The 143,617-nt window shown below is 40.6% G+C and overlaps 5 protein-coding genes across 7 annotated transcripts; 2 read left to right on the top strand and 3 right to left on the bottom strand.

The window, feature by feature from the left end:
• Positions 1–777: 777 nt before the first annotated feature.
• Positions 778–12,791, bottom strand: LOC118251052 (carboxymethylenebutenolidase homolog). Its single transcript, XM_035552799.1, is given in 6 exon segments — positions 778–957; positions 3,114–3,208; positions 4,003–4,145; positions 5,620–5,727; positions 6,593–6,815; positions 12,701–12,791. Coding segments are annotated over 5 exon segments (741 nt in total). The 5' UTR covers positions 6,808–6,815; positions 12,701–12,791.
• Positions 12,792–12,983: 192 nt separating this feature from the next.
• LOC118251053 (carboxymethylenebutenolidase homolog) lies at positions 12,984–21,739 on the bottom strand. The gene is made up of 6 exons (XM_035552800.1): positions 21,678–21,739; positions 17,890–18,103; positions 17,149–17,256; positions 15,150–15,292; positions 14,647–14,738; positions 12,984–13,163 (listed from the first exon to the last, which is right to left on the bottom strand). Exons 2-6 carry the CDS (start codon positions 18,093–18,095, stop codon positions 12,984–12,986), a joined length of 729 nt encoding a protein of 242 aa, XP_035408693.1. The 5' UTR covers positions 18,096–18,103; positions 21,678–21,739.
• Positions 21,740–36,673: 14,934 nt separating this feature from the next.
• On the top strand, positions 36,674–85,728 carry MARCHF6 (membrane associated ring-CH-type finger 6). 2 transcript variants are annotated; one of them, XM_035552650.1, is made up of 26 exons: positions 36,674–36,757; positions 40,558–40,654; positions 41,512–41,585; positions 50,343–50,486; positions 51,988–52,060; positions 54,181–54,349; positions 55,663–55,855; positions 56,166–56,227; positions 58,731–58,763; positions 60,354–60,405; positions 63,366–63,424; positions 65,475–65,555; positions 65,982–66,050; positions 66,174–66,248; positions 67,056–67,190; positions 67,687–67,806; positions 69,990–70,090; positions 70,573–70,710; positions 72,409–72,610; positions 74,344–74,413; positions 75,604–75,785; positions 76,930–77,064; positions 77,941–78,030; positions 79,465–79,597; positions 80,565–80,700; positions 83,465–85,728. In XM_035552650.1, the coding sequence occupies exons 1-26, from the start codon at positions 36,739–36,741 to the stop codon at positions 83,553–83,555; spliced, it is 2,733 nt and encodes a 910-aa protein (XP_035408543.1). In that variant the 5' UTR covers positions 36,674–36,738; the 3' UTR covers positions 83,556–85,728. The 2 variants fall into 2 exon arrangements, with proteins under 2 accessions (XP_035408543.1, XP_050564422.1); XM_050708465.1 differs by having other exon boundaries at positions 36,706–36,757; positions 40,555–40,654.
• Positions 85,729–91,488: 5,760 nt separating this feature from the next.
• Positions 91,489–102,352, top strand: ROPN1L (rhophilin associated tail protein 1 like). Of its 2 annotated transcripts, XM_035552654.2 has the most exons (8): positions 91,489–91,784; positions 91,965–92,015; positions 92,920–93,077; positions 95,790–95,913; positions 96,101–96,262; positions 98,570–98,745; positions 101,237–101,323; positions 102,206–102,352. In XM_035552654.2, exons 3-7 carry the CDS (start codon positions 92,947–92,949, stop codon positions 101,298–101,300), a joined length of 657 nt encoding a protein of 218 aa, XP_035408547.1. In that variant the 5' UTR covers positions 91,489–91,784; positions 91,965–92,015; positions 92,920–92,946; the 3' UTR covers positions 101,301–101,323; positions 102,206–102,352. The 2 variants fall into 2 exon arrangements, with proteins under 2 accessions (XP_035408547.1, XP_035408546.1); XM_035552653.2 differs by lacking the exon at positions 102,206–102,352 and having other exon boundaries at positions 91,491–91,784; positions 101,237–101,642.
• Positions 102,088–114,081, bottom strand: SNRNP48 (small nuclear ribonucleoprotein U11/U12 subunit 48). The gene is made up of 10 exons (XM_035552651.2): positions 113,999–114,081; positions 108,476–108,950; positions 108,228–108,341; positions 107,831–107,891; positions 106,912–106,986; positions 105,207–105,395; positions 104,162–104,283; positions 103,677–103,792; positions 102,503–102,667; positions 102,088–102,375 (listed from the first exon to the last, which is right to left on the bottom strand). The coding sequence occupies exons 1-10, from the start codon at positions 114,079–114,081 to the stop codon at positions 102,336–102,338; spliced, it is 1,440 nt and encodes a 479-aa protein (XP_035408544.2). The 3' UTR covers positions 102,088–102,335.
• Positions 114,082–143,617: the final 29,536 nt, after the last annotated feature.

Genomic DNA, 143,617 nt, shown 5'->3' with positions numbered 1-143,617 from the left:
CTGCTGGCCACCAATGAAGGCTGGGTGCTGAGGTAGATGCAATCTTGAGCTGATGCAACACAGAAATTTTTGCTGTATCATCAATGGAATAATTACGTAACAAGATACATTGCGCAAAAACATTTAATATTTCTTCTTTAAGCAGTAACCATGCTTTGTAAACCACACAATAATGCCCTGTTTGCCGTTTGTATTATACTTTTGATTTCTGAATCTGATTAGGAAATTATCTATAGAGTATCACATGACCAAAGGTAATGTGAGAAAGCAGTACCCCATTTGAATAACCTCAGACTCCAAATTTTGAAAAAAGACATGCACAATAAAGTCACTTGTTAAATAAATACCTGCCACCAGGGTACCAGTCAAAGAAGCCTAGTGTCTCAGAAGTAGTTCCATCAGACAATCCATTTGTGTCCCTAAATTTTGGGCCTGTGATTTATATGGTACTTAGATGAACAGTGGCCATAACATACAAACATTATTCTACCATTAGTATAAATTATTTCAAGTATTAAGCTAAAACCCAAGGAATTGTAAACCATCTCACAGCATATTAAGACACGACACTGCTAAGTGACATCTGAAACCGCCTCAAAAGAATACAGCATGAACTTATGAGTTAGAATCTACTGACAAAAAAATATATATATAAATATTGTTTGCTTTTTTCTTTAATTTCAACAAGCTCTCCCTCCTAATTTTCTAAAATGTGCTATCAAAAATCTCCACAATATGTTACATGATTATGTTATAAATTACTTGTTTGATTTTCTATTAAATATATTTATTCAGCCAGTTGATCATATCCTTTCTTTCTTCCTCAATATAAGGCTTATCCTTAGGATTGATATCTTCTCTTATGTGATGTACAAAACCATGAGTTTGTCCAGGATAAATTTTAACCTGATAATCAGCTTTACAATTTTGCTTTAGCTTCTGCTCCAGTAGGGTGCCCTGTAATATAGAGCATAGTCACAGTTACATTAATATAGATATATTCCATGCTGCCAGTCCTTAGTTTATTCATCATTCAACTCCCTGATTTATCATGCAGGCTAGACACTAATAACCAAGCTCCCTATGGGCAAAACAAAAAGTAAAATTATATAAAGAAAAAACACCGTTGTAATAAGGGTCTAGAAAATCTGTTAGAATATAAAGGTAGGTACAACAACCTGCAAAGATATAGATACAATAAAAATACTTCCTACACACACAATATATGAAAATACTAAATAAACTAAAACTGAGTAACAAGCCTCAATCAGACACCAATGAATGCAATTTGGCTTATCATACATGGTTTATTAGTGTATGTGTCTGGAAAGCTTGAAATACATTTGTATGTACTGTTTAGAATGACATAAATGAGGGCAAGATATCCCTTTTTTCAAGTTTTAGGAACTTGTGTCATTTTAGTGTCACTTCCAAATGTTATATAAACACCAAATTTTTGAGGGACCTCTGGGGAATATGTAGTCCAACCCTTACTGTTAACTACAGCTCGGGGCCTTGTCCAGCTAGGTTTTTAATACCTCCAAGAATGAAACTTCACAACCTCTCTCAGATTCAAATATTAAAGCACCTTCAGAGGAATTCTTTTTTTCTTATGTTTAAGTGGAATTTCCTGTTTTGCACTTTGTCCCCATTGCCTCTTCTCCTTTCACTGAATACCAATGAAAAAAGTCTGCCTCCATCTTCTTTATTCCCACCCATTTCTCTGTCACTGATGACTTCAAGTAGCACTTTGAAAACCATGTGCTCTTTTATCTCACTAAGACTTTTAAAATGTGTTTTGTTTTATGGCTAATCAATCATGAGCATGACAGTTTACCTAACAAATCTTTCTTTCTATACTTCAGACTACGCGTGCAAATGTGAAAAATCCAAGTGGAAATTCCTGTAGACCAGTTCTCCAATTATAAACTTGGACTTGTGTAGCTGATATAAGATATTCTTTTATGGACATGTATGCATGGGAACAAGCACATCATCCTGCATGATGGCCTCACTTCACAGGATATGTGGAGATATCTACACGTAAGGCTTACTAACTATCACAGTGCAGACACTCATTAAGGTTTCACAGAAAATAGTTGCCAGTAATGTTGGGAAGTGGAATGACCAAGTGCTCGTAAATCCCAGACTGAATGTTTCCTCAGCTGCCCTAATTCTATCCTTTGTGTTATATTTCATAATGTTACTTCTAGGGTGTGGGTATGTTTTCATTTTAAAGTCCATCATTCTATTTAGCACACAAATTTGACTAAGAAAATTTGTAAAGTGAACAGAATTTGTGAATGCTGGATGAGACAAAGAATCACAGAAAAAAATCTCCTTCGTTACAGTACTAGAAAATTGATTAATATTAAACATTTATTTAATTTCGTAAGTATGATCTCCCTAGCATACTGGCTAGAGTAGAGTGTGCAGCAAGAAAAATTGATCCTTTTATCAAAAAATGCATTTAGGCACATATATTTGCACACAAGGGAGAAGAGCTTATGTTGCAACTGCAACAAAAAATTAATAATTCTCAATACAGGTGTTTTTCTGTGCAGTTTAAGTGCACCTTTTATACAGAAAGTAATTGCTCATGGGCTTACCTTGTTCCATTTGCTTTATACTAACTTAAAAATAAATTATCAAATGCAGCTAAAAAGAAAAAACAGTCTTCTAAATCACTGTTCCTCATCATATCCTTGACTTTATTTATTCCACTAACTTTACACTTTTATGTATTTTCTTCACTGTGAAGTCTGATAAAATTATCATGTCTAAATTACCCAGAACCAATAGAAAAAAAAAAAAAAAAAAAAAGGCATCCAGCAAAGGATTGCTCCCTGAATACTCCAAAACTGCAAGAGGATTTTTATAAAACTTTTTTACCTGGGTTACTGGAAATACTTTCACAAAAGAAAGAGACTTCAGGAAAAAAAAAATATATAGATAGATAGTTTTAATTCTTTTTTCTAAGTTATGTAATTCCTTCTATGTCTGCCTCCATTCTTCTGCTTATTTGTTGATTTTTTTTAATAAGGCTGAGTTTTGGCTTATAATTCAGGAGGAAAAATTAAACACAGAAATGAAAGAAGACAGAGGTTATTAGCGTACTTGATGAAGGGGAATGAAGTCATCTTTTCAGCAAAAATGAAAAATGTAGGGTTCAGCAGATTGGACACATCATCAGAATCCTTGATTAGACCTAGAAAACATTAAAAATAAACAAACAAACAAACAAACCTTCAATTGACTTTTAAGTTGAAATTCAGATTCAGCACTCTGTTTATGCAGTGAAAAGTTCTCCTGTCTTATGCAATGTGTACCCGTAAATGTCACTATGTCAGGAGCTTTTTAACAAGCTACTGTAAACATGGCTTCTAGAAGAACACCCTTCTAGATTAAAACTTTATTTTAGTTTCTTGAGCTACAGATTGAATATCTGAATTCATATGACTTGAAAGATGTTTTCTGTGCGTACAACGTAGAGTTACTCTGAACCGATGGGGAAAGTCAATGCTTTAATTAGTCCAAAATTTACATTCTAGGAACATTAGCAAAGAGCAGTTTAGCTAACCCAGCTTCTTGAGCGGAGCATAAAAGGACAACTGATGCTAAAATAACCACAATCTAACTACACAGAGTAGCTAAATCAAAAACAACACTTTCTGTATGTGGGTGAAGTCCTAGCTCTGCAGCATGCAGTTGCAAAGCAGTAGTAAACAGGAAAAGGGAACTGAATTGGGAAGGGGACCCAAGGACATGTATGTCTGTCTAAATCTGAAGTAAAGATGCAGCTCCTACGATTCATTATGAAACTAGGAACAAATTTCCTCACTACCATCTTCCTTGCATAATATCCTTCCTACTTTGCTCAAAATATCTGTCATCATCAACTGAAAACCTAATTTGAAGAAATAATGCTAGATCAAGTACCTAAGCTATACAATACACATATGCATGTGTACCTGCTTGTATTACATCTTTGAATTTACCTACCATAGAGAGATACACCAGCCCTTAATTTGGGGTATGTCAGCATCATGTGATGTACAGCAACACCACACCATCAAAAACCGATGACCCCTAATCTCTTAGCACCACACTGTTCCTTTAGATATTTCAGAATAGCATCAGCTTCTCTGGAACATATAAACAAATGCAAATTAAGCACACATAGTAAAATCAATATTGGAAAATATGAAAAGAAAATATAAGTATGCATATGTGTCCCTCTACTGTGTTGCTACTATATTTTTTTTTCATAAACTTTAAATAAACCATTATTTCAGGCAAATATTATGGCTTGCTAATCTGAAATCATCAAAGATAGGAAAAACAAATGGAATCAAATAAAACCACAACATGGATAACATACATCAAAGGAAAACTAAATGGATGGAAAGCAGATGATTGTTTAAACACCTACCTAAGAGGTAAAAATGCTTAAAGCTCTCTGAAAAGTTGGATGATTTTTTGTTTTGTAAATGTAGACACAAAAAAGTAATAACAACCTCTCCAGAGAACACTATTCATTAGACAATCAATATGTTGACAATAACTGTAAGTTAGCCTCTGAGACACTTGCTGAAGGAAAGTCAACATAACAAACATGGAAGATGTTTCGAGGATTTATAGTGTCAGTTGAAATACACCTGGCCCAGATGCTGTATTCTGGAAGCATCCATTTACCCCTGAAGTACCCCAAAGACCCCTGTCACCATGCAGAGGCACTAAAGAGAAAGTATCGGTGGGAGAGAGGTAACAGTTAAGTGTTTTATATCACCTCAAGAACTATATTTTCAGCCCCACATATACTACCTTATCTGTCGTCCCACCATCACCACATACACATATACAAATTAAGTGCCAAAAATTTTTCTTCACTGTAGCTGACATTTAAAACATGTGAATTGCCTGTAAGAAATGCCAGGCAGAGCCCAACCCTTCCTTCCCATTCCAGCAGAGAGGGGACAGATTTCAAACTAAGAAGTTTCCACAACAACTGAGACAGGAGCTCTCTGGATGTGATTCAATTATGTCTCCCATAACCTTCTCACCAAATACCTAAGCCCAGCAACCTTCAATGTAGCTACTCCCCACAGACCAAGAAAGAGATTTGCTCTCCAACAAAGTTAATTAGTTTGATTTCTAATTAGTCTGGCCCCTTCACAGTATTGTCTTGCCAACAGCTGCCTTCTGTGTTATTAAGGCAGTACAGCACCTCTGATAGAGACAGAAGGTCTTTGATGATAAATGCTTGAGCAGCGTTGCACATGTGCAAGGAATAGACATGATCTCTTCAGGGGCAGCACAATTTACACTCTAATATTAACAAATTAAAATCAAACACCAGGTTAATTCCAGGCTAACTGGAAGCCAGGGCGGGTCACAGATCACTGTTTAAGCAGCGTTCCTCGAGGACTGCTACAGGTGTTAAGCGCTAGCTTCTGTTTCACAGTGGTCCCAGTGTGAATTTCTTCACTGAGATGACATGAGAGTTGTCTGTCATAAGAACAGTTAAATGGCTGTGGGGTACTATCACTACTATCCCTTCCTGTGTTTAAAGGTTTAAAGATTCTAGCCAATGTGATATGCAGTTCCCTGACACCTTACTTGTTTATTTTTCTGGGATCTTGAGCTTTCAGACAATCATCAAGGTTGGACCAGTCATCGGAAGGCTTCCAAGCTTCTTTTCCTGCAAAAACGTCTGGGCAGATGGCTCTGCACACGCAGACACACATCAAAAATCAAAATCAACACACAACAAAAAATCAACTCACAACAAAATCAACACACAACAAAATCAAAAAAAATCAACACACAACAAAATCAAAATTAAATGAATTAATCAACCCTGAGACTTTTTGGCCCTTTATACAACAAAAAGCTTCTACCCAAGCAAAATATAGTTTTTATTTCTTTTCCCCAAGAAAGTCATGTTTTTAAATACCATTGTTAACTGTTCTACAAAAATGCCTATATGCTTTACAAAACATTTCTAAGTATATATATAAGATTTTTTCAATGTTTCATTGTGAAATGATCAAACAGGGTCCTGATTACAATTTTTGATTTTGCATACAGCATTCATTTATACCATTTAACATAAATCCATCATTAATGCATTCAAATTAAACAAAGGCAGCTACAGAAAATAGTTATTTACTACAGAGCACATCATGATGCTTGCTTATGAGCTAGAAAAAAAATGGACTGAGTGCTTTACTGCAGACACCATTTAGTGACTGGAAAAAGAGACATAGAGTAAGATCCCACTCAGTACTGAAGAGCTCCTGCATCACAAGAGTAGCTAAACCCTGGCTCACGATGACCTGAGATGTGCCGCATGACCAGCAGAAGAGTCAGGGCCATGCATTCACTAGAAGGAAACAAACAGGGACTCCTCAGGCTGCCATCATTAGGTCACCCTTAGATACTGCTGTGTGCCCTCCCCAGCCCAGCCCACAGGGCAGCAATGGGATCCCTGGGAAACCAGTTATCTTTCACTTATTAAATGCCTTTGCCTCCTTTGTCTTCTAATGGTAGGAAATAAAGAGTGGGATTTCTTGCAGAAAACATTTCTTACATGTATCCATGAGCTGCAACTATATCAGCCGTGTGTCTCATGTTTGGGAGTTGCCATCCAAACACATCTTGAATCACAATCACAGCTTTGTCCGTGCTGGCAAGGGGTTTGCAGACATATGCCTTGATGTGCTCAACTTGTACTTCTTGCCCACAGCACTCATAGTCAAATCTGTCTCCAATATCACATGGGAAGGGCCTCAATTCATTATCCATCTGGAAATCTGCAGGAAAGCAAGCAGGACAAACAGTAATGCCATTTGTTTGCATCAGTAACTATGATTATAAGTCATAATCTTCATGCAGTCCCTACATACCCCCTAGTAAGAAGCACTTTGTACCACCAGGTTAGAAGTGAAAGCTCGAGGCAGCTTGTAAAACAGCTCCTGGCATTGGCCCTCTTTGGTTGCCATTCATGAATCCTAGTCAGTCAGCATAACTGTGGTGTGCAATAAGCTCAGAAGAAGGGCTCATGTCAATCCATGTCAATCCATCATTCCTAGCTTTCTGCTTGGAGCAATCCAATTTGTGCTAGCTACATTTCCATGTGAGCTCCCAACAAACCATCTTGTGGTCTCCCACTTCCTCCTGACGGTCTGGCACCTGGTCATCTTTTGCTGTTACTCCTGTGAAACTCCACTGTCAGCAAGCCGCTCTTCTGACTACTTCTCCCTTGCAGTTTTCATTGTGTGTGTCCCCTTTCTCTTCCTTCATGGGGAATCCAAGACTGCAGCTGCTTACATGCGCTTTGCTGGTCCCTTAGTATCACCTGTTGAGTACAGCCCTTTCCCAGAGAACTCATCATTAGCTGGCGTCTCTACAAGTTCCCAAAATCCAACTCAGAGAAGGTAAATCAGCAGGGGTTTCTCTGCACAGTCTGTAATCTGAACTAGAATGGTAGGAGGAATATAGGGATGTACACCAGAGTTGTTTATGAGTACATCACAGATACCTAACTTTTCTAGAGGTGTACCTTTTAAAGGACAAAATGGAAGCTACTTTATTTCTCCTTGAGTGAAGAGAGGTTTCCAAACAGTTTATAGCCTCGGAGGTTTTCTCAGAAGAATTCCTCAAGCTCATTTTAATGTCTTATTCCTTTCAACAGGAGATAGACCACTGTAGGATCTTGTGTTTAAAAAACCCAGCTAACTTCTGGTGCTCTCTACTCTCCCCCTTCCACCATGCAGTAGGTGGTCATACACAGCCTTTTTTTTAGCCCATATTGGGAAGCTGTTTAACGTGATACTGTTGCCACTCTTAACAAATCAAAATGGCAATGGTTGCTTATTAACAAGGGATAGTCTCTCTTCCCATGTAAATGAATCTACTGGAATAATATTCCTTGGTCTGGCTGGTCTCATTGCTAAAGTGAAATCCAGTGTGCTGGCAATAAAAATCAAATGTGCTCTTCAACATTAACTATGTTTGCTAGGAATGTATCTTAACCATTTATCCCCTTCTGGATTTTCTAATTAATTCTAGCAGATGTCAGCTAAGACCTTCAATATATCTCCAGTACTCTCTCCCCTCTTCAGTTCCTCTACTACAAATGTACATAACATGGTAAGTGGTATTAAAACCAAAACAGGAAAACACAGTGAACAGCACCACAAATTACCCCAAATCCTGCCTCTTTACATCAGTTGTGCTGTCTTCACAGGGCAACGTGCTTTGGGGTGACACATGCAGAGGTTCCCAGCACCGAGAACTGGCCCTCTTAGGGTAGGCCCTCCACAGCACTGTTTCTGAACAGAGCTACTCTCCTGACCTTCCAAACCAATCAGCAAAAACCCTCCAGAAGATGCAGTGCAGTTTAACTAGACTAACTGCAGCTTTTCCAGCACCTTTCTCTAACCTCAGGCAAAGCAATGGGTAGAGATTTCAAATGCACGCTGTAAAACTGATCGGACCTAGAACAACTCCCCTACCACTGTGCTTGATGTTTTCCCTCACTTTGCACAGTCCATGTGAACAGTAAGCTGGCAAAAACCCATTTATATTTAAGTAGAAGTCCTGTTTCTTTTAAAAGTAGCCTAATATTACATGTCAAAATACAAGTTGTGTTTAAACAAATATAGGGGCATTTCCAAGGCTTAGTAAACAGAATTTTAGTAAGCAAAAATGCTGTATTGACAAGTATGATTTTTGTCATGTAATGACTTGAAGAATGTTGATGAATTATGTATAGAAAGGAGAAAATCATCTTGTACTGCTGAGGTTACTGCTAGAAACATGCCAGTATTCACTGCAAAACCTTTGAACAGCAGTGAATGCCTGCTATAAAATGTTAATTAAACTGACGTAGATAATAAAAACTATGTAAAATAGTTCACAAAAGGGATTAATAGAGATGTTGATTAGACCATTAAAAAAAAAGTTTCCTCCATCCACTCTCAATGTAGAATTTATCTGGTACTGTTAAGAAAAATATTTTTAAATAAAAAATTGGAGGAAACTAGGATTATTGAAGTTATTTGTTAATTGAATTATAATTTTCACCCATGTGTAATTCAACCACCACAAAGTTAATGAGAAGGAGTTTGTTGGTTTAGGGATCTGACTGCATTTGCAGTTCAGATCAGCTCTTTGTACTTGTAGTTGAGATCAGTTCTTCATGAAACTGCACGTGAAACATGGATTAAATATGTCTAAAGCCTCAGACATATGAACACTTCTTTACATATGAAGTACTCAGACTTGATCTCCACCTAAGAAATCAGATGCATTTAGGCCTCCTATAAAAATAAAACCAAACAGTAAAACAATTTTTGTAAGACCCAGTTTAGGCAGTCAGTCCTGTGAATTTTGAGGTCATGGCACAACAGCGTCTATGCTGTTATCCCACCCACAGAGGTGAGCCTGGGGCTCCAGTATCAATACAGAAATAGACTGAAAACAGCTCTAGTTTTAAACACCTTCGTGCCTTCTCCCTCATCCCTTGCTTTGTTTTTGTCACTGCTCAAAAGCACCTCATCAGCCCTTTTCCTGCTTCCTCTTTGGCACGCCACCAAGGTGGCAACTCCCCATCTTCTCATCCAGCAAGCCCTGACCCTCTAGTGCTAAGAGCGGCAGAGAAAAAAATGGAAAAAAAGTGGTCTCCATAGGAGTCTGCTATAGCAGAGGTTCCTCCTGCCTTTCAGAGCACTGGTGGTGCTTGTATGGCAGAGGTTCAGACCTACTAGCTGCCGTTCTTTGGATGCTATTTCATCAAATATATATGTAGGTTGCCTAAGGTTTGTCCTCCTTCAGTTGTGTTTCAGTTTGCTGAGTCATCTTAACATGACTGAGCTATTTGGCCAAGCAAGTTTAAATAACAGAGAATTACAAGATTAACCTATCAGTTGGAACTAGTGCTGTTTGTCATGATTAAAATCTCCCTAAGAAGCTCAGTATATCTCTTATTTACATTTGTTTGTAGGAGAAGAAAGACCGTACTCACGATGAGCAAGCATAAACAGAGCACAGTCTGGGTACAACTTAAATCATGCTTCTTACAGCTCATCAGCTTATCAGGCTTTTATGATACCCCAAGACAACCTGATTTTGCTGTGTAATGAAGATAAACTGATCTTTCAAATGACCTTTCAAATAATAAATATTCAGTCATGCAAAATAAAATACAAGGTGTAAAGATAGTGTATCACAACCAGAGCTCCCTCATAAACTAGAGAGTCCTAAGGAGGTGAAATTCCACATTTTATCAAAATCCATCAGGCTACATTGCCTTGCTGCATACAGAGACAATATTTAGCAGCTTTCTGCTGACTAGTAACCCAGGTTTCCTCTGGGAGTAATACACTACTACTGCAGTGTTTGGCAGGGACCATTCAGAGCCTTGATTATTGTAGTTGGAGCCAAACCTCCACCAAGTTTTCTCGATGACAATCAAGGAGCAGGGCCCCATCTTGTGGACATTTCCTGGAGTGAGTAGGGCTGTGACAGCTGCTAACCACAGCACTTTTAATGCAGTGCTGAAAAGCTAGCTCTGATAAGGATCAGCATCAGATCTTGCCTAAAATAGAGATTTATGTCTGGGCTGGGCAGCTAGGATTTACGTGCAGAAAGCTCCTCCTTTCTCTCGAGGCAAACCGTCCTCCCTTTTCTGCAGGTGTGGGGAACCCTGCCTAAATTAAGGGTTTTAAAGACCTGGAGGAGTTTACACACTGCCTGCAAGCTCCGTACTCATGCACTGGGGAAAGATGGGTGAGGGCAAATGGGAATGAACGGGGATAAGATCAGGGCACCCATCACCACCAAGGTGGACCAACCAAGCCTGGCAACAATTTACCCCAGGCGCCAGAAGCCACGGCACCCGCGGCTGTGTGCTATGAACGGCAGGAGAGCCCGGCTCCCCAGCAGGGCTGGAGACACCCTGGGCTGGCCCCAACATCTCAGGCTGAGCACGTTTGGGGAAAAGTACTGGGAGGTTTCCACATCTCTTCTGTAAAAGCTGCTTGCACAACCTGCAGCTCTGTCTCACACATGCTATCCTACAGCTACAAAACCCAGCTCATCAGCTCCAGCTGAGCGGGCCCCCCGGAGAATGTGTATTTTGCTTTCCCAGCTCCCTGAGTTTTTTTGTTTCCCTGATAAGCAAAAAGTCTTATCGTGCTCCCACACACACTCATTTCCTATGAAAAGCATGTTACGTGTGGCACTGTCTTCACCAGCCCACAATATTTGGAGGATTTTTCTGAGGCTACCAAAGAACATGGTGACAGCAGCACCAAAGCCCGGAGCTCTCCCCTGGGAAGTGTGAATGCTGCAGGACCAGGACCAAGACTTTCAGCTGAGCAAGACAAAGCTGGTGACTTGGTACGGCTGCAGGTATTCGGGGTGGGGAGAATAGGAAGGGCCCCAGAGCCGCTCTGGGTTGGGGCCGAGCACGGTGTTTGCCTTGCAGCGGTGTTGTTGAACACACTCAGCCCGCTAAGGTTTGCAGAGAAAGGGTGCACCATGCCCTACAGATGGAGAGCATGGTGATGCGTGAGCTGCTGTCAAAGGGAAAGCAATATCCATGGGGATGGCTAGCCTTGATGTCTGGCTACCTTGACGGGGTGGCCATGTGAGAAACCAGCAGATGTTGTAGAAAATAAAAAGGGACATGAGTAAAGGTTCAGAGGATCTCTAAGTAAGAACAAATTTCCTAGTCATTACCAAGGCAACAAAATTAAAAATATAAAAAAAAAAAAAGTCATCCAGTCAGCAAAACTGGAGCCAGTGGGGTAAAACAGGGATGTTTAACATAACAGGGATGTTTATTATTGTTTATCCTTTCTTTTCCTTTCCTTTCCCTTCCTTTCCCTTCCTTTCCTTTCCTTTCCTTTCCTTTCCTTTCCTTTCCTTTCCTTTCCTTTCCTTTCCTTTCCTTTCCTTTCCTTTCCTTTCCTTTCCTTTCCTTTCCTTTCCTTTCCTTTCCTTTCCTTTCCTTTCCTTTCCCTTCCTTTCCTTTCCTTTCCTTTCCTTTCCCTTCCTTTCCCTTCCTTTCCCTTCCTTTCCTTCCTTTCCTTTCCTTTCCTTTCCTTTCCTTTCCTTTCCTTTCCTTTCCTTTCCTTTCCTTTCCTTTCCTTTCCTTTCCTTTCCTTTCCTTTCCTTTCCTTTCCTTTCCTTTCCTTTCCTTTCCTTTCCTTAAGATTAAGATCTTGAGAGGGGAAAAAGGAATATAAGGGAAAGCAAATGATATAATGAGGACTGATTGCGGGTACCTGTTGGTCAGCCCTGTACCTGATCACCACAGTTCGGAGCAGGACAATAAACCCACTGTTAGCACAATGCCTGAGTTACTTCCACAGTCAGGAGGGACTGGTTATGTTTTTCCTTGATGGTGATGAAGGAATACTGGAAGTCCTCTTAACATTACAAATAGCATACCTGGAGGGTGTCACCTAACAACATCACTCCTTCTTAACTGCTTAACACAGCCAAATGTTCATTTCATGCATGGGAAATTCTGTTCAGTACAGCAGTATATCTGAAATGAATATGTCTCAGATAATAAAAGCATTGTCTTCATGCAAAAACAGGGTGTCTTCATGCCAACACCTGTGACTTCTCATACCAAAATAAAAACTGTAACTCAAGTAATGCCAAAATGAAAAGTCACACCCACAAGGACAGAAGAATGGATAAGCAATTTCATTACTATTGATGTCATGATGCAGAATAATGAAGCAAATACGAAGCAAGATGAATTCAAACTTTTTTATGCCTAATAGTCCTTTAGTCCAACTTTGAGTCACAATCTTCTGTAAGACTTGTAAAAAATAAAGAACTATAAGTTAAAATGTTCCTAGTTTTCAAAATAAGATATCTTCCCTTTGACTGTTTTCTTCTCTATAAATTAATTAAATTGAACTCTAATCTTGAAGCCTAGTGTTACTTCATGGTTTTTGTCAAATAAACATTTTGATCCAGTCAATCATATCCTTTCTAGCTTCTTCAATATAAGGTTTATCATCAGGTTTCATATCTTCTGGCTTCAGTTGTGCAAACCCATGAACCTGCCCAGGATAAACTTTAATTTTATATGCAACTTTACAGTACTGTTTCAACTTCTCCTCCAGTAAGGTAATCTGTAAAAGAAAACATTTTTCTGTTAGGTTGTGGTTTTGCAAGTTTGTCAAACTTGCCATTGCTCATATTCCTACATCTTTGCCTTTTCTCCACTGTTATGTTTGAAGCAGGTTTTGTTGATCAATAGATGAGAAAACCCATCTTTGGAATGTAAGACTGAAATGGTTTTCAAAAGTATTGGTACATCCAAGAACCCTCAACAGTTACTGCAAAGAGTTTGGTAAATCTTGTTGCTGTAAATGAACAGGTGCAATTATATTCAGAGACTTAATATGGCTTGTAACCTGATTTTAAACTCTGATCTTGAGAAAACATATTCTCTAAATCCCAGTGATTCTCAGTCCAAAATCTTTTGATAGTTAAGAAAACATTGCTTCTTATTTTTAGTTTACAACAAAAAGGTATTGCTCTTGTACAATCTGCTGATGTTAAGTATACATACAGTATTAATGATTATTTTCCAGCACACATATATATACATATTTTTGTGCTTATTTCCATGAGAAACTCAGAAAATAAAAAGAATGATCACCCCTGCAAGCTTAATTCTACCCATTGTGCATTTCATCTGATGTAATTTATTTCTTGTTTATGTTGTTTCTTTTTTTTCACGCAACCCTTTATTACTTAGTGCAGAAAACAATACATTTGAGGATGTTTTTTATTAAACTCAGGATTTTTTCATACAAAACTGCACAGGTAACTCTGAGAGAGAAAATCTCAGGAGGAAAAGGTATGGTTTCAAGGTGTAATGCGTGTATTCATGAAAACTGTGTTCCCTAAGAGGGGGAGGTGGGAAACTTTAACCAGAGAAACGGATGGTGAATGAAGAATTTGTAACTACACTAGAAGTATTATGTTATCATTGTCACTAAAGAGAAAAAATGTATGCACAGAAGAGTGCTCCAGTTTCTATCTGTGTATTTATCCAACATTTCAGATGAGCTTATGATAGGGGTTATTTAGGAATATAGTTGGCATCCAGGATTCAAAACAGGGTCCACAAGTTGTGATCTTCCTTTTAAAAATTCACAACCACTCTTTTGACAGAGTTCATTTTGCCTTGTTGTACCAAAAGCAATTAATCATTGATCATCATCTGAAAGTTCTGTTACTGAGCTGAATTATTTTTTTTTTCCATTCTGGGTCCAAGTTCATTAGGTTTACTACCCGTTTTCTCATCCATGGCAGTAATATCCACGTTTTTAAGGTGTTTGATTCATACCAGCTGGATCTTCCTGCTCAATTTCACACTCTGTTTGTCTAGCCACTGAGAGACCAATCACTGGTCTTTACTGCATTTTTCAGCCCCAAAAGGAAGCTTTGAAAAACCTAAGCAAGATATGGGGGAAGTTGAAATAGAAACAAAACAATCTAGCCTGTCTGTTTTTTTGTCTCTGAAAATAGTTTCTAACAAGCTATGGTTTCTGTGTAGGATAGAAAAACAAAGGGAAAATAAAAATCATTTCCAGTACAACTTACCTGGTCATAAGAAATAGTGTGGTCTTTCTCACCAAAAATGAAAAATGTGGGATTTAGTAAGTTGTATCTTTCTTCAGAGTCCCTAATTATTCCTATAATGTATTTGAGAAACAGTCTGTTAGTGAGGTTAACATTCTTGCAAGATTAATGAAAAATTCAAACACAAAATTTCTATTTAGGTTTATTTGTTAAATATGTTTTTTACTTCAGGATAGCTTCTATTCTGATGGATGGAAAAAAAAATTTGGAAAATATTGTTCCCACTCTCTACACACTAAAAAAAATTAGAAAATTTATGTGCCAAAGGAAACATTTTTTTTTTAACTTTACACCATTCTTAAATATTGATATCAATATAGCATATTGCTGAAATAACCATAATTAAAATCTGCAACTCACCTTTGAGTTTAGAATTTACAGAAGTCATTACAAAACAATAACTATACTTAGAAACTACATATAGTGATGTCAGCCCAAGTAAGTTTTCATGTATTCTACACTACCATAGAGGGACACCCCAGCGTCTAATTGAGGATTTTTCAGCATCAAGTGATGTACTGCCATTCCACCCCAGGAAAACCCAACGATACCAATCTTCTTTGCACCGCATTGTTCCTTTAGATACTTCAAGACAACATCAGCTTCCCTAAGACATATAAACAAAAGGGAACTAAGGAATCTATAGCAGAATCAATATTTGACAATTTAAGAAGTAAATTAAAAGAGATACTTTTTTTTTTTCCATCTGCACCCCCAATTATTTAAAACAGAGAATACATTAAAAAAAAGGCAAATTGCAAACTAAAGCAGTGGCTTCTACTCTTGAATGAGAATTAACATCTGTGGTCCTAGTTTAGTAGCCATAAACAGTTGTAGGTACTTAAATACTTACCTGAATTGTGACCTGCTCCTTTGTTTTCCAATGAAGCATTTTTTTTAATTGAATCACTTTGTTTAGTACAGAACAAAAACCAAGACATAACTGCAAGAAGAACAACACCTTACTTTATGGAATGTGGGAATAGATGAGCTTCAGTGTGCTATCTCTACAGGGTTCACCTATTTAGATAAAGTTTTATCTTAAGTGTGTCATTCCTGTTGCATGTGTTAATATTAATAATATCTTAACAAGCCCACATGCAAAAATACTATACCAAATTCACAACTACTCCAAATTAAACTGTCAGCAGCTATAATGTTTAAAAAAAAACGTGTGAGTTATTGTATACAATGCATAAAGTATAAAAATTGTTTTTAGTGTAGACCAGAGCAGGTCACATTTTTAATTAATTTTTTATTACTAACTTCATAAGTGTCAATAGTTTATATTTCTGATTATCTAAAGAATTTTAAATTAATTTTAAATGCAGACCACATATACTAATAACTATATTTTCAAGCTTTAAGCATATTAGTATGGTCATCACAGGTTTGCTTAGGCTGACAAAAAAGCAGTATGAGAGTGATATGATCAGAAGATCATGTTCTAGGCCTGCATGAGGAGCACATTGTGAATGGATGGGCTCTTTCAGAGCTAGTTTATTTGAAATGGTACAAGGTAAGTTATGGGTATGTAGGATTCCCGGTGCTCTCAGAGCAGCAGATTGGATCTTGAGGGCAGCTACACGTCAACCCTCAACAGATAGCATAGGCATGTCCTTGAGGTCTTAACTGGTTAAGACAGTGCCTACCTATCCACAGTGAATCTTCAAAACAGGAATTTTTATAGGTATTAGTCATTTGTTTTTTCCAAAAATTCAGTCTCAGCTTCTGCGACTCTACTGTCAAAAGCTTTGCTGAGGGATGTTGAAATTAGGCTGCGAGCACTGGAACCTCTTGAAGGGGCCAGAAAAACACTTTGTGCTGTACGAGATGATAGCTGAGTAATAGGGTGTCACTGTCTCACTATCATTATCTCAAGTTTTAGGCTGTGGTAATAGATGCTGAAGAAACAGGGAAGCTTTGTTACAGGCACTTCTTGGATCTAGAGAAAGTGGTCCCTTTACTTCACATATTGAGAAAACCAGTGCAGCTGATCAGATGTCTCATAGTTTTGGGTCAGTCTTGCAAATTTTGATCTAGTGCTGCTCAGGAAATTATCTCACCTACTATCATTTACAAGGGAGAAAGCAAGATGAGCAAGTGACAAGTAGCAGATAGCTTGAGCACTTATCCTGGGGAACTGGAGGCAGTCTCTGCACTGGTGAGCAGGAGGGCTGTGTAACACCAGTTATGGGCCTGTGCAGGCAGCGTGACATAGTTAGAAAAGGGCCCATGGAAACAAGATGGGGACAGTAAGTAGAGTGACGGATGGAGCAGATGATCTGTTCCAAATCCCAAGGCAGTGCTTAGGACCACAGAAGAACCATCCAGAATAAATGACTGTGTGCATGCAGCCATCTTGCCCCACTGTGTGGTGCCACGTTAAACATTTCAGATACATATAAATTCCCCTTGTTTGCTGAATGCTTTTTAAAATTCAAGCACAGTTATGCATCTTACCTGTCTACTTTCATAGGATCATGTTCTTTCATCCAGTCAGCAAAGTCATGCCAGTGATCAGTAGTTTTCCAGGGGTCTTTCCCCTTGAAAAAGTCTGGGCAGATGGTTCTGTGTGAGACATGGAAACAAGTCAACTTTCACATCCAGGTGGGGAGAATCTGTGGATGTCTAAATGTTTTCTAATGTCTTTTCTACTCCAGAGTACACACCTACATGGTTATCATCTGAATCATATTCTACTCATCCTGTTCTGGCAATCAGCAGAGCTAAAAGTATATGTCTTGCAATGGAAATTAAAAAAAAAAAAAAGACACACAATACAAAAGTAAAGGGATAGAGCAAGTCTCCTGATTATATATAAACAAATATTTATCTCTTTGCTAGTAAAAGCTAAAGCAACCCTTATTGTTGTTTGGACTCCAAAAGGCTTGGTATGAAAAACTTACACAACTTAAAAGTGCATACCAACATTGTTATTGCTTATCTTTTAATCACCTACACTGCCACATAAGCATAAACACTGGTAATTCACAACCCTCCTTCTAGCTTTTTGCTCAGGTAGACATTTCTGTTTGGTCAATTTCAGTAGCTTTGGTGGCCACAGGGGAACATTTCTGTTCACACAGAGTAAGGTGGTATGGCTGCCCTATGTGTGTGGAAAACGTATACCGTGCTTAGCTTTGGGCCTGGTGATCTATCAGTGTATTTCTTAAGAGAAAAATAGTAAAGATGGGTGCTTACATGTATCCATGACCTGCAATCAAATCGACTATATATCTAATGTCTGGGAACTGCCATCCAAATATGTCATGAATCACAATCACAGCTTTGTCTGTGAAAAAAGATGGTCTACAGACATATGCCTTGATGTGCTCAACTTGTACTTCATGTCCAAGGCACCCATATCCAGATCTTTCTCCAGTGTTATATAGGAAAGGATCTGCCATTTGGAAACCTGGAGGGGGAAATGAAAGAAAAAATAAGAGTGAGAAAGTCTAATTTACTAATAGAAGATTAAGACAAATAAGGGCAAATACAATCTGCAGAAAGTAGTTCAATAATTTCTGTAAATAATATTGACACCTTTCTCCTTGTCTGAAAGGAGAAAGTAGAAAAATGCAAAAGCAATGTTCCAGTGCAGAATGGTTCTTAGTCTTTAAGTTATTAAGCTGAGAAGAAAAAGAGACAAAAAGCTACAAAATGGCAAACAATAGGTTCATGGATGTCCTGAGTCATGTCACTTTCGTTTTGCTCCCATGCAACTCCGTCAGCACTGGTGTGAAGCGGTACAGCTTCAGATGTCGTGCTCTCCCCATACATGGGAGAAAGTGACCAGTTGCAGCAGTCATGTGTGTCTTCAGCTGGAATCACAAGCTGGTTTCTCTGAATTATGTGAGGGGTAAGCACAGCACTCAGCTGCTACAGAAAAGGATAGCATTCAGCGCTTCTCGCAGCGCACGGCACCCAGTGTATTGGGCACAGCTGGCAACTGGCTGCAGTACTGATTTCTAAACTAGGTTGCAAGGCCTTGGGCCCATATGCCTTTGAAAGGGATTGCAAGAAAGCTAGCAAATGCCAGAGAAGTTAGAGTCAGAAGTTGTTCTGACTTTGTGTCTGGAGCATGGAATGAACTCTGTTCAAAAAAGTAGAATCTTATCTTGGAATTAAAAGCAGTATTATAATCCATCTGTACAAGGAACCCAATTAGGTCTTCAGGAGCAGCATGAATAGTAGCATTTCCTAACTACGTACCGTTTTTCCAACTGTCCTTGGGGATTTGTACACACACCTGCATATACATCTCAGCAGCATCATTGCAGAATCAGCCTAGTACCTCCACTTGGATCGTAACATGTACTTCAAAAAACTGTCCAGATATCATATAGGAGACCAAATTCTGTTAAAAATGTTAGCCTTCCTCAGCTCTCCATTAACCACAGCAGCAGAGAACTAGGTTTCATGAACTAACAGGAAATTTTGCCTAGGTAATATAGACACATTTGGAGCTATGGTGGACTGAAGGGCAGAGTTGAGCTGCAGAGACTCACCGGTTTCTTGTGCCTACACAGCACTTCCCAGTTTGCACAATTAAAACAGGCTCAATAACAGCATCGCTTTTTTTGGATGCATTTAGGCTGCTTTATACCCAAGATAATCGGTCTTCCCGAAGTATCATCTAAGGACACCATTCTTCCACCAGTAATCCTCTCCCAACCTTGGGGATGGTGTCACCAGGTCTGGCAGGTAAAGCATTGACTTTGACTAAATATACTTTATCACAGCAGCAGCTCCTGGCTGTTAGAGTTTGCTGCAGAGGTACAGGAACTGGGCAGATGTGACACTACTGCTAGAATCAAGCTGCTTCACAGATAGCTATGAGATAGGTGATCTTACACGGTGAGTAATTCCCTCTGCTGATAACTGAGAGCTGATTACACTTGTTAATTGTTCTCCCACCTTTTTCAACATCTGAATGTCTGGGTTGGTATTAGGAAGCATGAATTATCCTGATCTTCAGGACTAAAACCTCCATTGCTTTGGCATTACATGCAAGTAGAAGTTGTAACATGTGGGAGAGTGTCTCCTAGCTCATGTCCCCCATAACAGGCCTGAAAATGCTTGAGTGATGTCTGGTTTTGCAAAAATACTTCTTTTTCTTTTTTTTTTCCTTTTTTTTCCTTTTTTTTTTTTAACCTAAGATGAATGAGGTTGTTGAAGTGCAAGAGACTGCTTGAAGAACTGACAGGCATTCTCAAAGTCAGCTAACAGCACTGGCTTCTGAGATGGCAGCCACAGCCTTAGCCCATTAGGACCTTTCGTTCAGAAGGGCACAACCTGTGGTGTCCCCTTCAAGGAAATAGTGTTTAGGAGGCATTAAGCTTTGCAATAGTTGTGAAAGAGCCTCCTGTCTATCTTCTGGTAGCTTCCCAGAAATCATTTCTTTGGCCTATCTTGATTGATTCCCAGCCAGCTGGCTCTTCTCCAGGCACCCGGCTGCGAAGACCTTAGTAAATAGCCAGCCACGCCTGAACTGCTTAGAAGTCTTTGATGGGATCCTGTTTAGTCAGAATCTTTATTTGTTCCCTCCCGCTTTGATCCATGCAACACGGTGTGGTGAAGCAACGACCCAGGATATTTCCTACCTGTCCTGTCTCACCTCATTCCCTCTTGCCACCGATTTCATCCATTACACTTTTCCTCTTCCTGCTTTCCCCACGGCCTGGTTCCAGGCAGGCAGAACCTCACCTCTACAGCCCGCTTCTTATCACTGAGCTCTGACACGGACGAGACACAGGGACTAGCACAAAGCAAGGAGCAGGGGAAACTACTGCTAACAGGGAACAAGCAGAGACATCCATGAGTTTCAGGGCATCCTTTTGCTGGTTTAGAGAAAGCCTTCTTACGGCTTCTTTGTCTCACAAGTGGGTCTACACTTCCTTGGTTCCCTGAGTTCCTCAGTGCCACCCAGCTTTTGTGCAAGTAACAAAAAACCTGAGGAGAATCATTTAGTGTTATCACAAGGCAAAAGTAGGCTCCCTTGGATGGCAGGACAGACCCAAACTAATTCATTTGTAGGGAGCAGCAAATAACATGATTATAACCTATCAAGTCTTAATTTTCGTTAAATAAATAAAAAAAAAAAAACGATACTTGATAGGTGAGGCTAATATTCTTTCAAAAACAATCAGGTAAAACTGAGGAAAAGATAGTCCTAAGGATAATCCCCACTTCTTGTAAAGTGGTTAGGAGCACGTGATCTCAAAGTGCTTTGCTTTTTGCCAGGACCTTGCACTAATGATGCCAAGATGTGACATGTCGGCCTTTTTCCTGGGTCCAGGGATAACATTTTAAACTCCAGCGGTAATTTATTTCAATGCTAAATGCTCCAGTGGACCAAACAAAGGAAGGAATAGGAATTCATTATCATAAGGACGAAAGAAATTATGGTCCTGTAGCATGATCTTGCTACCGCTGGATGCAAAATAGTGACTGGTAATTCCTAAAGAAAGCCCCCAGACTGTGGCTGAAGTAGGATGCCTCCCACAAATTCAGGCAGTCTAGAGTTAAAAGCTTCAAGTGAACGTACTGCCTCCCTTACCTATTTGTGCCAATGTATGATGACATTTAGAGGGAAAAGCGTTTGGGTTGTCCTCAGAACTACTGCTACGCCGCAGCAGCAGACACTCAAAATCCAGTTTTTCCCAAAGTTGATATCCTCTATCTTTACCTTACCTGCTCCTTAATACTTGTCTTCGTGCAGGTTTTTTCTTTCTTTCTACCTTTTTGGTTTTTTTTGTTTTTTTTTTTTTTTTTTTGTTTTTTGTTTTTTGTTTTTTTGTTTTTTTACTGAAGCCAAAATAAAAGTCTTTCTTTAAAGGAGTGCTTTTTGCTGAATGTTTTGTGCATTTTCAAAGAGCTGTTTCTGACTGCTTAGCAATTTCAGATTTCTCCCACTCAACTCAGTTAAAAGCAGTTAGCCTCCCTCTGCTGCCAGCTCAGTCTTTGTGGACCAGTTTGCCATGACATACCTGGAGTACAGGATCCTGCGTTATCCCAGCTCGGTTCCTCTGTTCAGTGAGATACCAGCTAGACTTCTCTAAACACAAAAAGAAGAAAACCAGTTCTGCTGGCAGTTTTGCTCCGGCTGCTGCTTCTGCTGCCCATCCAGTTTCCAGGTGCTTTTCAACTCTTCTGCAGCCCTGGGGATTGGGAGATGAGGAGGAGACGCTCAGCACACAAATCATCCTGACCGGAAGGGGTGGAGACAGATCATGCAGAGAGGCAGGGTTTGGTGGATTCAGTAGGCTCCAAATCAATTGCCTTTTACTCCACCTTTTATTTTTTTATTATTATTTAAGGAGTTTAGAAAGCAAGGTGCACACCGATGCTAAACTGCACTTATTTTTCCATTTCTAAAAATGTGTAATTCCTAACAGAATAGCATGGAGAGGTTGAAAGAAGGACTACTGAGTCTTCTTACTAACAGACTTCAGTTTTCTAGTAAGATTTCCCTTCTAGACCTGTACACTACAAAGCAACTGATATGTGTGGTGCAGCCATTTAAGACTGCAGAACCTTTGGACCTCAGTGTTTTCAAGTGACACATCTAACATCTAGTGGTGCATCTGCTAAGGCATTGTTAAGTTCAAAGATGCATTTTCTTATAGTATATTCGTGCATTTTTGTTGTCCACAATAAATGCCTTTAATGGAATTTGTGCCAAATGAAGCTGAATATGTCCTGGCAAACTTTCAGCATAAAAACTAATGGAAGTCTCCCCAGCACACAGACGAAACATATTACAACCACACCCACAAGTATTCCCAACAAGTCTAAAAGTGTTCAAGGTTATTTTTGATTGGACTTGCTTTCAACAAGTTTAAAACATTTGAGTCTGAACCGGTTGTTATTGATGGTGACTCGTTGAAATTTTCCGTTCCTATTTCCATAATGGCTATGTATGCAAGGAACATTAGTTCAGCCCTCGGGCTGATGTCTACTATAAGTTTAATTTTCTCTGTGTGTGCACATGATTCATGTGTGCGAGCGTGTTGGGGTGAGGGGGGAGAAATGAAAGAGACAAAAGTGCTAAGCAAAAATGACCATATAAAGGTCAATAAACAAATTTTGATCCCAACTGTGGGATAAACTGTGGGACAAACAAGTCCCACGATTGATCCTGGGCCGTACTCTGTGTAGTCGTGACCACAGTGTAATCTGAGAACTGGTGGTGGTTGGGTTCAGTTCACCCAAACTTCAGACATCTGCAATTAGGATGGCTATGTCAGCAAGGTGTCTACACCCCCACAGTTGCCGTTGCGACCTAGGGTATGATTCACACTCTCTGGGTGTCTTTAGAACGAAATGGATGGCCCCCGAGATGTCGCCAGATGTGCTGATCTGATTGTCACCAAGTTTAATGGCCTAGCGCAGGTGTAGGTTGCTGCGCCGTGAACATCACCAGTCAGGCAAGGTGAGTCCCACCTCTGTGTGCTGTGGGAGCTACATGCAACTCAAAATTAGGGTTTGTCATGACCAGAGAGAGGGTGTTTTTCTCTGTCCTGTCATACCTGTCATTAGCTTTGCACATCAAGATTGTTTAAGAAACCATTAAAAAGATTGCTTGTGTTGCAAGGGAGGGAGTGGGGAGACTTCACTGAAAAGATCTGGTATGTACTTTGTACTTTGATATTAATGACATCTGGCTTGAGTTTGGCTAACCCCTGCTGTAGGCATCCTGTAGTCTGATCCACAAGACTGAAGCACTGTCTTCCTACCTTGCTTCCCCAAGGATTTGGGTCCATCCAAGCTGCAGCCCCATGTGCAAGGAATAGACCAGCAGAACCAGGCATCTGGTCCAACAAGCATTGCAACAATTGTAAATCCTGTCTTTCTGCCCAGCATCTCTTTGAGGGTGGCTAGGCTGAAAGGAGACCAAAGGACTAGCTCTGATGTAACACATGCCCTTGCCTGCACACTGTGATTGTTTGACCTGCAAACCCTACGTCATTCAGATCTCCCGGACTTGCAGAAACCATCTCTTTCCCCACAGGATGGAATCATCTCTGTAATGGGCTTGGGATTGTGGAGTTCATTGTACAGATGCATTTCCTATAGTCTCAAGCAACTTACAAATTTATTTTTTAAACCTGCTGTAAATAACTCTGTTTTTAGGGATTTCCAGGGGAAAAAAAAAAAAGAGAGATCTTTGAGGGTTGGAGTGGTCAAATTTCTCCTTCACCTGAAGCACACAATGCTTATCTTCTTTTGCTGCTTGGTTTGGTTTGGTTTGGTTTTATCCTGAAGGTTTGCACTAATACTCCTCCTGGTTTTACAGAAATGGGTGTGGAATAAAACCCCAAAGCAAAACCTCACAGCTGTCAGCTGCATTTTTAGCTGTATGTTAACATAAGAAACAAGATCCTAGGACATGCAAGCCTGCTGTCCCGAGGCAAAGTAGACAGATACGCTCTCACAGGTAACTAGTGATACATAAAAACACAGAAAGGCAAGTACTCTGCTGGCATCTAGTGCAGAAGTGAAAGAGTCCAGTGGAGAGACCAATGTACAGGCTTAAACCTGCCCCGTTTACCTTCACCTGGTGCAGTATTTGGAGTGCTGCTGGTAGCAACAGAGTTGTCAGAAAGCTGAAATCATCACAAACGCTATATTTACGATGTGAAAGCCCTGTTCAAAGCGCCTGTGATGAGTGATGTTCTGCTCGCAGCCTCAGCCCGCAGAAGCTGCAGGCAAGGGAAGGGGGACGGCGGCGCTCGTGGTGGGGTTGCTGCTGCTGAGGGCACCTCGTGGGAGCTGCCAAACGGAGGAGCTGGTGGAGAGGCTTGGAGGAAGGGAGAGCGGAGAGGAATGGAGGGGTAGGGCTCAGAAGGGATCCGTGCTGCAGGGACAACGGCAACACCAGTAAGGGGTCTGAGTCCAGCCTCAGACCAGAGAGCAAAAGGCTCACGAGTGAAGAAATGTAGCACCAGGACACAGGCTGGAGGGGGGCTTGTGATGTCCGATCTTGTTGTCCCTTTGAGCATCCCTCCAAGCGTCCCACCTTCCTTTTGGGTAGCCCTGTGTCAGCTCTCAGACCATACAATTCCTTTTCTCCTTAAAATCAAAAGTACTTCACTGACCCCAGGCACAGAAGGATGATCTGCAAAAAATCATTATAAGTATTTGTTTTCCTCATGTCCTTGTTGGCGTGTAGGGTTTCTCGTGCCTCTCCTGGATTAATTTTTACCTAAAATAAATGGTGAATATTTAGCTTTTGAGGAAAGAGCTTGTGGGATCTCGGAGGGTGTATCTTCTGAGCTTTACAGAAAAAAAGGTGGAGTGTTAAGTTTAATTTTGCCAAAGCAATAAAAAGAAAACTAATTTAATGTTGACGATGACATGCATGGAGGTGTATCAAAATTACCTAATGCGGTCCAGGTGTTTCTAGATTATTCAACAGCTCACCATTTTATTAAAAAACACTTCGAACGGAATTTCAGTACAAGGCACATAATTCTAAATGTTAATAATAATGAATATTAATAGAAAGATATAGGAAAAATAGTAAATTTTGGAGCAATTGCTCCAAAATTGGTACCCACGATCAGAAGCAGAAGCATTATTGCATGGAATGCTATAAATAGATACATGAGCTAGACAAGAGAATTAAGATTACATGGATAATTGAATGGATTACAGGATCATTTCCCTCTCTAAAACCTAAACATCTGTTTTTTGCATGACATAAGAATATGTCCATTATTTTTTCTTACCAAACATTTTGTCTTCTTCTCTAAAACTGCAAAAAATCAGAATCCAGAAATGACTGAAAAGTTCTTTTTCTTTCAGTTATCCAGCTTTAGGACTACTACCTTCAAGGATGAATTAATGCCACATATTTAATTATTGGAAGCTGGATTTTGTATGTAGAATCATCCCCATAAAATGACGATTTAAAAATGCTTATATTTGGTCTAGTTTGGTCCAGGGCACGAGTTCTTTTCCTTTTCCTTTTCCTTTTCCTTTTCCTTTTCCTTTTCCTTTTCCTTTTCCTTTTCCTTTTCCTTTTCCTTTTCCTTTTCCTTTTCCTTTTTAAAATTTCTTGGTACGAGTTCTCTCCTTAAACAAAACTCGTCTACTGTTCATTTTATATTTCAGGAACTTTCTGGGGTTAATCAGCTGGAAGGGGGTCGTTTTGTTTGCCTGTAATTGTGGCTGTGTTTGCACTGAGATACAAACACAATTTTGGTCTTCAATATAAACAAAATGCCTTGGATTAAAAGCTGCACCTTGTGCCAGTAGATTTTACTGCACTTTTCAGAAGAGGGAACTATCATGAGTAGAAATCTGGCTTCTCTGTAAACTCCCATTGTGCACTTGAACAGTTTGATTGGATTGAGAGAGATTTTCCAGGAGATCCTTTTTGAAATGTAGAAGTTCCCAAAATTTCTGCTTACATATGACCCCCCATAAACTATCTTTCTTCTAGATGAACATTCAGAGATTCAGAGTTTTTTCCCTAATTCAAAAAAGGGGAAATGTTTGCTACCATCACTGGTAGCAATAAATTCTGGGAAAAAAAAAAAATTACTATACTAAATCAGTGTTTTAAACTCCAAAATTAAAACAGAATGACAGGAAAAAAAACTTCTTCTCGTGTCTGCTTGTCGTTAAACTTCTGTTTTCCAAACTTGTCTCCACATTAGTAATCTTGGCCAGAATCCATACAGCTTTGGACTGTATCCCACGCAGCAATATAGACGCCCATATGCACCATCAAAGCAGCAAGTTAAAGGAAAGCAAGTATGAGGCCTTCTAATTACATTACGAGATAATTACCATACATAAATCAATTCAGAGTAACCAAGGTACTTTAATAAATACATTTGCAGGGAGCACCTGTTCTTACTTTTTTTCTTTTTAAGCAAAATAATGAACTTTGGACTAGTATAAAAAAATTACATTTCAGTGCACGCCTGTAAATTGTTGAGTTTGTGCTGGGAGTGGACCTGTTTGACAGTCTGTGCAAGTTCAACATAACAAATTTCTTAAAGTCCCTTAGCATATGCTGAAGTAAATACTGAGTGGAAGGTCTCAGAAGAAAGGTCCCAGGCAGCGGAGGAGCTAGCCCACTGCATGCTTTATGCCACCACACGTCGGCAAAAAGGACTGAAACAAAAGGACCTCAGGTGCCTGATAGACCTATAAAGAGATTTCAAAAAGCTGAGAAGCAAAATGCTTAGGTCCACCTTAATCCTTTGCAAGATTCCTGTCTTAGGCCTTTTGATTTTCCTTTTCTTCCCACAGTGGCTTGCCTGTATCTGGCAGAGCAGCTACAATACAACAGGCCCCTTCCAGAGCCTGGTCTTGTGCTGCAGCTCAGACATCAGGCCAAGCTCGTCTGTTCATTACAGCCTGTTCTCCTGGTTCAGTAGGAAAAAAAGAAAACAACCTGAAACCCATCCCCACCAAGCTGGCATCAAATTTCCAGTCACCTGCTTGTCTTCAAAGAGACCAACAGTATGCATCACAACATATTAGCTTCCCCTGGTCTCTTGGCTTGCTTGGAGGCTTGCCTGGGGAGCTGAGATACATGTTTTTGAGTGAAATCACAGCTTGCCACAGACCACAGTGGCTTTCTTCTCGTGCTGGTGCAAACCTTCCCACCAGCCTGGATATAAACAATGAATGAGTTCTCCAGGGTGTGGATGATCTCCGGGCTAGTTTCCACTCCAGGGGAGGGGAAAAAAGGGAAATTAGCCATTTTCTCCCCAGAAGGAATTCCTTGTGTATCTCTGGATCATGTACTCTCTCTCATGAGAGAGAAACAGATTAACATTAATGAGATAGCATTTTCCTGAACGTCCATTCAAGAAATGAAACTTGGATATAAAGGAGATGGGAATAACTTTGTGGGAGGAAGTCTTGTGTAGAACCATTCTGAAAGGACCCAGGCCTTTCTATATAAGACATATGCTCACAATCTGGCCCTGAAGATTTACATAAATATACTAGGTTAGAGATTCTTGTCTAAGCTACTCCTTCTTCTATGTTCATTCATGTGTGGACTGCCATACCCACACGACTATTTGTTACCCTCTATCTTCTCCGAGATATCTTCCCTATACATATATATATATGTATATATAAATTTATATATATATATTCAAGTGAGTGGGAACCAGAAGCCTCATTCCTTTTGTTCCAGAACGATGTACGTATACTATTAGCTATTACAACACTCCCTCTCTGGTTTTAAGCAGAAATCAGTGTCTGCTGCTGATCTCTTCCCTGAAAATTTCTTCAAAAGTGGCATCAAAACTGAATTTGGTCATGTGGATTCTTATGACAATATACATTTATCCTAAAAAAAAGATTATAGCCAGCTCATTTCTACTCCTCAGCATTAAAAACAACAACAACATATAGTTTATCTACCACAACCATTTCTATATATTATGCGAAAATCACAACAAGTTCTTTCCTCTAAGAAAAGACATAAATGCCAGTATTTTTAAACTTAGGAGCTTTGAGACCTAAACAAACTCCCAGGCACAACTACAAATTATGTGAGCTGAGAGCAAACAGTAAGCATGGCATGACTCAGAAGAACAGCAATGAAATTGCACATTCCTCAGTGAACTTGTGAATTATGCAAATAGAAAGTCAGAAATTAAACAAGCATCCTGCCTTGGCATTTGTAATTAAGACTCTTCATTAGCACACAAGATACTCTTATAATATGTTTGTTAAAAAGCCTGTTTTAAGTTTTCTGCTTTGATGGGGTAAAAAGGTTTTGTGAAGTCTGGGAAAAAACTGGTTTCCCTAAATGCAAACTAGATTCTGCACATTTCACCTGGGTACAGTTCAGAGAAATTTCTGATGTGTTTATGTTCATTTTCTAGTCAGCTGAACTATTGGCTGTCATGCTGCTTACTCCTGGAAACCTCCCAGTGAATCTGCATGCTTCAAAGGCTGTTAGGAATTCTTCATATTCTTTAGATAGGGTATCTTTTTGAGGAACTCTTCTTTTTGTGATCTGCCAAAAGCAAATGAAATCCAACAATTCTAATCTCCTCACCACAACCATACCTTTCTTTTCTCTTGTACTGAATGCCTCTCCATTTAAATTAAATGCAAATTTAAAAGAGGAAAAAATACTTTTTTTTTCGGAGATAATTTGGAAACAAACAAAAAAGTTGTTGTTGTTGTTGTTGTTTTGGTTGTTGGTTTGTTTTGTTTTCCAGCTTGTATCCAGATTTTAAAAAGAACATGAATGAGATGCTGAAGAAGAAGCCAAGCTCAAACCAAGCTCCGAAGAGCCAAGCCGGTTTTGGCCCCCATCTTACAATGCACTGCACTTTCTTGAGGCCCAACTCACTTTACGTCCTGGGCTCCATGGAGGAGTTTGATTTGTCTATGGAGCACAACACTAAATACATATGGCAATTTTGTAAGTACACAGTGTTTAGGATGGACATGCAGGTGTCAGCTTCCAACTTTCATTAAAGAATGGTCATGTTAATTAAGTGAGAATGAGTAGGCAAAGAATCTTATAGAGTGTCTGTGATTACATGTGATAATAAAGTGCAGAAGATTAGTAAATACCTTTGAGAAGTTGACAGAGATTAATATAGCAACTGGAATATAGTACACAAGGGAACTGTGATGGAAAAATAGATGGAAAAGTCATTGACCTGTAGTTATGTTTTAGGAAATGGTTTGTTGTTCTGCGTATTATAAATATGGGTTTTCAAAACCAGAAAGATCTCTTTGAAGTCTTTCTTCTTGTTTCTTTCAGTGACAAAGTAAATTCAACCCTTTTTTGGTCACGATGAATGACCTAGTAGTGATCTTACATCCAAAATTTACAAGCCAATCCAAAGTATACTGCAGGTCCAAGAACATTGCTGATTTAATCATGGAAGATATATTAACATAAATACTTCAACATACATAACATAAGCATACATTATCAAAATCCATATTTTGACTATAGTGACAAAATCTAAAGCAGAAAGCCAATCGCAAGCTCTCTTTGCTGCACAGACTTCCAATTCAGCTACATTTACAGATCCTCATTGCTCAGACAAAATAGATAGCTCTGGATCCCTTCTCCCTTGACCTACTTGGATTTCCTCCTGTAAGGGCAAGGTAAAGGCTGCTAGTGAGAACACATCAGTCCACACATGCACGCTGAAAAGTAGGACTGTGCGGACGTGCTGCCAGACAAGATCTCATTCATTACGACCAGATCCACACAACAGGCTGTTGGCATGAAAGCATTTGCTGTGTCAGTGCTAGAGTGCCTGCACTTGCCTGTCTCTGTCCCATGCCTCTTTGCCTATGGGCAACGAAAGCCTTCCTCCTGACTTTTGACTGCTTGACACTGCTGAGACAGCACTTCACCAGGTAGCATTTTGCATGGAATTTCCTAGATTTAAACCAGAAATCCACTGAGAAGTGGAAAATCCGGCATTGGCATGACAGTGACTCACTCCTACCTGAGCCCTCATCAAGGTTAGAAACCTTGGGCAAGGACAGAAACTACAGGCAGGTTGTCCCCACGTCACCCAGAGCGGAGTGACAAGGGACACTTCCCACAGCTGAGCAGAGGCGGAGGCCTCTGCCCAGGTGCTCATGGAGGAAGCCCTGACTCCTCAGGTCTTTCTGGTTCATAACACTGTGCTCCCAGGCTCTCTGCCTGGCTGGCCCATTGTAGGCCCCAGAGGGGTTCCTGTCTCCCTGGTAAGCTTCTGCTCAAAGTCCATAAGCCACCTCCTTGGGCTGACATAGAGGTGCCCTCTTGTGGCACCCACACAGCACCTTCACCTCACTGGCTCTGCCCACCATCCTGCCCTTGGGCTGCAGGCCCCAGTAGCCATGAGGCTTTCACCACATTTTCGCCATGCCGAGATCAACAGCAGAGCATATGCCCATACTATCATCTTCTCCAGAGCCATTTGTGTTGTGCTGGCTTTGCGGTGGGCTGGGCCCTGCACATCCCGAAGCAACAGTTTGGCTTCCTCCCACTGCTTGTGCATACAAGGCTGCTCTGACCATCCCTCTGGGAATCATAACCATTAACATCCTGGGCTCTGGCCTCCTGTTAAAAGAAGAAATTCCAATATGCCCCTAACCCTCAGCCTGCAGAAGTAAAGCAGTGGCCAAAGATACTCATGTATCTATTAAAAGTGGGCCGGACAGAGCCCCCATTTCCTACAGGGCATGGTACCCTTCTGCTTCGTGCTTTCTTCTGATGTCCCTCACAACATTCCCCAGGCTTTGCCATTCATCTTGCTCTCCTGGCACAAGGTAAGCACTTGTCTCAGACTGACTGCTTGCTCTTCTGTCCTCACAGGGAGCCTGAACAAAAGCAGAGCATAGGACAGTCTAGCTCCCAAGGAAGACAAGGGTCTTTCTTGGCTCTTCTAGAAAGCTCGAGGAGCTGGATTTGAATCCCAGACAAGCCAAGCCCTCTGAACAGCTCATCACAGCTACCCCTGGGACCCAGAAAGGGGGCATTCACATAGCTGGGCACAGGCACTGTTTGTCCTGCTGCCCACAGTGCTCTGCTGTGTGGCTCAGAATAAATCTCTGAGAGACACCACTACCAACTGGTTGCCTGCTGAACGCTGTACCACCGTCACAACCCTTACAGCCTAGTAGTCCAGCCTTTTTTTCAACCACCTTGTAGTCACCCCTCTTTACATCTCTCCCCAGTCTGGCTACAAAGATGTTATTGGAGGCCATGTTGAAGCCCTTCCTAATTGCAAGGCAGACATGCTCCACTGCTCCCCTCTCATCCTCAGAGCCAATTGTCCAGTTATCTCATTACAGAAGGAAATCAGGGTGGTCAAACTTGATTTACCCTTGATAAATCCACACTGGCCCAAGCAACTTCTTGTCATTCACATACTTGGAAGTGGTTTGCAGGGAAATTTGTTCCATAGCCTTCCTGTGGACTGAAGTTAGGTTGACGGACCTGCAGTTCCCTCAACTCTACTTCTTGGCCTTGAAGATGGCTGTGACACTTGCCTTTTTCTATTCATCAAGGACCTCCCCTTAAAACCAATTCTGGACTTGTTCCAGACTCTCTTCTAGCCTCTCATCTCCCAGTTCCCTGTACACACACATTTCCCCACTCTCTACACTCATCTTGGCCATGCTCTTCACTGTAATCCTTTCTACCATATTTTGCATCTCTATAGCTGCTGACTGTTCTCACACTGCTGCATTGTAGGACCCCGGTATATTTTCTTTCTTCCTGGAAGAAGATCAGTGATAGAGAAAATAATGAGGGAAGGGAATCAATCTTGAGGATCCAGGAAAGACATGAAAGAGAAGGAAAACCCCATACCCACCCTGAATATAAGAATATCGACTAGAAAAATCTTGTACAGGTTTCTGATAGCAATTTGTGTACTCAGGCCTCAGCTAATAATGAAACAGAAAAATACAGGCTTTCAAAAGACTCCTACTTTTAATGTAGGGATAAACTATACACTAAAGTAGGGAGCTTTCCTGTTTTGAAAAGGATAGTTTCCAAATAGGCTTGTTCTCAGGAGCTGAACAAGGGTGCTGGGCTGAACTGCTCAATTCGTCAGATCATCTGAGGACAAGTCTGTGAGAAAGAAATACCAAGCACTGCCATTTCTGTGTGTATCAGCATCTTTGTGAGATGACTCCTCCTTTAGGCTGAGGTCCTGGCGGAGGCCCATCTACATCATGACTGCATTCAAAAACTTGTAAATCAAAATATTTAATTGATCCACAAAGAGCCAAGAAAATTTAGTTTTGAATGTTTGGTTTTCCATATCAGTCATCCAACTGAAAATCTACCTCACTGAGACAAGCACTTTGTTCTCCTGTTTAGACATCAAAAGCATTAAGAGGTTTCTTCACTATGTTTGCCAATCCTACAGGAAAGGCAATATACACAATAAATTATTGCCTTAAGGAAAGAAACCAAAGCTAGCTATTATGTCCAAATTCTCACTGTGGAAACTACAGTGAAAGGAAAGATACAGAAACCAGATGACCTCATAAAACAGAGGCCATTGACTGATCAACCTGTAATAACTCTGACCTTTGGACTACAGCTCACTTTTCCCTGGCCAAGACAACCCTCACCCTGTTTCTTCTTGCTACACGTTTGAGAAAAAGTAATGACAAGTCATTAGAAATTTAAGCCCTTCCATTTTTCCTTCTTATCAGTGCAGGAGAAGCAGAGGCAGTAACACAGGTGTCTTTGTAAAAACTATCTATAGTGACTATGTGGGTAGAATGAAGGTCGTTCTCCATAATAGACACGTTCTTGTTTTGGCAACACTCACAGCTTTAAACGTGGTTTTAACTTCAATTTAAGTTGGCTGGTAGGCCTAACCTCCAAAAATATCCACACCAGATGGTCAAGAAAGAGGTCTCTGGCAAAATAAGATTGCTCCTGCTAAATTCTGAGGATAAACCCTACCTGATGTCATCTGTAATGATATCTTCACAGATTATTAAAGATAGGACAGCCAACATCCTCAGAAGGACTTTTAAGCAATCACTTGACACGTAACACATTTCACACAACACCCCCTATTATCAAGGGGAACAAGGAGAAGTATACAAAAATAAAAAATAAAAATCATTGTTCTAATCTAATGACACACATATCGAACTATCTAAAAGGTTCACATGAGACTGATGCGAGTGTGTAAGGTATAAAAGCATATGCCTTAAATGATACTCCTGTTGGTAGGAAAGGGATATTCTGGAAGACAAATACAGGCCATTTTTTGAAGTTGAGAGTCCTTTGCAGAACAACAACACCTGCAGAACTCTGAATCCTAGGTAGGTTAATAATAGCCATTGGCTCCACACTAGGCACGACAGTGAGGTCCCAATCAAGTTGATAGGGCCTGTTTTACATGGAAAATCCACTGTAACAAATACATGTGAAAAGATCTCTTCTGCACTTCAGCTACGCAATTTGGTGATGTGCATTCTGCAGATTTTCAGAAGAATCAAGTTCTGCAAATACCTCTTTAATACGTGGAAATGGATATCTGTCAGTCATCCAAGTATTATCTAGCTCCTTGAAACCCAGACATAGATGACCAGCCTTGAGTTTTCTCTCAGTCAGACCTGTTCAACAGAGATTTATCCTGTAACATCATTTTAGGTCAGTTTTTTTACACCCTAGAAAATCATCATCTCTCACTGAAAACAGTAGTTAGCATCATTTCTTTCTTGGTTTTATTTTTAATAATCCATAAAACAAACCTCATAGCCAAGTGTCCCCTCTGAAATATTTTCTAAAATAAGCAGATCTGGAGCCTACATCACAGCTGTGTCTGATGGTGCTAGGCCAGTATGTTCATCCCTAAATTTATGGTGGGTGCATTTCTGTTATGCATTTTATAGAATATATGCAAAACATGAAACTAAAGTCACATTTTCATGCAGGAAGTTTGCTACCTCAGGTAGCTACTACTTATAGCCTGGGTTCAGCATGAAGCAAGCACCAGCTGAAGGGAAGCACATTGGTCCATACAGAGGCTTCAGAACCAGCTTCAAACACTAATCCAACAATCACACTTCACTTCAATCACTTCAATCCAACTAATCCAACCTGAGCAATCCTCCCGATGTAGCAGTAAATGCTATTGCATGTGCAGTACATGTAAGACTACTTCCCTCCATTTCCCTGTCAGGAATTCTCTGGCACAGCAGATACCTGCTGAGCAGATGCAGTTTTATGAGTTATTGTGGCCAAATGGCCAGTCATCAGGACATGTGTCCTTCAAAAGACTCTGCAGTGCACCAGGAAGATCCGTGGTGGCAATTATTTTTACCAAGTGTCTTAGTAGTTCACAGAACTTTTTACTCTCTGATTTTGTCATGGTAACTTTCTGTAGGACGTACTTTATGCTGTATATCAGAGTGCTTGCTCTACTTTTAACTTAACAGCTTCTTCCCTGCCATGGGGACTCTTTCTAGATCTCCCTAATGGTGGTTGGTAAGGTGCTCAGGAACCAGATACCTATTCACCTCAGATGCTGCCTGATTTATTAAGATAAACTAGAATCCACTCGGTTTTCTTTAAAATAATCCATCATGTTTTCCACATTTTTGTAACTTGCTGCTTATATCACACTGAGCCATTTTTGTGGTGAGTCGGGTGGACATCTATGGAAAAGAACTAGGACAGCACACTGGAAGTTAAGCTGCTGCCACCTCCAAATGAGAACCTTCAGTGAGTGGAGCTGTGATTTAAAACAGAAATAGTGGACAAGATTTCAATTTTTTTTTTAAAGCTGATTAAGAAAATAAATGGGTTTTGAAATGTTCAGCTGAAGCAAACTGAAAGCATTAGCTTCCACTGTTTGGCTTTTTCAATACTGCAAACTTTCAAAACAACACTAAAAACGTTAAGGGAATCATTTCCATTAAGTTATTTTAAAATTGGAGAAAAGATGGAAATGTTACAGTACAAATGCTGTGTGGTTTCAATTTTTCAATTTTCATTTTGTATTTTCTTCAGAGAGCATTTGAAAATAGACAATATATTTTCTAAGCATTTAAATGTCACAAAACATAAGTGCTTTGCCAAAATAGGACCATGTTCAAAATAATTCTTTTTCCACTCCTCCCACTCATTCTAAATATGTCTTTCCTTTTGCCATGACCTTCTGTGATTCAGGATTACAACTATCACTATCTTAGGTTTCCACCTATAAAATTTCCCCATTTTCTCTGTTACTCAGATTATAACTTATTTGAAGCAGATATCTTATTTTTTTCAGTATGTTTGTTCAGAGCCTGTTGACACTAATTCTTGACCTTGATGACACTAAAAAGCAAATAACAGTCTCCTAACATCCCCCTCTGTATGAAAAATTAAAAATTAGGTAACCTGTATGTATTTGTCAGGTGAAGAACAGGCAACATATTACTGGATAGACACATATTAATAATATATGCATCAAAAATACACAGAAGGTTCAGAGAGATTTAGTTTAATTTACAATAAAATACTTATTTTTCTTCTATTCTGTTTAAATTATAATGGGCTGCCTTCAACTCATGTTTACCAGTAAACTATTGTGTAGCCCATACTGAACCACATGGTAAGAACAAATTTGGGGGATTAATTCTTTCCAACTGCTGAGCAGATGGTATAAATGTGATGGTAGGTAGTTTAAAAGGCTGAATAGATAGATAAAGACAGGAATAAAATTCCTCCCTGGCACCATGAGCTAGCTACTCATTTCAAAAGTTTTTATCTGATTTTAAAACACTCTACCTTAAAAGACTGAAACTGGGAGAATTACGTACATTAATTATGGAGAATTACATGTGTTAATTATGGAGAATTACACACACACATTTTGCCATGGTCTTTAAATGTGAATGGTAATTCAGGGACTTGTAGATGACATTTAATTTGTATTTATTGCAAGTGAGTAACAACAAAGGTTGCACGTTTGGAAGCCATACAGTCGGAATCACAAGTGGAAGTGCAAACTGGACTGCCCTGTGTCTTGGTGTGGTTTGGTTTGGGTTTGGTTTTCTGTGTTTTTTTCATCAAGCGTTCCTGTACAGACAATTTGAATATGCTGTTGTTTCTACGGTACCACAGTGGCACTTTTTTAATATGCCAGGATGAGTTGTTGGGATGAAAATGAGCTTTTAAAATAAACTGATTTTCAGTTATAAGTAGGAGAGGATGAAAATAAGCTTTTAAAATAAAGTGATTTTCAGTTTTGAGTGGGAGTTTTTCCCCCTGCCTTTCCCAGAGGGAGGACAAAAGGAAGACCTAAATTGGACACGTGTGTTATATTGAAGTGCTTTAATTATTCACTACCGGAGACCCACCCCGCTCCTTCATATTTCCCTGAATCTGGGGGACTTTTTGTGAATTTTTGTGCATTTTAGCACTCCGAGAGCGGCGCAGGCCTCCCGCCCTCCAGTCCTCCAGTCCGCCTAGGCGGCACGGCACGGCTCAGCGCGGCGCTCTACCCGCGCCGCCTCGCTGCCGCGCCCCGCCCGCCGCGGGTCACGCCACCCGGCCGGCCGGCGCTGCGTCAGCCGCACAAGATGGAGACCGCCGAAGAAGGTACCGCGATCCCCGCCGCCTTCTCCGCAGCGCTCCCCGCTGCCCGCACCGCCAGCCGGGCAGAGCCAAGGGGGTGAAGGGGATCGGCAGGAGGGCAGGCGGCCCGGCCCCGGGACCGGCAGCGAGCGGGGGGTTGCTGACGGGGCTCCCGCCCCCCCCTCCCGGCTCCGTGCCCGTGCCCGGTGGCTGCGGGGGGCGCGACGCGAAATGGCGGCGGGCGGGGGGGGGGAGCGGCGTGCTGCCCTTATGTAACTGTAACTGTATGCGCCGCCGGTGCGGGGCCGGGGGGCGCTGCGGGAGCGGCTCGGCTCGGCACGGCTCGGCACCGGGGCCGTGAGGGGCCTCGGGGCACGGAATGACCCGAAACACGCCGGGCCCCGCCGGAGCTGGCCCCGCAGCTTGGCGGGTGTGTGAGTTAGTGCCCCGGTCGAAATCATGTCAGCAGCCCCTTGCTGCCGTGCCTTTATTATTTTGTTACTTGTTTCTGCCAAGGTTAACGCCGCTGTTAGCTAGTTAACTGCTCAAAAACCTGCTCGGAAAACCCAAAATATAAAGCGATGCAGGAGCCCAGGTGGTTCCCTCTCTCTTTTACAAGAGATGAGTACATCACGTTGAAAAAGTTGTCAAAAAGATTGCAGTGACGTGTTTTTAATGTGTAGTTTCTGTTTTGGGGACATTGCTTGACTTGAAATCAAGTGTTACGTTTCTTCAGTCCAGCTGATGTTGAGGAACTGTGCGGTTCGAGCTGGCAGTGCAGAACTTTCATAATAAACCAAAACAAATAAAGGATCTGTGCTATGCTTCTTAGCAGTGCATGAGCTCTGCTTGCCATCTCAAGCAATAACTATAAATACGCATTGTGGTAGCCGGACAGTTCCAAGGGAAAAATTAGCATCTTGGTTTCAGTTGATGAGGCACCGTTTTCAATGTAGCTTTTTACTTAGTGTCACTTGGTTTTCCAACTTGAGAGAATTGACAGGTAAACAGCTGGGAAAACACAGTGGATGAAGTAAGTCAATGCTTTTGCAGAACGTCCATTGGGTCACGCTGTAGACAAACTTAGTATTTGTGGAAACGGGTGGTTTATCAAAATATTTGTGTGCTTAAAATCTAACAACTTCTAAAACTGCTGCAACTCTTGAGCTTCTGTAGTCCCACAGTTACATGAACTGATTAAATTAACAAAGTGACTGTGGAGATTTTGTGTATTTGGCCTCTAGTCGTCCAGAAAACTTGGTTTATAGCAAACTGTGAAGTGGATTCTCAGAAAGGACGAGTTGAGTTCCCACCATTCCAGTAGTTTGTGTCTCGGTGGACTTAAGCCAAAAAAGGTAGTTGATTATTTGTAACAGGCTGTTAAATGTGGTAGCCTTTGATCGCATGTGCTTCTGCAGGACATAATCTGGTGACCGGCGGTGAGAACAGGAAGAGAGAACAGAGCGGGGTTGTTAGTTACATTTTAGGGCATTGTCTTCGTTAATCAAACCTTAGTGCTGTGCCCTGCACTTGGAGTTTAGACTTCTCTCTTTTTTTCTTTTTTTTTTAATATATTTAGTATATGCACTTATTATTACTGTATATAACACCTTAAGTTTTATATTATACTCTTGTCAGTGTTACCCTCAAAAGCTCAAAAATAGTAGTATAGAAAGTATGTAGTATTCACACTCACTGTCCATAAATACTGCTAGAACATGGTGACTTCTGCTGGAGTTTCAAACTTCATTTCCCACTATTAGAATTTCATAGCACTTGCCAAAACACCAGAGAGACTTCCCAAGATTAGAAAGCTTTAAACACCAGCAGCCGAAAAGACTTTGTGACTTAAGGAAAAGGAAAGACAGGCTCTTTATTGTGTGGCAGAGCCCCAACTTCTGCTGTATGTTTCCAGTGGACTTTTTGTAACTGTTGGTAGCCTGTTAATGATTATATTGGTCCATTGACGATGGCCCTTGGGTTTCTGGTAGGATTGATGGTTGACTGAGCTGTATTGTAGAGTTAGTAGAAAACTAACTGGATGGTAAGAGTTCAGAAAAGAGAGGCAGTTGAGGATAGTAATGGGCAGACCTAAAGGGCAGCTTCTTTGCCTTGGGCTTGATGTGGGAGCTGATCCTCTGTAGTGCCTGACAGCACCAGATAGCAGTGTCTGCTGATAACAGGTACCCCTTGTTCCTTCTAGCTAAATCATTTTTTTGCTAAATAGCCTGATCTTCAGTTTCGGGTATTACAGTGGTGAGCATTTCATTAGAGAAATGTGATGGGCAGAGAAATGTTCTCAAAAAAGAACTGTATTACCCAAGGTCATTGTTTCCTGAACGCATACATGACTAACAGGATGCCAAGTGTGTGTGCAAGTAGAAAAACAGCATCTGTTACACACTGGAAATTTCTCTGAAAGTGACAGTACAGGGGTTGTAAGATGTAGTTTTACACATTGACCCTCAGCAGGGTTTGTTGATTTGAAGTTGTGTTGCTTAACAGTCCAGATTGTTACTTCTTTTGTGCTTATTTGGATTTATGAAACAAGTGGGAATATCTAGAAGTTCCCGTATCCTTTGAAAACCTAAAATATAGTCTTAACTTACTTTAGTAAGCTAACAGAAGAAGGAAATCCTTTCCCTAATAAAGAATTCATCTATTTTCAGCAAAGAAAGCTCTGTTCTTCCCAGCAGTTTTTGCTGAGAAAGCCAATGGACCATTAATGGGTGGGTTCAGAGAGCTCTGGGGGTCTGTCAGGCAATATGCTTTAAATTGCTTTCTGTGCTGTCAGAGAGCATCCTTAAGGCAGCAATTTCACACCAGTTTAAACCAGTGTAGCTGCTGGTTCCCACGTTTTCCATCTGCCCCGTCGTGTGTAGGGTGCTGGCCCTAGTGCTGGCCTGACCCTTTACAAGGCTGCTCAACCTGTGAGTTGTCAACCTGCCATGGGGAAGTAGCCCTGTTAAGAGTGCTGGAGGAAGGTGGGGCTGCAGCAGCTAGAGGTTCTACCCTGGCCATAAGCTGGAGAGAGCTGCCGTGGGCAGTCACCTGGAAGCACCCTCTGCAAGAAAAAGGAATCCTTTGCTTCTTGGGGGAAACTGGGGGCTCGTGGTGTTTGCAGCGGCGTGACGTTGCTTGGTACGGCTCTGGTGGAAGTACTCCTTGTGCCCGCTTGTAGCAGCACCAATGTGGTGCTAAATGTGCTTGTGGTGGCCTTAGTCAAGTAACAAACTTACAAAATACCTATTCACGTTCATTATGTTTGGTTTGCTTTTCCTTTCATCAAAGAGGTTCAATAGTGGTAAATGTCTTAAGTAATTGTTAGTTATTAGTAAATCTCTTCTGCTCAGCCTCTGTTTAACTTGTTCAAAACTCAAACTTCAGAATGGAATAATTCCATTTATAGCCACTTGCAGGGGGATTATCCTTACCAATCTAGACGTTGTTTCAGATATTTTATTATTAATTTCTGTTTTTATGTAGGGGTACTCTTTGCATATCTACATATTAGTGTGTATATGCTTGAAATCTTAAAAACACACTGCCTTATTATATGTTTTTGTTTGTTTTGTTTTGTTTTAATGAAATGGTCAGGGAGATAATGTTCCTGTTGTGTGTGTTTTGTGTGTTGTTTTTTTTTTTCTGGTGGTCTCTGAGTCTTCATGTCTTCTACCAGATGAAATCTATCTTCCAGCCTTTTTCACTTTAAGTTACCTAGGCTTCATCTTGCTACATGGCAACATTTCTGTAGTGTATAATTTGTTATGTAAATGTGAGTTCTTTAAGCAGAAGAATAATAAGCTTTATGTCCTGCTCAGCAGATATATGCAGAGTCTGTCGGTCTGAAGGTACGCCTGAGAAACCGCTGTATCATCCATGTGTGTGTACTGGCAGTATTAAATTTATTCATCAGGAATGGTAAGTTCCGTCTCTTTTTGTTTGCTCATTTTTTTAATGAAATGTATTAACATATTTCTAAAAACGGTACTTCCTAAGCCTTCATGTTAACTAGTAAGAAAAGCCGATTTTCGGAGAAAAAGCACATTAGTTTTAAAGTGTGGTGTTTTTGTTTTTTAACATGATGGTTCACTATAGTTCACAAAGAATTTAGTAATTGTATGCAAAAAGGAAGTATTAATAGTTACATGTGTTTCAGACTACAGTTCTGCTCACACACCCTTAGGAAACTAAAAGCAGGCAAATCGGTATGCAGTTTTTTTTCTATCTGCTTATAATTCTGAATGAAAAAGAATACCTAACCTCATACCAAAAAATAAAATGAACAAAATTTTGAGGTCTACGTTCAGTTAGGGAAATGCTAAAATAAAAACTAATTCTGGTCTATAACACACACATATACGCACACTCTCTTTTTGATTGTATTTTACTAGTCAATCTTTCACAAATACAGTGGTGTAAAATCTTCATCATGTGTATGTGTGTCATATCTTGAAATATTTAAGGATTGGTGTCCGTGTGAGGATACATGCTCTGAGTTGTCAGCCTTTTCAATGACATACATTACTGACGATGTACGTTCTTTGTGTAAGTTATCTAATTGAAGACATGTCGTTGTTACTCATAGTCAGCTCATCTTTTTCACTTTTGAAACTTCTGTGGCCTAAGTGGACTTAATAAGCATGCTAGTTTAAGTCCTCCTTGATAATACCAATATTCTTTATGTTTGAGAGTAGAGAATTGGTGTGGGTTTTGTAATGAAGGGGAAAGGGGAGAGATGCGATAGCATGTATTAATGGGATCACTTTTTGTTGCAGCTTAGTTCAGTGGCTTAAACACAGCAGAAAAGAGTACTGTGAATTATGTAAGCACAGATTTGCTTTCACACCAAGTAAGTATGTTTGACTGGTTCTGTTTTTCCAGAACTTCATTTCTTTTTCTCTTAGTATTTGTGAAGTCTTTTCATTCAGCATGCTAGATCCAAAGTAATTGTTTAATTTCTGAATTCTTGTTTGAATTGCAGCTCTTATTATTGCAGACTGTTTAAGTAATATGATGCTTTCATAATGTTATGTGAGCCATAATAGAAGTCTTTTTTTCATACCTTTCCTGACTGCCTCAGTCCCATTCTTCTGTAGTCAGCATTACAGTGTATGGTGTGTTTTCAGCTTTATTGATAAATTTGAGTGTTTGGACCTCTGAATGTTGAGGTGAAATCACAGCAAAATTCGGATTTGAAACACAGCTTTCAGTTACCTTTGAACTGTCTGCCTGGAACACTGCTTCATGACTTCTGTCAGTTTCACTTCAAATGGTTTTGACAGATAATGTAAACAATAATTACTCCACTTGCATTGCACTCAAGGTGCAGTATTTACCCCGTGTTACATCACCTGTTATGTTAGATTCAGCTGAATACATTAGTCATCAAAATGACTACATCTCTAAATAGTTCCCAATAGGATTCTTAATTATATTTTGACCAACAGTGGTAGAACTCAGCGGGGCCTTTTAGCCTTGTGACAGGCTAGGCTCATTATTTAGTATTGCCAACTTATTAACTGTTGAACAGGTAAAGTGATTCTTGTGTATGCTACATATTCTTCTCATTAAGCTCATTTGTGCCATTTTATTCTTTACAACTGCTGAACTTGGCTCTTCACAGTGCAGATGTATATATTTTTTTTTTTGACTGACCAGTATCTGCACTGTAAAAGCAGTCTTGGGCTGGGAAAGATGTTGAGGTTTGAGTATTTTAGGCGTTTGGTACAATCAAAATAAAAGCTCCCTTTCAGTGCGGCTGGTCCCAGTTAAAAGGATCCTCCTCATTCAGCCTTTAGCAAAGGTTTATTTATCTTCCTGTGTCACGCACTGGTTGCTCCCCAGACTTAGCACCCTCAGTGGGTAACGTTTTCTTCTTGGCTTCCCACATTGCACAAATTACCACAAAAAAAAAGTTGCTTTTTTTTTCCTACCAGACTGCACACGGTGGTAGCACATGTCAGGTACCTAGCACAGATTTCTCTGCTCCTCTACGCAGCATGTCTTGTTTCATCATTTCCCTCGCACATAAAATTAATGCAATTACACTTTCCTTAGTCGCTCTTATCCCTCTGCATTTGGAGGATAATCTGGATGTGCAGTTTGGAAACTGGATCTGCTTGTGGGATCTCGGAAATAGTCACAGATTCTGGAGGGAGAATGGCAAGGCAGAGATGGAATTGGAGTTGTGGTTGACGTATACGCCTGTCATCCAAAATGAAGATGGATCTGGCCTATAACTGTGCCAGGTTTAAAACACTTAGCAGTTAATTCACCGTGGCATGTGGTGGAATGAACACGTGTAATCAGTATCCGTGCTTCAACTGGCAGGCACTAAGTTGAGGAATTTTAATTGTGCAGTAATACCAGCAACTCCTCTTTTATTTTAGCTTGATTTACTTATTGAGGCTGTTGCTGTCATTCCGGCAAAAATGACCCTTTGCTAGTATAAGAGAGGGTGTGGGGTATTCATAAAGTATTCCCGGTGTGTATATTCTTTGAGTCCTTCACTATCTTTACATTCTGTAGCATCTTGGGACTTCTTTAGCACCTGGACTGCTGGGTTTGTTAGCCTTCATAAGGAAGGAAGAAGAGAGTAGGAGGTTCAGCCTGCATCTTGGAAGGGGCACAAAGAACTGATTTTTCTTTTGAATAATAGTGTCATTCTCTAAAGTGTTTGGCCATGTAGGCAAATGGCCTGATTTTCAAACACACACTTTGAAGCTAAAGTTTATATATTTTAAAATTCATTCATTTTTTGCTGGTCTTCAAATTGAGTTTGTCCAAAGCTATCTTTTTTTAAGAGTTGTATTGTTTTTGAATGATGCCAAGGAGTTTGTTCATTTTTAACTTGTACGTTTTCTTCCTGAGATTTTGAAAAGCAGCTATTCTATATTCTTTTCCTCCCCACATACATAATTTCCTCTTTGTGATGTGCTGGGATGCACTTCTCTTGATGGCACACTAAATATTCATATGCACTGATCCATGAAAAGTGAAGCTCTATTTCCCATGAGGAGACAGTTTCTTTTCTGTAGAACGTAACATTAACGTAAATATCTTCAGAAATACAAATACAGAGGTAGACTAGTCTGATACTTGACTACAGATCTGGATGGGTTGATCCCTTTGCTTTCTACACAGCTGCATTGCTGATAAATGGTGGATGTGACACTGCAAGCTTAGTAAATACAAATGCTGCAAAATGGAAGGAAGCTATGTTGGGAAGATGTTCTTCAGTTTATAAATCATAATCTGAAATAAGCTTTTGATTTATGCATGGAAAGTTACTAATTCAAGGCTTGCATACGCTTGGAGTTTGTTTTTTGTATTGTTGTAATCCTAATTTGTTACTGTTCTTTCTCTTTCTTGCTTCCCGCCTTTGTTCATATGTGAGAATCCCAGAATGGTTTGGGTTGGCAGGGACCTTAAAGATCACCCAGTTCCAACCCCCTGCCATGGGCAGGGACACCTCCCACCAGACCAGGTTGCCCAAAGCCCCATCCAGCCTGGCCTTGAACACCTCCAGGGATGGGGCATCCACAGCTTCTCTGGGCAACCTGTGCCACTGCCTCACCACCCTCGTAGTAAAGAACTTCTGCCTATATCTAATCTAAATATATCCTCTTTTAGTTTAAAATCATTTAAACTAAAAAAGCCATTTTAAAGCCATTTAAACAGAAAACAGTTACAAATACATGGTAAATGTTAGTATAAAAGTTTGCTGGCTTGGGAACTGTTTATTCCTGTGAATCATTTAGATTGAGCTCCTGAGTGGTCCTGTAGCAGACTGAGATTCTCCACATTGAATATATAAGGTTGTTTGCTTGTTTTTCTAATTAATCCATTAGCCTTTATACTTGTTTAGATTGTCTTAAAACCTTCTGGATGTGAGTAGCATGTCTAGCATAATGTGAAAGAATTCAAGGTTCATAGACTATGGCAAAGAAAAATAGGTATAACTGCAAAATTGTTAAAATGTAATTGTATATTCATGTTCTTAAGTAGCTTATGCAAGAGCATTGCTTAGTAATTGCATGTTGTTAGTTGTAGTGCTTAATTTATTAAGCTCCAAACTGCTGGATCTTTGTATTTGCTTTTGTAACTTTGTACAAAACGATCTCTGAAGTGTTATATGATAATACTAAAGTGAGTGACCCATTTTCTTGGGCTCGTTATCTACAGTAATTAAGATTTCATGGAAGGATATAATTGAACAATTCTTTTACCTGGTTGTTTGGACAGACTAACACAGTAGCCCATATCCTCAACCTGTCTAGAAAGTCTAGTTTGGAAATACAAATTTCTGAAACACAAAATACTACACGTGGGTACGGAATTCAATGTATCTGCTGACAGCTCCAGGGTGCACAATGAACATGCAGTTGAAATTAATGAGATTCTTAATTTCAGACATTTTGTTAGGGTTGTGGCTTGCATGAGAAGGGGTGACGTTTTTCTCACTTTGCATTGGGAGTCTGGAGCAAAGTCTGTGTGTACATCTCAAGAACATAAAACGTGCCTTTTTTACATTATGATTTATATAGACTTTCATGGTCAGGGCACAAGGATGATTGAGGTGTTGTTCAAATGACTTACAGAAGAAATGGTAGATGGGAACTCTGTGCATAAGAGGACTGTTTAAGTGTGGAGATTTTATGAAATACGCTAAATGACAGTTGTATCTAAGCAAAGTAAGATGTTCTGCTTTCTTCCATGTTGGGCATGCATCTGTTTAGGTTATGGGCAGATAAATAGGCTGACTCAGATGGGAAAAGTGTGAGAAATGAAATAGGATACAATTGCATTGTGACAGCTGTGAGGAAAAATAAAACTATTAAAACCATTTGAGCCTTCATAATAAATAGTAGTGTGTTTTTTTTTTGATACAGCATATGTCTGAAGAGTGTTGCTTTTCTTTATGCAGCTCTGCTTCCCTCAGTGAAAAGTAAGATGATGTGTTGTAGGAAGAAACTCGTAGGAGGCATGAAATCCGTAGGTATAATATAAACTGGCAAAAAAACATTCAGGATCATTAATTCCTTCTAGGGAAAGATTTGCATTTTCAGAATGCTGCTGGCCAACAGCATGAAAGCCACAGATAACTTTCCGTTGTATTTTGTTAGCTCATAATGATCGTATATCTGAGTTCTCTGGAACTGTTTGCATGCTTCACAAATCAGCCACTTACTACCTTGTGTCAGAACTAGCCATAAATGGGGGAGATGAACAAGCTTGTAGCATGCTTAAACCTGCACAACCTGTTCTCATTTTCTCATTCACTGGGAGTAAGCCCTTAGGACACAGGGAGATTCTTGGACAGTCGCTTCGGTATCAGTTTAAAATTGCTGATTGATTCTTTGTGGAGGTAGGTTTGTACAGGGATTGTACTGCTGCTGCTTCCCCCACCCTTTTTTTTTTTATAATACAAGTAATAAATGTGAAGTTACCTGTTTTTGTTAGTATTTATAGTTATTATTATAATTTACATCATCGTAAGTTTTTTTTTTTTGAATACCTGTATGTGCTTTTATTGCTTAGACACTGCTCTGATGAGAGCTCCTTTCTGTACTGCCCACATCATGGCTAATAATTTCTATATCTCCTTGGAAGGAAAATTGTGTGTGCAGTACAGTTTTCTTTTGGATTAACGTCTGGTACTTGGAACAGGCTGGGAAGGAGAGGTTAAATGGAAAGTGTTAGTTTGTTTTATTTCTTGTTAAGTTTACTGGGAATTATTCAGATTCAGCAGATTATCCCTATTGTGTTTGTCAAAACACAGTTGTGTGGTGCTTCTACTAAATAGCTTCAGAGGAGATGGGAATGCTAAGAATGCTTCCTGCAATAAATCTGAAAGTATCAGTCACTTTGGTAAGCTAGAGCATTGGGAATTCTTTTCCACTTTTGTGTTGTGGATTTTTTTGCCAGCTGAAATTTATTGATAGCCTGCTTCACTGAAAAGTCATTGTCTAATCATTGTCTGCTTTCTTACTTTTTTTTGTTGTTGTTGTTGTTTTTTTGTTTTGTTTTTTTTTTCTCCCTAGGAGAAGGAAAATTTCTAAAGACTGCCTTGTATTTTTCCTACTTTATTGATGTCAGTCTAGTACCCGTTGTAAGATTACTGGCATGAGCTGTCTGCTTTGGGGAAGGAAAATTAATATTTGTGTTCCTGAAGACGTTAGGATTGCAGGAAAAAATAAAAATAAAAAAAACTAAATCTACAAATCTAGTACTCTGCAAGTAAAATAGCCGTTATAGTGCACAAGTGTGACCTAAGAGTCCAAGAAGCTTCTGGTTGTGCTCCCATGGCATTGACAGCTCAAAAAAGCTGAGCTAAAGCTGTGAAAACTCATGCTCAGCCAAAATCTGAATTTCACGCTAGAAATGTAAGAAAAAAATATTGCTTCAATGTTCTCTAGTGCAGAAATCTTTGTTTGGAGGAACTGTGGTAAAATAACTCAGAAGATTGACTTCTCAAACAGTTTTAGGAAAGATATTAGGATGGGAATTATGGGATGGAGGAAGGAATGGGAGGACAAGTATGAGAAGGAGATTGAGGAGGATGTAAATAGTGCAAAGTCTTGGGCCTTGCACTGGTGGTGGGAAGTGGAATGTGGAGAGAAAAACAGATACAAATGACAGACACAAGCGGGGGGGATTGCCTGTGAAAATCATTGGTAGAAAGCTTCAGTGCTACAGATGTTTGCACACTAGGGGTTCCTGTTGTGCTAGGAATTATTACATTTCACCTACCTGAGTGGTGTAGGAAGAGTTCTATCTTCTCATCATGGTTCTTGAGTCCTTTTGAAGTAGTGGAATCTGGAGTGGTAGTCACTCAGCAGCCGCCCACGTTCTTTTTCTCTCTGCTCTGTGAATTAGGATTAACCCAAATCCGTCTGAGATTTACACACACACACACACACACACACCAAACATGAGGTACAAAATTGGGAAACTTCTGAATGTGTTGCAGGAGTTGATAATGGGGGCAGTAATGAAAGTAGGCTTTTTCTCTGGTTTCATTAGGTGGGCATGATTTGGACAGATCTCAGTAAAACAGGAATGAAAATACTAGATAGGGATCATTTCAACAAATGTATATGTAAATAGGGAAGTAATTGAGCACCCTTTAGTTTGTTAGCTTCCTGGACTGTTTGTTGTACCTTTCTGTTTGGATGGCTCAAAGGGGAAGAGAAGTTGAAACGAGCTAGAAATAGCAGTAGAAGCTTTACATATTCTGAGGTGTGGCAAAGTAGAGAAATACAACACTGCTCTCTGCACCCACCCACCCAGCTCCTGGCATCATCAAGAATCACCAAACTGTTAAGATTTGGGGGATGTAGCTTAACTCCTCTGAGTAGGAGCTAAATTCTCCATTTATCTGAATGCTGAGTAATAATCCTAAAGCCTTTAGAAAAATTAGCATATAGAATTATTAGCATTTATAGCCACTGCAGCTTTACTGAACTTCACTAAGGATGCGCATCTTCACTCACAGAGGGGACTGTAATGTATGAGTTTTCAGTAATTCCTAAAACACGTTTTTGTTTTTTAGCCATTCTAACTTCTCCCTAACAATTACATCATCAATGCATAGTTAACATTTTCATTGTGGCCTCTTTCGGAGTTCCAAAGAATCGATCAAAGTATGTTTTTTGAAAATTAAAAAAGTAAGCTTCAGAGTATCTGCTGAGTTCAGTTTTGTTCGAGTGACATAATAAATCTGTGACACATGCACATCAGGTAACTGTTCTTTCAGTACCCTTAACAAATGTCTGCTCATCCGCTTTTTAAAGTATCAAGAATGTTGGTTCACTATGAGCTGAGTGATTGTTAGTAAGTCTTTAATTAGTATTTTCTATGGTACTACCAAATTGTAAATTGCTAGACATCAAAACACATGCCCTGCTTTTGAATTGCTGCTCTGTGTTCTCAGACCTGTGCTTCCCTAGCATTATATTTTAGTCTTCTTTTTCTTTACCAGAACCTTTGAAAATTAAAACCCGTTAACATTTGTCTTACTGTTTTGCTGTTACTTCAGTCAAATACAATCCACACATTGTTGAAATGCACCAAACTCCACATTCTTTGGCATATTGATACTGCTCTACTGTGTTCCCTTCTTCTCTTTACAATACAGAAACTCAGGGAAATATCCCTGGAGAGAAAAAAGGCCTGTTCTCACGTAGGGGCTTTCCCTCTGATATTAGTAAAAGGGTGATTAAGAATGCGAGTAAAAGTAGCAGGGATGTTCATTAGAGAAAAGGGAGATGCAGGTGGATTTCATGAAGCAGTGTTTCTCAGACTTATAAGTCAAAGGATTGTATGAGAAGGAAGGAAAAAATTCCCTTCTAGTTCTTAAAAAATTGACGTCATTTATGTGGTTAAAAGTATGTCTTTTTTTTAAAAAAGACAAAAATAAAAAAGTTTAGTGGTTAAATGTATAGAAGTCTCCAAGTTCAGCTGTTCTCAACATAACCGTTAAGCATCCAGGCAGCAGTGTCTGTACAGTTAACTGTAGTTTATCTTCTTCGTTCAAGTTCGGTATCAATACTATACATTAAGACTTCTTGGCATCCATATAAGTGTGTAGAAGCTATTTAAATGTAATGAAATTATTAGAAATAGATTTCTTCTAATTGTTTAATGCATAATGAAAACTTTAGGTAATCAGTGTCTGTAATTTGAAAAATATGGTTTCATATTTTCATACCATTTGGGGAAGGATAGGTTACATGTAGAGATATCAGAGGTAATTTGATAAAAGTGAAGATATGCTCAACGTTAATGACCTATCAGGCAGCTTTTTATGTACTGACTATGGTAATAAAAGTGAAAGCAAAAGAAAAAACCTTGTCACTCTTGTTCTTGGCTTTTGAATATGGTGGGGTTTATGTAATACATATGTGTTGACTTTAAAAAGTTGAGAAAGTTTGCTATTATAAAAGTGTCTGTGTAGACTGAGAGACTTGCTTCATATTCCTTAATAGATGTGACCTTAGTAGAAATTTATATCCATTGAAAGTAAAAGCCTTTCTACATAAATTTCAACATCTTTAGATACTTAATAGGTTGCCTTGAATCTTTCCTGTTTTTTCTGTGCTTTCACTTTGCTAGATTTTGTGCTGTTGGATGGCAAGTGGAATCTAAATTATCTAGCACAAATAAATTGGCAGAATGCAAAATTCGTAATTTATCTTGTTCCATCTGCTCTTTTGTTGAACTAGATTTGTAATTAACAGGGATCTCTTTCAGGTAATACTGAGTTGGAGGACTACTGAATTCAGCATCTGCTTTTTCTTGCAGGCATGAGCTTATTTTGAGATAATTAGGCTCTGCAATTGATGTAATAAAGCTATGCAGAAAACTCTTAGTTAAAAACTAGCATGGAACCTATTAATTTTCCTAATGAATTCCGTACAGAATGTAACAAATGTGTCATGACATTTTTTGTTATTTGTTTGGAGTGATCTGTTGGGAATCTATAGAATATGCTTTTTCTTACAGTAGGCTTTTTGTCAAGTACAAACATTTTGTAGTTGGCAGGACTTTTACAAAAATGCTTCTTTAAAGGAAAAGCTGTTTCATAAGTGCCTTTTCTACACAGTTTATTCCCCAGATATGCCTTCACGGCTTCCAATCCAAGATATCTTTGCTGGACTGGTTACAAGTATTGGCACAGCAATACGATACTGGTTTCATTATACACTTGTGGCCTTTGCGTGGTTGGGAGTAGTACCTCTTACTGCATGTAAGTATAAATTTCTTGTATTGTAACACTCATATACACAGAAGAACATGTTGCTTGCTGCAGCAACGTTTTGCGTGGCCAAAAAAACCCTGCCTACTAGTTCAAAGACACATCCAACTTACTTTCACTCAGAAATTCTAGCTATTTGACTCTTGAGCCAGTACTGCAATGCATTTATGATGTTGAGATAGGACAAAATGCATAAAAAGGCTTTTAAACTTGTTTCAGTAAAATGCATCTTCAATTATCATCTCTTAAATCTGCATGGAAGTTTTAATTTGATACTCTTTATTAACATTTGGCTAGAAGAATTGTAGTCTTATTTTTTCTAACAATTAAAAATGAAAGTGCAAATTTTCTGTTAGTATCAACATCATAATTCTTTATAGTCATACATAAGGTGAGCAGTGAAACTCTGCATAGAAAAATGAACTAAAGGCCTATAAATAATAAAAGAATTTGGCAGGAAAAGGGAGGACATTTAAATTGCTGCAGTATCTAGTTTGAAATTTACTTTTCAAATACAAACATTTCAACAAGGTAAAAGTTTCAACAAGGTAGAAATACCAAGAGGATGAAAAAGAAGGGAAAAGGAATGTAGCGTTCAGTGAAGGAAATGATTGGAAGGGCATCTCGACAAACAGTAGAGTACCCCTTGAACAAAAGAGCAGGAAGCCAGTAAATGAACCTCTCTAGACAGTTTCTCAGTATGTTCTGTGCTTTTAGTAGTAGATGGTGCTGGCTTAGTTTGAAAGTAGCACAGTACCGAGGTCAGCTGTAAAAAGGTGATCCTGTTTCCACAGCCTGTCCTTTCTGTGCAAGAAAAAAAACTTTTCTGGACATGGAGTAAACAAGATTACAAACTGCCCTAGACTAAAACTAAAAATATTTTAAATTCTTTCCGTGGCTGATTCTGAAGTAGGCTATACATATGGATACAATAGTTTTAAGATTGTGACGGAAAAATGGCAGTAAAAAGCTAACATTAACTAGTATTAAATATTAAGCCATAAAGCAGTGATTTGAAACACATGATGAAATGGTGAAACTCTTGGCTATCATGATACAGAATGTGTATGCAGGTTCAAAATATGATTGAACAAATCAATAGGAAAGAAATCCATCAAGGATTAAGCAGCACAGTTATTTTGGCAGTGAAACATGTGAGAATATACTGGGGAAGTATTGCTGCAAGTACCTTTAACCTGTTTCTGTACTCTTCCTTAGGCGTTTGTTGTTGTGACCAGTGTTAGAGACAGGTCTAGTTAAACATTGGGTCTAACAGTATGGCAGTTCTTTTAATGTCTACTTCATAAAGTACAGCTTTGTTCCACATGTCGTATGTGGTCTTGAGTTCTGTTGACACACTGAAAGTTAAGATTTTTTGCTTGTGATAAAAGTTATTTAGAAAGTCAGGTGAAAAGAAGGTACCTGTGATCCTTTCCAAATGAGGTCATAACCAAAACCAACTTTATACTATGCTTGTGTTTCTGTTATGCAGGTCGTATCTACAAGTGCTTGTTTACTGGCTCTGTGAGCTCACTACTGACACTGCCATTAGATATTCTGTCAACGTAAGTACTTAACCAGTTTGTTACAAATTGCCTTCCTCATCAGGTAACGGTGAAAATGGTCCCTCAGTGTCCTTTTCTTCCAGCTTTTTATCTTCCATTGTTTTACACTAGGAACTGTCCATTTCCCTTTGCATAGTGGGATGTTTGGCCCTTTGTTTTACAACAGAAATCATTTCACTTCGAAGTTCTGTTACTTGATTTCTTTGGAGATGGAAAGCTGAGTTTATGAAATGGGCCCTGGTTAGTGGCTTGAAGATTTATATGTGATGTCAAGAGAACTTATGCTTCAAAATTCTTTAATTATTTAAAAATAATAATAATATCCTTTAAGTACTTCTGCAAGATTTTAGAACAGTTTAAACCTGATGCTACATAGTAGAATATTAGTATATATTATTATATATAATAGTGGTATATTGTTTGCTTTGCTCCATTTTTATATTCTGAATTAATTTTATTCATCCTGAATTTCTCATGCGATAGATTTTTTTATCTGTTCACATTTTAGTTAGCATTTATATTTTAATGCTTCAGTCACCATACATTATTGAGTACTGTCCCTTTTAGTCTTTTTTAAATCAGTATCATTTAAAGAATTAGTAAATTACCAATACAACAGAATTTCCGTTTTTTTCTTAGATCTGTTTTTTTTTTCATTCTCTTAAACCTGAGGAAGTGAAACTCAGTTTGATTAGAATCACTTGCAAGTTCAGCAGATTCTGAATGAATGTCCTGTCTTGTTTAGATAAGTCATCTCAATTTTTTCTTTAAATTACCTGCTGTTGAGCTATTTGATTTTTAGGCACCAGGGCATGTTACATTTCATTAATTTTTGATAGTAGGGAGAGATACTCACTTGAGATTAAGAACAGTATTTTTCCTGTGATCTCTCATTAAGCATAAGTTTTATTCTGACTTGACTGAGAAGGATCTGCAATTTTACAACTGAACTTGGAGCACATTATTTGATGTCTCTTTACAGCCTATGGAATCTATAGTTAGGGAGAAAATAAAGGATTCAAGTATGTGTCAACTCTTAATAGTGTGTGAAACTTTGACATCTATTTTTTTGACGGAGTCTATTTCAATAGCACCTTGTGTCATCTTTTCATTTCTGGTCCCTGTGGTATTCACCGTGTTGTGCAGGCACAAGTGTTTGTGTGGCTGCGTGGAGAGTCAGGCTGATACTTCACAGGGGAATGGCAAAGTACTGTGATAGCGTATTTCTTCCGTATTTTAAATGACTTAGTGTAGTCAGTCTGTTTCCTGAGCAAATTTACTGTGGCTAAAGAGTAATGCAAGGGTGGAAACAAGTGGGAAGGGATACCCAGAATAGGCATGAGGGTTATTTAAGTCAATTTAAGTACCTACTGCATTATTTGAAACCCTGGTTTCAGCTAGCTAACTGAACTTTGTTTTGCTCCTTCTTTACAGTTAGATACGACTTGATAGATTAGGATTTTTAAAGTGCAGTGTAGAACAGTAAATGTCTGGGGTAAAAGACTACCTGAAAAATAGAGTCAAAGGCAAACCCAGCAGTTCCATTTGTTTGGTTAGGGTAGCTCAGCAGATAAAATGTTTCAGTGGATGAAATTGCGCATCTTGCCATTTAGACAGATCTTCTACTGTACCAAATCCAAATTCTATATCTAGAAGAAATAACTTTGATACAGCAATATAATTTACTTAGTGACTATTGTATTTCATTTGCATTTCTTGGAAATAGTTTTTCCTGAACTACGCTTGAAGCTTCTCTTCATCTTGAGTCAGCACCTGTTTCTGAGGAATATTTCTGTTTAAACAGTAATTTAATTTTGAAAGCCAAACCAGAGGGAAATACAGCGTTTTCCAAATCAGTGTTTATCTTGGCACTTAAAATCATGTTTATACAGGTACTTAGAACCTTCTAAATGAAACCTCCTTTGAACGGATTTTTAAAAACTAAATAAAATTACATCTATGTAGTTTCTTTACCTAGGTAAATGAATAAATTCAACTTTTCACACAAATGTATGTTTCTGTTGATTTGAACTAAGAGTGTCAGTGGAAGTTAACAATGACTAAGTGTAGTCTTGATAAGCAAAATAGATTTATAATTAATGTTTTTCTCTCTTTATCAGGGAGAACTTACTGGCTGACTGTTTGCAGGGTTGTTTTGTGGTGACATGCACTCTGTGTGCATTTATCAGCCTTGTTTGGTTACGTGAACAGATTGTCCATGGAGGAGCACCGCAGTGGTTGGAACAAAATCAGCAGCAGCCACTCAATGGTGTTGGTCAACAAAATGAGGTAAAACTTAACTGCCCAATAGTTCATAATAAATTTAGGAAATACGTTGATGTGAATAACTGCATTATCAGAACCCATCTTAGTGCAGTGTATTTGATTTGTACATTAAGAGACTGAACACGTGCTTCTATATAAACTCATCGCTGTTCTGTTCTTGAAGTTCTATTGAATGGAATGATAATGAATTTGTTTCAGTATAATTTTTGTAACTTTAAAATTGTTTGGATTCTTACGACTACGTCCGTATCTTTTGCACTTTTTGAAGAGAATTTTGTACATATAAAGCTGAATTGTCAGCCATAGTAAATGAAGATGCCACATTTGTCTTTTTCACAAGTATTTCAGTTCACTGTTGTATAAGTAGTTGGAGGTTTTGTGAAACCTTGGAAGTTGGAGATTCTCTGCCCTCCCCGCCTCCTTAATTCACATGTATGCTTTTAGTGCTTACACAAGACTCTTAGGTGGAAGAAAAGATGATACAGGTGGTACATGCATGGGGGAGAATACTTGATTAAAATTTTATTTTCTTGTGATAAATATCAACTTTTTAAAGAGCAAGATACAAATCTTAAGTTTTATGACTCACTTGGGTTGTCTCTGAATTATCATCTTTCTAATATAATGACAGTTTTTATAAGTTCAAGAAGGGTTCTCTGTTGAACACTGGTGAGACCACACTTGGAGTGCCGTGTTCAGTTCTGGGCTTCCCAGTCCAATAGGGGCAGGGATGTAGTGGAGTGAGTACAGCAAAGATCCGACAGAAATGATTAAAGGACTGGAACATCTGACATACAACGAGAAGCTGAGAGAGATGGAACCATTCAGCCTGGAGAAAAAATGCTCAGGGTGGACCTCATGAGTGTGTATAAATGCTGGATTGGAGGGTGTAAAAGACGGAGGCAGAGTCGTCTTGGTAGTATGGAGTGACAGAACAGAAAGTAATAGGCACAAATCAAAATAGAAATTGCATAACGCCTTTTTTACTGTAAGGGCAATCTGCTGCTGAAACAGGTTGCCTAGAGAGGTGGTGGAGTTACTGAAAAACATCTGGAAACAGCGCTGAGCAATCTGCTGTAGCTGACTCTGAGTAGGTGGGATGACTAGATGACCTCTAGAGGCCACTCCCAACCTCAGCTGTTCTGTGAAGAAGTCTTGAATGTCTCTCTCTTTCTTTTAAGAGAGAAATTGTTGCTTCTCAATGCTTACCTAAATAAATAAATATTATTTGATACACTTTTTGTTTTTCCTGGATACAAGATAAAGTACAAAGAGTATAATCAATTTAACTGAGTGCTAGTAACCTGTTTCTGCAGGCTCAGGCTGTTGCAAATGGCGGTGTTGAAAATGCTGTGCTTGATCAACCTGCTAACCCAGCTGCTGAGAATGTAGTTGTAGGCGAGAACCCTGAAATTCAAGAAGAACAAGTAGATGAAGAAGAGGAGGATAATGAAGATGAAGAAGATGCTGTAGTAGAAGATGCAGCAGATGCAAACAATGGAGCACAAGGTAACAGGTGACTCAAAACAGTAATGTTCTAATTTTTTTAAAATATAAGTGAAACTTGAAAATCGAGCTGTCATAACTCAAGGAAGCTAATTGTATAACTTCCCACTTCAGATTATTTATCTTTTTGGTTTTGCAAATTTCGTATATTTCTTTTGAGTATTAAAGCATATGCTTGCTGAAAAGCTATCAGCATTCATGAGTTGAACGTTACGCGCATAAGCCCTTTTGTTTATTTAAAGCATAGCATGGAGTAGTTGAATCTGGTTTGGGGTGAGTCTGACAGCTGTAAAAATGGCTCTTGTCTCCTCAGATGACATGAACTGGAATGCTTTGGAATGGGATCGAGCAGCAGAAGAGCTTACTTGGGAGCGAGTGAGTAAGAATAACTTCAGTGACTTATTTCTACTTATTTCTTTCTGATTTATACTTGAAATGAATCATAGCATTTCGGTAATAAAATCCATCAGGGATATATTTGGATATTGTTGTCTAGTGTGAAAACTGGTAGTAAGAGTCCTTTACAAACCCGAAAAGGTCACTGTATTAGAAATAAAATATTACTATACTCCTAAACATCAAAAAGTCATTTCATTGATGTGTAGTTCAGTAACAGCTTAAAATCTATTAGCAGAGACCTTTCTGAAGTCTTCAATTTGGTCAGGTTTAGAAATCAATTACAGTTTGCATTAAGGATGCTAGGTCATACGAACAGCGCGTTGTGTTGTTGATTATAGTTTAATACTTTTATATTCATGAAAGCATCGATAACATCAAAACTACTAAAGAAACCTGAAATTTTGGTTAGGTACTTTATGTATTTGAAAAAGACAAATATACTTCATAAAAAATGATGGAGCGTTTTAATACAGTACTGCTTCTGTTTTGTTTATGGATCACAGGTTCCATAGTTAGACATGAGATGTACTCTGTAATCAGATAGAGAACTATCAGAGCTCAAGAACTACTTTTTGTGGCTGGTTTAGATCAACATCTGAGTTCAAAGCTCACTCCATACAACAAAATCTACCTGAAGGTAGATGAAACAGCTTCATTTCATTTACCATTACCGCTGGTGCCCAAGGCAGACAGTTGTTTGTTACAGTTGTTGCTTTGAACAAGGTCAAGAAATTCAAGTTTCATCACGAGGGACAAGCAGCTAAGTACCAAACAGCCACTCACTCACAACCCCCAGGTGGAGTTGGGGAGAGAATAGGGAAGGTAAAAGTGCAAGAACTGATGGGCTGAGATACAGACAGCTTTCTAGGTAAAGCAAAAACCATGCACACAAGCAGAGCAAACCGAGGAGTTTGTTGCTGTTTCCCATCAGCAGGCAGGTGTTCAGCCACGCCCAGGAAAGCAAGGCTCATCATTAATGCGTGATGTCATCTTGAGAAGACAAACATCATCACTCCGAATGTCCCCACCTTCCACCTTTTTCCCCCCAGCTGTTATTGCTGGGCATGACATATGGTATGGATCTATCTGTTTGATCAGTTTGAGTCAGCTACGCTGGTTACATCCCCCCCAGCTTCATATGCACCCCCAGCCTCCTTGCTGGCAGGGCAGTATGAGAAGCAGAAAATTACTCTGTAAGCACTGCTCTGCATCAACTAAAACCATCAGTGTACTATCACCCCGATTTTCATCAAAAATCCAAAACACAGCATCATATAAGCCTGTATGAAGAAAATTAACTCTATCCCAGCCAAAATCATGTCAGGGACAGGTCATGATCTTTGCATGTATCTAATGGAAAGATGCTTAGTTTGTTTTGAAAGGTATTCAATGAAAAAGAGCATACATACGCTCAGGTTTCTGAACCCTTTTATTGTGTACATCAAGAGGGAAGTCTTTGTTTTTGAACTTAACTTATGTTCTAGGAAATGTTAGTATATTCCTAATGGGAAATGTTTTGATGTCTCTCCATGAATATAGAAATAAATTTTAGGAAAGTCACATAACCGTTTCTAATCCTATTGCTGGCATAGGCAATAGATCTCTAGTTAACATTTAATATCAAAAGGGGGGAAGGCTTCTCTGCTGTTTCATCTTGTGAAAATAACATGCAAGCTTTCTGAATTTTCAAAAATATCTTTGCATCTTTGTTTACTTTGTACAGTATGTACAACTTGTAGCACAAAACCCTGGAAGAAATTAGCTTTGAGCCTGGAACTTTATAGCAGTAATCATATGAGTGTCAGGACTAAAATAATAGAAAATCCTTGAAGTGTGGAGAAATAGACATCCTATTTTTGGCAGGTCTGTGGATGCTTCTCGTAAGAGCTGTGCAGAATGATGGTGGATTTGTTTCCTGTCTTCCCTAGCTGTAAACCAATTCTGTTCTAAATTTAGTAGCATATGACATAGCAACATTATCCAGTTACTAGTTACTTTTTTGCATTGAAGGTAAAAATAATACTCTTCCACTTCTCTCAGTGAAACGTAAGATCATATTTTGAAACCAGGAAGCAAAAAAAAATGCTCCTTGTTTTAATACTGCATTGTTTAAATGATTTTTAAATAGCAGTTCAAACACTAAAATTTCTTATAAATACAAAATCTTTGTTAAATTCTTTAAGATCTTGGATAGAAGTAGCCTTATAAATTAGGCAGTTAACGTGGGTGGTTTGTCATATATATAAAGATATTTTATATGGATATCGCTGCCTTTCATCAGCTAAGTATACTGTATTTAATGAGAACTTAGTTTCTACCTTTATCGTTAAGAATTTGTCTCTGGATTGTGTTGACTGAGCAATAGAAAAACTCTTGACTATTGGACATGAAAATCAGAGTGTAAAAGGCTTCTGTGATGCCAATATTAGACATGTTACTTGCATTTTTCTGATGAATAAAACTAACTTTATCTTCACAGATGCTTGGGCTTGATGGATCTCTGGTTTTTTTAGTAAGTGAAATCTTGCATTTCAAGAATTTCTATAACAGGCTTGTCTTAAAAAAAAAAAAAACTTTTTTTTTTAATGTAATCATTCTATTTGAAGTCCTTATTTTCATTTGATGTAAATTCTTTAAAGAGATTTTCATATGATATCATGACGAAGCAAATTGTATATTTTTAGGAGTTTCACATAGTGGAGTGCTGTTAGTGGCATAAAAGTTGAAAATCTTAAAAGACTTTGGATCATGTGCTCTGTTGTAAATAAAAATCAGACAGTTTTTTATAAGCATACACTGGATATATATACCTGTTCTAGTTATAAGTTTTACTCTTTATGTTGTTATTAAAGCAGTGCCCTCATTTCGCCTTCTCTAGTTTGCCTTAATACCAACAAAATAGCAACAGTGATTTTTTTTTTTTTAGTATACACTAGATTTTAGAATGTAAAATCTTTAGTTATGTTTCTTGACTTCGTTGGCTTTTTTTATTACCCCCTAGAATTTTTTCCCCATTGCATGTTATTTTAATTGATATCAGTATTAAATCTTGTTTAAGATCTTCACAGTAGTTAGCCTAGTGAAAGTTATATCTTTTAAATTGATTCAATTTCTTTTTTTTCTGGTTAAGAAAATTGAGCAAAGCATTCCTTAAAAATCTGCTTTTTAACACTTGTCTGTTGGTGAGCCCATGTTGATTATCTCCCTGACAAACTCTTATGTATAATGCATATCATCTAGTGGGCAGTTTCTTACAGTTTACTTGTAAGATTCTCTCTGCTGCCCATCCCACCTGATTGTGGGGGATACCATACTTTGAGTTCAGAGGGAAGGGAGTGCAGAGTCAATGGCAACAAACTTTAACTCATCACAGTTACATTCATCAGATATCATCTGATAGATCTCTTATTTTAAGAATAGAAGCCTTTTATATTTTAAAGGGAACAATAAGTTTTGCTGTCTTCCAGCAGTATAATTTTTGCTTTATTTTGTGTGTGAAAGAAATAGAATTCTTATATATTAACTTGTTCACTAGATAGTTTAGTGGATAAACATCTCATGTTTGAAATAAAAGGTCTTATCTTTTAATGTCATATCTCATGTTTGAAATAAAGTAGCTTACATCATTAGTAATTGATCTCAATAATAATTAAAATTCCAGTGTACTTATAGCTGAGTTCACATCTTAGCTAAAAGTATTAATAGTGCTGTCAGTTCTAGAGTTAATGCTATCAGTTTTGTTGATAGGTTTCTTTTACAAACTAATTGTTAAAATTCAAAAGAAACTTTTCTTATTTATAAAACAAATATTCATATACACTTTGTGTAACTGCTTTTAAAGGGAACTATTGATACTGATTTTAAAATCAAAGCTTATTCTGTAAAAATAAAAATGTTAAAGCCAAATACTAATGTTCTTATCCAGGTAGGTATCCATGAATAAACAGATGTTTTCATAATCTGCCCTAACATGAGACATGCAAGTTCTGGTAATAAGAGACAGTTGAAATAAGTTTAGATAAAAACAAAAAAGTCACTTATTTAAATGACTGACATTTATGTACTCTTTTCTTCTTCCCTTCCTCCCCCGTACTCCTCACAGGAACATGTGTTTTGGGTGGTATCTTTAAATACATTGTTCATACTTGTGTTTGGTAAGTATCATTTGCTCTTAGTTTAAAAAAGTTATTTCTTTGTAAAGTAATAATTCAGACTAATTTTAAAGCTAAATAGATGTTGTAGCTTTTAAGAATAGAACCACAAATGCACTCAGAATACAAATAATAAATCTTTATTGCTTTTAGCATTATCATTTAATTCCTTTAAGTGTTTAGTTTGAAATAGGAAATCTAGAAAAACTTAATCATGTCAGCTAGATCACAGGAAATAGTATTTTTGGAATACTGCTAAATTAAAGGAGGAACCTCGTGGAATTTCATTTGTGAGCAATTGCAGTACCTATAGGAATGAGTTGGGTACGCTTCTTTTTATAGTTTTCCTTAGATATAGTCACATTACTTCTTAGATCAAGAATCCATTTATGAGCTCAAAACTGGAGGGAGAAGGCAAGACAAGAATGTAGCTGACTCTGTAAAGTTGTCAAATATAATTCCATTTTGTGTCCTAGACAAATACCGAACAGCTTTCCTTAGTTCATACAACTAAATTAGTCTGACTTACTTTTTAGAAAAAAAATAGGGGGGGAGGTGGCGCTAACAAATTTAGAAACGTGTATTTTTTGAGATCCTCCTGAGAGGCATTAGATTGTGGTTTAGTTTCAGTTCTGTTTGTACCTTGTACCTCGAGTGACACTGGAGAATAACAGTCCTTCACTGTGCCTTAATTTTGCCTGTTTCACCTCTGCTACTACCTTTCTGAATACAGTGGTCAGGCTCATTTGTGCTGTTAATTTGACGCAAGTTTGTGCAGAAGCAGCATTATTTTACATGCAAGGTAGATCATTTTATAGTCTTGAAGAGACACTGGACGTAAAATTTCACTTGCTCTTAATTATCATCATAAAAATAGATTGGTTATGATGCCTTTTTTTTTTAAGTGGTCTTCCTTAGCAAAAGACTTAAAGCCTTAAAAACTGAAGCTATACTGTAGATAGGATATTTTCCCTTGCAAAGTAAAGCTCACAATACCAAACTAGTGATTTTGAGCATTTAGTTACTGAAACAAATGAGATCAAAATAAAGTAAAAAGAATCATAATGTAAATTTTAATTCACCAGAAACTGTAACTTTTCTAATAAGAGTGTAGGAATATACTTGAGTTTTTTCTTTCTGACAACTACAGATTAAAATTAATTACCAGAGATTAATTGGCAGGCTTTTAATTGCTATAAAATTTAGGCTTGTACATAGCTGATAACTCTGAAATACCTACATCTTTTATTTAGATTTAAGAACAGCTGAATAACAAGAATAATCACCAAAGTTGTCATATAGATGGTTTTTCAGTAGCTCTGAATGTGTTTTCCAGATGGGAAACTAACAGAATAGAAGGTGAATGACTTTCCAGAGCAAGTGAGATGGAGATCTGGCTATTTAATCTGTCTCAAACCTGTTTTTAGTATCTTCCCTGCTAAGTAGTGCTGCCTAACTTGGGATTGCCAAATCTCTAGTTGTTAGTTTCACAGTCATGGTGAGTTCAAATGTCACAGGAAGTACTTACTAGGAGATAAAACAGAGGGAAAGAATTTGGATCTTTGGAAAGAACATTACTGGTCCAAAAGTTCTCCTGTATTTCTCTTCAAGTTGATTATGTTCTGAGTTAATTCATAGTGCTGTAGCTCGTTATTGTACTCAGAGGGATTTATGCTCCTTCATGCTCCCTATTGAAAAGGGTCTATTAAAAATTCTCTTTTAAAGAACATTATTTTAGAAAACGTGATAAACTGTGTACTATAATCTCATAAGCATTCAAAATAAAAAACATATGGCTTTTAAGTCATGAATTTGCTGTCTGTAGGAGTTGTGGTTGTGTTTTTTTCATCTGACTTTTCTCTTGTTCTCACTGGGCATGAAGGACTTGAGACCTCCGCCTATCTTTCATATTTTTGCCCTTCCCAGCAACTGCTAAGGTTTTTTTAGGGGCCTTAGAATTAAGATTTTCTGATCGTTGTTCAGGGTAGTGCATGTCCTGATAAATCTTTTTTGCAGTTTTTTGATATGTTGGTTTGTATAGAGATGAGGACGAGAGAGAAAAATCTTTATGCTTTTTGTTTGGGGGTACGTTTGGTCTACAGTAGTACCCAGAGTGGGTTATCATAGAATCATTTAGGTTGGAAAAGACCTCTAAGGTCACCATTGAAGGCTGTATAGGCAAAAATGAAGGTTATAGGCAAAAATGAAGGCAAAATAGCCAAAAGTCATCGCTTCTCTTTTACTTTCTTGTTGCATCCCTCTAGTCCCATAGGAAAGTAAGCTTTGAACTCTTTAGTCCTTTGGAGCTTAGTTAGACCACAGAGTGAGCTAAAATGACTGTTTGGTCTTGTTACGAATACTGAGATGTCAGGAAGTGGCAAAAGTACTGTGTGTTTGAATTCATTCCTCCTGAGACCTCAGAACTGGCGAGAGTGTGAGTTGTCAGGAATGGTGATAGTTCTTAATACGGTAATTCAGGGTAGAAGTAAAAGCCTCCTCAGTTTCTCCATATCCCTTCTCTGGACTGTTGTCTCTCCTTGTTACCTTCAGAGCTTTCATTTTTCGTAATCCTAAAAGTGAGAGCAGTAAAAGTGAATCGTAAGTGTGGGAAAGTAAGTATTCAGACAGGTTCCTGCAGCAGTGTATGCATGAGAATGATATCAATCTAGTATGTAAGACTAGGAAATGGAATTAATTTACAGCACTGCAATACGAGCTAAGGGGAAGACTCTCATCTTAGTTTGTGCAGGTTTATATTGTTTAGTCTTTCAGTGTGAGTTCTAACCTGACTTCATAAAATGGTGGAAGTATAGCACAAATATTTGCATAAAGTTTTTTGAGTTTTTTATCAACATTGTTGAGAAGTAGAATAATTACCGTGTTGTACTATACATACTGTAAATAGGGCTCTGGTTAGCAGTTCTGATGGCCTTTTTTTTTTCCTTTTTGCTTACATTATGCAGCATTTTGTCCATACCACATTGGTCACTTCTCCATTGTTGGCCTGGGCTTTGAGGAATATGTAAGTACTGTTTTATACTTGCAAAATGTAAAAGCAGCCACTGTTTATTGTAATCGCAGTATTTTTGTAGGATCTTTACACTTTTATTTGTGATATGAATAGTAACCTGGAAGTCTGTTTTTAAAAAAAAAAAAAAAAAAAAAAAAACTTTTTGTAATCTGTTTAAAAATGTTCTCTCACTCTTTCACACTTCTTCCATTATTTAACTTTCAAGTGAGGTTTCTTCCTTTTACAAAAAATGCATGTATGGTATTCTTTGTATTTTTGTTAACAGCAGTCTTGTTCATGTACAGTTTTAGTGTGTAGTGGGAAACTGTTAGATTTGGTGATGGTAGTTAGGTGAAGGCTAGGAGGTGGTGTAAGATAACACTTTGTTTCATATATGGAGGTTAATGATAGAATATACTGATTTGGAAGGGACCCACAGGGGTCAATGAGTCCAACTCCTGGCTCCACACAGCACCACCCAAAAATCAGACCATGTGTCTGAGAACACTGTCCAAACCCTTCCTGAACTCCAGCAGGCTCGGTGCTGTGACCACTGCCCTGTGGAGCCTGTCCCAGTGCCCGACCACCCTCTGGGTGCAGAACCTTTTCCTAACCCCCAGCCTGACCCTCCCCTGTCCCAGCTCCATGCCGTTCCCTCGGGTCCTGTCGCTGTCCCCAGAGAGCAGAGCTCAGCGCCTGCCCCTCCGCTCCCCTCGTGAGGGAGCTGCAGGCTGCCATGAGGCCTCCCCTCGGCCTGCTCTGCTCTGGGCTGAACAAACCAAGGCACCTCAGCTGCAGCTCCTATGTTTTGTCCTCTACACCCTGCACCATCTTTGTTGCCTTCCTGTGGATGCTGTCTAATAGTGTTTTGGCCTTTTTTGTCCTTTTTATACCGTGGCACCCAAAACTGCACACAGTGCTCAAGGTGAGGCTGCAGCAGCACAGACTAGTGCAGGACAATCCCTTTCCTTGACTAGTTAGCAGTGCTGTGTTTGATGCAACCCTGGACACGGCTGGGTCTTTTGGCTGCCAGGGTGAACTGCTGGCTCATGTTCAACTTGCTGTCAGCTGGAACCCCCAGATTCCTTTCCACAGGGCTGCTCTCCAGCCTCTTGTCCCCAGTCTGTATGTATATCCATGGTTGCCCCTTCCCTGGTGCAGAATCCAGCACTTGCTCTCGTTACACTTCATGCTGATGATTGCTCAGCTCTCTTTGTCAGTATCTCTCTGCGAGGCCTGTCTGCACTCAAGGGAGTCAACAGCTCCTCGTGGTTTAGTGTTGTCTGCAAACTTGCTTAGTGTACATCTGAGTCCTGCATCCAGATAATTTATAAAAACATTAAAGAGATATGGCCCTAAAATGGGGCCTTGAGGAACCCCACTAGTGACTGGCTGCCAGCGTAATATAAGCCCATTTACTAAAAGCCTTCGAGTCTGACCTGTCAGCAAATTGTTCACGCATCATATTAGGTGTTGGTTTAGATGTATGCTGACCTTTGTCCAGGAGGATACTGTGAGAAACAGTATCAGAAGCTTTGCTGAAACCCAGAAAGATTACATCAACTGGCTTGCCTTGGTCAACTAGTTGGGTGACCTTGTTATAAAAGGAAATGACATTTGTTAAACAGGACTTTCCCCTGTGTTGGCTTTCCTTTCTGTCTTGGCTGTTACCAATGAATAGTTGTCTTTAAGGTGTTTTTCAGTAACTCCTAGAATAAGCTTCTCCATAAGTTTACCAGGTACTTGTAAAATTTACCAGTGAGACTGACAGGTCTATAATTACTGTGGTCTTCTTTCTGCCTTTCTTGAAAATTAGGACAGCAAAAAGGTTGTTACATGAATGAAAAAAGTATTGTGTGACTTCCAGTCAATAGAATATTTTCTACTCTTGCTGGAGCTACCAAAAAACTAGCAGATTAAAATATGTAAAAACTAAATTAACTTGTCATTCTTCTTGAAGAGTTGAGATTTGGACTCTGTCTTAATTATGTGAAAAAGAGATGTAATCTTCTAAGAGACTGATAAATATTCCTTTTTTTTTTTTTTTTTTTCCTCCCTCCAGGTTCAAGCATCTCACTTTGAAGGGCTGATTACAACTATAGTTGGATATGTTCTGCTGGCAGTAACTCTAATTGTTTGTCATGTATCCTTTTGTCATCAGTTACCTGCTTCAGATTTTACATGTCATCTTTCTGGAGATATTTTGGGGATGCTCAGAGGTGTTGCAGATGCAACTGATTCACCGTTTTGCTCTGCTTTTTCTGTGAAATTAGAAGAAAAGCTTTCAATTTTCCTGGACCTTTTTCAGGTTGTGAGTGGAACTGCATTCTTCAGAACCCCTCTACATCTTTAATGAAACAAAATCTTAGGATATTATGGGGGTTTAAAGGCATACTTGAATGCCTCTGGGTAAATTTTGAAGGTCTGTCCAAGAAGACTAGTGAAGAAGCCTTCCCCCCCTCCTTTCCCCTTTGGTAAAAGCCACAGAACATAGTATTTTATATTAAACTATGAAATGCTGGACTTGTTATGAAGTATTTTTCAGTATTTTCTTGACAGAACCGTTTAGGGTTTGGCAGCGCTTGTTAAGTTCCAGCGATCACGTCGTTTATTAGGAGTTTGCTACATTGTTGTCAAGGTAATCCCTTTTTTTTTTGTGTAGCAAAACAAACTTCTTTGAATTTAAAGTTAAGTTATAATTTTCTTAATAATTTCTGTCAATCTACTGAGATGTTCTTTACTTTTTTTTCCCACCCCTAAGGTTTCCTTGTTAGTGGTGGTAGAAATTGGTGTGTTTCCTCTCATCTGTGGCTGGTGGTTGGATATATGCTCTTTGGTAGGTATAGAAATATGGGATAAAATCTTTTTTAAGCCTTTATATTTAAAGGAAGAAAGTTCTAATGAGAACTGTTGATATGAGTTGAATGACACATTTACTGTTCTTGTAAACAACGTTTCTAGAGTGAGAGGGTTGGGTTTCTTTTAGGCACTTAATGTTAATTTTGTTTTCCTTTATATGACTCATAAGTTAACCTACTAGAACTAAGCTAATAAGATTGTAACCATTTTTACTGCATTTACAAGACCACTGTGATAATAAATTTGCAGGCAAATTGGTGCACTGAATAAATTTATTTATGGCAGCCGTCTTGCATGAGATGCTAATGACTTCATGTTTTAATAGTTGCATGATCTCTTTTGAAAAAGATTCTTGCTGTGTTTGCTTGGAATTAAAAAGGACAGCTGTGTAAAATTTAAGATTTTCTGGAAAAGAAAAGATTAATTCTAAATGGAGAAGATTAATTTCTTCTAGCCTTCATAGAACTGTAATTTTACTTGTTTTCTTCCATCACAGTGCTACTCTGTTTGAACTGATTTATAACATATGCAGTGTATGTAAACGGTTGAGTTGGCTTCTTTCTTCTCTTTGTATGTCATGGATAAGAAACTTGATCTTCAGTTGCTGTTCTTAATGTAAATGTTCATAAGTATTTTTATTTATTTAAATGCTATAATTTATGGATGCATGATTCAGATATCTAATTTAAATGTCAAGTAGTGTATATGCACTAGGATAAACAAAATAAGTAATTGTAGAAGTTTCCCAAATTTTATTTATATTTGTTTATTACTTAACTTTTAGGAAATGTTTGATGCCACTCTGAAAGACAGAGAATTGAGCTTTCAGTCTGCGCCAGGTACCACGATGTTTCTGCACTGGTTAGTTGGAATGGTTTACGTCTTCTATTTTGCATCCTTCATTCTTTTACTGAGAGAGGTAAGTCTATAAGGACAAAATTGTTAGGCAACATTAGTTAGAGAAGCTTGCATGTTGAGCTGTTAGTTAGGTCTTTTGCAACTGGCTATTGCTGCTACTGTGTTCTGCGTGGATTTCAGTTTTGTTTGAAAAGGGCCACACTGGTACCTACTGCAGTGGAAAATTATGACTTATTTTACTTCAACATTTTCAGTTTACAGAGTCTTCAAAAATGGGAGCTGCAGTGAATCAGATTGCATTTCAATTGTTAAATATTAACGCTTGAAGGCTAAGCTTGTAATTAATTATTGCTTCTCTAATCCTCTATGAAAATGCTTTCCTTATTCTTTTTCTATATCATTTTGTTGATCCATGTTATATTTATACCCGTTATGTGTTTTTTTTTAAAAAAAAAAAAAGAAAAAGGTGTAGCAGAGTTACATAGGAACGTAACATGAATGACATGAAATACAAAGATAATTTTCCCTTGATGATTGTTTTTTGTTTCCCACTTTAGGTATTGAGACCTGGTGTCTTATGGTTTCTCAGGAATTTGAATGATCCAGACTTCAATCCTGTGCAGGAAATGATTCACTTGCCTATTTATAGACATCTCAGGAGGTTTATATTATCAGTGGTAAGGACTTTTCTTACAAATTTCTGTACTTGGAAAGAAAACTTCATCTGTTATTTTAACTCCCATATACGATACTACATATTTAAGGAAGACATTTTCACCATGAAGGTGATCAAACTCAAACTGGTTGCCAACAGAATCTGCAGCTTTTGAGATAACGAAAACTCATCTGGACAAGGATCTGAGCATCTTGATGCAGTTGGGTTTGCTCTGAGCAGAGGGTCAGACTAGTTTACTTTAGAGGTTGCTTCCAAAACAAATGATTCTTGAGTATCTTCTCTTTACGCAAAATTGCAGCAAAAGTTTGTGTATTCAGCCAACAAGTGTTATTACTATGGATATTGTAAATCACTTAACTGCTTTATGATGCTCTCAGTAACTGCAGTAAACATTTTTGGTCTGATTCAGCTAAAGCAGTGCAGAAAGGGTAGAGTAACTTTCTGGTTAAGTTTTGTGTTGAATTGCACTGATGTAGCCAGTGGTGTCTGTTTCCAGATATCATTCTATGATACTGGAACCAATGAAATTTCTTGTGATTTCCTTTAGATTTGTTTGTGTGAGGTTTGCTTAGCCTGAGACGTTTCCCTTTATTGCCCTGCTGTCTTTGAAATAATGTCCTATGAACTGTGAAAACCAGTGTACTGGAAACAGTTATTTAACACACAGCATTACATACACCTGAAGTGCTTTGAGCAGTGAAAGCTCATGGAGAGATCTTAGCACTCTCTAATGTTCTGACAGGCTCTCTAATAGAGGAGTTGACCTGTTTGCCTTTAAAAATACTTTCTTTGTAGATAATCACAATATTTTAGTTGCATTAAACATTGTGTCACAGCCAGTGGCACAAATATTGGCAGGCATCTGCTTGTTCCCAGAGGTCTTAAACATAAGTTCTGTGACTGCGTTGGAACTGGCTGTTACTTGAACTTCAGCTTATGGTTTGCTTAGCTAATTATTTCAAGAACTTTTACTGGCCTCATGCTGGAATATGAGGCTCGTAATGGTGATCATTTACAGGTTGCCATTTCAAAAAACATCAGACCTTCCAAGTTGTTTCTTTCTCAGTGTTTTTAAGGAAGTTTTTGTGTAGAACATGAACTATTAAGTTTCAAGAAGAACGGGATTTGGTTTCTTCCTCGCATATTAAGTATGCAACACTTTTTGTATTTTTATTCTCTAGTGGCATTTTTGTATACTGTGTAAGAATGTATTTAAAATATAATTAATTTTTAATCTGGTTCCTTAAGGAAGTGGAATTTATAAAAGTATATGGTTTCTATACGTCTCCCCCCCCACACACACACTTTGATCTTTCATCTAGTTGAGGAAATAAAAATGGAAACATCTTCTGAGGTTTCTACAAGTTGCTTGAAAACCTAGCTGCTAGGAAAAGAGAGAAATCCAAAATTTATAGTCCTGGTGTTGAAGGGGAAAGAAACTAGAACTGTTCAACGTTATTCTGTCAGTGCATGTTGAGCCAAAATCCTGTTTGGCACTCGAAGGTGTTCAGCACGAAATGCAGTGTATTTGGTCTGCCTGGGATGGAGTTGATTTTCTTCAGGGCAGTTCATGTCCTCCTGCAGTTTGGATTTGTGGCTGAAAGTGTTGAAACAGTTGTTTATGGCTGTGCTTGAACACTGCTTGCACAGAGTCAGGGTTTTCTCTTTCCTTCTCTGTCCTGTTCCCTCATCCTTCCAGCAAGTAAGCTGAGTGTGAGTAGGGGTTTAGGAGGGGAGATAAAGCTGGAACAGTTGACCCACACTGACAAAGGGATGGTATTCCATGCTGTAGGGCATTGTGCTCAGCAATAAAAGCTCAGGGAAAGGAGGAAGAAAGGCAGAGTTCGTGGTTATGGCATTTGTCTTCCTGAGCGTGTGCCCTGCTTTCCAGGAGGTGGCTAAACATGTGCCTGCTGATGGGAAGTGGTGAATGGATTCTTCTTTTTATTTGGCTTGCACATGCAGCCTCTGCTCTCTCTATTACCAGTGGTTATCTCAATCCATGAATCTTCTTTCCCTTCCTTCTGTTTTCTGCCCGTCCAGCAGGAGAGGGGAATGAATGAGCGGCTGGGTGGATGATTGGCAGTTAGCCCAGGCTAACCCACCACTCGCACAAAACAAGTCAGAGAGGTGGGTGTTGGTTGAATCTGCTATTCAAACTAACTGGTTAACTTCTTGTTGCAGATTGTCTTTGGATCAATTGTACTGCTCATGCTCTGGCTTCCTATACGCATTATTAAGTATCTTCTGCCAAACTTTCTTCCATATAATGTTATGCTCTACAGGTATGTATTTCATTTCAGAAAGAAGTTTTCTCAATGTCCATGTAACTAGAAAAAATGCATTTGAGCTCTTTGAGCATTAATGTGACACTGTGGAGTATGTCATTTTTTTTGTTTTTTTTTTTTCAAAATTAATTCAAACTGTTCTAGAAAAGTAAAATGTCAAAGCATGTGGATACACAGTATAATTTGTCAAATAAACAAAAAGCTGCTAAGAAAAATAGCAGGCATTTTGTGATAGCTCCGTAGTGATAACTGTTCACTTTCTGTATTCCTTCAAAACAGGAACTCTGAAACTTTTTCATAGGGAAGTTATTGTTTGTTTTTTCATGTTCATACCTGATTATCAATAAAAGAATGTGTGTAACTGCATTTATTTTTAATGACAAGGTTATTGTTATATTATTGTTAGTATGATTCAGTGTAACAGATTGCTAACAGAATGTTACTTTTGTTTGATTTCCTGCTCTTCCTGTTGTTTCTAGTGATGCTCCAGTAAGTGAACTTTCCCTAGAGCTCCTTTTGCTTCAGGTGGTCCTCCCAGCTTTGCTAGAACAAGGGCACACAAGACAGTGGTTGAAAGGTCTCGTACGAGCATGGACTGTTACTGCTGGATACTTGCTGTAAGTGCAGAAAGCCAAAATCAACTACAAGCCTTGTGTCCAGCTTAGCCTTTTTTTAAAATGAAGGCAGCATGCTTTCAAGAGAAATATTCCGATAAGTAGCTTTAACAGTTGTTTTATAGATAGATATTTGATTTAAAAAACAAACAAACAAAAAATGGTATAGTAATTTCCTATGTAAGTACTTCCTTCTGTGTTGTAGCTCTGGACTAGTCCAGTAATTCTTTGGTACATTATTAGAGCATTTGGTTAGTAAAAAAAATTTATAAAAGTCTGACTAAACAGTTTGTTAACTCTCTGTTAAATGTAAAAATGAGAAATACATGTCAGCAGAGCATTTCTGTCAATGAAGTAAAATTCATGCGCACATCGTACATTTCTTGTTTATGGTACGAGAGGGGGTGAAATAAAGGAAAATGATTTAGAATATTAAGCTGAAGACGCTGATACCTTAAAATTAGGTGTTTTAAACTTAGATATCAATCTCTCAAAGACAATTAAAAGTGTGTCTTGGTAACCCAAGTAAATGGTTGCACAAAATGAGGTTCTTTAATTTTGACTGCAAGCCAGACTTCGTGTACCTGAAGTGATTTTTGAGTTCATGTTGTTTGCCACATTAGTCAAAAAAGAAAAAGTTGATTTTGTTGCTATTTTTTTTAAATTTAACTTCAAAGTAGATTGGCATTCTCTTACCGAGTCTAAGCTGTCTGAGACTCTAAGAAAATGAATGAGAGAGACTTTTAACTCCATTGTAATCCAATGTATTTTTTCAACTTCTCATAAGGACCTGAAACTGTCACCACCCCGTTCTTAGTGTGCATTTTGGAGAGTTATTCTTGGAATGCGTTTTTCAGTGTTTTTATAGTATTTAAACATGATGGAAGAAGAGAAATGCAGATATGATAGAAATGGCTTTGCTCACTCCACTATCACAGTTGCTAAGAACAACTGCAAAATACTTCTTAGCAATTACAGTTGAGCAAAGATTAAAATATTTTACTCGGGTTTTATTAAAAAGCAAGCAGTGTTGTCAAAATACTTCCATTGTCTGGCATTAGAATATCTACATGCATCTCACTGCTATAAAAATTCTGCTACAGCAGAGGAAAGTTAACTTCTAAACATTCAAGATCTATTTGCTAACAAGGTATGCAGGGAATATAAATGGCATGTTTTTTAAATAGATTGACTGGTTCTGGGGTTGATGTTCTGAGAAAGTTGTGAACAGGTTTTGAGTGATTTAGAATCTTCTTGAAAGATTCTAGTGTAAATGTGTCTGTGGCAAAGCAGTATTATCCCTGTACAGTTTAGATTTGAAGACAATTGTTTCCAGTAGAGCTTAGTAACAGTAAAATACAATGTTAGTTGAACTGTCTGCTTACATGAACAGGAATATTGATGCAATTTCCCTTTTATATGCACAACTTTAATACCAGATGATGTTATAAAGCAAACAGAAGAGTGATCTCTGTATTTCCACGGTTCTAACCTATATCCACACTGGCTTTTTTCTTCTAAAGTCTGTGTTTAAGATATGGAGGAGTTTATCAGAAAATGATTTATGTTACGTTTTCAAGATTCTGCCAGTACTCTTGTATAAGTTCTGTACTCATTCTGAGTACATCTTTAGCATCTATGCATCTGTAAGATTTTTCATTCATATCAAACAGAACAAAACTGAAATTTTGGTTGTTGCAGAGACCTCCATTCTTACCTACTTGGTGACCAGGAAGAGAATGAAAACAATGCGAACCAGCAGCCTAACAACCAGCATGCTCGCAATAACAATGCCATTCCAGTTGTGGGGGAAGGTCTTCATGCAGCCCATCAAGCCATACTTCAGCAAGGAGGACCCGTGGGTTTCCAGCCTTATCGTAGGCCTTTAAAATTCCCACTCAGGGTAGGTATATATAACAGATCAAGAGAAGGGAATTTGAGAAATAGCTGTGGATTTTTATTTTTCAAAGATTTGTCCCATATGTTATCAGAAGTCAAGTGTGGGTCACATTTCTTGTACTGTACAGTTTGCAACTTCTTGACTTTTAGACTTATCATTATATTCTCACATGTAGCTTTTTTCAGCTTTGTAACTTCACCTTCAATTTTACTTATAGATGCTACACTTGCTGTTGTGTATTTTATTGAAGTTCATGTCTTATTTTCCTCATGGTTAGTAATGGAGAGAAGTGTAATAAACTCCAGCAAACAGGTACTTCAGGAAGATCTGTAACAAGGCATAGCTTTCAAGAGGGTGTACTTCAGTCTCATAGCTGGAGTGTGTTCTTAACTCCTTTCCTTTGTTATAAAGTGAAATGGAAAACAGAAAAGTGTTAAAGTACTTTAAAGTTCTGAATGCCTGCTATTAGGAAGGAGATGCTACTTGGCAAATACTTAACATTTTAAAACAATATGCAAGTCAAACTAGATAAGTTGTTTTGGTTTTACCAAAACTCCGACTGAGTTAATCAAATGTAAATTTCAGGAGAGCTCATTTACCATGGCTTCACATATACAGCTCAAGGAGAGAAATAGTGGCTGAAGTTAGAGCCACTGTTGGCCTCTGAAGTTTCCTTAAGATGCTTAAACTAAAAGAAATCTCACAACAGTGTACAAAGAAAAGCTTTTTTTTTTTCCTGTAAAACTCAACTAAGTAGAACTGAAAGCAAATCTGAAAGGATTTCAGGACTTAGCAACAATTAAGTTTGTGCATGTTCTAAGTTGGGGCTTTTTTTTTTTTTAATTCCCTCCACTGCTATTTTTACTCTTTGAAATGGCTCTCATAGCGTGAGCTACAACACTGTTGCAGAAAGAACAGTGGGAGGCAGTAACTCAGGGATGAAAGGACTAGGGAAACAGAATGAATTTGCCCCCCACGTAGCAGACACTTCTATACCTGTTTAGTCCTACCAGGAAGTCAAGGCATGCTTTTGACTCCGACCAATTTGATCTAGCATAAATACATCGTTCTTACTGAAAGGAGTGGTCCCAGTCTTATTTCTATGGCAGCTGCTCCTTTCTTCCCTTCTTAATATGCTGATCAGTAAAGTGGTCCAGATGAAAACTGGTGTATACACACAAGGTGTTGCTTAGACACATTTGAAGATTCAGATAAGACTATGATGTTCTTTTTAAAGAAAATATGTTACTTGTAACATTTTGAGTTGGACTGAGTCAAGTTCATCTGAAGTTGCTGGGATGATGGACAGGTTAATTGAATTTAGTTTGGCTGCTAAGGAGGCAATTAGAGTGCAGTCTTATCTGTTGTGACCTGCTCATATAGAACAGCTGTAGTGTGGATGTGCTACTTTCAAGGGGAACAGGTGTGTTAAACCAGAGGCTTGTAAATTCCTCCTTTCTATAAATGCCTTTGTGTGTTTTTTTGTTTTGCTTTGTTTTTGTGGATGCTTCTGGATAAAACATATGGGCTGAAATCGTCACCCCCTTTAAATCATTGCAGAGTATAAGTTTTCAGTAATTTGGGGTGCTGACGTTGAACTGATGATAACTAAGCAGTTACTTATTCAGCTGTCAAAGATTTTTCTGTTTTTCTGGTCTGCTTTCCTATGCCTAACATTTTAAGTTGTTCTTTGCGGACTTCTTTCTTATAAATAGTTTTTCTCTTTCTTCTTTCAGATATTTCTTTTGATTGTTTTCATGTGCATAACATTACTGATTGCTAGTCTTATCTGCCTTACCTTACCAGGTAAGTCTGTTATTGTAAAACTGTGATTAAAAATGCAGACTAATGCTCAATAATAGCAGATGTTTCCAAATCACAGCATAAAGTTAAAAGAAGGAAATACGGAGAAACGATGTCTCATTTTGAAAGGTACATAATAAAATTGTAGTAGCCTAGAATTTGAATGATGGAGTTAGTACCTTTATGTAAATGACAATTCAGTAGAGAAGAGATCAACATTTTCTTTGTTTAGTGTTATTTCTTTTTGTTTTGTTTGTTTTTTAAGGGGAGGGCTCCAAGTGTTGAGGCTCTCTGTAGTAAAATTGTGAGAAAAACAGAATTGATACCCCTTGTGTTTGCTTTGCCATTTAGAGAAGGAAAATAAATAGGCTGTTACCTGGATTCCTACAGTATCTTAATTAAATATTTCTGAAAGTGTTGCCATGACAGGTCACTAGGAGACTTAAGTAATATATGTGCTGCTTCCAAATGTGTATGAAGAAGCAGTTTTAACCAAGTCAAAAGCATTTTGGAATTGTTATAAATAATTTGGAACAAATTAAGACATGTAAATTTGTTGGAATTTTTAAATCTGGCTGCCATAGTACCATGTCACTTTTACCTCCTTTTAATAATGATCCTAAAGTCAATAATATATTGAGGTGTGAATTCTGAATTTTGTAGTGATTTGAATAACATTACACAAAAATAATTCCGTGGTAATATCAGTGAATAGAAACCCTATTTAAAAAATGAAACAGCAAATACGCCTTGCCGTTTCGTTGGAGTGCTTCAGAAACCCGATTAGTAAACCTTAAAAATAAATAATGTGAGGCAGTGAAATAACTTAAACATCATCCATAAGATTTTAGTTCAAGCTTGTGCAGTAATCCATTATTGCCTTTGAAGTTCTGAAGATTACTATTTAGGCTCTGAATAGCACAACATTCAGTGCTTTGTTTTGTGCTAGGTCAGGTGACGTCACTGGGGTAATCAAATTTTAGAAGAAAATATTGTATGTATATATATGACAACATCTACATTATTATTTATGTAGGGCTTTGCACATTTGTGCCTTATGGGTATGGTACCAAAATACTGTTTAATGCTAAAAACTATCCGTGGATTGATAATTAGCAATGAATTTGATAAATATTTTTATAGGCATCCTTCCCTATTATATCAAAAGTACTTAAAAGTGTTTGTGTTTTCAGTATTTGCTGGCCGATGGTTAATGTCATTTTGGACGGGCACCGCCAAAATCCACGAACTGTACACAGCTGCTTGTGGTCTTTATGTCTGCTGGCTAACCATCCGAGCGGTGACCGTGTTGGTAGCCTGGATGCCGCAGGGTCGTAGAGTGATTTTTCAGAAGGTGAAAGAGTGGTCTCTCATGGTGAGTCTTAAGAAATGTTTCTACTGAAGTATGGGGGGGGAGGTGGGGGAAGGTAGATTACAGAATTGTTCAATTTTTCCTTGCCAATTTTGCCTTGTAATGCGTACTACATTTTCCTTTTTTAAGCTCGTGCAGGTTACACTCCCATTGCATAGGCTAACTTTTGGAAATGTTAAGCAGCGTACGTGATTTGCATATATGTTTGTTTATTTAAGTTTGCATTTGTCTGTCTTTGTTCCTGTAAAAGTATGTTGCATATTATCCCATATGTGATGCATCCTCAAATATACTGACGTTTTCACATACACCTGAAAGATTAACTGTTGCTTCATTAGTAACTCAATGTTGTCAAACAAACAAACAAACAAAAAAAAAAACAGTAAAATAACAGATAATAAATATGTCTCTGAAAAGTAACTTGGTGCATGTTTTCAGAAAGATCTTTATAATCTGTCTGATCTTCCAGAGTGGTGTTCAGATTAAGAATTTTAAAGAAAAAATCCTCTTTTATTACCAGGAGTTCCTGTGTAATATAGTTCTTGTGTAATATTCTACTTGTTCCTTAATCTGAACGTCTTAATTAAGTCATACTAGTTTTGGGTCTGATTTTTGGATGACACATGTAAATTAAGAGAATTATAGAATGAAGAAATATGGTATTGTTACTAATTCTTTTGTTTAAGTTAGATATATTCCATTATGGGTGAACTTTTAAGATTTGGTTTTAACTGGAGAAAAATCTGTAGTTTTGGAAAGATTCTTCTAAATGCTTGGAAAACGTGTACATTCTTCTACATTCTTGTAAATGTGTTGGAAAAGTACAATGTAATAATGCCATTGGATGGTATTCCTTACTGATAAGAGTAAAATGCAAGTCTGTGGTTTAAAACTATATGGATAACAATAGGTACAGTCATGTCTTTTTTTGGAGGGGGCTTAGAATAGGACCCAGTCCTGAAAACTTTTATTGCAGATCTGTTTATGTTTATAATTACTTTTATGGGTGTGTATGTATATGTGAATTAGAAGTCTGTAGTGTTTTTTCTCCAGCCTTATCTGGTTTTGTAGTTCAGGTTGCGTTTTAAAAATTAAAAAAACAAAAAATCACGACAAACATACTAACTGCATGTGTTGGATGTTTTAGATAATGAAGACGTTAATAGTGGCTATACTGCTAGCAGGTGTGGTTCCACTTTTGCTTGGTCTTCTGTTTGAACTGGTCATTGTTGCACCTTTGAGAGTTCCTTTGGATCAAACACCTCTCTTCTATCCTTGGCAGGTCAGTTGCTCTCATTCTTCTGCTGCTATTGATCCATTTCTTTACTTAAGATTAAGGGTTACCCGAGTTCTTGTTTCACATTGTTTCAGTGCTTCAGTGTATTTCCCATGAATACGTTTCCAGGCAGCAGAGAGAAGATAGTCAATCTGGATGCAAGGATTACTTTAACCAGACAGATAGGTCTAGTAATTTAAGTATGAGAAGATGAATTTTATGAGATGACTTCAGAGGGTCTTTGCATTTCAGTGATCAGACAGACACCAAGTTACATACGCAAGTTAGTATAGCTATGTTTATATATGCACAGATGCACCTATTCTGTCTGATCTTTTTGGAATGCCTTCTACCTGTAGTTAATGCAGGAAGAGGTTCGGTTGCTTTTTTTTTTTTTGAACACAGAATTTTAATTCAGTGATGGTGTGCAGTATGAATGAAACTGAGGGGAGACCTCATCAATGTGTATAAATATCTGAGGGGAGGGTGTCAAGAGGATGGAGCCGGTCTCTTTTCAGTTGTGCCCAGCGAACAAAATTCATAATTTATTTCTAGGTAAATGTTACCAATGTTAATTAGTTTGTACCAAAATGTTAGTCTGTTGCTGTAAGTGTAACGCTTTAATTTTCTAGTTGCTAGTAGAAGCTGACTTTCCCAGTTCAAGGGAGTTGAGTATTTTATAGATGTTAAGTGAGGGTGAGTGTCCTGTCTTTCTTAGGAGATGGCAAAAGATGATGCCTCTTTCAAACAAATTCCTCTGTAAATAGAAAGTAAATATTTTTTTCATTTCCAAGTAATATTAAGAAGTTACTCTAAAACCTTTCAGTCATCAAGCTATTAAAAAAGTTGTTAACGCTAACTAATCCATTTTAATGAAATTAGGACTGGGCTCTTGGAGTTCTGCATGCCAAAATAATCGCAGCCATAACTCTGATGGGTCCTCAGTGGTGGCTGAAAACTGTTATTGAACAGGTAAGAAAAAAATGTCCATGTGAATTACCTGTAGAGTATGTTTTGACAGATGTTTTTTTGAATGTGTGAGTCAAAAAATTAAAATTACTGTTTTAGTAATTTGAATAATTGAGTAAAACTCAAGTAGTCATGTAGAATTCATTTAAATTGCATATCCAAGTCCATTATGGTACACTTAAGAATAAAAAAAAACCTCAGAAATTGAAAATAAAGAAAATGCTGTGTATAGATATATGCAGTTTATCAGGTTTTTGTTAAAGTGAGAAACATAATTCTTTCCTCAGATGAATTCACGTGTTCATATAGGGGATATACATAATGTTCACCGCTCAAGAACAAAATCTCTGCTGTCACTGGAGCTATAAAGATTCCCTCATGCATACACAAAGATCTGAAAGATAGTGTTGCCTTTCCCCTTTAATTAAGTTGGTGTGAGCAGTTCTGAATTGCACAGCTTGTTGCTTTATTTGGTGCAAGTATTTTTTTCCTTGAGTGTAACCTAAGTTCTACACTTATCTCAACAACGTATCTCACTTGTTTGTCGGAAAATAACTTTTCAACCCCATTACATCAAATGTAATGGCCATGGTGCAAGTCTTGACCTCTATACAAAAGGTTCCTGTCTTCATTAGATCTAGCCCAGAGTCCCAGTTGTTGAACCATTTACTGATCATTTTAGGTGCCACACTGTAGAAATGTAGTCTTAGTTCTGTGAGTACCTCTTGCTGCATGGCACAGCTCCTTCCATTTCAAATGCTCTTCCTGGGCCTGTTTCTTATACATGTGCTCTTCTGAGCCATCCTTAGAAATGGTTACGCCCAAGCTGTGGGACAGAGGCCCTTGTCTAGCTCTGTGTGGTAGCTGTTTGAAATTGTTTCCTGTGATTAGTCTAGTCATGTTCAGACATTAGCTCTTAGCCATAATTATAGAAACCCAGAAATCGTGGAGACCCTGTCTTCGCATGCAGAGGCTCTGGTCTGCCCAACTGAGTACATACATCCAAGAATATTTTAGAACCTCTTATTTTTCAGCCTCTGTTGCCAAATTTAATAGGTTTGCTCTACTAGCAGCCACAGGATCTTTCAGAACAGTTAACAGCACAAAGCAATCCCAGGTCACAAACAAAATCACCATTTCACAGCTCTGTTTAATGATCTTTTTTTGGCTAGTCTTTTACACTGCTGCAACGAAATCCCAGCACTATTTCAGATTAAGTTATTCCCCAGGGAACTATTCAAATGATTTCCTGAGACACTCATGATGTAGATTCGCATGTTTATTTTTCTTTTTTTTCAACTCTGACTGTCATGGTTTTCTCCACGTTGGGAATATCGTTTGCATCTCATGAGGAGAGTTGTGTAAAACCTTGCTACTGTAAGCACAAGGTGTGGCTGTCTTGACTGATCCATTCTATTTCTATCTTGTTCTTCTTAGGTATATGCAAATGGGATTCGTAACATTGATTTACAATTCATAATCTGTAAACTGGCAGCACCCGCAATCTCTGTTCTGTTACTTTCCCTGTGTGTACCGTACATCATAGCTTCTGGGGTTGTACCTTTATTAGGTATGTATACATCTTGAATACCTGATTATCTTTTGATGCTTTAGGGCAAGGTAAACATATCTGTGGAAATAAAACATCAAGCTCTAGGTTATTTAAACAAACAAAAAGACAACACTATTCTAGCAGCAAATGTAAATGCTTAAGGATTTCTGTCATCTTATGTCTGGTGGCTTTGTTTGTTTGTTTGTTTGAGGAATTTAATATGTTATTCTGACTGGCTTCCTAACATGCAGAATACATCAAAAGTATGGGATTGAATATCTAACAGCAGAAATGTAGGTATCTAGCTGGCTTGGGAAAGGGATGTTTTATTAGTTTCTTTGAACAGTCAACCTTTAATATTATTCTTTCTTTAAGAGCTATAACTGAGCCGAGGACATCTTTTCTGACTTGTCACATTTTGAAGGAAGCTCAGAAAAGTGAAAGTACCAGTTTTGGTTTGAGATTGTCATTCAGTATTAAGGTGTTTCCTTTTTTTTAAAATGTAAACATGGATTTTTTTTTCAGACTTCCTTATCCCCTCATACTTGAATGAAATAAGTTTTATTAGAAGCAGGATGTGCTTTTTCATCAACAGGCTTTTTTTTTTTTTGCTGGTTAGTTTTGATGATAACAGGATATTCAAGAAGTCCTATTTTACTCTTCAGTCTCTGATTTGAATGCATACTTTTAGAGTGTCAACTTTTTGTTGATACAAGGTACACAAAAGTCAGTAAGCAAGGAAAGCTGGTAGGCACCACTGTTTGCTGGGGGTTTTCACTGTATTAATGGAGAGCTGTCAGCTTTAATGCTTATGATGACCAGCATAGACACTTGTCAGGTTGGCTATCAGGGATATGTGGATGTTATTTCACTGCCCTACCACTGAAGTTACAGTACAACAAAAGACTGAATCAGCTACAGAAGCAGGAATACATGTTACCTTCAGCAATGTCAGATTACATGAGGGTTGTATTTTCTTTTGTAGGAGTTACTGCTGAAATGCAAAACCTAGTTCAGCGTCGAATTTATCCTTTTCTGCTCATGGTGGTGGTTTTGATGGGAATCCTCTCCTTCCAAGTCCGCCAGTTCAAGCGCCTTTATGAACATATTAAAAATGACAAGTGAGTATATAGTATGTTTTTGTTAGGGGCTTTTAATTTATCCACTTTAATGATAACAACCGTAGATTGAATGTAGAGTCTTAAGGCTAAAAGGGGTTTTAAGAAGCTTTTTAGACAAGTGACTTTCTGAAGCAGACTTAGACTAAACTGTTCTTGGCAAGTGTTCCACCTGTTCTTCAGGCAGACAAGCAGAGGAACAAACTCTCGTTATAAATGGAAGACACTCCCCTATGTCTAACTTGAAGGTTTTTTTTACCCCATATGATGCTGGTTGCTTGTCTGTCTCTTCTCTAAGCCTTGAAGGGCAAGTGAGTGTAAAAACTTATTATGTGTTTGGAAGTAAAATCTTTCATCCTGCTGCTTATAAAACCATTTCTTCAACATTTTCTGCATAATGTTTTTTCTTATTCTTTCTAATTGTTAGTCCAATTAACCTGTTAAAGTTCAGGTGAATGGATTGTTTGTCTTTATCAAATCTTGCACACTTTTCTGATGATTTTACTAATTATTACTCTGCATTACTTAGATGCATGATAAAAATACTTATTTTCCCATTGTTTTTCTGGTTAGCCTGAATAGTTTCTAAGCTTTTATTGTTATCCTTACTACCCATGTTCAAAATGCTTGTTGTTCTTCAATCATTTAAAAACATGCCCTTTCTTCTTGAAGCTGACCAGTAATGCATCAGATGTTACAAAGGATCTGTTCCAAAGCATATTTGGAATAAGTATAATTTAGTTTTTTAGATTTGAGTGCAACTAACTGGTCAAAATATTCTTTATTTTTTTTCTGTTCTAGGCAATTCCATTTTTAAGTTCTTATCCTACTCCATTCTATGTTTCTGCGTTACATTTTTTATGCATCTTATCTTAACATTTTTCTGAAGTTGAAATCAACAAGAAATTAAATGTCCCATTTTTTTTCAGCAGGCATGTTGCTTGCTCAATTTCAACAGTTAAGTACTAGAACTTTTATTTCCATCATGTTTCTCATACTTACAAGTATGAGTGAGTACACGTACTTCATAGGACCTTTTCTTAAAACGTTTTATATCCCTTTCTGAGTAGTGCAGTGTGCAGTTCCACTGCTTTGGGGGTTATTTGGGAAAATTAGTTTTGAACCCCAGAAACTAGCTTTCTTAGTTTTGTCTTGTTTTGTATAAAAAAGGAATAAACGTGTTACATGTTCATGTCCGGAGTTGCCATAGAACAGATTTGCTTTCCACTGTCTACAAAAGGAGTCAAATCTAAAATGCACTTCTTTGAACCGTAAATGTTCTGAAGATACTGATATGTTAAAAGTGTTTGGTGTAAATGTACAATTAATAAAATCTATAAATATTAAGAGAGTTTTTACTAAAATTAAACTCTAAGCTGCTCAATATATATTTTAGTACCTTTAATTTTATCAGGTATTTTAAATCTTTGTTCCCAACATGCCTTTACTTGTGTGTGTGTGTATATATATATATATTTATTTTTTTTTTTTACAAATGTGTTCTCAGCTAAATGTTGATATCTTTTAGGCAGAATGCATATTGAATTGCAACTTGCATTAATATTGAGAATTGCTTTCTTGCAGCCTACAAACCTGTGGAAATATCTAAGTGTAAATTACTTCGATATTAAATGAACTTATCAAAGAAAGTATTGTAGCCACCCTTGTAGACAAGAAGGTTGTGTAACATAAGTTAATGATCTGATTATGATTACAGTAAGCCAAGCATACATAGTCATGCTAACCAGTAGAGGTTTATAGCCTAGAAATATGCTTAATTACATCTTTTACATAACAAATTTAAAAAGAATATACAAATTTTGTGACGTTCTCAAATGTGCAAACAGTATGTTGTGGTTTGATTATGGTTAAGTGGGAAAAGGAGCAGTGGTGAAAGTTTCTAAAGGAAATAGTAAGTTTCAGTTGGAGAATTCATGGGAGCATATGGTTCTTTTACACGTAGAACCAGCAGACAAGTAGGAAGCACAGAAAAGAATTTAGATGGCAAAAAGTAGATGTGTAAAATGATATAGAGGAGGTAAGGAATAAAGTGAAAGATAAAATCTGCTAAGCTGATGAGGCAATGTGATGTTGTAACAGAATTTAAATAAAGTAATCATACAGCCCTTAGGCCTGACCCTGACATGAAGTAGCATGAAAATATTTTCCCTCCCTTTAAGAAGGATTGAGCTTTGGTAAAAGCTCTTCGTTTATGATACTTTTTTTTTTTCCAACAAAGGTTTTTTTTAATTGGATGTATGAGCTGAGCCTCGTGTACTCACATGATGCATGTTCTGCATTGTGGCAGATTCTTTACTGGAGTTAGAACCTCATTAACACTCGTTTGGTTTTGTGTTGTTGTTACAGATGTTTTGTTCATTTGGGTGAACACTGCAAAAGTGTTCATAAAAGTATCATCTAGCAAAAGGGACTGGCTTTACAAATAATACTAAACACACTCCTTTTGTGTATATTTCATATCTTATTTGAGTTGTATATTTCTGAATTGTATGACTCCCAAAGTTAAGGCTGTAAACACAACCCCATAATAGCTATATGTTCCATTGTGAAATACCTAAAAGTTGAGGGAAAAAACGATGAAAATATGGAGATTGTTGAAGGCAATTGTTGGGGTGGGGAGTCATGTATAGGATAACTTTTACTGACATGAGAAAGCTCCTTCTGCAACAAAGGAGATAGAGTGGATTTATGGTACAGAATTGTAGTAACTTCTGTTAAATTATTGCTGTTTTTATTATAATTTCAGATATCTTGTTGGGCAACGACTTGTGAATTATGAACGAAAGTCTGGTAAACAAGGCACATCAACAACTCCACCTCAGTCTTCGCAAGAATAGATGGTCATATTAAACATCTTGACCTTCCCTTTGCCTTCACATGTCCTTTTTTCATAGACTTTTCTTCAGTTTTTGGATATCTCTCCAAATAATACTCTCAGCAGTGTTTCGGCTTCTGTTTGTAGCATCCAGATAGCAGTTAAGGCACTGTTCCTTATCTGTGTGTTCTGGTGTTATCAATACTGTCTGAGGTCTGTATATGTGTAAATAGAAGTATCCTGACACCCTAAAACCTTGGATTAAAAAGAATGTGCATTGTACATCTTTAAAAAGAAAAAAGGTATATTAATTTATTAAATCTAGTTGTCACTTTATTTTGGACTGTTGTTCTGTTGACAAACAATGTGCCACAAAGCAATAGTGCAAAGAGGCAAGATGTTTTTATAAAATTTGGAGCTTACTTTATGGTGTTCATAACAGTTCTTATTGTAGTAAGATCGTATGATTTTTCATGGATGGAAAGGCCACACAGAGAATATCAGAAGTAAATAACTGTGTTACAGTCAGCAGTGAAGTGGCTATGGTGAGAACATAATGAACTATGTCTCTTGCTGTCAAGTCTTTTTTTTATTATTTTGTATAACACCAAAGCTGTTGTACATTTTCTATTGCCTGATTGTTTTTCATGTGTCTGAGTTTGTAATATTGTACAGTTACTGTTAAATCAAGAAAAGATGTCCTTTTCTGAGAATTCAGATGTACTTGTTGAGGCTCAGCTGGGTTTTCGGTTTGTTTGGGGGTTTTCTGGGGCTTTGAGAATCAGGATTTCCTGAATTGAAGCAGTAAGTAAAAATTTACTAAAGCTAGGTGATGGAAGCATTTAAAGGTACCAAGAAAAATTAGATAGGTTTACCACTTACCAGTAGTAGAATTTTTCAAGACCTCAAGAGAAGGGATGAACCATATCTGATGCGTTTGCACAGAAACAAAGAGCATAGTATAAGCAACATTCTGACCTGGTCTTTAATTAAAGAGTTTGAAATCTTTTTTTTTTTCCTCCTTTCCTGTGAGTTACCTAAGTTGCAAATTACAGTGTGAATTTTGTATTATACAGTTACATTTTAAAAAATATATATTCTTTCAGAATTGGTCAGCATGATTTTTTTATGGGAGTAACCCTAAGGAAGTCATGCATCACATACCATTGATTGCCTCTGGGGCAGGGGAATATATGTTATTATATATGCTATTAAACAGGCAAAGAAAAGTTAGGTTTCTTTGCAAGGACACAAACAAGAGCCACCAAAACAAGTTTGTGTTATTTCTATATAGAGATAGAGTTCTTTTGCAGTAATTTTTAATGTAGATGTTTTGAAGAAAATACATACCAGTATCACAAGGCTTTAAGTACCATCAAATCTAATGCTAAGGTTGCAATACTTTTCTTAGATGAAATGGGGAATTACAAGTATCCATTGCAGTAATCGGAAAATCGATGGAACAATTAAATTTGCTACTTGGTACGTTGTCCTTCAGTATTCTGCACTTAACTGTATGTGTATCTAATTAATACTTGAGAATCTGGCAGGTGCTTGGAGTGTGTCATCTCCTTTTATTAACGTTGCATCTCTGATCTGATGTTTTCTGCGCTAATTTGGTCCAGGCTCTGATGGTGGTAGTGCATTTCCTGGTGTGTGACTGTCACGTTGTAAGGCAGTGAGCACAGCAGCCAAATGCATCAGAACCTGGTGTCAGGAGGATTGGGCTGTCACGGTCATAAGGACAGAAACTGCTACTTTACAGAATTACTATTTTCCTGAAAGTTTTGAACCCATAAATACTAGCTTTTGGAGTGATTCGTTAGGATTTTTTCCAGTGAAATGAAGTCATAGAAAAATAGCCAAAATATTTCTCTCTAATTCACCTTTGCTGCCCAGAGGCTAAATTGAGTATTTACCCCCAAATATTTTTGATGTGCATAAATGTTGCATTTGAATATTTAGTGGCGTACGTTGTGGGACAAGTATTTTTCACAAGATTGCATTCACTGGTAACATGACATTCTTATTTATGCCAGAATTCTGTCCTTGACAAATCTTTTGTAAACAGTTCCAAACTGATCTTAATCACTCAAATATTGCCAGCACTACTGTGCATCATGCAGAATTTTCAGTTCTTGTAACATTGTGTTTTTATCCAAACTGGTCTTAACATTAAAATTTATTAAGAAAAAGCCTTTGTGCTGTTCCTTCTTACTGTTAATTTTACAAGTCATGACACGAGAAATAATAACTCGGTCCAGTCTTGTAATGGGAACTGTAGCTATTTTATGGTGGTTTACATTATTTGTACTTGCTCTTTGTTAATGAGAGCTGGTTTCAAATGAAACTGTTGTTTGCTTTTGCACTACATTACAGATCATGGGTGGAGTGAAATTTCTGAAACTGTCCATTGTAAGATTCCAAAGAAAAATCTCACCTGTCTCCTTACATTAAGCGTGTTTTGGGGAAGAGGGCTGTATAGAACAAGAGCTAAATGGCATAACTTTTTTTTATTGCTTTAAATTTTAATAGTTTGCCTTACTGTGCTGTGTACTCTTCTGGGATAGAAACTTGATAGTAAGCATGCAAGTGAACTGGCTGTTGCTAGGACAGCTGACAAGCTCTGTAGCAGTGGCTTCCATCTGTGCTAGAGTGATACAGCGTGCAGTGGTTTTACATTACTCTTCAAGTGGGAGAGAAACTGTGCGATTTCATCACAATTTGTGCTCACCTTGGGTCTCGAAGGGAGGGGCTGGAGATGTGTACTGGCTTAACTGTATCCCCTTTGTGGTGCTGAGTGTCTAATGCTGTTGGTAGATCTACAAGCCTTTATCTGCTATTTGTCAGATGGCTTTGTAGCCATCTTCTACATAATGAAGAAGTTAATTGCAGCATGGCTTTGACTGTTTTTACACAGAATATTTTATATTGATTAAAAACAGTAAAAACTCTGCATCTTTTCTCTGACTACCCCTTCTCCGCTGGGTAAAGCTTAAGTTACTTGTTTACATTTCTGCGGGCCCTCTGGAACGTGTAACTATTTTCTGTCGGCTACTTCCTCAGCGAGATGCAGGCTCCAACAGTGATTGCAGCACTTGCATCATTTTTCAGTTGAGCGCATTCGTCCCTTGCTTCCCCCTGTGTGTGAGGAAAAGTCTTCATAAAAATGTTCACAGCAGCCCTGTTACTCTTCAGAGAATTCGGGGGGGGGGGGCCAAAAAAAAAAAAACACCACTACCTACAAAACACAACTGACAGTGGCTTCTTGATTCCACTGCCCAGCAGGCTGACCAGTATTGCTGCCTTGTACTTCACTGTCTGTCTGTCTGTTTGTATCTAGGTTGTAAATTCTTCGTGACAGGGTCAGTGTTCGTGCGTTTGCCTTGTGAATAGGCACTGTATCATCCGAGCAATGACAGGGGTTCTTCGCAGAATTTGTAATAAAAACATTAAGCAGGGAATTGAGCCTTGATAATACAGTAAAGTTTAGGATGTGTTCAGAAGCAGATAAATTTATTTTTACAGTGTCAAGGTAAGTTAGAGCTCTCTTTTCCTATGATATCTCGGTTATTAATTAGAGTAACTGGAACTGAAGAATTGCAAAGTTACAACAATTGTATTAAGTCTGGGATTAGTCCAGTAACAAGCTATGCTTGTGCTTTTAATTTCTTTGTTTAGAAGTCAACATCAATTGGGAAATGAGATGCTGAAATCAACGTTTCCTAATAACGGGTATATTCAGAAGATATTTCCAAAGGTCAAATATTTCTCCAAAATAAACAGTGCTTGGAAGTCAGTGTAATAGGGGGATGGAGCACTGACAAGATTTCACAGCTGTACACATCAGTTTTGATGCCTTAATGCTTGCTTGCTGTTGATGCTTGTTGACTAGTGTCCAGTGCCAAAGCTGCATAGGCTTTATTTTTTTTTCGTTCTGTACAAGGAGAAATTAAACATATTTGGAGTCGTCTGACATCGGGTTGGAAGGTGGGAATTAACCTTACTAACGTGATGAATATTAGTTCACTTGGTCTTAAGGATGGGTCCTGCTCTTGGAAAATATGTTTTACCAGGAGGGAAGAGCTTCCTTGTTGCTTACAAAAATACAACTCTGCAAAACTCGATACTTATTTATGTTGAATAGAATTTGTATTGGAACCTTGATAGTGAATATCTGGCATTACATGGTAAAAATGTGCAAAATTGGTTAAAGGGCCCAGTTAAGTTCAGTATGAATGGGCTGAACCTAAACATGCTGCTGCATTGAAATGGAGTTAATAGAGAATACTTTGGCTAATTGTGATTAGGAGTGGTGGAAGCAGGAAGAAGCTGAAGAATTTAGAAGATAAAATCAGGTGATCCTGCTATAAACCAAGTATGTCCACAGATATACTTCTCTTCCTTGTAAAAATCATTTAGTAATTGGTAAAGTGCAGGGGTAAAAGTGCTCAGTGTCTAAGGCAAGAATATGAAGTACTTCTTTCACTTGAAGCTACACTTGGGTATTTACTCCCTCTGTCATACCAGTTTTATCAGCTTTATTTTATTCCCAAAACTGAATGGTTTATGTACTGCCTTTATAACTTAGGGCCAAGATTCTCAAAATGATCTATGAATGTCCCTCATAATGTGTCTTTGTGATCTCTTTCCTTCTTCATCAAAAGGGATTTTACCTACTAGCCAAATGACTAAGCTCTGTAATCGTCAGTTTCCTTAAACAGTCTAACATTGACCTGTTTCATTGGCAGCCGTCATTGCACCATGACTCCATGAAGCTGAAGCCTCCCTTCCTTCCTTACCTGTTGATCCTAATTTTACTCACTATTTCAGAAGTGACTGCTTTCTTATATCTCTGAGAGGTCAGGATGACCCCAGAAGATTCCTGACCACTAGAAAGAGGCAAGCATTGGGACCATCTTCAAGACAGGCAAATCAGAGGATCCAAGAAGCAACCAGCTGACCAGCCTCCCCTCCTTATCTGGGAAGCCTAGGGGCCACATCTGCCTGAAGATCCCTGAGCGGCACGCCAAGGACAAGGTGACCTCTGGGAACATCCAACCTTGTTCAGTCAAGTTCAGGTGTCCGCAGAACAGAGACTGCACCACTTCTCTGGACACCTCTTCTGTCTGAGCATCCTTGTGGGGGACAATCTTTTCCTTTCATCCACAGGGATGTCTCCATATGCAAGCGTGGCCTTGGGGGTGCTTGCCTTTCCCCTGAGAAGTCTCAGGCTTCATCTTCTCTACACACTCCCAGTAGGCAGCTGTAGGCAGCAGCCGGGTCCACTCCTGTGCCTTCTCTCCTTAATTCTCACCCAGAGTTCCCTCAGCCTGCCCTTGTATGCCATGTGCCCCGGGCCCATGCTGTCCTGAATGCCCTGGGCTGGGCACACTACACTACACACACTACACGCACATCAGTATCTTTCCTGTACTGGGAACACCAGAAGGGAATGCAGCAGTACAGACGCAGTCACTAAATTGTCCCCAAAGAAGAAAGTGGCTTTCTGTTATTTTTTATTACTTTTATTTTTTTTTATTGCTATTTATTGCCCGGTCTTGGAAGAGCTCCTAATGAAGCTCTTATTCTTTCTTCTCTGAATGAACAGTAACGCTGCACTCCAGCACTTCTTCCTGGCAGACCTGAAGTCTTCTGCTTCTTCATAGGAGCAGCTGTCTCCCTAAGAGCTTTGACTGATCTGCTGCTCTTCTTTGTGCATTGCCACGGAAGGTGCGGCTTCCTCTTCAAGCAGCCACGGGGCAGCCTTCTTGTCCTCAGACGGAGACATCGCCAGGCTCCAGGGCCCAAGGCCCACCGTGGCTCTCTGAGGCGTTCCTTCTGCCGCCCTGATGCAGCATCCCAGAGGAAGCCAAGTCCCCTCTTGCCCACTCCTCGGGACTCTGTGCAGAAGAGATGACACCTCTGGACGAGGTGGGGGTGGGGGATGGAGGATGGGGGACAGGAAAAAGGCCACCCTGCAGGCAAGCCAGCAGGATGGCTGTGCTATTTTGAGGCACGGAGGCCGGGCCGTGCATATGGAGCTGGTCGTGTGCTCCTGCGCTGTCGCCGATGGGTCTTGATGGTGGGGAGCCCTGGCACATTGACCTCCATCAGTTCATCTGGAGGTGGACCCACCTCCATGGGCTCCACAGCATTAGCTGCAGTGCAGGGCACTGCTCTTTTTCCACGGGCGCCGGACCTCTTCCACTTCCTCACAATAGGCAGTGGCCTCCTCCTCTTTGCGTTGAGGAACGAATCCTCTCTGGACCCACGCAAGGGTGGGCAGCCTCTGCTCCAGGTCCTCTTCCTCCCATCCATGATGGCTGTCGTCAGAGGGCCTGGAAGCTCAGCGAGTGGTGGGCCCTGCGCAGGGGCATTTTATAGGGCCCGGAACAATACGGGGGGCAGATGCCATTGTGACATCAGGAAGCCTCTGTGATGGTGGCTAACGCATGGCCAAACGTGGCTGTGTTGGGAGAGGTGTCTGTGGCCTGAGAGACACCCTCATCAGGAAGGAGGAGGAGGGTCGGGGAGCAGAGGGCCCCTTTCCTGGGGATGGCTCTCCCTGGCCATTTTGACCGCCAGAGAGACAGGCTGCCCCTCGGGCACAGGGCCTGCCCTCCAGCTCCACTCCTGTGCCCTGGCCTCCAGCCCCCTCCTCATCCTGTGCCTGGGCTCCCTGTGCCACAAGATGGTGGCAGCAGTGTTTCTGGAGGGGCAGGGGCCTCCACTACCCCTGCCACCAACCGGGCTCCCTGCAAGTGGTGCAGCCCCCCATGCTTGAGAGTAGCTGAGAGGGGGCAAAGCACCCAGACATCCTGCAGATGGGCAAGGGAGGCACAGCCAGGCAGCGCCAGGTCTCCCAGCAGTCAATAAAAGCTCTGCTGATGATCAAGTGCTGCATGAGCCCTTCTCAGGATCCATCTCCTACACCTACCCCTGCCCCCGCAGTGTGAAGAGGTGCCATCGCTTGTGCCCCGAGGCATGGGGGAGGAGAAGGCCTGGTCTCTGCGCTGCTGTGCCCCCACAACACGGGCAGTCTGTGGGAGGGCTGCCGAGGTCCTGGGGGCCTGGAGGTGGAGGGGTGGTGGGGGTCAGTCTGAGGTTCACCCTTGCTCTCTTCTCTAGTGTTAGGGAGAAACCTTCTCAATGTTTTTGTGGCTTCTCTGCTTCCTCGTTCAGAGGAAGAGCTCTCCTGTCTGGTTGGAAGAATCACCAGTAGCTCCTGACTGGGAGCCTTCAGGCACATTTCCAGGGGGAAGCTCCTGCCTGCCTAAGACACCTAGAGCAGGGGGTCTGGGGAAGATGCCACCCGTGGGGGACCCGTGCCGGAGCAGTTTGGTCCTGGGGGATGGACCCTGTATTATGGAGCCGTGTGGGAGCAGTTCTTGAAGAGCTGCTGCCTATGGGCAGCCCTTGTAGGCTCAGTTCGGGAAGGATGGCATCCCATGGGAGGGACCCCACGTGGAGCAGGGGCAGAGAGTAACCGTGAAGGAGCAGCAGAGACGAAGTGTCATGGGTTGACGACAGCCCCCATTACCCTTTCCCCTGCACCGCTCGGGGGGAGGATGAATGGGGGGGGAAGGTGGTTTTAGTTTGCTTCACTTTCATATTCACTGTGTTCTGGTGTGCTAGTGTAAGGCAATAAATTGCATTAATCTCCCTATGCTGAGTCTGTTTTGCCCATAACGATAATTGGTGAGTGATCTCCTTCTCCTTATCCCTAGAGCCCTTCCCATCCCATTTTTCTCCCTCTCCCTTTGATTAGGGGGAGTGACAGAGCACTTGTGGTGTTCAGCTGCCCAACAAGGTAAACCCACCGCAGCAGCCTCTGCAGTGTACGCAGGCTTTATCAAAAGACTAAACAGGAGCTAAAACGCGTGCTCTTTGTTTCCCAGAGGCCACTGCTTTATCCTTATCCCGCGTGGCCTTTATCGTCCAGCAGCTGGACGCCCAGCTCAGGCGTGCGGAGCCCAGGGTGGGGGTGACTTCGTGCGGCTGTCCAGGCCCCCCCAGAGAGCCGGGCAAGGCGCCCCCGGGCCAGGCAGGCACGACACCGCCTCCCCGCCTCCCCTTCGGCACCGGGCCCGCCTGCTGCCCGTAACCAGGCCCCGGCCCCTCCCTGCCGACGGACCGCGTTGCCCGGGCAGCGCCGGCCGAGCTAAGCCGGGGCGGCGAGCGGCGGAGCCCCCCCCCCCAGGCCCGGGTCCGTCCCCTCCGCGGAGACCTTGGGCAGCCAGGACGCGAGGTAAGGCAGGGAGGGCCGGGCGCGCTGCGCTGGGCGCCCTGCTGGAGTGGGGGTAGACCTGGTGGCCCCCAGCGGGCCCTGCCACCCTCAGGGGTTCTGTGAGCCTGTGGTTAATGGCTTGTACCAGAGCGGGTTACGCTCTTATTTTTTTCTTTTTTTTTCTGCCTTTTCTTTGATTAGGTTGGGATTCTTCTCCGTGGCCGGTTCCCGAGGACACATCAGGGCACACAGGTATTCCTTCCTGAAGGTTTTCCTGCTCTCTAAGTCTCTGGCTTATCCTAAAAACCCTAACTTTTTCCCTGCTGCTTGGCCAGAGCTGTGCCATTAGCGAAAGTACGTGACCACTGTCATAATTAAAAGTCTGCCCCTGATGCAAATTTGCTGTGCTGGAATGGCAAAGAGGCTGTACCCTATACCCCTCTCTGCTTTCTTCCAGTCCTCAGGCACCTCCCCTCTTCTCCACAGCCTTTCAGAGGTGATGGAGAGTGGCTTAGCAGTAACATCCTACAGCTCCCTCAGCACTCATGGGTGCATCCCATCCAGGTCCATGGATGTGTAGGTGTCAGGTCTGCCTAAATGATGTCTAACCCGATCCTCCTCAACTGAGGGAAAGCCTCCTTTCTCCAGACTTTGTCTGTTGTCTCCAGGACCAGGGATTCCTGAGGTCTAGCCTTAGCTGTGAAGACTGAAGCAAATTTAATTTAATAAGTTAATAAGTTAATCTGTACACACTAGTTGCTGTACTGAAATGACAAGCAGTATTTGTTTGTCAGCATAGCTGGTTTTCACACGTGTGTATGGTTTGATTTGTCTGAACTAATTGTTCTACAAGTGCATACGTGTGAGGAGAAAAATGAGTTATCTAAAGGTAGGTGTTAAAAGTAGTAGTTCTTGCCTGGAGCCATGGTTGGAGACCAAGCCCTAGCCTTTTGCTTGGTGTTGCCATCGAGATTAAGGTTTTTAGAGATTTCCCATTGCTTGTCTGCTTACCCTTAGGAGGTGTATGAGTTCTCTAGTAGCCCCAGTAAGAAAGGAGGCAGTTTTGGTAGTAATACTTTTCCCTCCCATGCATGCAGACAGTGTTTTGTTTTCGTTGTGCATATGTGACCTGCTGTTTTGTCGTTATTTCTTTCAGGTCCTTGTAACTGAATTTGAAAAGACCATGCCTCTTCCAGAAACTATATTTTGTGCTGAGCAGATCAAAATCCCTCCTGAGCTACCAGATATTTTGAAGCAGTTTACCAAAGCTGCTATCAGGACTCAACCTCGTGATATTTTGCAGTGGTCAGCTGCGTAAGTATGGTGGTCTCCTAATGATGTAGCACTATGAACCACAAAGTCTTGATACTTCTTTTTATTGTACAAGGGAGCTGACTTGTACATTAAACAGTCTGTATTGCATAGATGCTTCTGTGCATTAATGCAACCCGTTAGCTTTTTAAAAATAGTATAGTACTCAATGTATTTTCTGCTTCACTGACATCTAGGACTGGCATATCTGTGGAACAGTTTGATTTTCATTAGAGATAAATGCCTCTTTTTTGTTGTTGTTAATTGCTATCCTGAAGACCAAACTATTTTTTTCTCTACTATGAGATTTAATTCTCAGAATATAAAGGAAATGTAGAAATAGCTATTTAATTCTTAAGCTTGCTTAGATTTCTTTTTTGTTTATTTCCAGGAAAAAATCTCCTTAAACATTAATAAAAAAGGAAAAGATCCTACAAAGTTGTGACTTTTAGGTGCTAGTCCATATAATAAATTTCTCACTGTAAAGTTTAAGGTGTTTAAGAAGTTTCTGCTTCTTTAAGTTCTATTTTTCTTTTACCTCAACTGCTCACTATCTTTTTGTCTTGTTGTTGTGGTTTAACCCAGCGGTCAGCTCAGCACCACCCAGCTGCTTGCTCCCTCTCCCCAGGTGGGGTTGGGGAGAGAATCAGAAAGGTAAAAGTGCGATTGCTCATGGGCTGAGATAAGGACAGTTCACTGGGTAAAGCAGAAGCCGCGCACACAAGCAAAGCAAACCAAGGAATTTGTTCTCTGCTTCCCATCGTCAGGCAGGTGTCCAGCCACTCTGAAGAAAGCAGAGCTTGTCACACGCAGTGGCTCCTTGGGAATACAAATGCCATCACTCTGAACATCCCCCTCCTCCTTCTCCTCCTTTCCCCCAGCTGTTATTGCTGAGCATGGCCCCACACGGTGTGGGGCATCCCTTGGGCCAGCCTGGGCCAGCTGTCTTGGCTGTGTCCCCTCCCAGCTCCTGGGGCACCCCCAGCCTCCTCGCTGGCAGGGCAGCACCAGGAGGTGGAAAAGCCTTGGCTCTGTGTAGGCACTGCTCTGTGACAACTAAACCATCAGCATGTTACCACCACTTTTCATCTAAAATCCAAAACACCTCATTGTGTGAGCCTCTGTGAAGAAAAGGAACTCTGTCCCAGCCAAAACCATGGCACCTGTCCTACAGCTTGTGTGGAGAAGCACTTTGAATGGTATTTGTGAGAATGTCTAAATTGTGAGGAACTGAAAAATGTCTGTACCTGTGTCCATGAGGGAGGAAAAGCTGTTAAAGCTAGGTTTGAGTCTGGCTAGTTCATAAAAAAAAAAAAATGCAGCCTAATTGCTACAGCTGCAGTGTTGGAGGAAGACAGTGGGAACTTCTTAAAAGAGTGCACTGTTAGTGTCTTGTTTTATATCACAGGAATATGATACACATGGTGCATGGTGTATCTCCTTGTGAGGGATGTGTAGGGAAGTTGCTAAAACAGAAGTCAGAAGAAACAGCTGCTGCCAGGTTGCTTAGGGAGGCTGAAATGTGGGGCTGATTAGAGCAGGGGCAGCACCACACTACCTCTGCTGTGCTGCTTTCCATGCTTGGGCTGTGGGACACCTTGGTTAAACATTGTAGCAGCTTGGTTGGAGCTGTCAGGAGCCTCCAGAAGCTCTGGTGTGCACCCCTCTTTCTGGAATACGTTCTTATGTGAGAGCACCTGAGATGGAATAAAGCCTGGATTTGGGAACCAAATGAAGTAGAGAAATGCCATAGTTTCATATGTGGTGCCAGCATTGCTTAAGGAGCTTTGTGTCACCTTGTGTTGTAGTGTTTGTCCGTGGGAATAGTCAGATGGGAAAACTGATCCAGCTGAAAAATAGCCCAGGTGTTACACACACACACATGTAATGTATTTATTTAGGTGTGGTTAAGCGAGTTTGGTTCTGCAGTTCTGTTTGCTGTGTGTTTGACAAGTATTTGCACAGCATGGGCTAGTCAGGGCATGGACATGACTGACCAGCACATATGAACGAGGAAGAATGAAGAAATGCTTGAGTTAGACCCACCACTGCCTGAATGAAAACTAATTTTTTTTGTTTTGTTTTGGTTTGGTTTGGTTTTTTTTTTTGCACAGTTCAGATTGTTGGCTGCTTCATGGCAGAGATGGTAGCTCTAAAGGCTGCAGTAGCCTTATAATTAAAAGGATGTACATCTAATTCTCTTTTTGCTCCATCCTTAAATTTTATGTCAGAGTGGACAAAAATAGCATGAATGCTTATGTGAACGTTGCAGTGTTAACAGTGTTGCCAGGGTTTTTTGGGTAGCATGTGGGGGGAATGTTAATTAAATCAGCAGTAAGATGCTCATCAATATAATAGGAAAAGTCTGTGCGAGGTTGTGCAAGCACATTCTCAAGTTAAGAAATCGCTGTCTGCCTTTGCCAAGTAGGGCTGAGTGTATTGTGCATAAAATAAGTTAAATTACTTAAGAATTATTATAATATTATAAAAAGGAGTGTGTAAAGTCTTAAGACTCTGGTTTCCGCTAAAAGGAATGGTGGAATTACCCCCTGGGCAGGGGGAGAATAGCAATCCTGCATGTGGAGAGCTCACTGAACGCTGCAGCCTATGTGTGGGAGCATGGAGATTCATTTATGGAACTGTAAGACCGTTTACTTCTGTGTAGCTTTTAATCATCCTACGCATTGAAGTATGTTGCTGTTCCCATTCACGTAGGTACTTTACAGCGCTGTCAAAAGGCGAAGCCCTTCCTGTGAAGGAGAGGATGGAAACGCCTTTAGCAAAACAGAAAGAAGACGCTGGTTTGACCCCAGGGCTCCTTAAAGTCTTGCATAAACAGGTACAAACAGGCCTTTGGCAAATGCACGATTTGTGACAAATGCTAATGCAGTTTTCTGAGACCAAAAATGCAGACAGTTGGGGAGACTGTCTGTCAAATACTTGATGTATTATGGGGAGGGACTTGTGTTCTTAGTTTCACTCTGGTTTTCAGCGTTCTTAGCGTGGTGGTATGATTTTGTTTGCAGCTTTCTCCTAAGGGCATGGTAGGCACTGAAGAACTGAAGGAAAAATGGAAACACCTGTGCTTGCCCGAGGAGCAGCTGGAAGCTATCCTGCAGTTGGACGTCTTTGATGAAGAGGTGGAGTGGATGAAGATTCTGGCACTGGGGTGCAGCGTGCTTGGTGAGGTATGTTCACAACGGGAACCTTCACGGCCAGCACCTAATGGTTATATGTGAGTAAGTAATGCAAATGGACCTTGGGGTTAGGTTGTGTAAAGGTGTTTTTGTGTCACTTGGTGTGCATCTGCAAGCTGCATCTGGCTAAATGGCTCGTGAGTTTACTTCTGTTCCCTGCCAGCTTTTTTTACCCAGAAAGGGCGGGCTGTGTCCTCACTTCACAGGTGGCAGTAGAATAGCAGGCCTGTTCATGGGGAGCTTAGCTCGTGAGAGACAGGACGATAAAGGCATGGTGCTTATGGCTTCAGTGCAGAAGCCTACAGAGCAGAGCTGGAGGGAGAAATTAAAACATCAGTTTATAATTGTGTAGCTAATTACATTTTCACAGAAGCGGTTAATGTTACTAAATCTGCATTTAATTCTTTTAATGTCAGTAATGCAATCTCAGCAGAGCATTTTAACAGAATGATAGATTATAAAGTACTTACACTAAGCTGATGTTCTTCTGAAGGATAATATTTAAAGGCTTCTGCCATAGGGAATAAGGGCTACTAGGAAGAAAATATTTTGAGAATGTTGTGTTATCCGAAAGTCCTAAATTTTGACCTACTTTGGCCATGCATTTGTACTTTTCTCCACGTGAACTGTATATTTCTTGATTCCAGCTCCTCCCAAATGATGTTGCATTTTTCCCCTTGTTAAAAAACAAAACAAAAATAAATAAGCAACAATAAAAAAACAACAGCAACATAAAAAAAAGTGCAGTCACAGATTCATTCTGATGAAGCTGTACAGCCTAGATTTACCTCCTTTGTCCATCTTTTCAGATATTAAGAGATTGCTTTGTTTTGATTTTTTGATTGTTTTGATTACATAACAAAACTTAAACTTAAGTAGCCTAAACCTGAAAGGAAGAAGCTCCAGTCGTAAATAGCAAGTGGAGTAGGGTCACAGTTAAGATACACAAGCAGGTAAGTAGAGTCCTAACCTAGAATTGTACGAGCTTCTTCATAACACCAGTCATCTGAAGTATTTTTCTGTAAAACTGATCTGTATTGACAGTCTTACCTGTTGAGAAACAACCACACGAGTAGCTGTTAAGCTGTCTTTGAAAGGTGGGAAATTCAGTGGGAATAAATTTACTGCATTAAGTGAGGAAATGAGTAGCAGCTTGGTGTGGCAGGAGGAGGAATGGTGATAAAGTGATAGCAAAGTGCTGAGGCTAGAAGGCCATGCAGAGATTCACATCGTGTAAGCAGCTGTTTCTCTGTCCCCAGAGAGGCCTCCTTTAGGAGGAGCTACATTAAGTAAAAACTTCAGAAAGAGGTTTTACTGAAGCTGCTACTGCTTCAACTGTTAAGGGATTATAAAAACAAGACTTCTCCGGCAGGTATTCTAGATCGTTGAATAGACATCATTGCATTTATTTTAAATTTTGCCTTTTTTTTTTTTTTTGACTGTTAAGGATTTTTTTATATACAAAGCTGTTGCTGGCTTATTAATGAAGAGGTAAAGATAAATTTTGAAAAGGCTGTAACAGAAATATGACTTCCTGGGTTAACAAAAGCCTGTTTGTTTTAATAGTGTCTAAACAGTCTCTGACTCAATGAAGTGCTATGGCAAATTTTTCCACGTTTCCCCATATAGCACAGTTTGGGTAGGGCACTGGATTATAGACATATGGAATAAAGCATTTTTTAAAGCATATTTTGAACTAACGCTTTGAGGCATGTTTTTTGTTCTTTAGAGAACTTGGACCTTTTTTGGCTTTGATTAACCGAAACATTCTTGAAATGTTTTTGGCCTCAGTGTTTTTTCTATTAAGATGGAATTTGCATACAAGTAGGAAAACAGTAAATTTCATCATTCCTAAAAAACAAACAAACAAACAAAAAACTGATATTATAATGAAAAATCACCAAAGCATGATTTCTATCTATTTATTTTTTTGTGGATTTATCTGTCTTAACTGCTCATATTGACCCATTGAGATAATATGTACGTATAGATGGATATATTGAGGTCTGAGTTTTTACAGTAGCGGGACATACGGCTCAGACTACCCTGTGCGATCTTTAAGCATCACAGGATTATGGTATTTTTGTACTTCTGTCTGTTACTTGAATGTTATTGTTTCCACCTCACAACCTGCACTGGTTGGTAAATTTCATACTGAAAGCTAGGTAATGATGATAAAGCCGTCATTTCATCTACACTGATTTTCAGTGGCTTACAGTCTGTGTTTTGTCATGAAATACAAAGGATGTTCGTGGCTCTGATAGTTCTCCTCTTATATCTTGACTGACCCCCCTACAGTCCTTGCTGAGTTCAATGAAGCATGCCTGCGAAATTTTAACAAAGGACCCAGAAGGTGGAGCGGCTCGCATTCCCTTCGAAACATTCTCCTACCTTTACTCCTATTTGGCCAGTATCGATGGAGAGATACCGGATGAGAAAATTCAAGAGTTCCTCAATGGAATTAAAGAACAAGCGTAAGTAATCAATTCAGTCATCAGTTTTAATATAAGCATCACTTCTGGGCTCTCTGCAAACCTTTAATTGTAGATGAGTGGTCTAGCTTCACTTAGGTGTAGCCATAATGCTATGAGTAAAAGGTGACTAAGGTTAGATCAAAAGTGTCAATAGTTATTTTCTCTGAGTGGTCAACCTGGGGGGTTTTGAACTGTTAAATGATAAATTGTTATTTTTCCATCTTTGAAATATTGAAGTAACTGCCTGGTGATGTAGATTACCCTCTAGGAAGCAGTTACATACAGCTTCGTATCATCTGTGTGTTAATGGTAGTGGGACTAGCAGCATCTTATGGGCTGCTCTTGTGGCTGAGATCATAAATCAGAGAGAAACTGGGAGATCCCACTTGAAGTCTGTGAAGTTTCTATTGTGTTTCTCTCAAATCACTTCTCTCTGGTGATTTGAGGGGGAGTATTTAATGTATAGCTGGTCTTAAATAGTTTGGCTGTGCAATTTTTGTAGTATTAGCTATAGTAAATTCTTGGAATGGCCTTGGCATTGGTTGCCTTCAGTGGATATAAAAGACAAAGACTATGCATAGTCCCACCCGAATTCATCCTGTTCTGGTTTTCGTACCAAGTTAGGTCTAGTCTCTTCTGTTTCTTTTTCTGCTTCTTCCAGGTTTGGCTTTAGTTTGGTGTCAGTTTTGTCTGTAAGCCACAAAGTGATGCAGTTCATCACGGCAGGAGATGTGTAGATTGAAAGTTAGGTAAAACTCACTGCTTGGCTGTCCCTTTGCTATAAATGGTATCTTTGTTCAGAGCTTTTGTGTGCTGTCGTGTAACCTTTGCATTGCTTTGTAATAAAGAGACAATCCAATTCTCACTCTTGACTTCATCAAGCACAGTATATTAACAAACGATGAGACTTTGTGAATGATATGAATGATATTACTCTCATACCAAGACAAGGTAACTATTTGTAGCACCTTTTTAGACGTCCTTTATCAGACGTCTTACTGCTAGCGAATACAGTGCTCTGTGGGGCAGGTGGGCTCGAGGGGACTGGATGGAAAGGGAATGTACCAGTCAGTCACCTTCCTGGTATAACAGCTGTGTACATGTATGCGTATGTTTATCTACGTACGCATCATGGAACATGAAGCTGAAGATCTCAGTGTTTGTGGTCTTTCTAAGAGATCTTGAGGACTTGCAGGATCTCAGGTGATCTGTATGTTGTTAGCATTTGATTGTCCTCCATGTCACGTGTGCCTTTCAGCAAGTTGAGACCAAATGGTAATACGAGGGCTAAGTGGATTTGGATACCAAACCAGTTTAGTTGTACATGCATGCAATTTTACAAATTGCGTTATTTTTCTTTTCCGTAGAAGAGAGAGTGCAATCGAAGAGAAAAGTCAGGCAGGTCTGTGTAGCAGTTCCAGCCATGCTCTATGTGGTTGTGGTGCAGGCTCAGGGGGTCCCTAGGTGCTCTCTGGTGCTCACAGGTCCTTTAGTGCTAGAGAGATGGTCCTGAATGCTGGTAGAGGGTCAAGAGGTTCCCCCTTGCACCCATCAGTCTTTTTTCTTCTTCTCCTTTGGTTGGTCTGGAGGGGAACTTTGATTATCTCTAATATTTTTAATGCCCTTGTAACAGAATCAGGTGGAAAATACCCAGCTGATGACCTGTCCCTTCAGATTGCACTGTCATTTTCTGATTTGGTGTCAGTGTTGCGCACAGTTGGCTTGTTTGCACTTGATGATAATCAACAGGTTTTTTTGCATAGTTTGGGTATCTCTTTTTGAGCACTCCAACACTATTGTTTTCAACATATTTTTGTCAACTTCTACAGCAAAAAGTTAAAATTCACAGCCTTATACTAAGAGCTCTGATAGCTATGGCTAATTTATGCCAACTGCTACAGGTGAAAAATCTCATTAATACACTTAGATTGGTTATGTAAAGCCTTGTGCTGCAAAACTCAGTGTCACACCTCTAACTTTTGAGCAGATGGTGGCAAGGATCCATCGAGATATTGCATGTATTCCTGCTAGAACTAGCATGGAATTAGCATTAGGGATGTAGGAAAATGGCAGACTTCGATCCAGCTGTCAGTGGGTGAACTCCCAATTATTTTATCCATGGTCACACATAGACCACATAAAATACACTCAGTTTTCAATCGGTTTATAAAAGAGCTGTAACAGGCTCGTCTTCTGAGTGCTGCATGCTTAGGTGACAGATGCTGACTCTTCCCCCTGTCTATCTGGAATTGGTCTTTCTGTCTTGATTGCAACCAGCTTCATGCACAAGAATCCAAAAATGCACAGGCACACACATGAACTGATTTTTTTTGGTCATTAGATACCAGATTGATTTTTACTTAGAACCATATTTTAATAATAGCACTTTTGCTTGCAGTTAATATAGCCCTCAATTGTATCTTGCCTTGCACACTAGGATTTACCATATTAAAGTGCTGTTCTAAGACATCTCTTCTTTATTCCTTTCCAGTGACCAACAAGGTGGCATGGTACAGCTCAGAAACTTTCTGAGCCAGCCCTCAACACTGTTTTGATCAAGCCTACCTTTCTGGACCAGGTGAGGGTGGAAAAAATAAACAGGAGTAAGTAGCATACAAGAAGATTCTTTTCTCCAGGATTTTTTTTTGAAATTACCCTTTATTAGATGTTAATTGGATATGTGGTTATATTGATTTCCTGCCTCTCAAGTAGATGCTGACAGCTTGAGATTGGTACTTCGACTCGTTTGTTTATACTCAGTAAAATGTATTTTACTATGAATCTTTCTATCTGTACTTCATAAAGACAAAACTACATGTAGAGAAGACTGTGACAAGTGGTAAATTTCTCATTATGCTTCTGTAAAGCACTTTTTTTTAAACTCTGAGACAAGCGTACCTTGTCTTTTGACTACCTTGTCTGCATGAACAAGCTCTATTAAATAGTTTTACTAAGCACTACACGAAGAGCACAAAGTACCCTGTTAATATCCTTCTATTACTTTGCAAGTGCTGAAAGCCAATAGGTGCAGTTGAAGATAACTTAGCCTGTTGGAGAACTCTGAAGTAAGTCTGCCCTCTTGCCTCTGATGCATGCCATAATGAGGCAGTAAGTGCTGTCTTTCTGAAATACTGCTCCCAGAGGTGGCAGTGTCAGGTGGGAGATAAGAGGGGAGCTGGCTTTGTATTTTTTCATTTGTAATTGTTCCTGCTTCCCGGGGCTCTGCGCAGTACCACACATACCGCTATTTTCCATATCTACCTTTTAGCTACTACCTGTGGGCCAGGAAAGCAAATTCATCTGACAAAGATGAATAAAATCTGAGGCTGTACTGAACTCAAATGGACAAGAGATCAATATAATTTATTAATAGATACATTAGTCTTACACATTTACACATTTTCCGGCATATACTGCTTCCATCCTAACAACCCCTGAACACTATTTCGTTTTGTCTCAGAACACAGCTATGAAGCAACACCAGTATTATGTTCACAGAATTACGGGCCCTGGCACAACAGAAGTAGCAGTATGTTCTGTGCAAGTAATTCTTTGAACAGCTAACAAACAAAATCACTATGTTCTTGGTCTTACTTCCTTCTTTTATGGCTGTGATATTTGTCTTCTTCCCTGAAAGGAAAAAAAAAGCGTGCATGCTGTTAGATTGATACTTTATTCACTGTACTAAATTCTTACACACAAGGGCTACAGCTGCCTGACTTGGAAGCAGGAGTCAGCTGACACCATTTAAGCTCACCTCTCTCTTTTTCTCCGTGAATCTCTGTCTTTGCCTCGTTCACGACTCCTTTTTCTTTTACTTGGACTCCTGCTGGTCTCTCTCCTGTGTCTGGTGCGTTCAGTGTCCTTACAGCTTCCTCCAGACTGCCGCGAGTCCACTGAAGCTGACCGTCTGTCTTCCCTTCTGAAGAATAGTTATTGATTGGTACTGATGTTATTCAATAAAAAAGTTTCGCAATCAATATTGTTTTCAGTAGCAGTTTTGCAATATATTTCCTTAGTAACGATGTACGAGGCTTAGTAAGTCTCTTCCATCTCCCCAAAAATGCAATACCTCCCAAAAGAGGCCCCAGGTTAATACTCTTATATGCACATATTTCAGCAAACTAATTAATCCAACTATCATTTCTTACAAACCTTGCTCCTCAAAGCTGCTCTAATGTTTTAGTCTTATCTCTACTTAAGAAACAGGAGAATGTAGAAGGGATTCACTCTGTTTTGCTTTAAATCCCCACGTCTTCAACCACCTACCTTGAGCTGCTAACTACAGCTAGAGAAGCCAGCAAGCCTGACCTAATTCTTTTCTTCACCTTTACTTTAGTGCTGAAAACAAACACCTAGAGTGTCACCTTTCAGTTTGTTTCATCCCAGGGAAGAAGCAGTAGTAGGCCAGGTAATAATTCCATCGACAAATGCGTGGTAGAATATGCACCATGTTAAGAACTTAAGAAGGACCCAATATTCAGTAAATTTGGAAAGCCTTTTCTTTGAGGCATTACATTTTACTGTACCACATGACAGAATATGCTACAGAATGGGAAGAAATCCTGCACTTGTATTTTCAAGCATCCTTCTGTTCCCAGCTATTATTAGTATGTATGTCTGGACACAGGGAAGCACTACTTGTTCCCCAGCTACATCAGAAACTTATCTATCCACTTGGATCACTTTCAGCTCATCTTCTCATCCCTGAAAGAAGCGTACTAATTCTTTTTTCTCCATCCTTTATGTAGTCAGAGCTGCTCAAGCAAGAGCTTAACAGAATTGGTATAAAATAAACTGCATGTGTCTTAGTTGAGGTTGGTATGTGCTATATAGAACGCAGTATAGGATAACGTTACAGCCTGTCAGACTGCTCTGTCCACACAGAAAGAACATTTCAGCATTCATGAGGAATTTGCTATCTGACATACCTTCCTGAAGATTTTGTCTTTCCTCCTTCACACATCTCTGCATTATCCAACCTATTCTCTTCCTGCCACTGACTGCTGAGTTCTTCCATGTGTACACCAATCACATCCCGAATCACCTGCAGATTAAAGGAAGATTTTAAACAACAGAAAAGCAGCATGCCATAGTAGTTGCCTATGATATACTACCTATAAAGAAAAGAAAGCATTTCGGCATAAATTTAATAACACCATTTTGCAACAGACAGTCTGGCATATCTGGTTGGCATTTTCACATTCAAAATCCACTAATGTCAGAAATGCTCCGGTTATTTCTAATTTGCTTCAACAAACCAAAACAAAAAGATTTCTCTATAGTTTGCAACTCTGATAAGGCAAGGCACAACAAGAAGAGACATCTTCCTTGTCTCAGTGGGTGTATTATTGTTTATACCAATATAAAGTGCACAGAAAGAACCAACCTCCTATCTTTGTCTTAAGACACTCACCTCAGTGTAAGACTTCTTTGTGATGTGAACATTCTTAGCCCTGTATGATTGCCGTCGCCGTTTGTAGTCTCGCATTTCAGCCAGAATTTCAAGATGGGACTTTGGACCTTTCTGACCATCATCTAGCAAAAAATTGGAAGTAAAACAAATGGCCATTAGCACAACATTAGCACCTGCAAGTAGGCAAGTCTGCTGGCTTTAGTAATAAGAGTCTGAAACAAAATACGTTGTATTGTTTCTGAAGTTTCTCCAATACTTAGTAGCTATTATGGGCTTGACACAAGCTTCCTTTCCAACTTTCTTACTAACTGTTTACACAAGGCTAAAAAGCCACCAAGCAAATATTATTATGTGATCTCAGTCTCCTAACAGTGACCCAAATCAACATATAGGGTTGCAGTTTGGTCAAAACACTACAAAACACAGGCCATGTCTCCAAAGCTGGTATTACTGTAAGAAACAATGACTGAGAAAGCCAAGTTCTGTTGAACAGTTACCTGTATAGATGACAAACACTATCTTCTAGGCACAACAGGGTCACAGAATAACACAAAAGTAAGTTTCACTTGGTACAGTTACACAGTGGCATGTCTCAAGAGTGGTAGGAGGCCTTGTCCACTATATCCATTGCTATAATGCTCAAGAATTCAACTGAATGACTGCACCAACCTGCCTTGTTAGGCTTTTTTAATTTTAAATGATCTTTAATCTTGTCATCTCTTATAGTAAATACTGTTCCAAACTTCACAACTAATTTGTCAGTATTAAGACACCTGAAGTCAGTTGCAGAGACAGAAGATCCATTCATTAAAATATACACAATATCTATGCCAAGCAAAGAGCACCAAGGCTTCGTCAGAGCTGTCAGTACAAAGACTACCAGACCAGTGTTTTTTGATGCCAGGTCGTCATTGTGGCTTTGAAGAACAGTATGTTTTTCCTCAATAAAAGTAGCATAATTCAGGTTGGCTTTCACCAAAAGTCAACTACCTATATGACATAAAAGGTCCGAGCAATAAAAGCAACAGTAGACCATCTTCCAAACCTTGGGTGATCTTTGCCGCTAAATCCACAAACAGATCACTGTCATTTTCTGTGATTTGCGACTTAGACCTCTGCTTCTTTGTTTCCTCAACAACATAATCATAAAGAGCAAGGCGATCAGCTTGAGTCAGGTCACAGGTGAAACGCTTGTGATTTTGAGGAACTTCTACAGGCAGTGATGAATAAGATCCTGGAAGTTGAACAGAGAACTGTTAGTAGTAAGACAGCATAATTATACAGGAAAAAAATGAAAAGGTCAGCAATAACGCCATAAACATGCATGCTATGTTCATCCTCCCCTTATACATCTGTAAGGAGTTAAGTCCTTCTTAACTTGAAAGGGTAACAGAGGAATTTTATTTTTAGAATGCACTGTTCTTACAGGGTCACAGAAGCCCATAAAAGCGCCCTAACAGTTATGTGATCGTGATTTTATAAGAATCCTACAGCTTATGATCAATACCAGCCTTCCTGTCCTATTATACAGCTACAGTTATTTTTTTTTCCATTTGTCTTTGTTGACAAAGACTTCCAATTAAACAAGTAATCTCAAGTCAGTAAATCTTAGAATAGGCCAAGACACCACAATAAAAATAACTCCATATAATTTTAATGAGATCTTCACAGAAATGCAAACTTGCAGTGAAAACTGCATAGCAAACACTGGCATCTAGTGGCTCACTGACATATCTTTGTGACACACCAGGTGACAAAAAGCTTATTTTCTTCTCTACTTGGATATACTTGCGTCAAATTGAGTTACCACCTCTCTCCAGAGCAAAATACACCCAACACACTCCAAAAACACAGTGCCAATCACATGAAGACTTTGCCATGCCAGAGAAACAAGAACAACATAAAAATCTATGCCTGAGCAAGCGCTGCTGTATTTGTCAGGTCAGGAAAAGTACAAGTGCACTTTTCTTTCTGCACATGTGCTAGCCAAACCAAAAGTGTACAGACACAAAATGCTGCATCTTTTAGGTGTTGCAGTAACTTCCAAACTACATACTGCAGCTTTACAATGGTTCCTATAGGTGGCCCTGCTTTTCTACTCTTAGCCTCAACTCTCCAAGACAAGCATAGGTCACAGTCAACCTACTCTACAGACTAGTCACATAACCCACTGAAAATGAGACAAAGAAACTAATAAGCTGAGAGCATCGGCAAAGGACATTACTATGTTTGTAGATGTGTACCTATTATACAGCTACTTAGAGCTTTGAAACAATCCAACATAATACTAATGTGCACATTGCTCAGTTTTTGATCTAAGTGTTGGACAAGCGCATACAGTTCATGTTTAGCAACTGATCCTTAAACAAGATTAAAAACACAGTCTTCCTTTTTTCTTTCCTCCTCATCCATTCCATGAGCAAGAAGTCTGGAGGCAGCTTGAGAAGAGTTGGGGCCACACAGGGCAGAACACAGTATCAGAAAATACAGACAGAAAACAAACTGTATATAGTGGGATGGGAAGGAAAGGACTAATGCTTTAGGAAACTCTTGAGTTTTGCATCTGAAGAGAACTAGAAGTTTGAGTACAACAGACTCAAATTCTTTTACCTGGTTGACCTGAATAAAGAAAGTAGTTATGCCCCAAAATATAGGCAAAAAGGAATATTAAAAATGAATTTAAAAAGATTCTTCACCGCAATTCCACAGGAGAGCTGAATAAATCATCTCCATACCTGCATGCTACTTACCTTCGCTGTAGCCTATGCCTTCTTTCACACTTTGAGCTTTAGCTTGCTGAACAATATGAAACTGGAGATCTTTATCTGCAGATAGAGAAGAATTTTTACATCAAGTACTCAGTAGGGTCAGTCTTTATTCCCCAACCTCTATTATGAGGCTTATGGTATTTTACAGAACACTGTAGTTTTACTGATGCATAAGGGAGTCTAAACTAAAAGTATTTTAATCTATTCCATATTTGAACTATGGGGAGGAGGGGAAAAAAAAAAAAAAAAAAGGAAAGGATTTCTGGGTTACAGGGATCTGGAAAGACATGTATGTATATTGGAACTCTCTCCTGTATCATTACTGTATGTCCAAACTCTAGGGCCAGCATTTCTGCCTTATTAAAGTGCTTTTTAATGCGCTTTCTGCACTTGATATAAGGAAGAACCTAGAAAATAACCAAAGAAGAAAAAGAAAAAGGATTCTATTTGGGTTTTACTATTAAAATGGCCAAGTGACCTACAGAGCAGAATTACACAATGACACAGGTTAAACGAATAACATAAATTAAGGTAAAGCATAGTGACAAGACAAAATAAATCTATGCAATGAAAACACTTGGTTTTTCTAAGATGTCTTGAAGAGTTTACAGGCAACGCAGTGCTGCGTGCTGGTGTGAAGACGTGGGCTCTGCCACACCTTGTGTGCTCCACACAGGCTCATGCTCCCACCCTGCAGGGGCAAGGATGGTGTTAACGGGTTGCCCAGAGGGGTTGTGGTGGCTCTCACCTTGGAGAGGCTCAAAAGCCATTTGGACATGGTGCTAGGCATGCAGCTCTAGGTGGCCCTGCTTGAGCAGGGAGCTGGACCAGATGACCTCCAGCGGCCCCTTCCAACCTCAGCCCTGCAGCAAAGCACTCCCTTGCCCACCCACCCGCTTACCCATCGCAACGCTGGGCACCTTCAGGTTTTCGTAGAAGAAGCTAGAGTCGTACATCTCCGCCTGCAGGACACGGCAACTCGATCACACCACCACAGCAGCCCCAGCTCACCGAGCCGCCCGCTGAGCCTCCATCCCGTGGCCCTCATTTGGGGTCCCCATGGGGATCCACAGACACAGCTACACCTTGTGGGGCAGGATCCGTGCGTGGGGGCCACCAGGCCTCTTTCAGCACCAAATTTCACCCCCAAAAGCCCCCACTACCCCCTCTCTCCCCAGTCCCACTCCAAAAAGCCCCCATTACCCCCTTCTCTCCCCAGTCCCCCCCCATCCCCAGAAGTCCCCATTACCCCCCCAATTCCTCCCACACTGCGGGTGCCCCCGTAACCAGCAGCCCACCTGCTCGTCGTCGGAGTAGCCCATCTTGCGGAGGCGGCAGGACGCCGCATGCCTCTCCAGCGACGCCCGGGGCACCCGGTGATGGCTGTCGTAGGGGCAGACCACCCGCTCCACCTGCCGGCCGGCCACAGGTCAGCGCCTACAGCCACCCCAAGCTCCCGCACCCCGCCGGGCTCTTCCCCCGCCGGGGAGCCCACCGCCATCCCGCCCCCTTGCCGGGGCCGGGGATGGGCGAGCACCGCCGTTACCTGGTCGCCCAGCCACACGGCGCTGCGAGCCGCCATCGCTCCCGAAGGCCACAGGGAAAGGAATGAAGCGGCGCCGCCGCCATCTTTACTCCGGGCGCGCCCCGAGGTGGGGCGGCGCCATTTTGTGAGGCGGCTTCGGCCCGGCTCCAGAGGGGAGGGTGGGAAGGGGGCGAGGGAGGCGCCGCTCCGCCCCGGCTCCTCCTCAGCCTTCCCCCGCCGGGGCGGTGCGGGGCGAACTGCTCCGGGCGGCTCCAGCGCCGAGAGCCGGGCACAGGGCACCGCCTGGCGGCGGGAGGCGGCAAAGCTAGGACGGAGATGGCGCAGAGCCCCCAGGGCTGCACCTCCGCTGTGGGGGCTGCGGCCGGTGGGTTCCCTAAATGTGCTCCGATGTGGTCTGCCCCATGCTGAAAGGCGTCGGGCAGCTCTCTGTCCGTGGGAAGAGCATTCACGGAAGGAGCTGTTTGGCTTCAGTGGCCTGGGATAGGTTTGGAGGCTGACAAAAACACCCGCGGCTGCAAATCAGCCCCACAGGTCTGGTCTTGAACCGCCCAGTATCAGCAGAAGCACCCGTGGGCTGAGGCGTGCTGTGGGGCACGTCCCACGGGCCCACGCTGCTTGGTCTTGCTGGGGATGAAGCCTGGCAGCAGTGTTTTTTCCACGAGGGCACCAATGCTTTCCGGCCCTTTTCAGACTTGTTGCCACAAAGGAGCAAAGCAAACGCTGGGGCAGCCTGCTCTCTCTTCACAAGGGTCAAGTCAGAATTGCTCACCAGCTTTAGCAAAGTACAATTTTAATTTCTGAGCATAGCTCATGCTGGCTTGGGCTCTTCAGAATGGAACCAAAACCCCAAAGCCAATGCCTATTTGTGATGGGGTTGGAGGAACATTGGTCTCCTCGGTGCTATTAAGCCTCTAATTGCCATTTCCCTTATAGAATCACAGAATCATTAAGGTTGGAAGAGACCTCCAAGATCATCTGGTCCAACCGTCACCCTACCACCAATGTCACCCACTAAACCATGTCCCTAAGTGCCAGGTCCAACCTTTCCTTGAACACCCCTCTTCCAACACTAGGAACACAGTGCGAGACCGCAGCTTCTCCAGCATCCTCCTGTTACGTGTGAAGTGAGGGGATACAGAAGGGCCGTATGGTGCAGGGACAGGATGTGCATTTCTTCTTGGTACCATTCCCATACATGCACAGCCCAAGGGACAGTGTGGGAGAGAGCCACAGGGCTGGAACATGCCCCAAGGAATCCTGTTGGCCAAAATTACAAAAGCCTACAAAGGCCAAACACTGTTTGGCCAAAATTACAAAAGCGTTCCCTTAGATGCTGAGGGACCATTAGGACTCAGTAAGCCTGGAACATAAAACAAGGAAAGAACAACTGTCCCAAGGAATAAATTTAGTGTGATTGACATTTTTTGCTTGCCTATTTTTGTCATCTATGAGAAAAGCACATATGACTAGAAAGACGAGTCAGTTTAACAAGGCGGGGTGGGGTGGAGGAGGCATGACAGATGTAGCTGCCAGAATGACTCTTGTACATCTGCTTTCGTTAGCAGATTACAGCCATTTCTCTCCTGCACAGTGAATTTGAGACTCAGCTGGGATTTTAGCCCTCTGGGAGATTTGCTGGCTCTAGCTATGTTTGCCTGAGGATCTTTGACTTCACACGATAAAGAATACTTATAGCTGAAGACTTCCCATCTGCCCTTGCAATTTTATCTATGCTGTAGTAGGGTATGCTAGCTAACATTAGCACATTTTATCATAAGAGTAATGAGAACAGCTGGGCAAAATTGTTCTGACCATCTCCACTGGAAAATGCTGTGTCTTCAAAATTACAAAAGTCATGTTCAACAAAATATCAAAGTAGTTTTTTTTTTTTTTTTAAATAATAATTTGGTAGAATTAAACAAATTATGATTTTTATTTTTTTTACTTACAAACTAAGTTGATATTTCAAAATCGAAATCAGTATAGATAATTTGCTCTACTAAACCAGAACATTTTGTATGACTCAATCTTTGGGTGCTTCCCCCCCCCCCCCCCCCCCCCAAAAATACCATCTCCTGTGATCATTTTTCCGCTGGCCTGTATGGATTTGATGAAATGGTGAGCAACAAACCGCTGGGGTGAATGTTCTCCTTTCTAGAGCTCTGGGAGAAAAAGTCAAGTGAAGCTTCATTCCTGTAATACAGTAAATCCAGTTATGAGGCCGCTAGTGCACAGACCACAGTGGGGCCTGGGCTAAGATTAAGCCTCTGAAATAGGTTTACAAGAAAATCAAGGACAAAGGTGAACCAAGGCCTTTAAAAAGTACATCAGGATACTGTGAAGCAGCTCCACGACACAGCAAGTCAGTATGCAGCCTCACAGGGATCCTCTGCGGCAGCACCGAGCACCCTGCACCCCTGTGGCAACTGAAGTGGCAACAACCCTCTGGGAGGGGATGCCCCAGCTGGTCCTTGAGTAGGGCTCCCAAAAACTGGAGGACAAGATTTTAGGTTCAGCAGTGCCTTGAGAAGTGGCTGCAGTCACAGTACATACCAGGGATGCCATCAGGGCAGCTGTGAAAGCTGCTGTGTCTCTTGCTGCGTTTGTCACTTTGGGGCACGAGAGGATAAGGTCCTTCCATGAGCCACTTTCCCAGCTCACAAAAATTCACAGCACTGCTTTCCCTTACAGGCAACAACACTTACATTGGTTTCCCATCAAATGAGAGGTGAGATCACCACAGACGTTCAGCTACATAACCTTCTGTGGCTGATTCCGGCCTGTGGCATACCCTCCTCTGCACGCTAGGACCATGCTGGCTGCAGGCCAACAGCTTTGTGAGTGTCGTTGAACGACATGGCTGATAACACACCATTGAGTTTAACACATATCTGCCTCCGTGGTCCCTTCTGAGGAGGAGAGAGGAAACGCACAGCTGCATTTCCCCACGCAGAACAGCCTCCCAGAAGGGGGTACGTGAACACAGCCTGTCCCCCTTGCAGTGCTGCGGTGCTGAGTATGCTGGTAATCTGGTGCTCTTTCTGGGCAATATTGATCTCCTGAGGAAGTCTCTGCAGGAACCAGCCCCAAATATCCTCACAGTGCAGCAGAACAATCCTAAACTGCAGGATATGCAGAAGGCACAACAGGGAAATAGCGCATACATTATGGCAGCGTAACGACCTTACAGCACTCCTGGGGAACTCCATAAATGTACCACCTTGCCTCCTCCTCCAGATAGAATTTATACTGCTAGAAAATCCAGCTGCTCGCACACCTGATACCCTCTAGCCTGGAACTGTACCCTGGGGTAGGAACCTCAGTGTGGGTTCAGTGATCTTGGCCCAACAAAATCACTTTACCTCCCCCAGAGCACCAGGCTGAAGTCATGCTGAAATCTCACTGCTTGTACAGGCCAAACCTTTCTGATGGTCATGCACCAGGGGTGGGAGGCTCATTCTGAGAGACAAAACCCTTCCCCACAGAGATCATACAGGGAGGAGCATTCCTCACCCATGGCTTGCATTTTTATTCATTTGCTGATAACAAAACCTTGCAGGCATTCTGCAGCCATTTAAACGTGTATTTAGAAGCATACTGACTCTTTGAATAAAACGATTTTTTTCTCTTAGAGAAGACAATTTTCATATTTAACATTCCATCTATTGCTTAGATACATTCTTAGAGATGTATTGTGTTCAAAGTTCCTTCTGAAAAACAAACAAACAAACAAACAAACTAAAAACCACCCCTCCACCACCACCAACAAAAACCTATGAAATCTCAAACTATTCCTTCTTTTTAACATGCTTCTGGTGAAGAGAACTTAAATAAGCATTTTAATACACTTCTCAGGCCTTACCATGGTGTACATGCACATTTCTGGACAAAGAAAGGTCCAAGAAACAGGGGAAAGCAAGCTGAAAGATAAAAAGATGCTTCTTGGGACTACTCAAAGGCCAAAATGGAAACAGCCTGGTTTATAGCTCCAGGCAGCCCATGCTGTCTTGGCAGGTAGAAAATACAGCTTTTGACCTGCAACTGGAATAGATTTCTTCTGGGCTCCACCCCAAGATATCTGGCAAAGTTGCAAGCTAGCACAGGGCCTGGAGTAAGCAGCCTTCTCCTGGCAGCCACCAACCTGTCCTGAAGCTGGGGAGCGCTCCGCCAAGGCATACACAGTGCAAAACCCACCTCATCCCTAGGAGGCTGAAAGCACTGCTTCTTCATGACCACCCAAGGCACTCACCCATTGCACTGCAGGAACAGGGGATGTTGAGTTGGGAGGCAGGGGCTCCCAGCACCCTGCTGATACGGTTGACTGTGCTCATCTCTGCTAGCTGGCCTACACGGTGACACCGCCTCTTCTGCCTTGCCCCTAGAGCCCACGTGTCAAACTTATTTTCTCCAGGGAAGAAGATGTGGTGCCCAGGCTGATAGCCCAGGGTTCACTCAGCAAACTACTGAACTAGACAGAGATTTTGTAAAGAGAGAGCACACAGGCACTTGAATTTCAATTTTTTGTCAGTGCTGCTATTACTCCCTGCTCTCCTAGACTTCGGCTAAGATGCCAAATCTGTAGCACAGGTTCAGCTGAATCAACCTTGTTATCTACAGGGACACGAGATGAGCTTCTCCAGTACACATGAATCAAATTATAGAAATATTCTTCATGGCATAAGCAGAATCCTCAAAATTCCCCATGCCAGATCCATTACCAGAGTTTAATTTTCATCATTTTCTGTCTGAGTTCCAGTTTTGCTGCCCTTCCAGGTCACCCGAAACCCTGGTGTGGGGCAGTGCAGGTGCTAATGGTAAGCAGGGAAGTCAGAGATTGCTCTCAGGCCTCATTACTTCCTCTGCCAAGGGAGCCCAGATGGTTTATTCATTCGGCTGTGTGCCACCCAGAGCCTGCTATGGATCCTTGGCTCCTGCATCTTACCGCTCGCTGTTTTTTACCTTACCCCGTTCACAATTACAGCCCAAGGTGTATTTTACAAACTGCACTACACTGGACACTCCAAAATTGATTTACAGGTGGCAGCTCTAGCACCTGCTAATGCCTTATTGATTCCTCTTTTTGTGTCTCCTGTGATTTCTGGTGGAGGCAGCAGATTTAGATCAGTGTATCAGATTGGCATGACCCTTATCTTTAAAGATAAAGAATCTGAAATCTTGGTGTTGCCCCCGCATGTCAGATTTGTGCGGAGCCTACGTGCCAAGCTGTGCTTGCACACGGCGACAAGAGGTATCGCTGCAGGAATACTGCCAGAAAGCATTCTTGCATGATAGACCTGAAAACTCACTGTCAAGCAGGTGGAAGTAAATCCAATGTGCTCTTGCGTGCTGAAGCTTTAATATGGGTGGTTTTTCTCCTGCGCGGATTTTTGGGTTTTTCCACTTAAGGCCTTGCACCTTCACGGTTGCTGCACAGCGATCTTTGACCCTTTGTCTGCTCCTGCTTTGCGAGGAGCTCTCCAGAAAGGCAATGCCTGCTGGCTGCTCAGTGCTGAGGTTGCTCACCTGCCTCCTCCTCCTGAATGGTTCATGGCCTGGTGGTGGAGCCTGGCATCTGCTTTCAGCACATTAATTTGGTTAGTGCCCATGATGATAAAGCATCATGCCCTTGGTTAGTGCCCATGATGATAAAGCATCATGCCCTACACACTCTCGGTGTGGAGACCCTTGTGGCACGGGGTTGCTTGTCCTCAATGCTGGGCATGAGGAAAGAGTGTGCAGTCTTTCCAAAACCACACGAATGAGGTCTAATTGATGTCTGCTCCCACAGAGATGGAGACCCAATGATTTGCCCATCTGCTTGCCATTTCCATGCACCAGTCTTCTTGGGGTGGTTTTACAGCTGGAGCTGGAGGTGAGGCTTTGTAGCACACCCTACCAGGAGCTCGGTCTCTGCCGAGCAGAGGTGTCAGCCCTCGAGACAGCTCCCTGCTGGTGAACGTGGGCTGAGAGCCCTCAACGCTCCCAAAAAGCAGGGGCTGAACATCCAGTTGGGCAGGGGACAGCAGAGGCACCGATAACGCACAGCCACCTCTGAAAATGTGTGTCACTGCCTCTTTGCTTCATTTCCCACAGTAACAGCAGCAAGGGCTAATGGATTAAGTATTTGTTAATTTGTTATTTGGCCCGAAAGGTGTTACCCGAGTGAAGAGTGCAGTACATTTCCCTCCCTCTGTGCATGTACCTAAGGCTGCAGCCACAGACCGCTGCTGCTCTGAGTGTTGCTGTCACGGCTTTATGCCAGGCCTTTGTCCCTGGGTCACTGCTGCCCATGCCTGGCGTGCGTTAGTAGGATTTTATTTCCCGAGCACAGGGAACTGGCCCAGCTGATCACCTGCCAAAGATCAGCTGGAGCCCGTGGTTCCCTCGCCACCCACACCGCCCTTTGTTAGCAGGGCACAGGAAAGTGTTTTCCGGGGGGGGAGAGAGCATCCCTCCCTTTGTGCCACTTGCATCCTCTGAAGCACCTGGAGCTGTGAGGTGAGCCAGCTGGGCCCCAGCCATGCTCCACGGCCAGCTGGAGCCCTTCCACCCTCCAGCAAATGCACGGCCACGCAGGGCTGGTGGTCAATGGCCGGGCACATGCAGGCAGAGCTGCTTGCTTCTGCTGCCACTGCAGGCTTGTGCAGCTGCAGAGGTCGCCCTGAAAACGTGGCCTCTCAGAGGCCTCTCATTATTCTCTCGGTGAGTAATGGTAGCTGTCCCTAGGTGTTTTCCTTTGCCATTTCTTTTCAGAAAGGTGTGTGAAACAAGCGACATTATTTTAAGCTGAAGCAACGTTTCAAAGGAAGTGCTCCGGAAGGAGAAACTTACTCACCCACAGCAGTTTTGTGGAATTAGGAGCCAGCAGGCACAGCACCGGGCAGGTTTTATAACAAGCCTCATACGCTGGGTGTGGATTTGCAAGCGTTCCTACCAGCATCCCACCCTTGCAGGAGGATTAGCCGGGTGGATTACAGATGCCCTTGAAGGAGGTTGACGTATGCTCAGATGATCACACCGTTGTGGACTTCCTGTGCACGTGGGGGTGAGGAGAAGGAGGGGGCGAGCACAGGAAAGGAGCAGAGACCCTTCCAAATAACCACCAGCATGGCTTTGGCTCTCACAAGGGCTCACACTTAAAAATCACAATATTCGCCGGGTCCATCCCTGGAGGCATTTCATCAGGCTCGGCACAAGAGCTGCACCCCAGCGTTTGGGAGACTGTCCTCTCAGCGGAGGCATAAAGCACAAGTCCTGCTTGCCCATGGTCTGAAACAATCCTTGGCACTGGTGCCCGCCTGAGTTGTAGCGTCACTCTCCATGTCCTGACCAGTTTCTCCTTACTACACACACACACGGGGGTCATTACAAGTTTGCAAAGTGCTGTACTCGCCACACACACACCGAGGTCTGGTCTGTAGCTGCAGTCCAGGCACAGCCCTGCAGCCCCCGTGCCTGTGGCAGTGCTGGCACATTGGTGTCCGTGCGGGTGGGCAGCAGGCTGTGCCGGTACGTGTCGCAGCACGGCGATGCCCAAGCAGAATGAAATAAAGCTGGGTGTTGGATGCGTGGCTGTGAGCTGCCAAACTGCTCGTGAGGCTGTCGGGCTTGTGTCTTGTGGGAGGGGAGATGCAGGCAGGGAGGTGAGGATGCTTAAACTCAGCCTTGCCTTTTCTAGGCTCTGGGTGGCTGCATAAGAAACCAGAAGAGGAGGCGGGTAGAAACACTAATTCAAAGCAGGTACTAGTGTGAGATATGATGGTGTCGTCTCCACTCTTAAAGCTCCTCACTCAGTGCAGCAAAAAGCAACTGCTACAGCATACTGCTGAAAAACTTGAGGTCCTGCAAGCCAGCCTGTGTTTTATGGTTGCAGACCATAAACCCCAGCGTTGAACACCCGGGATCTGTGTTATAGCTTGGCAAAAGGCTATGTACAGTTTGGGTTTGAACAGCGTGGGCACACTGGTACACAAGAAGGCCACCATTGGGTTACCGCAGTAAGTGATACTTGGCAGAGGAGTCAGTGCCAGCCGGTCCTCTCTTAGAAAAACCCACTGCCCACAGCAGCGTCGTATCAGTTCATGAAATGACAAAGTATTTGGAGCACCAACACTTCTGGAAAGAGAGGCAGAGCTCCTGGTGCTGCTGGGCCACAGTGCTGGGCAGAGCCCACAGCTGCTGGGTGCTGTGGGGAGATGCCACCTGGACAGCCCTGGAGATGTTCATAGCTCAGCGTGAGCCAGCAGTGTGCGCTCACAGCCCAGAAAGCCAGCCGTGTCCTGGGCTGCATCAAAAGCAGTGTGGCCAGCAGGGGGAGGGAGGTGATTGTCCCCTCTGCTCTGTTCCTGTGAGACCCCACCTGGAGCCCTGCGCTCAGCTCTGGGGCCTCCAGCACAATAAGGGCATGGGCCTGTTGGAGCAAGTCCAGAGGAGGGCCACAAGGACGATCAAGGGGCTGTAGCACCTCTCCCACTAAGACAGGCTGAGGGAGTTGGGGCTGTTCAGCCTGGAGAAGAGAAGGCTCCCGGGAGACCTTACAGCGGCCTGCCAGTACCTAAAGGGGGCCTACAGGGAAGCTGGGGAGGGACTCCTTGTCAGGGAGTGTAGTGACAGGACAAAGGGGGAATGCCTTTAAACTAAAAGAGGGGAGATTTAGATTAGGTATGAGGAAGAAATTCTTCACTGTGAGAGTGGTGAGGCACTGGCACAGGCTGCCCAGAGAGGCTGTGGATGCCCCATCCCTGGAGGTGTTCAAGGCCAGGCTGGATGGGGCTTTGGGCAACCTGGTCTGGTGGGAGGTGTCCCTGCCCATGGCAGGGGGCTGGATTTATATTGTGTTTAAGGTCACCCGACCCAAACCACTCCGTGTTTCCGATTCTGTGCTCGTTGCCGGGGCCTGACGCCAGGTGGAGCCGCACAAACGAAAGCGAAGCCCCACAACACCCGCGGCTGTTACACGGCACACCGAGGCGCTCCCCTTCCTCAGACAAAATGCCCACCGCCTTGTCTAGCTCGTCTTTTCCCCGTTGCTGCCTGTTGCAGGCAGCGGTAGAAGAAATCAGGCAGAAGAAATCAGTGCATAGCAGCACAGACACAGAGATATTTCAGTAATGAAACAGTTACACACAAACCCTTTCCTGGAGGGGTCTGGCATCTTTACATCACCATGGGTAAAGATCCTCCCAGTGTAAACCTTGAGCATGTCTTTCATGCTGCCTTTTCCCATTTTATTTGGGGGTTTTCTTTCCTGACTTCACAAGGGCCCCTGGAAAACTGCCCCAGCCCCACACCCATCATCATCCCCTTCCCTATCGCCATTCTCATCCCTACGCTTCCCCATCTCCATCCCCATCCCCGTCTCCTTCTCCATCTCCATCCCTCTCCTCTTGAAGCTGTTGAAAATTAACAGCTCAAATTAAGAGCACTTCTGGGCTTGTCGACAGCTTAACCCGTTGCAACAGTATTTCACACCGCACAGAGGACACCAGAGCTTGTCAGCAATTCCTTCGTCTTTATTTTCTCTTCAGTTTGAAATGTCAGGGGTGTAAGCCCAGCAGATTTTGTAGGACTCTGTTTGTTATGACAAGATCACGATGGAAGCGAGGCAAGGTTCCTCCAGCCTGGCATCGCTCATCTCTCTCTGAACCCTTACTTCTAAACCTTCCCCACAGAGGCAATCCTTCACTTCAGTGTTCTCTGCCTCTTGCTCAGAGTGCAAAATTAAAAAAGCAACAACAACAACGGCAAAAATTTCCAGAAATAAGACGGGCCTCCAAGTTCATCTGTCTGGAGGTATTTTTTCAAGAGACTCCGAGGAGTTCTCTAATATCACTTTGTCTCCCCTGTACTTCTCCAGCCTCACTCGTGACCTGTACGAGCTGGAAGCTGGAGATTTTTAAATTAAGGAGAAAATACCCAAGGAAATGAGGCAAATGTTTTTCTAATATTATGTGCACAGATATATAATGTATATTGATGAATTATATATATCATTTATATTTATATTTAAAAGGTCAGCATGTGTGCATATTTACATACGCATACGTATGTATGAATGCATACAAGATTGTACCTAAAAGGTCAACAGCATCAGTAAGAAAAGCAAGTCGGTATTTCTAGCTGTTCTGTTTAATTTGAGAAACACTGGAGGTCACCTAGGATGGCAGCAGAGGCTGGTGGTAATCATCACCGTGTTCTGCAGGTTTTATAGGCTTACCTGCAGTACCTTTTAGCTTCAGAGAAAATCTCCACACACACACCCTTTTTCCACTCAGCCTGGTGAATTCAACAGGGCACTTTATCATGGGGTGCTTTCCATCTACTTACTGGGGGAAAAAACAACTGAAGATTAGAGTATAATTTTCCCCAAACAACCCTAATTTAAAACAAACTAAATGGCCTATGTGAAACCAATCAAGGAAATAAATTTAAAAAAAAAAAAAAAAAAAAAAGTGATCTTGTTAACAGATGGTCCCAGAGCTAAGGGAAGCTCTGAAATGAGCTCAACCACACTAAGCTGTTAGAGGCTCCCAGCAAACAGGCCAAAATAGCCCTTGCTAAATGCTGGAGTCATTATCAAACACACAAATTTGCCTGTAAATGAGACAACATTTCTACTGAAAGCAAGACTGTTAAAAGTACAACCTCCTTATTCTGCATATTTATGGTGAGTGCTGTTATTAAAAGCGTGTATTGCTGTTTAAGTGCCAATAATGAACTTTCATCCCATGCTTCTCTTTCTCCTGTCAGCCCAATATAGGTATGAAGGCACGATGTGCATGGCTTTATCTTTCCAGTCTTACCAGGAGGTAGGAAAAAGCAGTTGCAGTTAATCTTACTTTTATTCCCATATTCACACCTCATCTAAAGATTGATTGAGGCCTGGACCCAACAAAGCACACAAATGCATGCTTAGCTTCGAGCAGGCCTTGATTTATAGTTTCAGTAACTTCCCATCAATGGGAATAGGCACATGCTGGCACTGCATGCTCGAGTGCTTTGCTGGATTCGAGTGTTTCTGGGTACAGCCTACACAGTTCTGTGTTTCTGAGCTCTGTGTTGGTCTCCCTCCAGAGAGCACTGGGGCAGGAACAGGACTCAGCTATGCCTGATGGGGCAGGAGGTTCCACTTCCAGATGTTGAATGAAGATTCCCTTCCACTGCAGATGTAGAAGAGACAACACAACATGAGAAGTCTCAAATTCTTCTCGTTGTCCCTTTTTCCAGTTTCCTAATGATGGAGGGTCAATGCGACCAGCACTGCACATCGCTGCTCTACTTCCCTACCTCAAATGTGCCAGAGGCAGGATTTGAATTTAAAGTTGACAAATTGGAGAAACAGACTGCAAAAAAATAAGATGAAAATCTGAAAAGAGAAGTGCAAAGCACTACACTTGAGCAGGAATAATCAATTTCCTGAGTACAAATTGGGACCAAATAGCTAGGAAGTGTTGGAGAGGAGGTTCTGGGGATTGCAGTGGGTCATAAACTGAACAGACCTATGACAGACTGCTGTGAAATAAGTGAACATGTTAAGGGGGTCAGAGAACCCTTAGCTGCAAGAGAAAAACCTCGAGATAGAGAAAAAAGGTATAGTCACCAAAGATCTCCGATCTCCCTGCAGAAACTTGAGAGCAGCAAGAGTCATATGGAAAAGAAAGCAATGACTAGAATCACCTGGGCATGCTTGTTTACTTGTTTGTTTACAGCTTAAATACATTTTCAATACATTAATAGCCTTTAGATAGAAAAAGCCAGCTATGGCAAGCCCCTGTCTGTTCTCCTTTCTCTATTTCACGCTTTAGGCTTTGCAGACAGTAAGGAAGATATCCGTGCTGCTCCTCCGCAAAGGCGTTGATGGCAGTGGTCTTCCATGTGTTCCAGTGTTACAAAGGTTTCGTTATGCCTCCAGAAAATACCATGTAAGAAAAATGCAAAGGCGCAGCAGCACAGACTAGGTAATGAGGTTGTGCTCTTGGCTTCCCCAATGGAGAAGGATCTTGACTAACAGTGTCCAGGGAGATCAGATCCTGCCCAACTGCATATTGCTGAAGAGGGACTTCCACAAAACCAACCAGCCAGTTTCCTAAAAGCGTGCCACCTGAGTCCCTCACAGACTTGCTTGGCTTTACCCTTCTAATCTTGCTAGCAGGAAGGCAAATCTGATTGCAATTAATCTCACGTGACAAACAGAGAAGGGAGCCAGAAAGGCAGAAGGGCTTGCTGAAAGCAGCAGTGAGATGGGGCAGCAGAGCCAGGCCATAAGCTCAGCCTCACCCGGCTGGGATCACACTGCTGGGCATGGCTTCAGGAACAGACAGGCTGTACCTCCCCTTGCAGCTGTGAATAAAAACACCCAAACTGCCCATAAAGCAAGCGCACTTTCTTTTTTTTTTTTATTCTAGTTCTTCCCCTACTTTATCACTACCAGCATATTCATGCCACTGTCACAGATGAGTAAGATTCAACGTAATTTATTGTGTTACACTGCTGCGAATGTCTACTTCTCCTACGCAGCCACGTGCTCAGCAGCTCTCAGCCATCTCCCACCGAAAAGGAAATATTTTGGTAGAAAAATGACACTTGGCAAGCCTTGGTGCCATTGCGCTCACCAGGCTGAACTGGGGTTAAGGAGAAGGGTGAACATAGGGGAAAGAATAATATTGCTCTCAGCATGAGATCTCATCTTCTATATCCACAGCAGTACGAATAGCTGCTAAGTGCTGCTGTGAGGAAAAGTATATTCTTATGCATATTTATATATATGCATAGAAATAATTTGAGAAACAGTGTATCACCATGTAATACAAAGTAAATTGATGTATATTTTCAGAGGCAACACAGAGACTGGTCTCATAATACCTACACTTGCATTGAAAAGACTATGGAGGGTAAACTGCTTATCATACTCCTATTAATACTTTATTCTTCTTCTTTTAAGGAATGGTTTTAAACTGCTATACTTACTGCTTTTTACGTTTCACTGTTTGTGTTAGAAGGTAAACCTGCCCTAGAATAATAGATTAACCCATCTGTAAGTGGTGCAAAGGTTAATGCAAAGATTTTTTGCTCTCATTAAGCTGCATTAGCCAATATGATGGCTTTTTCTAAAATGCAGTTTCAATGGTTCTGCTATTTCAAAATATGTTTGACTGTTTTGCTATCTTTTTTTTGAAGCTCATTATTTCCCAGCTGGGAATAGAGCAGACTGTGGGCTGAGGCAGCTGGCAGATGGACGGGGAGGAAGAACTGCCATCCCCCAACAGGCTTCACCCACACTTGCTGGGGAATTGCTTTCCTCAAAGCACAGCCCCAATTTAGGTTAGCTGGAAGCAACTCATTTTTAAAGAAATCTTATGATACCCAGTGTTAAGAGAAATGCAGTCAAGACTTCTGAGATGTATTGCTACATCTCACCCCACTTTAAAGCAGTAACCCCCCCCCCTACAATACATAATAGATTAAAAAAAAATCTATCCCAAATGAAGACTTCAGCTGTTGTCCCTCCTCATGTTTCCTTTTCTTCTTATGTCTTGATCTATGGATATTCAGAATTAATTGGAAAACCCACTCTGCTAATTTTCCTTTTGGTTTTGGAAGGAGGAATTCATCAGATATTGACAGCATTGAAATACCAAGTACTCCAGTCAAGTTTTTTGAGGGGGCTGAAGAAGGAAGTCCATCCAAGCACACTCGCTTAGACATCTGAGAAAAGAAGTCAGAGTGAACTTTTGAGCGATGAGACACAAGGATTCACAAGGGCCATCTTCACTGGTGCTATCTACAGCAACAGCAATAAATAGTTTTTTTTTTTTTTTCTGATCTTCCACTTCAGACACAGTTTGACTATGCAGCTGGAAAAGCCAGTGAGTCTCTTCCACATATGTGCTCTGTATTCCAAAATATACAATAAAATGTTCATGGTGCATATGGGACTTGGCTGTGCAATTGCTATGCAGGCAGCAAAGCAAGGGGCTGGACCACCAGGCTGGGCCATAAATACACTGCTGCTGCACCAGGGCTTTAGTTTTGGCTGCAGCTCAGAGCCCTGCAGAGCACACCCCCACCGGGACTCCACATCCCCTCCAAGTGAGTCCTCATTTGACTGCTGCAAACTGTGGTGACAGTCCAGAGTGTCACAGCAAATCTGACACAGCAAAATTCCCCTTTTACTGCCATTTACTTGTTAGCTTAAAAGAACACAAATTCACCTGCCTTCATCGACACCAGCCGCTATGAATGACTAAACCCCTATGAATGACTAAAATTCATGACTTTTCCTAGACATTTCTCCTGTGGTAAAGTTGGCATGGCTAAATTATGGTAATTATTTGCTAATGACAATGTTTAGGCTTGCAGTAAGACTGTGGACTTAGGAGCTTCCGTCTGTCCAGCCGGAGGGTAGCAACTACAGCACCTTAGGTGAGTTGTTCATTTCTCTGTGGCCGCAGTGCTGTTGCTGGCTCTAAGTAACCACTTCCAACCCACAGGAAAGGCACAGCACATCCAGGAGTCCTTCTGGCACCAGCAGAGATTCACCGTGACAATATTCACTGGGTGAGCACAGTGAGTTATTGGAGTTGTCCTGCGCTGCACTGCATTACCACTTCCTCAACCAAAAGCAGCCTCCGCTCTATGAGAAGATCAAGCATATGAGCCAGGTCCACAAACAAGCACTGGGTCCCCCAAGGCAATTTCCAGTTCGGCTCCAGAAGGGCTGTAGTGCTGTGACTGACTGCTCCCCTGCATCCAAATGTGCTGGCACGGCACTTGTGTTCTGTAATTTGCAGGGCTTCTGTAATTTACAGGGCCTGAAGCTTTAAATCCCTTAGGACAGGAGACCTCTTTTAGCTGGGGTTATACAGAGGGCATAATAATAGCCCTGTGCCTAGCACAACAACGGCCTACCACATCTACTCATTATTACTGATGATCATGTTACGGTGTTATTAGCAATTCTCTTTATGCCAAAACTTCTCCGGAAAGCAGCTGGATGGCAGAAGGCACTAAAAAGTTCCCCTCTGCTATCCTACCCTGCAGCACGAATAGGTAACGCTAAATCCCTGTAAAAAATGCCCAGCTCAGGCATCCTTCCTTCTCTCATTAAAAGGCACTTTCTTAGGGGGAGGTTAATTATTTAACGAGCTATTTGATTCACCTCCTTAACCCACTTTGCCTGGTCTTCTGCGGCTGGCTGCCCTGATGTTCCCCATGCTGCTCGTGCTGTGAGGATGCCGGGCGGTCCCTGGTGGGCACGATGCTCCCGCACCTGCCAAAGGCTGCTGGAGGAGGCTCCTCGCAGCACAGCTAGGGGAACAGAGTCTGGCATGGCTGCACATTTCCCACCTGTATCTCCCACCAACAGCCCTTGCTGCAGTGGTATGTGGCCAAGAAAATACAGCTGCCTGTATCAGGAACCTCCTTCCTGGGGCACGGACTCTCTTGGTTGAATTGCAGCTCTACATCCCACGTGCTGGTCTCTGCCCCAGCCCAGCCCCCCAGCATGTGCTCTGGTTTTAAAATGCTTGAAAAAAATCGACAGCATTTTCTACCTTAGCAGACACCTCTTTCATAAGTCTTTCTTGATCAGTCTCAGCAGATCCCTATCAAGTGACTTTGCTGGAAAAAGACCATTGTCCGGATGTTTAGAGCAACTGTCTTGCTGCTGGCACTGTGAGCTTTGGTGTTCGTGTCCAACACAGAGTTAGAGGGCTGACTGGGTAAAGGACTGCCTTTTAATTTCAAGAGAAACCTGTGGTTTCAAGCAGGTCAGTGTTGAGGCCCCCCAGGAGAAATTAATTTCTGAGCTGGACATAAACATATTTTCTAAGCCAATGCACTATATTCTACTCCTGCACATACTGTAAAAATTACAGAAAAGAAAAAAAAAAAGCTTTAAAGGGCAATTATAGTCCATTAAGCATACTTTAGCAAGACAGCATTACGCCTAAAAGACGACCAGAGTCCCATGAAAGAACCAAGGGAAAAATTAACAACGTCGGCAAGAAAGCTCAGTGCTGTGGAAATCAGTCATTAGCAATATGGCCGTGCTGCGGTGGTTCAGCAAAGCCAGCCGGTCCGATCGCCATCCTGCTGGTGCTGACTGTTTTCAGGACGTGGCTGGTCATAATGACTTGCAGTTTTCATCTCAGTACTGTAGGGTACATCCCAATCACTCTAAATATTGCTTGCCAATAAAGAAATATCATACCTGAATAGTGGAAATAAACTCTTACCCGCAAGGATTTTAAGACGGACCTTTATAGTATTTAGTTATATTTTCATTTGAAGCCCAAGTTAAGGCTTATAGACTGTTTTTAAATAAAAGCATGTTAACTGTAGATGGTGAGAACATTTGTTCCAGCTTAATAAAAGACAAATTGACTTGATTAATGAGTACCTTGCTGGAACACTCACTTTAATCAGAAGCTTCACATCAATAGTTTTAATATATCAAAGATAAGGAGAAGTGGAGATCCGATGATTGCTTGTTAGCATCATTCAAAGTTTGTCTGCTTCTGCCCTGCAAACTTTGCTTCTGTGCAATAAAGAATTTCTTGGCTGATATAATCCAGATATTATTAGAGGCTGAAATAATTCAGATATTATTTTTTTCAAGGAGCTTTCAGGAAAGGAGGGCTCATAGCTAGTGGAAAGGTCTTACCTGTATTTCTAAATGGAGCATTAATACTTTGTGTTATCTAGGGAAACTCACTATATTGTTGGTTCCTTGAGTTTCCTCAGAGAAACCAAATACATACTTTACTCCTATGTACTGTGGGAATTATTTCATCAATACTTGTAAGCAACAGAAATCTTCAATGAAAGGTACGACACGTGCTATTTCTTTTCTCTGTGGAAATTTCTTGGAGCATAATGCTACGAAATTGAATTTAAAATAAGTCTCGCAATTTTGCTTCCGGGTGAAATATATTTTCCTGACGTGGCTCCGTTTGCTGATGCTGGGCCCACGTGTCAGCCCCAAACTGAAATAAATTCACAGTACCACCGACAATATGGCTACCTCTATTTTTAGGACCAGTGTAAGCAGCCAGTGAGCTGAGCTAGCCACACATAATGTAAACCTCCCTTCCAGCTGCTGAGCTCATTAAAATTTCGCATATAGCACTGTAAGATGGAGCCCATCACTTTTCCAGCAAAGGCCAAGCCACTGATGCTGAGTGGCTGCCTGTTTGATGCTGTGTCTGTCTGTGGCACATCACGTACGAGGTTACACCTCTGTGTTAGCCCATCAGCTGGAGCCATAATCATCCAAAGGTTTTAATATGCTCTGAGGACTGTTTTTCAGGCACTCTCCTCTCTGTACAACTAATGGGCTCAGACAGCTGCATCTGTAACGAGCGTGCTCTCATTAGAGTATTATCTCAAGGTAACATTCAGCAAATTTACTTTTCTGATGTGTTCAAAACTCTGAAATGAAATCAGAATATAAACCAGCACAGTATGGCTTAACACATTGCTGTTCCTGCCGTCAGGAAGCCCTGTGGCAGTCATAGGAAAAATGTCTTACAGAAATCCCCAGACCCTCATTCCTAGGGACCTTAGTGAGTTGTGTGTCTTAACTCAACTACGCATTCAGCCTGTGGGAATAAGCTCCACACATAAATACATAAACATAAAGGGGATTATATATGTGTCTGTGTAATACACACACACACACACAGTTTCGGGACCCCTTTCTATTTGAGATGTAGGCATCAATCCATTGATTGCCCTCCCCAGTATGCTCAGCTGCTAACGATCAGAGATAATATACCAACTTTTCCTGAGAGCATGCCCGAACTCTCGTTATGTTTGGGGCACAAAAGACTTCTTTTGGCTGCTGAACTGTGGAAAAGATCAAGCTTTAGGGACTTTCGACATAGCAGCTTAGGACTAGCCGCATGGCATCAAAGCGGTGGTCTACATGAAAGTGCCGCAAACCAGATGCCAATAGGGAAGAGTAAGTGGGTATTCCCTCTGGGCACCCTCCCGAGGTCTGTGCAGCAGAGAGAGTCCGTTTAACTTGCTTTGTAGCCCCTCTGCCCAACAACAGGTTCAGGCTGGGATGGATGAGGATTTATTCACAGATTCAGCTTCTTTGACCACATGAATCATTCAGGGTTTACTGACAACCATTAAAACCAAGTGAGCTAAATGTTTTTATCTTGTAGAGCTGTCCTTAGGGTATTTAATTAAAAATAGGCTCCTGACCAAAAGAATTTCATCAGATTATTTCTCATGAAAGCATTTCTGTGAAAGAAGGTAATTGCTTGGAAAAGACTTATCCCATGGCATGTTTTTCTATTATAAAAGCTGTTTCTGCTTATATTCCAGATATTCTGCCAAGAAATGAAGGATCATAGCTGGGTATATATATATTTTTTTCCTCTGTATAGTATTTCAAGATAATATGATGAGCATTTGACAAAAAACAGTTTTTGCTTGTCCATTAAAGCAGAAATTAAACTCTTGGCTATCATGGGAGGTTTGATGACCAGGTTAAAATTAAAAAAAAATAAATCCAATTCTGAAAAATGGTGTTGGTAGAAACACGATTATAGGTTTTTCAGTTTCTCTTGCAATTTAGTCACTTGTCCATGAGAACTTCTTGGTTTCCACCCCCAGAGATACTTCAGCACATACATGGAAAGCTACTTCAGCGTTCATTAATGCATTTCTCCCTTAACACACCTGTGAATTGCTTTTATTCTCGTGTCTATAGCTAGAACAATGAGGCCCAGAGAGAGTGGCCCCTCCGTAGCCACAGGAGAAGTCTGCACAGCACGACAGCCATCTTCTCCAGAGTCCAAAGATAAGATGTTAACCACCTGCTGGAACATCCCCACTTGCTGCTGGCCAGCCCTGAAGCCTTACTCCTGCAGCTGAAAGCCCAAGCTATCATCTTCACAGACTACAATGCCTTACTAAAGTTATTATTCAACAAACAGGATTCCCATTCCACACCTAATTCTGGCATTTTAAATTCTGTTTTTATGTTACAATTTAATACATGCAAATTGTTTTAAATTAATATATTCCAAGATTTTAATACCATGTATAAGCCAAAAAGGAATATATTAACATTACTTTTTTTTTCTCTAACTTTAACATTTTTAAAAGAATTCAATAATGTTTTTGAGCATTATTGAAACATTTTTGGTGAGATAATGAAAGTCATCTGGTAGATTTGGTTACATATAACATATTATTAAATATGCTTTACAAAACATCTAACACAGCCTTGCATTTTTTACTTGGAAACAGGTCTTTTGAAAAACTTCCCCCAGTTCAAATTACCAATAATTAAGATCTCATAAGCCAAATGCTTTCAGTTGTACTTGCCCAATTTTATTGTTTGTGATTCTGCATTTACAGCAAAATCTAACCAGGTTTTGGGACACTTACTGGAAACTTAGCTTTCCCCAAAGTTGTTCATCCGTGATTCTGTCTTATCCTAAGGAAGGAAGAGCAAAAAGCAAAGCATTGTTGTCATTCTGTTCTCTGCTTGTACCACATCAGCATTTTGTCGTGCACTAGGAGTGAGGTCCTGCCTCATTCGTGAGGGAGCAGCATGCTCCTCACACTGATTCAAAGACTGGTTTGTAGTTGGCTACCAGCGGCAGGACAACCAAGAAAAAGCTCAGACCTTGAGGATAAACCTAATTAGGGGGAAGGAGTGCATTATTCCAGCAGTCCAGAATTGCTTTACTTCTGTTTGGGGCAAAACTTAAGGCCAGTTATCTTCTGCACGTACTAAGTGCTACAGAGCAGACTACAGCTTCTTATGCCATGGGTTCTGCCATGAGTGTTGAGCAGTTCAAGCAAGGGGATGACTTGTCTTGCCTACGAACTAACTGCTGTAGACCTCTTTGACAGCATAATTCAAAATAAAATTGGGCAGCTAGGTTTAAACAAGAAGGGAAAAGCATTTTACAGGAGGTGCAATGAGTGCCGTACTTAATTCCCTCGCTGGTCCAACTTGCCCGCATCAGAATCTAATGCAAACTTGCTCTCTCTCTTTGCATTGGTGTCAGCCTGATGAGATCCATGCTTTTTCATACTTGTTCTTCGATAACATTCTTTCTGATCAAACAAAAAAAAAAACCTTGCTCCTTTGCCCCCAAACATCAGCAAGGCTTTATCTTTTATTAATCAAACATAGCGCAGGTGACAACTTGGTTTGCCACCTTGATGTTGATAGAAATACCAGGATGGCCTTCCCATTCCCCCCAGCCCACCCCCTCATTCTCACCAGCTCCTCAACCTCCTCTGGCCAGCGAAGGTGAGCAATGGGTCCCCGGACTAATGAGCTGTTCCAGCACCTCTTTCACTGCCTTATTGTCCAACTAAAACTGGTCCAATGTCTCTTAATGGCAAGGGAATCAGTCACCCAATTTAATGAGAGAATATTTTAACCTCCTGGGGGACATGCCACTCAGAGACATTATTTTTCCCTTTTCCCCAAAATATAATTAACCTCTGCAAAGTGTGGAAAGCATAGACCTTGTGCACTGAAGCCTTTTTTTTTTTTTTATTTAATGAAAAATAAAATAAACACACACATCCCTCAACCCTTGGTGCACCTCATTATGTTGAGCCCTCTACTAAAGCTGTTCTGGGATATTAGTACTAGCACAGCCTTGCCCTAACACAGTGAAGAAATGAGATGTCACAACCTTAGAGGTATGGTGTGCCAAAAGACACCACACAACGTGTAACAGCATGCCCCTACAACGTTCACCTCCGTTTAGGCATAGACTGGCCTTTTCAGAAGAAAGAGGGCCATACACAGACATTGAAAATATTAATAATAATAATTAAGGTGGGCTATTTAAAAGCACAGCACTGGGTAACCCTGCTTACACCCAGAGCCCTGGCACAGCTGCCCTGTTGGTTGGATATCCTGGGCGCAGACCCACAGAAGTGTTGAGGTGGTTCAGGCGCACAAGTCCTAACAATTTGTAAGTGATGCAGGCACATTTATAACACTGCCCTCACTCTGTTGGGCCAGTTTCCTCCCTCATTATCCCCCAAGAGCTCAATCTGCCCAGGTGTTGTGGCAGAGACATACAAGAGTTAGAGTAAGCACTCACCTGCTGCTCTCCGGAGCGCAGCAGGGTGGATGTCAGACCTCCCCCCTGTGTAATTCAGCATCTGTGGGTTCAGCTCAGTTACTTTAACCAGGGACTAATCCATCACCGACGCTTGAGTAACAGCACAGTTATTACCAAACATTTGGTGTGTTTTTCTTCCCCTGGTAAGAGACTTTTACAATCTTAGCTGGCCCCTTGGCTGACATAATTCTGTTCAAGCCTGGAATAATATGTTCTTCACTAAGTTTGTCATATAATAGCCTCTACAACACTGAAGCAGATCAGTGTCCAGTTTCCCTTATTTATCCCCCCCAGTACAGTGCCTTTGTATAAACCACGTCTTTCATCATTCTCCATTTGACAACAGTAACTTTATTCACCACGCTGAGGAGGAAATGTTTTATTTGCTCCACATAAAGCAAATATCCCAGAGAATTATTCCTTGATTAAGCATTAAGAAAGAGGGTAATGAAAGATCTTGTTTCACTGGACAACTAATTACACCTGTTGGGCATGGCAGCCTAAGAGTAATGCAAGCAAACACAGCGATGCAATAATTCCCCTCAGGATATGCCACACACAATTCTGCAGTGAAGTCAGCTGAGACTCTCTTGGTCAAAATGTCATTAGTGACATTAGGAAAATGCCACTGCCTGCTGATTTATGCAAAGTCCAGGGACTCCTCAGAACTAGAGAAAATGTTGCCTGTGAATTTTAAGTCCAGCAAAAATATAGTTTCATATTGTTTTTACAAGTATTTTTGTCGTTCCCACTCTTTGCCCTAAAAAGAACAAAAATAAATCTTGATTTTTTTACTTGATGCAGACACGGAACTAAGAATATAATTATTACACTGGAATAATGGACTTTACACTACAAGGTTGACAGAAGATTAAAAACTTGATTTTTTTTTTTTTTGGGGGGGGGTTGTTTGTTTGTTTCTGGTTTGTTTTTAAATTAGTACCATGTACCTCTCCAGAGGATATATGTCTGAGTATACTGCTCTTTATTCAGTTCCTGGAGCTTTAAACAGGAATGTCTCTTTCTTTTTTCAGTTTCCTTTGAATGCCATTTACCCATGATTCTGTTAGGAATAAAGCATAATTAAATAAATTTCTTTTGCATGGTGTTAATATAAGCAGAATTAATATATTTGATATGGGAGTTACAAACCCAACCTGCCTTTTAATTATGTTTTGTTAGACTTACCCCCATGTCATTGGTAACAGTTATGTCAGGTTTACATGTCAAGGAGAGAACTCAGCTCCAAATGACATTTTTCTACCAAACCAAAAATCTAACAGTTCTGTAAATACACTACTGAGCAAATATATTATTTGTCAGATGCAAATGTCTGTTTGTAACTCTTGAGTAAATAAATGCATTCTTCCCTAATAAAATTATTGGATGTGCCACTTAGTTTATGCACAACTTGCTAATACTGCTTTAATTTATAACCGATAGCCCTCTGCATTGTGTTCAAATGAGATAGTATTTGGGGGATACAGACAGGAACTGCATATCACTTCATTCTGCTCTAACAGTATTTGAATTGTTTAAGGGAGTGGTCACCTTGACAAAAAACACACACAAATCTGATCCAGTCGTGGCATGTGGAATTCCCTTCCAGAGACATCAAACTCATCAGAAGCTATGTAATTAGCATCACTGATATTTTTTTGTGTTTTTTGGGGGAAGGTTATTTACACTTTTATAGAGTTCCTGTTAAGAGCTCTCCTTAACCTGCTAGCAAAAGTAATACACAATAAGATTGTGTGCATGCAAAACTACAGTTTTCTGATTTTGTCAGCTAAATCCTATTTCCTCTGAATCTCATGATTTTCTAATTAGGTTTACTGCTATGGTAAATTTTCTCTTTTAATTACTTTCTCTCTACATGGCACACAAACATCAATGAAAAGCCCAGTGTAGAGAAGCTTTGCAAGCTATTCTAAGAAAAAAAAATGAAGATGGTCCAAGATCCAGTGAAGGCAGTAAAAAGCCTCCCTTCCTGTGTCCTTTGGGAAGGGCTCCAAAGGGCAGAACAAGGTGCTGCTAGACTGCCCACTCACAAAGGTCTGGGCTCCAGCTTCTGTTCCTTGCACAAAAAGGTGGAAAATATTGGGTAACACCTCTGCTCCATACCCATGCACTCCCACATGCAAGCCCAATGCATTTATACAGCCACATATATAGGTGCTGATATGCCAGCCCTGTTCTTAGAGACTCTCACTGTAGGAAAATGAGAAAATAAACTACTTAACTGTGCAAGTAATTTCAGCTGGAGCCGATTATCCGTCTGCTAATGCAGTACAGCCTGGAAGCTTTGCCAATGACAGATTAAGGTCAAACAAATGATCATTCCTAGGAGATGCACTCCTCTTCCTAAACGTGTTTTTCTTTTCACATGTTGCCCTACAGTGAAATCAAAGAGCCAACAATTATGTTGTATTAACACATGTTTTGAAGTGAAGGTACAGCAAGTTCCTAGAGTAACTCTGGGGTCCAGACAAGCCAGACAGTGTTTATAAGAAAGACAGACCCTGGTCTAAAGAGCTCAGAGGCAAAACAGACAAAGCAGAGGAAAAACTGCAAGAAGACAGCATTGCTATTTTATTTTACAGTAGCGCAATAAAAGCAGACGCCTTGTGGGAACGGGGCAGTAGGTGTGCAGACACTTAAATAACAGCAACATTAAAGCCTGCATCCAGTGGTAGGGTGAGGCCGAAACCCCTCTGTGATATATGCAGGGATAGTTTCCCCTGACCTGAATTTATGCCAACTTGTTTTTGCAGAAGCACTTCTTCTAAAAGGCCTTTAGAGATCTCTGACAACCCCAGCCTGAGCAGCTGGGTGCGCTCACACATACTGCATACAACTGAAAGCAAAGTCTTCCTATGGAAACTTAAGCAAAACGAGTTATAGGCACTGCTAGCTCTGCAGCCTGAAATATGAAGAGGTCAGACAGCCTGGTGATTAGTAGTGTTCAATTTTATGACTAAAAGTTTTCAGAGAAAGGTAATTCAAGCTCACGTCAGGCTAGGATGCAGGCCCTGAGTACGAAGCAGGCAATCCTCATCCACTCAGGCACACTGCTTTTCAGCTCAAGTGTTGTGAATCTTTGCACCATCTGTCTTGTCTCTGACCACGAGAAAACACTCTTTTCTCCCAGCCAGGGAGCAGAAGATGCAAGCTGAGGATGGTCGCGCCAACCTCCTTTTGCAGAGCACCACAATACCTCCTGACGAGGGACGGGTGCTGCCTGGGAGCCGGGTACCTTATGTAAACCCGGCATCCTCGCACCGGTAATCCACAGATATCTCCCGAGGGCTTGTGTAACGGGCTGGTGGGGTGAGGCACCCACAGGGCCTCCTCCCAGAGAAGCTGCTTTACACAGAGGGTAAGGGCCTGCTCAGTGCACCTTGATGCAGTGGAGCCCTGCAGGTGTCCCCACAGAGGGACCACAGCACAGCCTGGGTGTGCAGTGTTGGGATTAGAAATGGGTTGAGTTGCATTTTTGAAGGGGGAAGAGAACAAAAATACACATTTTACTCCTGTAAAAACAGGAGTTTGCTGAAAATGGAGACAGTCTGGCAGAAATTTGGGTTTTCTTACATTTCCATTCTTTCAAGGTAGTGCACAAACTACTTTAGTCCCCATCTCTCCTTAACTTTTATATTCCCTGGTTAAAAAAAAAGGGGGGAGAGGGGGAGGAAGAAAAGGAAAAGTGAGGTAAAGCCTGACTTCTTAAAGAGAACGGTTCACTGCGAAATAAATTTTGTCACATACAAAGAAAGCTTTTTCAAAGGAAGTAAAACATAAAAACGGGTCATAAACGTCCACTGCTTTACAGTACACTGCTGCTGGAGGTGCTTAGGACACGGATTTTTTCAGCGCATGTGAGGTAAAGAAACATATTTAGATACCTAACACATGCCTAATTGCTTCTATCTTTCCCTTAAGAACTATACAGCACCTATATTTTACTATTTCTCTGTAATATGGATATGCTTCAGTTGCAGCAGTGAATGTTCAATACTTTTGAAAAACAGATCAAGGACTTTGGAAGGAAGGAATCAAGACCCTCTGAAAACAAGGAACATACAGGTAGTGACCACTAGACAGCTTGGTTCAATGGGCTGAAAGAAGGTATCTTTAGGAAAAAGGGTTTGTTAAAATTGTTATGGAAAGTTGATTTAAAAAAAAGAAAAAAGTGTTTTTTGTTGTTTTTTAAAAACATGCCAGAATACACTTTTTTTTTCCTTGAAAGTAGCAAAACATATTAGGGTTAAAAAACCCCACCAAATTTATAAAAGCAACCTTCCTAAAAACCAATAATTTTTGCCTGAGCATTTGAAACTCGATGAAGTTTTAAGGGTTCCTTGCAACAGGAAAGTGTTAAGCTGCCTTAAGCACAGAAAGACCCAAGAGGCTAAATCTTGTTATGGAAGGTTTGGTATCGATCAGGAACTTCTCTTCGAAAGTCCAGCACGGATCTATAGCTAATGAAACTTGCCCCCCACTAACAGAGGTTGGTCATGTGAATTGACTTTATGATGTCCTTGGACCGCACATAAAAAGCATACAGTGAAGGAACAGAAATTAAAGACTGACACAGAAAAGTAGCCAAGAACTTGGTGGGTTGTAGATGCTGGACTGCCAATTATTTCTGAGGGGGGAGCTCTGTAGCCAGGCAATGTGGTGAGGGAGCGCCCAGCTACCACTATCCTGTATCTTCTTCATTAGAACCATCAGCCAGGTATACTTCCAAACAACTGATTCCTAACAGCTAAGTTATGCAGAGTTTTTACTAATTAATGACTAACTTGTGAAGGCATTGAGATGCTGCCTCACATCAGCAAGCATTTAGAGAGTGGAAGCTGAATCAGTCCTCCTTCCTCCACACCAAAAGTGAACCCACCCATGGCACAAAGGAGGGGAGGTGGATGGCAGGGAGTGGCAGCACCGGTGCTGTGTGGCCCCAGCACCACTCGGGGGGGAGAAACTCCACCTATTGCAGTACCAGCGCTGCCTTAGCATCTGCAGTCCAAAACGACTCACTGCAAAACATTGAAATAGGGAAACTGTGTGTGAATTGAATGTGCATCTCACAGCACTCAGATCTGCATCTCTTGCAATTCTGTAGTGTTTTAAAGCATTGCTAATGCATTTGCCATAGCTGTCAAGGGATTCATTACTCAGAGGTAAACAAAAGTTGGGCGAAGAGCATGGCATATGCCGCTAGAAGGAAACCTAAATCCCAGTAGCACAATTACAGAGTTAGGTATAAATCAAAAGGCTAATTTGCTAAATTGTTAGGTTTCTTTTATTATTATTATTATTGAAAAAATATGTATTTTTAATTTAGTCAAGAACAAAAGAGAGGTATGGGAGGAGTTTTTTAAAGTTAAAGGCCATTTCACTCTTCTTAACTGGCAAACTGTCCTTCTCAATCGACCAGATAAGTGTTTCAAAATCCCAGGGAAACCTGTTAAAAGCTTATCCCTTGTGGTTTAACTTCAGAGCACGCAGTACAGCGTGGCACAATGAAAAATCTTGTAGTGGTACTGACAGGTTTGTTACAGCAAGAATGTGTTTCCCTATCTCAGTAGTATTATTAGAAGATTTTTACCTTTACAACGAAAATTAGCAATGGTCTTTGCTTTTCTCAATTGTGTTGTAACCCATTGTTCCCAAAACAACATTTTCAGCAGTGTTTGCAATCAAACACAGCTCAATATACAAGTTCCTGTTGGTAAGCCACATTGCGAGGTGATAAACAATATAAAGTTTTTATAAACCAGTCAAAAAAAAAAAGAAAAATAAAGTCAGCTTGCTAGCAAGTTCCAAATTCTCTCTGACTATTTTGTCAGTAAAATCCCTCCTGGAAATTTCTAGGAAATGTTAAGGTTTATGCTTCCTGCTTTCATTCTGAAATGGCATTTTTTGCAGATCACTTAGCTCACGCTGAGCCCTCGTACCAATTACGCTTCATTATGTTGCTTGTATTGCTAATAAGTCCCCTTTTTATCTGGCCTCGTGTTGGGCAGAGCGTGCCCAGGATGCTCTGTGCCCCCAGGCAGTACGTGCCATTGTCGTGTGGTAAGAAGAAAAGAGGCCTGACTTGACTCTCGCCCATCTTCAAGGGGGAGAGAAATGCACAAAGTGAGGGTAACTGAGCACTTGAAGGATGAGCTAAGACCTCTCATTTAAAGTTGTGTCTTCTATACTAGCATGTTCCTGTCGTGTCTGCTGAAAATGGGAAAACCTCTGTTTTGGCCACATGCCTAATGTGAGAGAGGGGACTAAAAGGGCCCAGCAGTCCAAAACAATTATGCTTTATAGTTAAGTAAACCTCACACCTTTAAGAGTCCTACAAAATCCATGCATTCTTGAATGCCACATGGTCAGCACTTTATTAAAAAATTGCTCATAAGCAAAGAGATCACATCAGCCATACTGCTCCATGTCTGTATCACTGCTTGCCACTGTACTCTGGGCTCCCTTTCAAACAAGGTTGTTTGGATGCAGAAAAGAATTGACTGCCAATCCTGCCCTGAAAAGGTGCCTTGACCAACCATGTCCCGTCTCTGCTACTCCCTTCTGGGAAAACAAGATGCTCTCTCTTCCCTCTTCTCTCGTCATAGGGAAAGCACGTGTGTTCATCTTTTCCACAGCCTCCCACAGGATGGATGATACGTTTTTCCTTCACCAAGAGTGCAAGTTCCTTCATTTGCATGAGACAGGCAGTAGTGAAGGAAACCAGAGGAAAGCTAAGTGCAACTTAGCTTCAAGAGCCACTGAGATTTTAAAGGAAAAACTCCTCCTAAGATCTCGGTACAACGCAAGTATAAATAAATAGAGGGGGTAATTTAAGTGCAGATGTCTTTTGATGAACATAAGACAAAACTCCAAAAACTAGGGAGACTCAGGGTATCTTTGACCATGACCTAACATTGCCTTAATCATTAAAGCAAGAATGTTTAACTTGGTTACACCACTTTTGGCATATACATGAGTTCAGATTTTCATGATTCCCAAGAATGCACAGTCCTTTTGACTTCATACGATTTAAAAATTCGCAATTCATTTCACTCATTTAGCTGTTGAAGTACAACCATATATTTTAAATTGGAAGACTTTGACCTAGACCTCTTTATTTCAGTTTCACCAAATGAAAGGCAGAGATAACAATATTTATCTATCTCAGTGTCTTCTGATTATTAATTGCTGTTTGTGAAGCAGCTTGACAGTGGAAATTTCATCCCTCAGTGCTGCCTTCTTACAAAGGAAGTTAAAGACTTTCTTGTTGCTGGATATGCAAGAAGCAATCAAAAGGAAAACACACATGACTCGTAGGATGTGTCCAAAGAAAACACAACCACGCGGAAGCATATATTTCCTTTACTGAATCAGTAACAGATTTTTTTTTTATTTTATTTTATCTTTAAAGGAACAAGAACAACACAGGAAGGAGATATCATAGTCTCAGTTTGGTGTTACTTGTTAACTATCCCTGTATTGAGGGCCAGAGAGACCCATACTATGCTTTGAACTGTAACAGCTCTTCATTTTCATAGACTATATCCATACGGAAGAGAGCTGTACAAGGCAACAGAGATGAAACCAGCAGAACTGTGTAGTTTGCCACAGACACTGAGTCAGTGTTATTTACTGACCTACCCCTCTAATTTCTTCTGTAGCAAATGAAAATACCTTTGGTATTTTCTTGCCAAAGGGTGCTGACAAAAAGAGATACAAAGGAGTAAGAAAGGTACTTCAAATTGCATAAATGATGATCACATGGGAGTTATGGATTCTAAGGAGGTACACTATAGGTATAATATTCAGCTTTTACTTTGGCATTTCCTGGAACAAATCCCATTATATTTTTGATTTGTGAAAATTGCATTATGAAAACACCAAGAAACAAGGGAACTTTCAGATGAGACAAATGTCTATTTATTTTAACCTGGCAGTATGGCAATTTAAATGATTCCAGGAAAATGTTGAATAAATAATCTCATTGAAGAACACATCTCTGTAAAGATGAAAATGAGTGTGATCCTGTTAGAGACAATAAAAGCTAACAGATATGTGCACAATAGGAAAATAACAATAGCCTCACAGTCATTCTATGAGTTTCTAAAATGTTTTCAAAGCACACATATCTTCACCAGGGCACTAATTCACTGGATAAAATTGATAAAATACATGCATAAAACATTTCCAGAATATTTAAGCATATTTGTCTTTCAATTTAAACCACTATTTAATTGTATGATTGCATAGTCTGGTGAAGCTCCAGTTAATGCCAGAAAGACCAATTATGTCAGGAAGAGGTGGGAGAAGGAAAAAAAAAGAAATCCTCTGAGGCATGATTCCTGGCACATACAAGGAAATAACATTTTCTGATTTAAGGTATTATTATTTTGATACCATATAAGTGCAGACTTTGAAGTAAAATCTGAAGCAACAAAGTAGTCTTGTATCCAAGCAGCCTTGCTGGAGACCACTTTGTTTATCAGTGTTCTGGTTTAGATTTAACTATCTAGAAGAAAGAGTCTGAGAACAATGCAGTATACTGAATATAATAACAGTGTTTGACTTAGATGTCACAAAGAGCCTTTTACGATGTTTACTGGATGTCATTCATTACATTCTGAAAGGCAAAATAGCTTCAAGATGACCACTTGTTGCCTTGGTGGAGGTACACTGTATGTATTTCGATGGATTTCTCTAGCCATTCCCATCCTCCCAGCTGTATGGTTTTGGACAAGACATTTAAACCATGAGTCATTTAAAGCATTTGAGCAGTGCCAAAATAAGACATCTGCATGTTTAAAGTCATATTTTGCATTGCTCTGCTGCATCTGAATACTCCCTAATTCAATTTCAGCACCTACAAAATGAGAATATTAACTTTCACAACATGAACTCAGATTCTGTGCTGAAACGTGCCACCCAATGCAAGGTATGTAAAGCGTAAAGCACTCCAAATTCTCAAAAGAGTGTGCCTGATAAGATGAGATGGCACATATGAAAAAATTTGGGCAGCAAAACTTCTAGACCTTGCCTTTGATTTCTTTACTTTGTGAAATTATTTATTTTTCTGTTTTTGTGTAAATGTTTTTCCAGTACTGCATTGCATTAGATAGCAGTCTCCAACTCCGAATTTGTTTTAGACAAAACTGAAATGAAAAAGAGGATTAAAAACATAATATTTCAAAAACAGAAACTAGGCCACATATTAAGGTTTTCTCTGTGGTTTACCAGAAAAATCAGAATCAGAATTAATTCAGTACTGACTTCTGTACAGTTTACTGGTGCTGGAGAAAACAGTGAGGATAGAAGGGCATGTATGTGTGGTACTTGGCTGGTACTTGGTACCCATGGCTGGAAGTCAAACACCTCTTCCAGACCGTAATGCCATGTCCTGAACATCCCAAAAATACAGAGATGTATCATTATTGTCACTCATGAGATAAAACTGAGGGATGGGTAGGCTCAAAGCCCCCACAGTCATGCAGGAAATCTGCAGAAGAGGAGTGAACGGATCTTAAATTTTAGAAGTGCAAGGGTAGATGTGCTACACATTTTGTCCTTATGGAGTGGCATCATCAGGCTTATTCATACCAGTATCAACACAACCTATTTTTGGTTGCATAATTTGACAATAAAGTCAGAGGAATTATTTTAGGAACATGTGAAGCAAATACATGGCTTACTCTCTGTATGTGGAAAGAAATTCTATTAGGGAGGAACAAAAGATTATGGTGTAAAGATAACATTGCTTATTAATTTTAGATCCCAATTCAGTAATATGTTTTCACACATATGTGGGGAGTCCTCTGCTACACAGATTTCAAAAATAAAATAACAGGTTGCAAATACATTCTCATACATGCTAATACAGTTAAAAACAACAACAATGACAAAAAAACACCAACAAATGAACCAGTAATTATAATCTTGTAGTGGAATATATATGTTTTTTTCCCTAGTCATTTTTATACATTCATTCATTTCTTGTACAGTATTATTTTATTAAAAGATAAATTGAACTTACCATTTGAGAAATACTTTGCTTTTCTACTCTCAATATTCCTTAGCCTCTGTCCAACAAAAAACACAGCAAATGACGTTTCAAACAATGACTGTTGCAATATCATTATATTCCTATGTGTAATATTTTAAGAAATAATATGCAAACTAAAAAGAAAAAAAAATACTTTAAAGTGGAGATTTTTCTAATCCACTCCCCAGAGGTGGCAGAGCCCTGGACAGAGATACAATGCAAACTTCCGTTTTCCCTTATTATTTTGATAAAACAACGTATGAACACTAAAAATACCTCATCAGTTTTCTCCCAAGAAATTCCTTAAGACAGAAGCAAAGAGAAATATGAAAACAAAAGTTGCACACTGGAGAATTATTAGAAGCCTCAAGGTCCTTCTTCATCATTAACATTGTCTACAGTAGCATATATTAGAAAAGAGCAGCTGTGTGGAAACTCCATCCATCTCTATCCCCCCTTCTCTTGCACTTGCTCCTTCACCACTGGCCTTCTATCCACCACCTTCAAAAACATCAGAACAACACATAACAGCACAACGTATTCAACGTGCCTTAGCAGGAGCATGCTGCAACAGTTTGAGCTCCTCGGGACGCTCAGCACGGGCATGGCTTGCAAGGTTCAGTACAAGCTGAGCCGAGAGCAGGTAGATCCAGTACCATGCCTTAAGGAAATAAGCTTTTTTTCTAGAATAAGTCATGTGTTAGATTTCAAGTAGAAACAAAATACTGGTTCATATTAAAAGCAGAACAGCAGTTATGATCAATCATAGCTAGTAAATGAATTGAAAAAAACCAGTATCAGGTTTTTGCACTTATGCCCCTCTATTATATTAACTGGACAGAGACACCAACAGGCTGGTATTACGGATACTTTAAACAACATTTCCTCTGACTGAGCTCCAGCTGGAAAATAACAGCAACTGAGAAAACACTAACATTTAGCAAGATGATTGCTAATATTTCCTATTCTCTGGCTCCACTCTCCTCATTCAGCTCAAGGCTTTGGTTTCTAGGAAACATCTTGCAATTTCCACCTGTAGCTCTTCAGCAGATGTCACTTCTCAGATCAGGCAGGATTTCTCACCAAATATTGGCCAGAACTTAAGAAAACTGAAGCTCCAATCCTGCTCCTTCTAAATGGGGTGGACTTCATAAGTGTTGTGGTCTTAGCAAGTGCTGCTAGGTTCACGTTTGTAAAGGCTCTTCCTCACACTCCCCTCCAGTTGGGTGAATATGAAAATGAATGCTGCCTCTCTTTGGCTCTTTGTATCAGCAGGAAATACTTCCTCAGGCATCTCTTCAACTTAATTCTTCGTCTTTACCTTGAATGTCTTCTTCACATATATCTCACCAACAGTAATGCTCCACATAGTCCATTACCTGACGTCTTTGGACAAAGTTAATTGCACGCCTGACTCACAACAGCTTTTTTGTAGTCCTGCTTCAGCCCTAGAAAGTGGGATCTGCTCTGGATATTTTAATTTCCTGCCTTGTTAATTCCCATCAATAAATTTTGATCAGATGTTGATGATAATGACTAATAATATTGGGCTATTTGCTTTAAGATAATCTTTATTATTTTTGTTTGTTTGTTCGTTTTTACTACAAAATTTCTAAATACAGCATTTAACTTAAATGACATTAACTGGTACCTCTTCTAGATGAAATGTTTGATCCCGTCCTCTTACAAAACCTACGGGAACAGCTTTTTTGATCATTCGAAAACATTTGCAGGCATTTTTGGCCTTTCTTCACATTGTTCTAATTCAATTTGCACACTGAAGCACAAATGACGAGAAACCCCACTTGCCATGCACAAGCTGTGTCACTGGAGGAATTTACAAACTGAGCATAATCTGGTTTAAATATACAACCATGCCCAAGCAGACCAGCATCGGTGGGAGCCTCTGTGCTGGCAGACGAATGGCTGCAGCATCACCTCAGGGAACTGCGTGAGGGTTTATGTCCAATTAGCTGCACCCTTCTGTGGTAGCTCGCTGCTCACTGTCAGGCTGCAGAGAGATTAACTATTGTGAACTGCGGGCTTGACAGCACTTGTAAAAGAAATGAAATTAAATGGGAAATATGGTCCCTGCTCTGTATTAGCCTGACACCTTGCTTTGAGAACTCAGGGAATATAGCAGTGCTCTTTGAGAGAAAGGGTGAGAGTATGGAGCTCGGATGAGAGAAAACAGTTTTCATCTGAGGTCCCTGCAGAGTGTCACTATAGCTGTGGGAGTGGACAGATTCATTTCTCCTCCACTACTCAGCAGATAAGCTAGATTCTGAACACAGGAAAAAATACACAAATTTTCAGAATCAAACTTTTTTTTTTCCCTAAATTGAAATAATTTTTGTATCCTTCTAGGTGGAATCAGGGTGCTTTAAATTTTTTTTTCTCTTTGAAGTTTTTACTGCCTGCGTCTTCATTAACACATTTCTTGTAATTAAATAATATATAATTAGTAAAAAAATAAACCTTTACTCTTGTGCATCTATTTCATAAAACTCAAAGCAAACACATTTGATGAATTTGTTCCTACAGATGAGCAGAATTTTCACCAAAAACTTTTTGTTCCTGTTTTGTTAGAATTAATTCTTTTAACTTTTCTGCTATTCAGAGCTACTACAGGCAAAAATCTTTCTGAGCACTGAGCTTTTATGATAAGTTCTGGCTGGGAACAATGCAAATGTTCCCTGTCAGCAGCAGGGTCTCAAGGAATATTGAAGCTCTTCCAAAACACAAGTGGTGCTCTAAGAAATCACATCGAGTTGGCCAGACCAACGACCACACTAAGTGAGCAGGGAACAAAAGTTCATTGAACGAAGCCCTTAAACTTCACAAACTGGTAAGCAACAACAGTAAAAAGTCAGTCCCACAGCACTGTTGTGCTGCAATTAAAGCCATGTTTGAAGTGTGAGACTGGGGAGCAGCCAGAAGTGACGGTGTGGGGGAGCAGGGCCCTTTCTGTACACAGAAATAACCAGGAACAGGCAGCATCAGCACACCCATCGCTGGGAACGGACGTCAGCCCTGATCTCAGAGGTGTCTGGAGGTGAGCGAACAGTTTAATCTCATTTCTTCCCGGTTTAGCCTCTTTGCAGAGGCAGCCAATCGGGGAGCTATTTATTGCTAATTCTGATTACAGATATCCATCTGCTAGACGCTGTGCTAAAACCTCCAGCCAGGCATCGGCAAGAAGCCGCTGGGCTTGGTATCAATGGAGACGTCTGGTTCGCACAAAATTTTCTTGCAAGACTGTAAACACCCACTGCTCAGACACCTTCACACGCACCTTTGCTTTCCTTGCAATTCATACTCTTAATTTTAGAGACGTGTCTCATGCTCTGTCTCACCTCATGCCGAAAGCTTGTTTCTCTCCCTTCAGACAGGCAGGGACTTGGCCCCTGGACCCACTGAAGCCTCTCATATACCTCAGGCTCACTTCAAACTGCTGTGGAAGAAACCAAACGCCCTGTTTGGTTGCCTGGTGGGCTTTCTCCCACCTTCTCCCTGCCAGAGAGTCGTGCCGATAAGGCTTTTGAAAAGGGAGAAAAGTTACAGAAGAACCGTGGCAATGTGACAGCTCGGTGTATGCACGCACGATTGCTCCCAAAATAATCTCTCAGTGCCTTCCACCGAAGCTATGTGCCTGGCATCTGCGTGCACGTGTTCAGCTGTCGGTGCTGTGCTCTCTCTGTTAACGAACTGCCCACATTAAAGTGAGCTCTCCCTCCCGACACAGAGCTCTGCAAATCGCCGTCCTCCCTCCATCGGCCGGCAGTCCCTCCGCCAGAGGCAGGCTCCGGGTGCCTCTCCCCACCCCCCGACGAGCCTATCCCGGGGTCGGGGGCTCTCGGGGGCTGTCTCGGGGGGTCTCTCCGGCTCCAGGGGCTGGGGTCCCGCCGCTCCCTCTCCTCCGAGGCTCTCCCCGTCGTTTTGCTGCGCCTCCCCGGAGCAAATCGCTTT

This window comes from Cygnus atratus, chromosome 2, assembly GCF_013377495.2.
Source record: "Cygnus atratus isolate AKBS03 ecotype Queensland, Australia chromosome 2, CAtr_DNAZoo_HiC_assembly, whole genome shotgun sequence".
In the NCBI taxonomy this organism is placed as follows: Eukaryota; Metazoa; Chordata; class Aves; order Anseriformes; family Anatidae; genus Cygnus; species Cygnus atratus.
Note: the sequence above shows the minus strand (reverse complement) of the source record. Positions and strands in the feature narration are given on the sequence as shown.

Bases quoted from the DNA above. Each gene is read 5' to 3' on its own strand.
- ROPN1L (XM_035552654.2), top strand. From the start codon at position 92,947: ATGCCTCTTCCAGAAACTATATTTTGTGCTGAGCAGATCAAAATCCCT. The intron at 93,078-95,789 runs GTAAGTATGGTG...CCATTCACGTAG, and splicing joins ATTTTGCAGTGGTCAGCTGC to GTACTTTACAGCGCTGTCAA. The intron at 98,746-101,236 runs GTAAGTAATCAA...ATTCCTTTCCAG, and splicing joins AATGGAATTAAAGAACAAGC to TGACCAACAAGGTGGCATGG.
- MARCHF6 (XM_050708465.1), top strand. The intron at 70,711-72,408 runs GTAAGTGCAGAA...TGGTTGTTGCAG, and splicing joins GTTACTGCTGGATACTTGCT to AGACCTCCATTCTTACCTAC. The intron at 74,414-75,603 runs GTAAGTCTGTTA...TTGTGTTTTCAG, and splicing joins TATCTGCCTTACCTTACCAG to TATTTGCTGGCCGATGGTTA.
- SNRNP48 (XM_035552651.2), bottom strand. From the start codon at position 114,081: ATGGGCACTAACCAAATTAATGTGCTGAAAGCAGATGCCAGGCTCCAC. The intron at 108,342-108,475 runs GTAACGGCGGTG...GCCGGCCGGCAG, and splicing joins CCGTGTGGCTGGGCGACCAG to GTGGAGCGGGTGGTCTGCCC. The intron at 107,892-108,227 runs GTGGGCTGCTGG...CGTGTCCTGCAG, and splicing joins GCTACTCCGACGACGAGCAG to GCGGAGATGTACGACTCTAG.
- LOC118251053 (XM_035552800.1), bottom strand. From the start codon at position 18,095: ATGGCAGATCCTTTCCTATATAACACTGGAGAAAGATCTGGATATGGG. The intron at 17,257-17,889 runs GTAAGCACCCAT...TGTCTCACACAG, and splicing joins ATTGCAGGTCATGGATACAT to AACCATCTGCCCAGACTTTT. The intron at 15,293-17,148 runs GTAAGATGCATA...TATATGTCTTAG, and splicing joins GATCCTATGAAAGTAGACAG to GGAAGCTGATGTTGTCTTGA.